Source organism: Macaca thibetana, chromosome 11 (genome assembly GCF_024542745.1).
Source record: "Macaca thibetana thibetana isolate TM-01 chromosome 11, ASM2454274v1, whole genome shotgun sequence".
Taxonomy (NCBI): Eukaryota; Metazoa; Chordata; class Mammalia; order Primates; family Cercopithecidae; genus Macaca; species Macaca thibetana.
Genome location: NC_065588.1, coordinates 67785741 through 67929919, shown reverse-complemented (window position 1 = coordinate 67929919; position 144179 = coordinate 67785741). Strand labels below are relative to the sequence as shown.

General features: G+C 38.0%; 3 protein-coding genes and 1 non-coding gene across 7 annotated transcripts; 1 reads left to right on the top strand and 3 right to left on the bottom strand.

Moving 5' to 3' along the window:
* Positions 1-47203: 47203 nt before the first annotated feature.
* On the bottom strand, positions 47204-65146 carry TMEM19 (transmembrane protein 19). Of its 4 annotated transcripts, none has more exons than XM_050750067.1 (7): positions 64907-65123; positions 64422-64460; positions 61459-61572; positions 54589-54726; positions 53656-53910; positions 52102-52311; positions 47204-50415 (listed from the first exon to the last, which is right to left on the bottom strand). In XM_050750067.1, the coding sequence occupies exons 2-7, from the start codon at positions 64447-64449 to the stop codon at positions 50252-50254; spliced, it is 909 nt and encodes a 302-aa protein (XP_050606024.1). In that variant the 5' UTR covers positions 64450-64460; positions 64907-65123; the 3' UTR covers positions 47204-50251. The 4 variants fall into 4 exon arrangements, with proteins under 4 accessions (XP_050606024.1, XP_050606023.1, XP_050606022.1 ...); XM_050750066.1 differs by having other exon boundaries at positions 64928-65123; XM_050750065.1 differs by lacking the exon at positions 64907-65123 and having other exon boundaries at positions 47204-50231; positions 50327-50415; positions 64422-64891.
* Positions 65147-70551: 5405 nt separating this feature from the next.
* On the bottom strand, positions 70552-86934 carry THAP2 (THAP domain containing 2). Its single transcript, XM_050750068.1, has 3 exons — positions 86666-86934; positions 76823-77018; positions 70552-74535 (listed from the first exon to the last, which is right to left on the bottom strand). Exons 1-3 carry the CDS (start codon positions 86734-86736, stop codon positions 74110-74112), a joined length of 693 nt encoding a protein of 230 aa, XP_050606025.1. The 5' UTR covers positions 86737-86934; the 3' UTR covers positions 70552-74109.
* A 658-nt stretch (positions 86935-87592) lies between these two features.
* Positions 87593-143205, top strand: ZFC3H1 (zinc finger C3H1-type containing). Its single transcript, XM_050750060.1, has 35 exons — positions 87593-88190; positions 93673-94089; positions 103484-103548; positions 106532-106730; positions 107287-107510; positions 109341-109464; positions 113282-113379; positions 114743-114952; positions 115462-115626; positions 116529-116666; positions 117287-117408; positions 117808-117957; positions 118691-118865; positions 119106-119237; positions 119609-120151; positions 120236-120345; positions 121168-121299; positions 121400-121521; positions 122408-122509; positions 123078-123197; positions 124163-124346; positions 125658-125844; positions 127827-128015; positions 128589-128826; positions 132192-132297; positions 132384-132582; positions 133111-133205; positions 137511-137621; positions 137887-137991; positions 138125-138290; positions 139374-139474; positions 141013-141114; positions 141796-141835; positions 142136-142198; positions 142328-143205. Exons 1-35 carry the CDS (start codon positions 87593-87595, stop codon positions 142463-142465), a joined length of 5970 nt encoding a protein of 1989 aa, XP_050606017.1. The 3' UTR covers positions 142466-143205.
* LOC126931907 (small nucleolar RNA SNORA17) lies at positions 112292-112415 on the bottom strand. Its single transcript, XR_007718015.1, has one exon. It is a non-coding gene; the product is annotated as a small nucleolar RNA SNORA17 (small nucleolar RNA).
* Positions 143206-144179: the final 974 nt, after the last annotated feature.

Genomic DNA, 144179 nt, shown 5'->3' with positions numbered 1-144179 from the left:
CTTTCACTTTGATGGCTGAGTTGTTGTAGAAAGCAGAATAATGCCCTCCCCCTACTCCGGCCACAAGATGTCTACATCCCAATTCCTGGAACCTGTGAATGTGTTAGGTTATGTGGCAAAGCGAGGAATTAAGGTTGCAGATAGAATTAAAGTTGCTCATCATCTGACCCTAAAATAGGGAGAGGATCTTGGATTACCCAGGTGTTTCCAGTAATTCCACGGTTCTTCAAAGCGGAAGCGAGAGTTAGAGATGTGATTACAAAAGCATGATCAGAGTGATGAGATCCACCATAGTGAGCTTTGAAGATGTAGGAAAAGAACTTATGAACTAAGCTATATGGGTGGCCTCTGGGAGCTGAAAAAGGCAAAGAAAATGACTCTCCCCTATATCCTCCAGACACGAATGCAGCCTTTCCTATACTTTAATTTAATTAAATTAAATTTATTTATTTTGATACAGTATCTCACTGTCACCCAGGCTGGAGTGCAGTGGCGCGATCTCGGCTCACTGCAATCTCCATCTCTGGGGTTCAAGCGATTCTCATGCCTCAGCTTCCCGAGCAACTGGGATCACAGGTGTGTGCCAACACGCCCCACGAATTTTTGTATTTTTAGTAGAGACAGGGTTTTTCCATGTTGGCCAAGCTGGTCTCAAACTCCTAATCTTAAGTGATTTGTGTGCCTCGGCCTCCCAAAGTGCCAGGATTACAGGGGTGAACCACCATGCCCAGCCCCTGTACCTTAATTTTAACCTAGTGAGACCCATGTTAGACTTCTTACCTACAGAACTGTAAGACAATAAATTTGTGGTTTTTAAACCACTCAAAGAATGATAATTCCATTACAGCAGCAATAGCAAGCTGATACAATGATGTTAAAATGTGTCATTTAATTTCCAAATATTTGGAGATTTGCCATAATATCTCTTTCTGTTATTGATTTATAATTTGATTGTTATGGCTTGGGAACATACTTCATATGATTTTTATTCTTTGACTTGCAGTCTGACCTCTGTATCCACTGGTTCCACATCTGAGGATTCAACCAACCACAGACAAAAAATATTTTAAGAAATAAAAATAGGTCAGGTATGGTAGCTCATGCCTGTTATCCCAAGACTTTAGCAGGCTAAGGCAGGGGGTTTACTTGAGTTCAGGAGTTCAAGCCCAGTCTGGTCAATGTAGTGAGACTTCATCTCTTAAAAACAACAACAACAACAACAACAACAACCAGAAAAACAACTAGTCAAGGATGATGGCATGCACCTGTAATCCCAGCTACTCAGGAGGCTGGGGTGGGAAGATTGCTTGAGCTTGGGAGGTTGAGGCTGCAATGAACCGAGATTGTGCCCCTGTACTCTAGCCTGGGCAACAGAGCAATACGTTGTCTCAAAAAAAGTAAAATTAAAAATTAAAAATTACAATACAACAATAAAAAGTAATACAAATAAAAACCAATATAGTACAACAACTATTTACATAGCATTCACATTGTAGTAGGTATTATGAACTCTCATTTAAAGTATATGGGAGGATGGGCATAGGTTAGACACAAACGCTACTCAGATTTCGGTTTCCTCTCAGGTTCCTGGAACCAATCTCCTTTGGATACTGACAGATGATTGTAGTTTAAATGTCTCATTGCCAAGATTTTGATCTATCTTCGCGAATGTTTTATGTGTATTTGAAAGGAATGTGCATTATGCTGTTGTTGAGTGAAGTTTTTTTATAAGTGTCAACTAGGTCAAGTTGATTGATAAAGTTATTCAGATCTTTTTTATTTTTATTGATTTTCTGTCTCCTCAAATCTCCAACTTCAACTGTGGATTTGTCTGTTTCTCCTTCCAGTTCTATTAGGTTTGTTTTTGTTTGTTTTGTTTGTTTGTTTGTTTGTTTGAAGACAGGATCTGGCTCTGTCACCCAGACTAGAGTGCAGTGGTAGGATCTCGGCTCACTGCAACAACCTCTGCCTCCCAGGCTCAAGCTATCCTCCCACCTCAGCCTCCCAAGTAGCTGGGACCATAGGTATGCACCACAAGGTCCAGCTAATTTTTGTATTTTTTATATAGATGGGGGTCTCACTTTGTTGCCCAAACTGGTCTTGAACTCCTGAGCTCAAGTGATCCGCCTGCCTTGGCTTCCCAAAGTGCTGGTGTTTCAGGTGTAAGCCACCACGCCTGGCCAACAGTTCTATTAGTTTTTGTTTCACGTATTTGAAACTCTATTTTTAGGTGCATCCACGTTTTGGATTTCTGTCTTCTTGGAAAATTAATCCCTCTATTATAATGTAATGTAACTATTTATTCTTGATAGTATTCCTTGCTTCAAAGTCAACTGTGTTTTATATTAATATAGATATTATAGCATTCTTTTCATTGTTGTTTGCAGGATTTTTTTTTCTATCCTTCTACTTTTTATTGTTGTTTGTTTGAGATGGAATCTCGCTCTGTCACTAGGCTGGAATCCAATTGCACGATCTTGGCTCACTACAACCTCCGCCTCCCGGGTTCAAGCGATTCTCCTGCCTCAGCCTCCCAAGTAGCTGGGACTACAGGCATGCGCCACCACACCCAGCTAATTTTTGTACTTTTAGTAGAGACAGGGTTTCACTATGTTGGCCAGGATGGTCTCGATCTCTTGACCTTGTGATCTGCCCGCCTCGGCCTCCCAAAGTGCTGGGATTACAGGCATGAGCCACTGCGCCTAGCTATCCTTCTACTTTTAATCTATGTCTATGGGTTTCTTATAGAAAGCATATAGTTGAGTCTCGCTTTTTAATCTGGTCAGACAATCTCTGTCTTTTAATTGGTATTCCCGGTCCAAATTAAGCCAATTAACAGGTACTGTCAGTGGATGACTTTACCTTCTTGATTACTAAAAACTAGATCAATAGATGTGTTCTCCCTCAACTTTCAATTATCCTATTTAATAATAATGGCAATGGTTGTAATTATTCAGAATTTTCTATGTACTAGACTTCTTTTTACATGTATTAACTAATTTAATCTTAATAACAATTTTATGAGCACTATTAGTATCATCCTACTTTACAGATTAAGAAAACAGAGTGACAGCCGGGTGCGGTGGCTCACACCTGTAATCCGAGCACTTTGGGAGGCAAAGGCAGGTGGATCATGAGGTCAAGAGATCAAGACATCCTGGCCAACATAGTGAAACCCCGTCTCTACTAAAAATATAAAAATTAGCTGGGTGTGGTGACATGCACCTGTAGTCCCAGTTACTCAGAGGGAGCCTGAGGCAGGAAAATCGCTTGAACCCGGGATGTGGAGGTTGCAGTGAGCCGAGATTGTGCCACTGCACTCCAGTCTGTCAACAGAGCGAGACGCCATCTAAAAAAAAAGAAAAGAAAACCAAGGGACAGAGAGGTTTAAGTAACTTGCTCAAGATCACAATAAGAAACATTAGAGCAGTTTCCAAATGCAAGCACTAGGGCTTCAGATATCAATCCTACACTATATTTCTTCACCACCTTTAACAGGGCTTCTTTTCCTTCTCCTTCTCCTTCTCCTTCTTCTACCTTTTTTTTTTTTTTGAGATGGAGTCTCACTCTGTCACCTAGGCTGGAGTGCAGTGCAGTGGCACAATCTCGGCTCACTGCAACCTCCACCTCCTGGGTTCAAGCGATTCTCCTGCCTCAGCCTCTGAGTAGCTGCGATTACAGGCATGCACCACCATGCCTGGCTAATTTTTATATTTTTAGTAGAGATGAGATTCACCATGTTGGCCAGGCTGGTCTCGAACTCCTGACCTCAAGTGATCCACCTGCCTCAGCCTCCCAAAGTGCTAGGATCACAGGCGTGAACCACTGCGCCTGGCCTCTTCTTCCCTTTCTAATCCACATTTCAAGAAGGATGTCTTCATGCATTATCTCTACTTTTTTCACTTCTTAACCATGCAATCTGCTCCCATAGTACTATTCTGATATAATTAACAATAATCTTCATATTGTCAAATCCAATACACATTTCTTAGTTATTCCTCTGGCCTTTTCTGCTATATTTGACTTTACAAATTTCTCTCCTCTAAACTGCATTAGATATTTCTTCTCTGTGTTCCCATAATACCCTATATACATTCTTATTTTTGCAGTTATATAATGTACCATAATGAAATATTCAGAAGTATTACGGTCTAAATGGGCCCCTTAAAATTCTTATGTTGAAACTTAATCACCAATGTGATACTAAAAGATGGAGTCCTGTAAGAGGTGGTTAAGTCATGAGGGCACAACCTAATGGATGGGTTAGGAACTTTAGAAGAAGGCTTGAGAAAACGGATTCACTCTCTTCACTTTTTCCACCATGTGAAAGGACATAGTATTCATCCCCCTTTTGCCCTTCCATCCCTTCTGACATGTGACAACACATAGATGGTGCCATCTATGAAGAACATGCCCTCACAAGACACAGAACCTTGATGTTGGACTTCCCAGCCTCCAGAACTGTGGGAAATAATTTCAGCTCTTTATAAATTACCCAGTCTATGTTATATTGTGATAGCAGCACAGGTGGACTAAGACAAGGAGTTGGACTGTTCACTGTGTCATAAGCTCCCTGACATCAAATGCTGTTTCTTATTTATATTTGTATGTCCAGTGCTACTATAGTGCCTGGCACATTGTAGGCATTAAAAAATAGTTTGTTAAATCAATAAATAGTCGAAAACCATTTATTAATAATGGGTATATTATTTGTTGTCACTTTTACAGCAGCAAACAAAAAAACCTCTCCAGGCATAGATTTTATGAACTGTATTATTATTATTATTTTTTGAGATGGAGTCTCGCTCTGTCGCCGAGGCTGGAGTGCAGTGGCATGATCTTGGCTCACTGCAACGTCCACCTCCTGGGTTCAAGCAATTCTCCTGCCTCAGTCTCTCAAGTAGCTGGGATTACAGGCCCCTGCCACCACACCTGGGTAATTTTTGTATTTTTAGTAGAGACAGGGTTTCACCATGTGGGCCAGGCTGGTCTCAAACGCCTGACCTCAAGTGATCCACCTGCTTCGGCCTCCCAAAGTGCTGGGATTATAGATGTGAGCCACCACACCCAGCCAGCTGTATTATTTTTTATGATTCAATAAGGAGATAAAGCTCGGCTGAAACGCAATGATTCTTCTCTTCCCCAATAGGACCCCTTATGATGCTCTGTGGAAAAAGGGAAATTAAATATGTTAATTTGTTAATTAACAAATAAATAAATAAATAAATTGATATTATGGCCTTATAATAATATCCCCTAGCATGATTTTCATTAGAAAAACCATTGCCATGAACTATGGGCTTGACAGCATTAATATAGCATCTTACTGCCTCCATCCTCATGAGCTTTCTTTCATGTTCAAAAGCAAAGGAACTTCCATCAACTATTTTCAATCACTGATTCTGTAAGTTTAAGAATTTCAGGGACTGCTACAAAGAATCAGTTTGATTATTAAGTCAAAGCCAGACTTTTGTTTTCATGCTTGAAGAAATAACTACTCTGGGACTCCCCTCCCTCCTACTGTAGACAACAAGAAACAGGGTGGAGAGGGTGGAATTAAACTAATGGACAACAGGCAGCACAGGACTGTGATCTTTGAGTGAAGGGAAATAATCTAGATGAGCATGATAACTACACTGGCTTTCTGTCTGGGGACAATTTCTAACCACAGTGTAGGAAGGTCTCATTAAGATGAGATGATAGTAATTGAAGTTCAGGGGTTCCGAAGCCGCTAAAATTTGTGGGAGAGTAAATAGGAGAGAAAGGAGCTAGAAAAGGAACTCCAGAAATTTGCATAGGGTTTCCTCCCTTGAGTCTTTGAGACTAAATTCAAATCGGTGTGCCTGAAGGGTGAAACTCTATGAGACTGGGCAAAGAACAAATGCTGCGGAATGAACATTTACAGAGGTGCTGTAAGGTAGACAATTTCTAGAACTCCCAAAAGCCTAGGAATCATTTTAGTGCCCATCAGAGAGAGTAGAGGGACCTCATTGAATAAATGGGCCATTGACTAGAGATCCCAGAGGGTTCCAGCTTAACAGTGGAGCTAAACTAGTTCTATAGTAAAGGCGACCTCTACTTACCTTAAAACACGTAAAATCAAACATTGAAAAGATGAAGTTGATCCAAAAGTCACTTAATTGCCTGCCAGAATAAAGTTCAATACTCCATAGGAATACTACAATAACTTTAAAGGAATATTACAAAAAACTCGTGAAGACAGAAATCACAGTTCAGGGAGATTAAGCTGCTAGAATTGTGAGACAGAACTAGAGAGTAGGGCACTGAGTAGAGAGAGACTTCTGGAGAACTGTAGAGGGGTTTCAAAAAATATTTGACTAAGTACTGATTTGCACATGACTGAAAGAAATTTTGGAAATAGACACTGGAAAGGAGTGAGCAAAATAATTACTGGCATTCATACAGAGAATAATATGTGTTCCCACCAGTTGGATTGGAGAGGCCTCATCATAGACAGGGCATTGGGTACAGCCCTCAGAAGAGTCAGGTCTTAGGAGTGTGGACAAACAGCCAAGTAAAGTATTCTCTGGACCCACCATAACAAACTTAATACAAAGCCTCAAATGGTTCAAACTGATCCTCAAGTGTATTAAGCTGAACATCAGAACAAAAATCAAAACTCTTTAAAAGGATACAAAAATTCAATACTTCACAATGTAAAGTTCACAGTGTCCAGCATCTAACAAAAAATGGCTTAACCTGCAAAGAAGCAGAAAATATGATCCATAACTAGGATAAAAATTAGTCAATAGAAATGGGACAAGAAATGACAGAAGTGATGGAATTGGCAAGCAAAAACATTAAAACAACTACTATAAATTTTAAAAATACACTAATGAATTAAAGGAAAATGTGAACATAAGGAGGAGAGAAATGGAAGACATAAAAATGTTAATAAAATTTTTAGAGATAAAATATAATTTATTAAATGAAAAATACACTGGATGGGATTAAGAGCCCATTAAACATTGCAGAGGAAACAATCAGTGAACTTGGGTAAGAACAATAGAAACTATACAAAATGAAGTATACAGAAAAAAGACCAAATATAAGTGAATTGAGCCAAGGGGCAATATCAAGTGGTCTAATGTATATGTAAATGAAATCCTAGCAAAAGACAGCTGAGCAAAAATATTTGAAAGTTGGTCAAGTACTTTCTAAATCTGATAAAAACTGTCATTCCAGAGATCCAAAAAAGTCAACAGACCCAAAATAGAAGCAGTATATAGAAAGCTCCATAAAAGGAAATCAGTTTCAAATTGTTGAAAACCAGTGCAAGAGAAAAGCAGCCAAAGGAACAAAGATTTTTAAAAAGTAATAATTTTCTCATGAGAAGTTATGCAGACCAGAAAACAATCAAATGGTATCTTTAAAGTGCCGAAAGAAAAAATATTCAACCAGTAATTATCTACCAGTGAAAATGTCTTTCAAAAATGAAGTCACATCCAATCCTGGAAGCTAAGCATGGTTCGGCCTAATTAGTACTTGGATGAGAGACTGTTGAGTGATGTAGGTTTATTAAAAAAAAAATTTAAAAATTTAAAAATGAAGTTAAAGTGACAACTTTTCAGATCAATGAAAGCTGATAGAATTCATTGCAAGTAAATCTGCACTGTAACAAAGTTCTCTAGGCAGAAGGAAAATTACGAAAATGTGGATCTGTGCAAAGGAATGAAGAGTACCTGGAATGAGAAATCTTTGAGAAAGAAACATTAAATTTCTTTCTCATATTTTAATCTCTTTAAAAGATAATTATTTGTAGCAAAACAGACAAGTAGAGAAAACTCACAATGCTAAAAGTTGCCTCTTTGAAAATATTAAAACAACTGATAAACCTGGCAAGAATAAGAAGAAAGAAAACTCTAATTATTAATATGAGAAATAAAAGAGGGAATATCATGACAGATCTTATGGATATAAAATCCATGAAAGAAAATCTTATGTGAATTAATGCCTACAATTTCATGTAGCTGGGACAAAATATAAGATTTTTAATGTTAAAAAATCAGTTGTAGGCCGAGCGCAGTGGCTCACGCCTGTAATCCTAACACTTTGGGGGGCCGAGGCCGGCGGATTACCTGAGCTCAGGAGTTTGAAACTAGCCTGGGCAACACGGTGAAACCCCAACTCTACTAAAAAAAAAAAAAAAAAAAAAAAAAAATTAGCCGGGCGTGGCAGCGTGCGCCTGTTGTCCCAGTTACTCGGGAGGCTGAGGCAGGAGATCGCTTGAACCTGGGAGGCAGAGGTTGCGGTGAGCCGAGATCGCGCCACTGCACTCCAGCCTGGGAGTCAGAGCGAGATTCCGTCTCCAAAAAACAAAACAAAACAAAACAAAAATCAGTTGTATTTCTTTATAATAGCAAAATTTGGAAATCAAAATTAGAAAACAGTCTCTTTCTCTCTCTTTTTTTTTTTTTTTTAAACATGGTCTTGCTCTGTCACCCAGGCTGGAGTGCAGTGACACCATCTCATCTCACTGTAATCTCTGCCTCCCAGGCTCAAGCGATCCTCCTGCCTCATCCCCCGAGTAGCTAGGACTACAGGTGCTGGCCACCATGCCAGACTAATTTTTGTATTTTTAGTAGAGACAGGGTTTCACCACGTTGTCCAGGCTGCTCTCGAACTCCTGGGCTCAAGTGATTCTCCCACTTCGGCCTTCCAAAGTGCTGAGATTACAGGCATGAACCACTGCAACCAGGCTCTTCTTTTTTTTTTCCTTTTCTTTCTTTTTCTTTTTCTTTTTTTTTCTTTTGAGATAGGATCTCACTATGTTGCCCAGGCTAGAGTGCAGTGGCACCATCATAGCTCACTACAGCCTCAACCTCCCAAACTCAAGTGACCCTCCCACCTCAGCCTCCTAAGCAGCTGATACCACAAGTGCATCCCACCATGACCGGCTAATTTATTTACATTTTTTGTAGCAATGGAGTTTCCCTACGTTGTCCAGGCCAGTCTATGTTGTCCTGGGCTCAACTGATTCTCCCACTTTGGCCTCCCAAAGTTCTGAAATTACAGGTGTGAGCTTGTAATTTGTGAGCACAGGCTTCTCTCTCTCTCTCCCTCTTTTTTTTTTTTTTTCTCCTGGAGAGATGGGGTCTGTCTTGTTGTCCAGGCTGATCGCAAATTCCTGGCCTGAAGCGATCCTCCTGCCTCATCCTCCCAAAGTGCTGGGATTACAGGTGTGAGCTAGTGTGTCTGTCCACAATCTCATTTATAATAGCATCCAAATATATATATATATATATATAAGACACAATTAACAAAATATGAGCAAGATCCTTGTGGAGGCCAAAGCAACTCCATCTTGGATGCTAATCTGCCATGTTGACTTCTGATTAACTCCTATTCTGGGAAGACCTCTACGATTTCCAGTTTATTGTTCCTTGTGTAACAGCATGTACTTACAGTAAATCTTGCCCTTGGGTCAAAACAACCTTGATGTTGAAACAGAAAGGATCCTTCGTCACCCTCACAGGGTGTACGATGGGTGTTTGGCTCGCTTCTTCAGTGCCCCCACTGCTGAGACCTCTAGGGGAGCATACAGACTGGCAGGCTATGGGGTTCCGATCCCACGGCAGTGTCTAGGGGTGAATGTTTACAGCCGAAGCCCCTGTGGGCGTGCTTTACAGGGTGCTCTTTTAGTTTGCCATCTATAGGCGGCTTGTGTTAACCAGCTCAATTACACCCTTTACCTTGTCATAAAGACAGAGGGCTCTCTGTATCCGGGGTTCTTGCCTTGGTGCAGTGGAATAATAGGATCACACGTGAGCTTGGAGAATGAGTGCAAAGTTTTTATTGAGTGGAAGTAGCTCTTCACTGATGGGGGAGCAAGAAGGGAGATGGTTTTCTCCTGGAGTTGGGCTGCTGATTGGTCTCGCTGTTTTCCGACTGCCTGGGCCAAACTCCACCTCCTCTCGTTGGTCGATGGCGGGTCGGCATGCCAGCCCTCATCCAGCCGCTTGTGTCTTCTTCCACAGATCTGCTCCTCTCCACGTCCAGCAGCTTGTGGGTGTGCCTGCTAGGGTCTTGGGTTTTTATAGGCACAGGACTGGGGGCATGGTGGGCCAAGATGGTCTTGGGAAATGCAACATTTGGGCTGCAAGGCAGGAATATCTGTCCTCAGCTAGGTCCATGGGGGTGGAGCCCTAGTCAGGGACTGTGCCCTACTCTACCCAGCACTTTTTTTTACCCTTCCCCGCTTCATCATTTAAAGGACCACACTCTTCCCTTCCCAGCACTTCAGTAACAATGTTATGGTACTTCAATTGTCCCACACATCCTTCTGAGTCACGCTTTTCCCACGGTATGTAAGTCCTGGGTCTTGGGAGTAATGGTGCGAGACACTATCTTGTCTCCCTACCGCTCAAGACATGAACATGGCTTCTGTTCATAAGTCTCTATTAAATGTTTCTTTCTGAGAAACTGTATCCATCAGCCTCTTTCTTTGGCCTCTTAGCTTCCTCTTGTTAGATATAAGTTCTAAATTTCTTTTCAAAGAATCAATATGTCAGTATGTTCGATTCTTTGCCTTCTACTTTTAAACTTAACTTCCTCATAAAGCAACCTTTTTCGATTACCTGCTCCACCCTGACTCATTCCGATTACCTGCTCCACCCTGGCTCATTCTGTCATAACCATTTTTCCCTCCAAACCACTCACCCCATCGCTCTCTTTAGCCAACTGGAATTAGTTTAGCCTGTGCGGTCTAACCCTAGGCAATAGGGGAACGACACAGCAGTAGGGGCCACTTGCTTCAGGGATAAGAACCCCTTCCTCTCCCTTGTCCAAGTGTGTGCTCACCACTCCTCCATCTGTAAGGGCGCACCCTTCTATAGAAGTACCTTGCCTTGCTGAGAATTAAAAAGAAAATTTTACATTCGAGTGCGATTTCTTCTGCAGCACTGAAAGTTTATTTATAACACTCTGGACTTTGGGGGTAAGTTTGCATAGACCTGTTCACCTTGGAACAAACTGTTCACTGAAAACTACTAGGTATTTCTGAGAGACAACAAAAACTTAAACAGTGAGACGTACAATGTTTATGGATTAAAAAGCTAAATAATGTTAAGATGTCAATTATTTGAAAATTGCTACATAGATAAACACAATCTCAGTCAAAATTCCAGTTGATTTTGCCAAATGTATGTAACATATTGTAGAAATTGACTGGCTGATTTGGAATTTTGACCATTAAGGGGATTTTTGTTTTTTATTTTTATTTTTGTTATCTATTGTCTATCTATTATCTATGTATGTATGTATGTATGTATGTATGTATCTATCTATCTATCTATCTATCTATCTATCTATCTATCTATCTACTGTATTTGAGACAGAGTGCCACTCTGTCATCCAGTCTGGAGTGCATTGATGTGATCGCAGCTCACCACAGTCTCGACCTCCTGAGCACAAGTAATCTTCCCGTGTCAGTCTCCCTAGTAGCTGGGACTAAAGGCTGCGCCAGCATGCCCAGTTAATTTCTTATATATTATTTTAGAGACAGGGTCTGTTGCCCAGGCTGGCCTCCCAAAGTGCTAGAATTACAGGTGTGAGCCACCACACCTGTCCTATTTTTGTTTTTTTAAATTCAAATATGTTTACCATTTCTTGTATGTTTTCAGAGCTTTCATTTGTAGTTAAGAAAGTCTCTCCCCTCCTAAATTGTAAATATGGTATTTTATTTTCTTGAAACATCTAGAAAAAAAGTTCAGTCATAGTCTATCTACAATTTATATTTGAATATGGTAAATAACTGGTTTAAATTTATTTTCTTCCAGATGGGCAATGAGTTGTGCTATGCCATTTAAAAAATAACCCATCCTCTCTCCAGTTAAACTATCATCTTTTTAAATGTGTGTGTATGTGTGTGTGTGTGTGTGTATATATATGTGTGTGTATATATATATATATATATATTTTTTTTTTTTTTGAGACGGAGTCTCGCTCTGTCACCCAGGCTGGAGTGCAATGGCGCAATCTCGGCTCACTGCAACCTCCGCCTTCCAAGTTCAAGCAATGTTTCTGCCTCAGCCTCCTGAGTAGTTGGGACAGGCACCTGCCACCACACCTGGCTAATTTTTTGTATTTTTAGTAGAGACGGGGTTTCACCGTGTTAGCCAGGATGGTGTCAGTCTCCTGACCTCGTGATCCGCCCGCCTCGGCCTCCCAAAGTGCTGGGATTACAGGCATGAGCCACTGTGCCCGGTCCTCACTATTCTTATTTCTCATATTTTTTTGGCTGTTCTGTAGCATTTAGCCTTTCATATAAATGTTACAGTTATTATTATCCTTTTCTAAAATAAACATAACTGGATGACAACTATTAACATATTACTTTTGAAAAGACTGCCATTTTTATTCTGTTACGTTTTCTCATCCAAACATATAATTTATCTTCCCATTTCTCAGGTCCAATGTTCTTAAATTGTGGCTGTCAATAAAATTTTCTTTTTCTTTTCATATTTTTACTTTCATTTTATTCCGAAGCACTTTATATAGTTTTTCCATTATTATGAATGGAATATTTTTTCTCACTTTTTATTTCTAGGTGCTTATTGCCAGAAAATTGAAAAACCTATTGAATTTAGTATATTGCTTTGATATATAGCTACCTTACCAATTTATCTTTTAACTCTACAAGTATTTTACTAGCTCTCTTAGGTTTTCTAGGTATATAATGTCATTGGCAGAAAGAGATCACTTAAACTGTTCTTTTAAAATTTTTATGCCAGTTCTTTCATTTTCTCATCTTATTGTATTCATGAAAACTTCTAAGACAGTGTTAAATAAATATGGTGCCAATATGATTCTATGCCTGGTTTCTGATTTGAATGTAAATTGTTTACCTGGCCTGCCATTTAAAAAACTATTTTCCACTGTATTTTGCTAAATGATCTTCATTATGTTTAGGTAGTTTCCTTCTATTTTTATTTACTTGGAATTTTTGTTAGAATGGTGATCTAGTTTGAATATATGTCCCCACCAAATCTCACATTGAATTATAATCCCCCATGTTGGAGGTGGGGCCTGGGGGGAAAATGTTTGGGTCATGGGGGCGGATCCCTTATGGCTTGGTGCTATCCTCGGGTATTGTGAGTTCTTGAGCGATCTGGTTGTTTGAGTGTGTGGCACCTCCCCGCCCACTCCGTCTCTTGCTCTTGTTTTCACCATGTGCCGTGCAAGCTTCTGCTTTGCCTTCTGCCATGAGTCAAAGCTTCCTGAAGACTCCCCAGAAGCAGATGCCTACACTATGTGTCCTGTACAGTCTGCAGAACTGTGAGCCAATTAAACCTGTTTTTTTTTTTAAATAAATTTCCCAGTCTCAGGTATTTCTTTATAGCAATGCAAGAATGGCTTAATACAGATGGCTAGTAATCTAGTCAAATAAATATTTTTGGCATTTGTTGATCTCACCATATACTTTTCTCTCTTTTAATTGTTATAGTAATTGATTATGTTGGTAGATTTCCTGATGTTCAAACATTATTGCATTCCTGAAACAAATCTTGCTTGAATTTTTTTTTTTTGAATACCAGACTTCACTTTTTACTTTTATTTAGAAAATGGATTTTCAATTTATTCTGACATCCTAAAATAAATTGGGAAGTGTTACAATCTGAGCAATACCTTAAAAAGAAAAAACAATTATCTGTTCTTTCAAAGTTGTCAAAGGCTCTGGTACCAGAGCCTTTTTCAAGCAGTAGATTTTTTCTTTTTTTATTGTCTTCACACTGGGCATGGTGGCTCATGCCTATAATCCCAGTACTTTGGGAGGTCAAAGTGGGAGGATTGCTTGAGCCCAGGAGTTCAAGACCATTATGTGCAATATGGGGAGAACAGGTCTCTACAAAAAAATTAAAAATTAGCTAGGGGTGGTGGTGTGCACCTGTAGTCCCAGCTACTCAGGAGGCTGAGGTGGGAGGATGGTTTGAGCCTGGGAGGTCAAGGCTGCAGTAAGCTATGACCACGTCACTGCACTACAGCCTGGGTGACAGTGAGACTCTGTCTCCAAAATAATAATTTAGCCAAGCATGGTGGCATGCACCTGGGAGGCTGAGGTGGCAGGATCACCTGAGCCCTGGCTTATAGATGGCCACCTTTTCACTGTGTCCTCACATAGTAGAGAGAGAGACAGCTCTGGTGTCTCTTCTTTTTATAAGTCCCCAGCCCTATTGGATTAGGTCTCTGCCCTTACTACCTCATTTTACCCTAATTACCTCCTTTTAGGCCTTGTCTCCAAATATAGTCATGTTAGGGGTTAGGGCTTCAACATATGGATTTTGGGGAGACAAATCAGCTCATAGCATTCCACCCATAATCCCCAACATTCATTCTCCTATTACATGCAGAATATGTTCAGTCCGTTCCGACAGCTGCAAAGGTCTTAACTCACTCCAGCATGATTTCTGAAGTCTAAAGTTCAGTCTCATCTAAACATCATCTAAATCAGATATAGGTGAGATTTGAGGTATGATTCATTCTGAGGCAAAATTCCTCTCCCACTGTCAACTTACAAAAGCAGACAAGTTTCCAAAACACAATGATATGCCAGGCATAGGATAGACATTCCCCTTCCAAAAGAGATAAATTGGAAAGTAAGAATCGTGGTAGGTCTCAAACAAGTCCAAAACCTAGCAAGGCAAATTCCATTAGACCTTAAGGCTAAATAATTATCCTCTAGGCCGGGCGCAGTGGCTCAAGCCTATAATCCCAGCACTTTGGGAGGCCAAGTCGGGTGGATCACGAGGTCAGGAGATCGAGACCATCCTGGCTAACATGGTGAAACCCCGTCTCTACTAAAAAAATACAAAAAACTAGCCGGGCGAGGTGGCGGGTGCCTGTAGTCCCAGCTACTCGGGAGGCTGAGGCAGGAGAATGGCATAAACACGGGAGGCAGAGCTTGCAGTGAGCTGAGATCTGGCCACTGCACTCCAGCCTGGGTGACAGAGTGAGACTCTGTCTCAAAAGAAAAAAAAAAAAAAAAAGAAATATCTTCTAAATAAAATGTGGTACATATACACCATGGAAAACTGTGGAACCATGCAAGCATAAGAAAGAATGAAATTATGTCCTTTGCAGCAACATGGATACAGCTGGAGGCCATTTTTCTGAGCTAATTAATGCAGAAACAGAAAAAAAAAGTGTTGCATGTTATCACTTATAAATGGAAACTAAATATTGAGTACTTATGGGCATAAAGATGGCAACAATACACATAAAGATGAAAACTACACAAAGGAGGGTAGGAGGGGACAAGGGTTGAAAAACAAACTATTGGTTACTATGCTTACTACCTCAGTGTTGGAATCAATCATATCCCAAAACTGAGCATCACACAATAAACCCATGTAACCGCACTTTACATCCCCTGAATCTAAAATACAAGTCGAAATGAAAAAAAGAATAATCCTCTTTTGATGCTCCATCTTCCAGATCCACTGAAGTGATGATCCCATCTTCTGGACCCATGTGGTGACAGCATCACCCCCATGGCTCTGTGGTGTGGTCATACCCCTTGGGCTCTCCCAGGTCCCTGCCCCTATGGCTTTCTGCCAGGGTCCCTTCCATGTGGCTCTCTGTAAGTACCCCACTTTCTGAAACATAATAGGAAACATCCTTCCCTCCTGGACCTGTGGTGGGAGTGGCAGCCCTGGTGATCACTGAAATCACCTTTGGGTTAATCTCCCCTTTTCTTGAAGAAGGGCAAGCATTTGCAGCCAAATAGCTCTATGATCTTGTGCTATAGAATTCCAAAAATTTGGCAGCCTTTATTTTATCCCATCTCCCTTCCCTTCAGTTCAAACTGGCAGTGTTTCTGCTAATAGAACCCCAAAAACTCTTTATCAAGTGATAATCCAGCCATATCTTTGATGTTCCCTTTAGAAAAAAGTTTGATTTGATTTTTTTTTTTTTTGCAATATGGATGGTTGAGAATTTTTCAAATCTTTAAGTTTTTGTTTCTTTTGTTTAAAAAATTCCCTTTTTAATTCACCTCTTTCCTTTTGCATTTTACTATAGTACTCAGGAGGAAACAAGCCACACCTTCAACACTTTACTTAGAAAGCTCCTCAGCTAAAGATTCCAGTTTCATTGCTGGCAAGTTTTTCTTCCACAAAACAGTAGAACAAAGTTTGGCCAACTTCTTTGCCACTTCATAACAAAAATCACCTTTCCCCAGTTTCCAATAACATGTTCCTGATTTTCATCTGAGATCTCACCAGAGTGGCCTTTAACACCATATTTCTGCCAATATTCTGCTCATGATTATTTATATATTATCTGAGAAGATGGAGGCCTTCTCTCCAGCTCTCTCTTTTCTTCTCTGGAAGAGAATCTCCTTTGATGTTCATATTTCTATTGTGAAGCAGGTTCACTAATAACCAATCCCAAAGGGGGACTCCCACTGCAGAAAGGACAACAAAGATCATCACTATGCCAGCCACTAAGAATAGGATTCTAAACACTTCCACCCACTGCATCCTGGGTTGCAGTGTTACCAATTGCCTGAGGCCAGTGAGACAGAGCACACTAACATGCAACAAGTTACATGAAGCAGATTTATTACTTACAGATATGCAGAGGAAGACAAAAGAAGCCTAGAATCCATTGTGTTAGGATTATCAGCATAGTTGATCACTGGCAGGACAAGGGAGTCACTCTGGTCAGTGACAGAGTAAGGTCCAGGATGGTAAATCCAACACTATGTCATAGTGTCCCCAGCTTGGGAAAACCTCACAAAGGTCCCATGCTTCCAGGCCTCTGCATCCATGATCCTATAGAAAGACCAAATTGACAGGTTAGTTCCCCTTTCTCCTTCCCTCAGCCTCAGATGTTCTCTGCCTATCAGACAGGGGTTGCTCTGAGTTGGTGTAATGACTTTGTCTGTCTGTCCCTGTCCCGAGCCCACTACCTCTGCAGGCATCCATTGATTGCCCTTGTTGTTTGACCCATTGTAAGTTGAAAAGATCGTAAGTTGAAAATGCATTTAACACACCCTGACATACGGAATATCATAGCTTAGCCTGACCTACCTTAAATGTGTTCAGAGCACTTACATTAGCCTGCAGTTGGCCAAAATTATCTAACATAAAGCTTATTTTATTTTATTTTACTTTTAATTTAACTTAATTTCTTTTTTTGAGATGGAGTCTTGCTCTGTTGCCCAGGTGACAGAGCCAGTCGATCTTTTGGCCTCAGCCATCTAGTCCGGGAAAGGAAGTCACATTCTGTATAAACTTGACATTCTGATGTCACCCACCCCTGTGGGATCCTATAGAAGGGAGGATCCCAGGGAAAGCATTACTTCCCGATAAGAGTTAGAAAACTCCGTCTGGAGCACTATTGTGTGAACCATAAACCACCCCCACGATTTGCACTTTAAAGGAAAAAAGGAAAATGAATGATCAGGAGCACTAAGATTGGAATTTCATAGGTGCAGCCTAATTGAACTGCTACCTGGTCCACCTCCACCCCAAACAAACTCAGTGTTTGCCAACGTATGCTGCATTGCTGTGTTTCTCTTGTGATGGAGTGCAGTGTCTAGTGTCCATACTGCCCTAGTCAAATGGAAGTACCAACCCACTACAAGAGCTCTTTAATGCTCTTTCTTCAGTTGCTTTGTGAGGCAGCTGTTTCATTGAATAGCTCCATTTATCTGCAGATGATGGTGTGCATGTGAAGTCCTTCATATCCCACTAAAGTGTATTCATTGTCATGTTGCTGGGGGGAGTGAAGGATGTTCTTTGACCAGAAAGAAGTCTCATAGGGTATCCAAAAACATGACATAGGTTCTTTTCAAGGGTAGCTATGGTAGTCCCAGTATCTACTCAAGTGACATACCAAACTAATGATGTTTTGAATTATGATTTTTCAACTTTACAATGGTGCAAAAGAATACATATTCAGTAGAAACTACACTTTAAGTACTCATATAACCATTTTGTTTTTCACTTTAAGTACAGTATTGAATAAATTTCACAAAATATTCAACATCTTATTGTAATATGGTGAAACCCCATCTCTACTAAAAATACAAAAAATTAGCTGGGTGTGGTGGCAGGTGTCTGTAATCCCAGCAACTCGGGAGTCTGAGGCAAGAGAATGGTGTGAATCTGGGAGGCAGAGCTTGCAGTGAGCCGAGATCACGCCACTGCACTGTAGCCTCAGCGACAGAGCGAGACTCCATCTCAAAAAAAGAAATTAAATTAAATTAAAAATAAAATAAAATAAAATAAGCTTTACGTTAGATGATTTTGGCCAACTGTAGGCTAATGTAAGTGCTCTGAGTACATTTAAGGTAGGCCAGGCTAAGCTATGATATTCCATATGTTAGGGTGTGTTAAATGCATTTTCAACTCATGATCCTTTCAACTTACAATGGGTTTATTAGGCCATAACCACATTGTAAGTGGAGGAGCATCTGTATATTTGTCCCTTCCAGGTAGAGGGCTGTTGCCATAGTTCTTGTCCCCCAACAGTGGGTTCTTTAATAGTCCAGTCATTTAATTGCCATTCTCGTGCCAGATGGCTAGGCTGTTAGCAACAGCCCATGAATCAGTGAAAATGTAACAGGATATGATTGTAGGGGTGGCTTGCATGGTCATCACCACTGCACCTAGTGCAGACCATTGGCAAAATGTTCACGTTTAGTCTCAGTCAAAAGATGGCCCTACATTGGCCAGATGGTAGCCCCAGCCCAGTGGACCCAATCTGCTTGTTGTTTTGCAGAGTCATCAGTAAACTGTGTCATACAGTCAGTAGGCACCCTCTGAGTCTTGGGCTTCAAGTGGCCACAGGAAGAGTCAAAACACACCTTAAACATTCCTTGGTCCCTTCTGGTAAGCTAGCCATTTGTTCATAGAGCCTGCTGGTCCCTTGGGGTTCCAGTTGGTTCCAATCTTGACTGTACCATTTCCATTTGATAATGGAGCTTTGTTGAGCTGATCCAATTTTATTTTGGGGGGTTGTGAGCACTCTAGTAAGAATGGGAAGTTCAGGTTGCATTGTTGCATGTGGCACCTCTGCCATAAGTTGCTTAGTCTCCACCGGTGTCCAATAACAAGCAAGACATTGCCTTTTAAAAGATGTATATCTGGTGACTGTCTCAGGTAACTTACATATTCAAAATCTCACAGGTTGATATACCTCAGTGGCAGTTTTCTGTTGCCACAGACTCTAATCAGCATGCATGGAGGTTGCAAACATTTGTAATTTCATCAGGTTAGCAGGCTCTAAAAGTTTTCAAGGTAGTGCCTGAGCCATGGCTTGTTAAATGACTTCCAAGGTCTTCTGCTGCAAAGGGCCCCATTCAAAGTTAAGTTTGCTAGTCACTTTGACTAAGGGAAACCAAAAAACATCCAAGTAGGGTACATGCTGTGTCTAGTGGTCAAAGTGGCCTACGAGCCATTGGGCCTCCTTTTTATGAGTGGGTACTGCCAAGGTTAAACATTTTTCCCTGACCATATCTGGGATACTCTTTTTTTTTGTCTTCCTATCCAAGTAGCCTTGACATTCAGCATATGATAGTCCATTGTTAATCTTCATACCTGGAAGGTGTTTTTGACCAGCCAAATTGGGCTGTTACATTGTAACAGGATGGGTTGTAACATTTTTGTCCATAGTAAATTTTGAATTAACTCAATAATATCCTGTTCTCTACTTAGTATGCAGCACTGCTTTTGTTGAATAACCCATTGGAGCTTAAGTCACTTGAGTGGCAGGCAGGAGTGGATATGCCCCACTGCTAAGGCTTGAATTCTTAGCTGTCAGGAGGCATAACCCGTTAGGTGGTGGTGATGCTGTGTGTCACAAGCAGCCAAAATGTCAATTCCTATAATGTACTCAGTGGTTGTAACCATGGTCACTAGCACTGGAAATGGCCCAAAGTGTCCCACCTATAAGGAGATAAACTCTACCAGCAGATAAGCACCACGGATTACCACATTATTCCAAAACTTCTTGATACAATGGGTTTATTTTTTCTCCTTTTATCTTGACAGAAGTATAGGGCCATTGCCTCCAATGGGAGCGTGGAGACCTGGTTCCCATCCCTACTTGTGCCATTTTTTTTCAGGAGAGCAAAATGTTCTGTTCTCCTTGAACAACTATCTAAGACAGCCAAGATAATATGTCCTTTGTTTTTCCCCATATCTGTCCCTTAGATCATAAGTTTCCCTTCCTGTGAAGGCACATGCCGCACTTGTTGGTTCCCTCTTAGATGCCTCAGAGACCATCTGAGGACTTCATTCTTGTTCCCTGTGTCTCAGAGTCCATCTGAGTACCCAATTCCTGAGCTCTCCAGCTCCAGGAATGAGTGATTACATAAATGCCCAACAGCCAGGGGACTGAGCACACACTTCCCTGTTTCCACATTTCTTCCTGTTGCTTCAGTCCATGCAACCAGCTCCCTCACATCTGTGAGGCAAGGGGCAGGGGTTATGTAACCTACATTCCACTTGTTATTCTTTCTTCCCTGTAAATTATCCAGTTGCATGTTTAGACCCTATTTCCCTAGGCTGACATCTCTATCCAGGGCTGAGTATTAAGGTATATAACTCCTCCTGTTTCTCCAATAAAGTCATGGTTCTGTCAGACTGGACCCTGCTCACTGCACCAATTTTGTCAAGCAGTCTTACTTAGTTCCTTTTTGTTTTTCTTATTTAATAATAAATTTATTTAATGGCAATAACCAATTTCAAGGGAGGACTCTGCTATGTGGAGGACAGCAAAGATCCTCCATTATACCAACCAACAGGAATAGGAATCTGAATACTTCCACCTACTGCATGCTGGACTGAGTCCATGAGACAAAACACACTAACATGCAACAGGTTATATGAAACAGATTTATTACTTACAGATAGGCAGCAAGGGGCAAAAGAAGCCTAGGATCCATCATGAGCTTTCCCCCAAGGCTTAAAAAAATCTGCCTGGGATGGATGGAGTCTCAACGACATGTGCCTCACTTGCACCACAAGTGAGGGACACAGAAAGGTGGCCAACACTGGGTCATATACTTTCAGAGAAAAAATGTGTCACTGGGAAAAGCTTTAAAGGACACCCTGATTCCAGAAGAGAAGGGAACAAAGCTCAGGCTGTCCTGGTCAGTCTCCCCCTAATTCAAGATGTTACATTTCCTAAGAGGGATAGAAACAAGGCCTGGGCTGTTTGGGGAAGGTCCTCCCTATCTCAGGATACCACATTCCCGTCACATTCTATCATTATTCTGAGAACTCCAGGTAAGAAGAAAAGAGGGGAGAAACTAGGTTGGCCATAGCTATCTAGGAATCATTGAGCATCTACCAACGTCTCTTCATGGCAATCCAGGCCTTTTCTATCATGCACCTCAAAGTTTCTCTAGCTTCTATCCATTACCCAGTTTCAAAGCCACTTCCACATTTTTAGATATTTGTACATCAGCACCCCACTTCTGCAACCAAATTCTGTCTTAGTCTGATTGGGCTATCATAACAAAATACTGCAGACTGGGTGACTTGAACAACGAAAATTTATTTCTCAGAGTTCTGGAGACTGGAAAGTCCTAGATCAAAGTGTCAGTTGATTCAATTCCTGGTGAGGACTCTCCTTGTAGATGACTGTCTTCTCATTGTGTCCTCACATGGCAGAAAGCAAGAGAGAGAGCTCTGGTGACTCTTCCTTTTCTTATTTTTTCTTTGTTTTTTGTTTTTTGTTTTTTTTTTGGTTTATTTGTTTTTGTTTTGTTTTGTTTTTTGAGACGGAGTCTCACTCTGTTGCCAGGCTGGAGTGCAGTGGTGCGATCTCAGCTCACTGCAACCTGTGCCTCCCAGGTTCAAGTGATTCTTCTGCCTCAGCCTTCCAAGTAGCTGGGATTACAGGGGTGCACCACCACGCCCAACTAATTTTTGTAGTTTTAGTAGAGATAGGGTTTCACCATATTAGGCAGGATGGTTTCGATCTCTTGACCTTGTGATCTGCCCACCTCGGCCTCCCAAAATGCTGGGATTACAGGCGTGAGCCACTGAGCCAAGCCCCCTTTTCTCATAAGGCATCAACCCTATCAGATTAGGGTCCCACTCTTAATTACCTCCTTATAGGCCCTATCTCCAAATATTGGGAGTTAGGGTTTCAATATATGAATATTTAGGGGACACAATTTAGTCCATAGCACTATTTCTTTTGTAAAGATTGCAATTTTATACAGAGTACCAATTTTTGGTAAAATATTTTACTAAAAAATTATTCATTTGCTTAAGGCTTTCAAATTTGTTGCTGTAAAATTGCTGGTAGTAAGACTTTAAAAGATTCATAAAAAATGTGTATTATGGCCGGGCGCGGTGGCTCAAGCCTGTAATCCCAGCACTTTGGGAGGCCAAGACGGGCGGATCATGGGGTCAGGAGATCGAGACCACCCTGCCTAACATGGTGAAACCCCGTCTCTACTAAAAAATACAGAAAAACTAGCCGGGCGAGGTGGGGGCACCTGTGGTCCCAGTTGCACAGGAGGCTGAGGCAGGAGAATGGTGTAAACCCGGGAGGTGGAGCTTGCGGTGAGCTGAGATCGTGCCACTGCAGTCCAGCCTGGGCGACAGAGCAAGACTCTGTCTCAAAAAAAAAAAAAAAAAAAAAAATGTGTATTACAAAAAAAAACCCTATACACAAATTCCAAAATTTGTTTGCACCAAAGCAAACTTGTACTAACTTGTTATAACATGTCTGAACAGGATCTAATTTGAGGTACTAAGAAAGATACAACATCAGGTTGAAAAAGCCCCAATCAAAGCAACTTAAATTCTGCTAAAATTGAAGCAAGAACAAACATCAAATTTATGGGGAAGCTTGATTGGAAGAAAGGTGAAATCACCAATGCTTTACAAAAGGTATATGAGGACAATGCCCCAATGAAATCAGCAGTGTACAAATGGGTAGCTTCTTTTAAGATGGGAAGAGATGATATTGAAGATGAAGTCTGCAGTGGAACATCATCCAATTTTTGAGGAAAACACTAATCATGTTTGTGCCCTAACTGAACAGGATTGATGAATAACAGCACAAACAATAGCCAATACCATAGACATCTCAACTGGTTCAGCTTACACAATTCTGACTGAAAAGTTGAGCAAACTTTACATTTCATGGGTTCCAAAACTGTTGCACCAGATCAGTTGTGAACAAGAGCAGAACTTTCAATGAAAATGTTAAACAAGAGGGGTCAAGATTCTGACGTCCTTCTTCAAGGAATTGTAACTAGAGATGAAACACGGCTCTACCAGTACACTCCTGAAGACAAAGCACAATCAAAGCAATGGCTACCAAGAGGTGGAAGTGGTCCAGTCAAAGCAAAAGTGGACTGGTCGAGAGCAGAGGTCATGGCATCAGTTTTTTGAAATACTCAAGGAATTTTTCTTGTTGGCTTTCTGGAGTGCCAAAGAACAATAACATCTGCTTATAATGATAGTGTTTTGAGAAAGTTAGCTAAAGTTTTGGCAGAAAAAATATCTAGAAAAGGTTTACCGAAGTCCTTCTCCACCACAATAATGCTCCTGCTCATTCCTTTTATCAATTAAGGGCAATTTTGTGAAAGTTTTGATGGGGAATCATTAGGCATCCACCTTACAGTCCTGATGTGGCTCCTTCTTACTTATTTTTGTATCCTTATCTTAAAAAGTCTGTAAAGGGCACCCATTTTCCTTAAGTAAATAATGTAAAAAAGTCTACATCAACATGGTTAAATTCCCAGGACCCTCAGTTCTTTAGGGATGGGCTAAATGGCTGGTATTATTGCTTACAAAACTGTCTTGGACTTGATGGAACTCATGCTGAGAAATAAAATTTGTAATTTTTATTTTTATCTTTTTTCTTTTTGTGGAGAAAAGGTTTCTCTTTGTTGCCCAAGCTGATCTCAAACTCCTGGCCTCAAGTGAGCCTCCTGTTTATTTTTATCTTTTAATCCATTTTTTTTCCACAAACTTTTTGAAGTCCCCTTGTAGTCTCATAATTATTTTCCGCTTTGCTGAATAGGTAGTATGTCTTCTTTTTCATGCCTAATTGTGTCTATTTTTGCTGTATCCATTTTACTTTATCAGACTCATGAGTTTATTTATTTTGTTTTCAAAGAACCAGCTTATGTAATTGTGCACACTTTCTATTCTTTTTGTTTGTTCTCTGTTTCATTGATTTTGGCTACTAGATTATTTTTTTAAATCCTCCTGTCTCAGTATACTTTGCTAATTTTTAATTTTTAAGATGAAAAAATTAGTTCCTTTTTGTTTTTCTTATTTAATAATAAATTTATTTAATGGCAAACATTTCATTTTGGATTCAGCTTTCAAATGTCCTATAAGTTTTGGTATGCAGTCTTCTTTTCACTGCTTCCAAAATAGTTTCTAACTTACCTTTGGTTTTCCCCTAATTTTTATTGTGTTATTATCTGAGAAGGTAGTCACTAGTATCTCTACTTTTAAAATTTTATTTTTTTAAAATATTCTTCATGAGAAAATACATGGTATATATAAATGTTCTAAGGACATACAAAAAAAAGAGAGAATATTGTCTGTTAGAGAAATACGAGATTCTAAATGTAGCCATTAAAGCAAGGTAATTTTGTGCTTTATTGTGCTGTTCCCCTAGAATTGATCAATTCTAAGAGAAATATACTTATGTCTGCCGCTAAATACTTATCTATATTATGCATTTCTAATGTTTTTGCTTTACATGATGTACCAGTATGATGTTTGGTGTATAGAATTTAAAAATTCTACCTTTTTCAGGCCAGGTGTGGTGGCTTATATCTGTAATGCCAACACTTCAGGAGGCCAAGGCAGGAGGATTGATTGAGGCCAGGAGTTCAAGACCAACCTGGTCAACATAGCAAGCTCCTGTCTCTACAAAAAAAAATAAAAATAAAATAAAATAAAATAAAGATTAGCTGGGCATGGTGTCACATGCCTGTAGTCTTAGCTACTTGGGAGGCTGGGGCAAGAAGATCACAAGTCTAAGAGTTCAAGGTGGCAATGAGCTATGATGATGCCAGTGCCTACCAGCATGGGTGACAGAGTGAGACCCAGTCTCTGAAAAAATAAATAAAATAAGTACAATAAAATTATACTTTTTGCATAAATTGTACTTTTTATTTTTTATTTTATTTTTTTTGAGACAGAGTTTCCCTCTGCCGCCCAGGCTGGAGTGCAGTGGTGCGATCTCGGCTCACTGTAACCTCTGTCTCCTGGGTTCAAGCAATTCTCCTGCCTCAGGATCCTGGGTAGCTAGGATTAAAAGCACGTGCCACATGCCTGGCTAATTTTTGGATTTTTAGTAGAGATGGGATTTCACCATGTTGGCCAGGCTGGTCTCAAACTCCCAACCTCAAGTGATCTGCCTGTGTTGGCCTCCCAAAGTGCTGGGATTACAGGCATGAGCCACCACGCCTGGCCAAATTGTGCCTTTTAAAAATTACATAATGTCGATCTTTACCCTGTTTAGTGTTTTTTATTTTAAATTCCACTTACTCTTATATTATTGGTGGCATTTCTGCTGTCTTGTTTGCATTTGCTTGAGGTATTTTGCCCACTATCTTGTTAACTTCATCATTTTAATCTTTTGAACAGCTTTTATATTTACATACTTTTTTTTTTAGACAGAATCTTGCCCTGTCACCCAGACCGGAGTGCAACAGCACCATCTCGGCTCACTGCAACCTCCACCTCCTGGGTTCAAGCGATTCTCCTGCCTCCCAAGTACTTGGGATTGTAGGTGTCTGTCACCATGCCTGGCTAATTTTTTAGTATTTTTTAGTAGAGACAGGGTTTCAGCATGTTGACCAGGCTGGTCTTGAACTCCTGACCTCAGGTGATCCGCCTGCCTTGGCCACCCAAAGTGCTGGGATTACAGGTGTGAACCACCATGTCCAGCCTCAGGTAGTTCTTTATAGCAGTGTGAGAATAATACACTCAGTATATTCTTATTCATTTACGTATAACTATGCATACACATGGCAGGGTGTATTTTTGCTCATTCTGTTTTTTCTCTCTTTGATTTTGAGGTGCTTGTACAGATTAATTGTTGTCTTTTCTTTAATATCTTTCTCAGACGAGTCATGTGAGTGACCCTCTGAATTACTGCACATTCTCAAAGACCTTTTTTTCCTTTGACAGATTAATTATATCTGTCAACCTAAAAACCATGAGATCTATAAATCTGGAAAGGAGAACTTTATTTCTTGAGTAGGGCTGCAACCTGTAGTCTGGGAAGCAGAGCCTCCAGCTAAGACCAAAAGCAGACAGTTTGAGGGAGGTAGGGTGGGACAGGAGTTTTATGCTAAATGGGTTGGCTAAACACATATTTAACAGGCTAAAGGAGAAACTATAAATATTCACGAAGGGGGGGGGTTGTGGTCATGCATGGTAAGCAAACATACATGTTACATACATTCACTTTGGGGTGGAGACTTAACGTTAAAATGCAGTAAAATTAGGCTCTATACATCAAAATGTGAAACTTAGGACACAGAGGTGCTGTGTGGGTAGCCTCTGTAAACCGGCCAGAAACATGGTCAGTGGTTATTTATCAGGAAGGAATACTTTGTGAAACTGGTAAGCTGCCATGTCTGTACTGCACAAGGGAGGGGAGTCTGGCCATAGTGTCAGGTGGTAGTTGAAGCTGAAGTTAGTGGAAGGGTTTTCCATTCTTTGTTTTCCAAGGCTGCTTTCTGTTTAACTCTTAAGAAAAGATCCAGGGCCGGGTGTGGTGGCTCACGCCTGTAATCCTAGCACTTTGGGAGGCCAAGAAGGGTGGATCATGAGGTCAAGAGATCGAGACCATCCTGGCCAACACGGTGAAACCCCGTCTTTACTAAAAATACCAATAATAATACCAATAATAATAATAATAATAATAATAATAATTAGCTGGGCATGGTGGCACATGCCTGTAGTCCTAGCTACTTGGGAGGGGAATCGCTTGAACTTGGGAGGGGGATGTTGCAGTGAGCTGAGATTGTGCCACTGCACTCCAGCCTGGTGAAAAAGCAAGACTCCATCTCAAAAAAAAAAAAAAAGAAGAAGAAGAAGAAAGAAAAGATCTGGTAACAGTTAATGAACAAAGGGGTATACTGAGGTGTGACTGTGACTGACTTCCTGTCTTGTCATGGCCTAGAAATTCAATTTTTAGTTTTTCTGGGTTCTCCTTGGCCAAGAGGGGTCCATTCAGCCAGTCAGGGGCTTAGGATATACTTCACATATCATGGCTAAGTAGAGAATCTTGCCTTTTCTCTAAAGATGACATTCTACTGCTTTCAAGTTTCCAACAAAGTACAATGCAAGTCTGATTCTTTTTCTTTTTTGACAACTTTTTCTTTTTAAATGATAGCAAATAATAATTTGCTCTTCAAAGTTCAGGAATTTTACCTGATTTTGTATATATCATTTTTCATCAATTTAGTCTACCTTGGATTTTCTGGGAGCTCTTTTAATTTATAAAATTAGGTCTTTAGCCCTCCTCCAATGTTTCTTTTATGTATCTAGAATGCCTGTAATTTTATATATTAGACCTCTTGACTTTTTCCTCCCGTTGCTTATTTTTTCTCTCCTAATTTCCGTATCACTTTTTTTTGCTGTATGCCTTGGGAGAGTTCTTCTACTTTACCTTCTAGGCCACTACAGTGACCTACTTCTTTTTCAATTTACTTACCAATATAATTAATTTTTTATATTTCTAGTAATTTTTCTTTATAACACTTGAATTTCATTTTGTGGTTTAAAAATATATAAATATAAAATTTCTTCCCTTTTGGTGGAGATTATTATTTTATGACTTTTTCCCATTGGGCTTGGGTCTGGTTTTTGGAGGACCTGAATTAAAAGAAGCAGTTCTCTTTCCTTGTGCTGGCAATGTAGAAAGCAGGCAGGTTGTCATCTTAATTTTGACTCCATAAATAGAGGTTTGGGAACAGTAGACGCAAAAGAGGACTTAGGAGCCATACTTCCTGAGTCCAAATGCCAGCTCTTCTGTTTATTAGTGATCAATCCTTGGGCAAATTATTCAAATTCTATATCTCAATTTCCTTATCTATCCAATGGGGGAAAATAAGATTTAAAAAATTTAATTGTATGTGAGAAAATTCTTGAGGGGTTGTCATGACCATTAAAAAAGCCTACCTTTTTGAAGCACTAAGTATAGTTCCTGGCAAACATATTGGCTATTTTTAAAACTTCTTTCTGAAAATGAATGCATACATGGTAGAATACAAATTATTAAATCTGTGAACATTCTAGCTTCCCTGCTAGTGGTTCTCAACCTTGGCTCCACATATGAATCACTGAGAAGCACTTAGAAATCCTCCTACCTTATCTCAGACAAGTTAGATCAAGTCTCTAAACTTGGGGTTTCAAGGAAGTAGGAATTTTCAAAACTCCCCAGGTGATTCCACTTTGACGCCAGTGTTGAGAACAACTGCTTTAATACCTGTGCCAAAAAAAAGAAATCAATGTTTGCCTGTTGATCTACTCTCATACTGGTCATTGCTGAATTTCCCCAGACAGATTTTTTGGCTTTGCAGAATGCAGATCTTAAAGAGAATGAGGACTTCAGAAAGTGGCTACATCTCAGATTCAAGGAGATTTGTAAAAGCTGTCAGTCATTTCCCATTGCCCTAAGATAGAGTCCTAAATTCTGTCAAGGCAAAGCTCATTGGTCTAGTCTCTTTGTGCCTGATGCTCCCACCTCCTGTCTCACTCCCACTATGGCTCACTAGGTTCTAGACAAAAGAGCCACTTTTCCCTTACTTTAACATGCCAAGCTCTTTCCTGCCTCAGGGCTTTTCTGCTGGTTGTGTCCTGTTCCACCTTTGACCTGGCCACTGCCCATTATTGCATAGACACAATCTACTAAAACTCACACAAAGAAAAAGAGATATACTGAACAGGGCTTTCTATTTTAAAAATTGAATCAATAATTAATAACTTTCCAAACAGAAATTACCAGGCCTAGATGTTTTCATTGGTGAAGTCTACCAAGGATTTAAGGAACAAAAGATACCAGTGCTTTACAAACTGTTACAGAAAACAGAAGGAGAGGGAACACTTTCTAACTCACTATTTATAAGGTCAGCAATTTTCCCTAATGCCAAATTACAAGAGAGAAAAACTGCAGACCCATATCTCCCATAAATATAGTTTCTGTAGGTCATGAATTCAGGAGCAGCTTTGTTGGGTGGTTCTGGCTTGAAGTCCCTCATGAGGTTGCAGTTAACATTTGGCCAGGCTGGAAGCTTGACAATGACTGGAGATCTATTTTACACAGTGCTGGTTGTTGGCAAGAGACCTCAGTTTCTCCCCATATGGGCCTCTCTGCTGATTGCTTTAGCGTCCTCATGACATGGTAACTGGCCTTCCCCAAAATGAGTGATCCCAGGGAAAGCAGGTTGAAGCAGCAATGTCTTTTATGGCCTAGCCTCAGAAGTCACACACTGTCATTTCATCTATGTCCTATGGGTAACACAGATCAATATTTAGTTCCCTATTCATTTTGGGAGGGGACTAAAAAGGTGCCATCCTGGAGATTGTTGATGACATCATACAATAGAATACGTTTCAGCAATGGGAAGCCATGAATTACTTATACATGCCACCATGCACAGAAAGCTCTGATATTATAGTGATAAAAGCCAGACACAACAGAGTACATCCTACATAATTCCATTTGTATGTTGTTCTAGAATAGGCAAAACTATGGTCTTGCCTCTGAAAAGAGGAGGGATTGACAGGAAATAACACAGGGGAATTTCTGGGATGATGGAAATGTTCTATATCTTGACAAGGGAGTGCTTCACATAGGCATATCATTTGTCAAAGTTGTACAGTTAAAAATATGTGTGTATTTCAATGTAGAAACATTCACCTCAAAAGAATAGGACCATAAAAAAAATCTAGCAGGGACTGGGAATGAGTGGTGGTCAAGATAAACAAGAATGGCAGCATGTCCATAAGGGTTGAAGTTAGGTCATGGAATTTATCAATGTATATTATATTAATCTGTATATGTTTAAATATTCCAAATGAAAAGTAATAAAACCCCAAAGCAAAACCCAAGCTGTTTTGTGTAATAAGCTTCTTATTCCTTTGTGTAAGAGTGTATCTTCCCTTTTGTTTTACCATGCTAATTAAAAGAGCATTTATATCTCATGGAGGCTGTATTATTAATTACACACCAACAGGGTCAAGTCACCTTAACAATCTTAATTATAATTGAGAAGCCAAAGGTGGCTTCTCAACCCACTTCTGATGGGTGGGTAGTGAAAAAACCCTCCAACAGCCCAACCCTCCAAAATGTCATATTACTTATGTAAAAACTGGTGAAATCCATCCAGTTCTTAGGGAAAATGGGACAGCAATCATGGCACAAAGATGGCTCAGAGACCACGTGTCCTCTCAAGTCAGTTGACTTTTCCCCCTTTCTACCAGAGGGAAGCTGAGCAGGCAACCCAGTGATCTAGACATCTAGAGAGGACCTCCTACTTTTTTTGTAATATCTCCTATTTCTTCCCTTAAGGGCTCCAGGAGCATTTGGAGGTCGGGGTGGAGGTGAAAATTAAATGAGAGGAAAGGAATTTGTAAATTGGCACACAGGTTAGTTTACCATTCCTGAATCACTCCAGGATCTAATTCTAAATGCAGAAATACATATACATTCTCACAGACGCCAGTGAACTTTCTGCCAGTACAGAACCAATAGCCCTCTAAAAGGAATGTGCAGAACAATGTGGTGATGTTAGAAAGCACAGAGTATATCCTGGAATCAGTAATAGTCCAGATGGCCTGAATACACGAGGCATTTTAGGAGAATAAATATTGAAAAGGCTAAAGAAGCATAGTGAGCCTTGTGCCTATTAGTATGCCTTATCTCATCAGGAGAAAAATGACCCCAAAAGTTTAAGAATGAGGTTTGGTTAATATAGCTTGGTGTAAAAAAATTATTTTTTGCAAAATGAATTACACAAACACTTTATGCATATCAGATTGGGACTCATCTTTTTTCACAGAATAGTAACACCAATAAATATAAAAGAAGAACCTTGCAGTTGTATGGCTCTTTAGTCATGTCGAATAGTATAGTAATGGTAAAACGTATTGGCTACTTAATGTCTACTAGAAACTGTACTAGGTACCTTAGGTGACTTAACTCCCTTGATCCTCCCAACTACGTCATGAGGTACTATTAATAACCCCAATTTATGGGCCGGACATGGTCTCACACCTGTAATCCCAGCACTTTGCGGGGCCGAGGTGGGTGGATCACCTGAGGTTAGGAGTTCGAGACCAGCCTGACGAACATGGTGGAACCCTGTCTCTGCTAAAAATAGAAAAATTAGCTGGGCATGGTGGCAGGCACCTATAATCCCAGCTACTCGGGAGGCTGAGGCAGGAGAATCGCTTGAACTGGGGAGGCAGAGGTTGCAGTGAGCCGAGATTGCACCATTGTACTCCAGCCTGGATGACAGAGTGAGACTCCGTCTCATAAAAACAACAGAAACAGGCCGAATGCGTTGGCTCATGCCTGTAATCCCAGCACTTTGGGAGGCCAAGGTGGGCAGATCACGAGGTCACGAGATCAAGAGCATCCTGGCCAACATGGTGAAACCCCATCTCTTCTAAAAATACAAAAATTAGTTGGGTGTGATGGCATGCACCTGTAATCCCCGCTACTCAGGAGGCTGAGGTAGTAGAATGACTTGAATCTGTGAGGCAGAGATTGCAGTGAGCCGAGATGGTGCCACTGCACTCCAGCCTGGCCACAGAGTGAGACTCCATCCCCAGCCCTCACCCCAGAAAACAATTTGTGGATGAGGAGCCTGAGACACAGGGAGGTTAAGTAAACAGGTTCACAAAGCTAGAGAGTGGCAGAGTTAGCATTTGAACCTAAGCAGTTGAGCTCCAGAGCCTGTGCTGCATTACCCTGTCACTCAAAGCTGACATGCTGTATTAGTTTTCTGTGGCTGCTGTAACAAATTATCACAAACTTAGTGGCTGAAAACAACACAAATTTATTATCTCACAGTGTTGTAGGTCAGAAGTCCTAAAATCAAGGTTTTAGCATCACTGTGATCCTTTCTGGAAGCTGTAAGGAAGAACACATTTCTTGGCCTTTTCCAGCTTCTAGAGCCCACCAATGTTCCCTGGTTCATAACCTCCTGCCTCCATCTTTAAAACCAGCATCTCTCTGACTCCTCTGTTGTTACATCACTTTCTTTGACCATAGTTAGGAAGAGTTCTCTTTTGCATTTACCTATGTTGTTTGAATTGTGGTAAAAAACATAAAATTTACAATCTGAACCATTTTTATTTGTACAGTTCAATAGTGTTAAGTATATTCACATTGCTGTGAAATGGATCTCTAGAACTTTTTCACCTCTGAAATCTGAAACTTTGTACCCATTAAACATCTGTTTTCCCTTTCCCCTTATCTCCTGGTAACCACCATTCTACTTTCTGTTTCTGTGAACTTTAGATACCTCATATAAGCAGAATCATATGGCATTTATCTTTTTGTGACTGGCTTATTTCATTAAGCATAAGGTCCTCAATCCAGTTTCATCCATGTTGTAGAATGTGACAGAATTTCTTTCCTTTTTAAGGCTGAATAATATTTCACTGTATGTATATAATACATTTTGTTTATTCATTCATCCATGGAGGGACATTTGGGTTGCTTCCATCTCTTGACTATAGTGAATAGCAATGCCATGAGCATGGGATTGAGACCCTGCTATCTCTTTGGGATCCTGCTTTCAATTCTTTTGGATATATATCCAGAATTGGAATTGCTAGATCATATGGTAGTTCTATTTTTAATTTTTTGAGGAACCTTTAAACTGTTTTCTATAGTGGTCACACTGTTTCACATCCCAACACGGTGCACAAGTTTCATTTCTCCACATAATTGTCCACACTTGTTATTTTCTGTTTTTTTGTTTTTGTTTTTGTTTTTTTGAGTTGTCATCCTAATGGCTATGGGTGATATCTTTTTGTGGTTTTGATTTGCATTTCTCTAATAATTAGTGATGTTGAGTGTCTTTTCATATGCTTATTTATTTGTATGTCATCTTTGGAGAAATGTCTATTCAAGTTCTGTGCCCATATTTTAATTGGATTTTTTGATTTTTCAGTTGTTGAGTTGTAGTTCTTTATATTCTAAATATTAGCTCCTTATCAGAGATATGATTTGCAATTATTTTCCCCAAAGAACACTCTGATTGTGTTCTTTGATGCACAAAATTTATAAATTTAATGTAGTGTCATTTGTCTATTTTTGCTTTTCTTGCCTGTGCTTTTGTTGTCATATCCAAAACATCATTGCAAAGTCAAATGCCATGAAGCTTGCTCCTGCATTTTCTTCTAGGAGTTTTAAAGTTTTAGATCTTATGTTAATGGGTTTGTTTTTTTTTTTTTCAGACAAGGTCTTGCTCTGTCGCCCAGGCTGGAGTGCAGCCAGTGGCACAATCTTGGCTCACTGCAACCTCTGCTCTTGGACTCAAGAGATCCTTCCATCTCAGTCTCCTGAGGAGCTGGGACCACAGGGGCACACCATCATGTCCAGCTAATTTTTTGTACTTTTTGTAGAGACAGGGTTTTGCAGTGTTTCCCAGGCTGGTCTCAAACTCCTGGACTCAAGCAATCCACCCTTCTTGGCCTCCCAAAGTGGTGGGATTACAGGAGTGAGCCACTGCACCCAGCCAAGATCTTATGTTAATGTCTTTAACTCACTTTGAGTTAACTTTTGTATATAGTGTAAGGTAAGGATCCAATTTCATTTTTTTACATGCAGATACCCAGTATTCCAATATCATTTGTTAAAGAAACTATCCTTTGGCATTGTCTATTATTGGTACCTTTGTCAAACATCATTTGCCCATATATAAGATAATTTATTTCTGGGCTCTCTATTTTATTCCATTGGTCTATCTGTCTGTCTTTATGACAGAACACATCAGTTTGATTACTGTCTCATTGTAATAATTTTTGAAATAAGAACATGTGAGTCGTTCAATTTTGTTACTGTTTTTCAAAATTGTTTTAGCCATTTAGGGTCGAGATTCCATATGAATTTTAGGATGAATTTTTCTATTTTATAACAAACGTCTTTAGAATTTTTTTTTTTTTTTTTTTTTTTTTTTTTTGAGACAGGGTCTCAATGTGTCACCCAGACTTGAGTGTAGTGGTGGAATCATGGCTCACTGCAGCCTCAACCTCCCAGGCTCAATAGATCCTCCCAGCTTAGTCTCCTGAGTAGCTGGGGCTATAAGAGCATGCCACGACATCTAGCTAATTTTTGTATTTTTATGTAGAATTGAGTTTCGCCATGTTGCCCATGTTGGTCTCAAACTCCTGGGCTCAAGTGATCCACCCACTTTGGCCAACCAAAGAGCTGGGATTACAGGCATGAGGCGCTGTGCCTGGCCCCCAATGGAATTCTGATAGGGATTGTATTGAATCTGCAGATTGCTTTGGGTAGTATGAACATCTTAACAATATTGTCTTCCAATCCGTGAACACAAGATGTCTTGTAACTTATTTGTGTCTTCTCTCATTTCTTTCAGCAATGTTTTATAATTTTCATCACACAAGTGTTTTACCTCCTTGGTTAGGTTTATTCCTATGTATTTTATTCTTTTTGATACTATTGTAAATGGAATTTTTCTTAATTTCTTTTTCAGATTGTTTATTGATAGTGTACAGAAATGCAACTAATTTTTGTGTTGTTTTTGTATCTTGCAACTTGGTGACTTCATTTATTAATTCTAATAGGTTTTTCGGTGAAATCTTTGTGGTTTTCTACATATAAGATCATGTTAATTGCCAGCAGAGGTAGTTTTACTTCTTTCTTTCCAATCTGGATACTTTTCTTTTTCTTGCTAATAGCTCTGGCTAGAAATTCTAAAACTATGTTGAATAGAAGTGACCAGCGTGGTTATCTTGGCCTTCTTCCTTATTTTAGAGGAAAAACTTTCAGTCTTTCACCATTGAGTATAATGTTAGCTGTAGGCTTTGTATAAATCGCCTTTAATATGTTGAAGTAGTTTTACTTCTATTCCTGGTTTGTTGAGTGTTTTGTTATAAAAGGATGTTGAATCTTGTCAAATGTGTTTTCTACATCCATTGAAATGATCCTGTGGCTTTTGCTCTTCATTTTGTAAATGTGGTGTATTACACTGACTGATTTTCATCAGCTGAACCATCCTTGCAGTCCAGGAATAAATTTTATTTGGTTGTGCTGTATAATCCTTTTCATGTGCTATTCTGTTTGCTAGTATTTTGTGGAAGATTTTTTGCATCACTATTCATCAGGGATATTGGTGTGTAGTTTTCTTTTCTTGTAGTGTCTTTCACTGTGGTATCAGGGTAATCATAGCCTCATAGATTAAGCTTAGAAGTGTGTCCTTCTCTTCAATTTTTTGAAAGAGTTTGAGGAAAATAAATGTTAATTAGTCTTTAAACGTTTGGCAGAATTCTCCAGTGAAGTCATCTGGTCCTGGACTTTTCTTTGTTGTGAGGTTTTTGATTATTGAATTGATTCAATCTTCTTATTTGTTATTGGTCTGCTCAGATTTTCTATTTCTTCATGATTCAGTTTTGGTGGGTCATATATTTCTAGGAATTCATCTATTCCTTCTAGATTATCCAATTTGTTGCTGTACAATTGTTCATAGTATTCACTTATACTATTCTTTTTTTTATCTCTTTGGCATTAATTGTACTGTCTTTTCTTTCATTTATGAATTTAGTTATTTCAGTCTTCTCTCTTTTTTTAAGTTAATCTAGCTAAGGGGTGTCAATTTTATTGATCCTTTCAAAAAGCTACTCTTAGTTTTGTTGATTTTTTTCTACTGTTTTTCTGTTCTCTATTTAGTTTCTCTCTGCTCTAATCTTTATTATTTCCTTCTGCTAGCTTTGGATTTAGTTTGTTCATCTCCTTCTAGTTTCTTAAGGTGTAAAGTTAAGTTGTTGGTTCGAGATCTTCTTTTTTAATGTACACATTTATAGCTATAAAATTCTCCTAGTACTGCTTTTGTTGCATCCCATAAGTTTTGAAATATTGTTTCCGTTCTAATTTGTCTCAAGTTATTTTCCAATTTTCTTTGTGACTTCTTCTTTGACCTATTGGTCAAGAGTAGTATGTTGTTTAATTTCTACACATTTTTAGATTTTTCAGTATTCTTTGTGCCATTGCTTTCCAGTTTAATCCATTGTGATGTCAATTTTCTTGAATTTGTTAAGACTTGTTTTGTGGTCTAACATGTGGTTTATCTGGAGAATGTTTTATGCACCCTAGAAAGAAATGTATACTCAACTGTGGGGTGTTTTGTATATATCTTTTAGATCCAATTGATCTGTTGTGTTGTTTAATTTCTTTATTTCCTTATTGATCTTCTGCCGGTTGTTCTCTCCATTTTTTTTTTTTTAAAGTGGGGTATTGAAGTCTCCTACTGTTATGTGGCTATGTAATTCTATCTCCAATTTTGTCAAAGTTTACTTCATATATTTAAGTGCTCTGAGGTTTGGTGTATAAATATTAATAATTGTTATATTTTCTTAAAACGTTGACTTTTCCATCACTATATAATGTCCTTCTTTTCTTATCCCTTTTGCTGGTACTCCCTTTTTGGTTTTTGTTTTCTTTTGAGATGGAGTCTCACTCTGTCACCCAGGCTGGGGTGCAGTGGTACAATCTTGGCTCACTGCAACCTCTGTCTCCCGAGTTCAAGCAATTCTTATGCCTCAGCCTCCCAAGTAGCTGGGACTGCAGGTGCCTGCCACCATGCCTGGCTAATTTTTTTGTATTTTTAGTAAAGACGGGGTTTTGCCATGTTGGTCAGGCTGGTCTCGAACTCCTGACTTCAGGTGATCTGCCCACCTTGTCCTCCCCACATGCTGGGGTTACAGGTGTGAGCCACTGCACCCAGCCCCCTTCTTAGTTTTATAATAACTTTGGTGCTGTAGCTTCTCAACTGACCTCTAGCATCCCCACAGAGGTATTCTGGTCAGTATAATGCTATTAATTTGGTGACTCTGTGGGAGGAGGAGGGCCTGTAGCTTCTTAGTCCACTATCTTGCTGACTGGTCCTCTGCTTTTATTAGGTTGGGTCCACTTGGATAATCCAGGTTAATCTCCCCATTTAAAAATTCTTAACCTTAACCATGTCTGCAAGTCTTCTTTGCCACAGAAGGCAAATATTTACCATTTTTGAGGATTGGAACATGGACATTTTGGGGGAACCCTTACTGTCTACTATACATGGTTTCTCCAAAGGATTTTCACATATATTAACTCATTTAATATCAACAATGCGGTGGAATAGAAATTACAGTACTTTTCCATACAGGAAGACTAATAGATTTGTTTTTTGCCCCAGGGTTATACTAGTATTAGGGCCTTTACAAATGGATCTCATCATACCTCTCTAGCTTCATTTCACACAACTCCCTCCACCTGATTTATAATCACAGTCACCCCTCACACATGTCATGCCCCTTCACAATTCAGTCACCAAGCAGTTAGGTAGAGAGGTCTCACCAAACTTTGTCATACCCTCTATTATCATACATATACACTAGTGTATAGTGTTTTGCTACACATTAGCCACACATATGTGTACGCTGCTAACAAATGGGGTTTTAGGATAGAATTGACTCTAATAGCCTAGTTTTGCTTGAGAAGTGGTATAATAGACAACAGGAAACTGAATTGAGGGTGAGACATACATCTCTCTATGTAGAACTTATAAAAAGAATGGTTTAGACACAAGTCTACAAGGTGTTGCAAAACTTGTAGACTCCTTAGCTGGGTAAGGGTCATAAAATGGGATCTGAGAGGAAAAAGCTTTTGTAAGAGTAGGGAAGAGTTTCTTTAGAGGGAGTAGTAGTCAGGCTGTAAATCTCCAACTTGGAGAGGAGTGGGAGATTGCCATCTTCCAACATCACGCCTAGTGAGGGGGCATTAAGTGTACCTTTGAGGAGTGTTTCCTTTAGTTGGAGAGAGAGATGACTGGTGCCTGACTCATGCCTGAGAAAATTAAATGGACTATTACTCTGGGGGCTGACTCATGGCCAGGGATTCCAGAAAACACAAAAATGCCTGCCTCTCTGATGGTGAACCAGAAAGGTGCTGCTACACTGAGATCGACTAGCACTGTCAAAATCCCGGCTGTCAAAGCAAGGGATTTTTCCCATGGAGCATGTGGATGACCTGGTGAAACCCTATCACGAAATTGTCTTAAGTCTTGGCCAAGATCACTGCCGGAGAGGGGAGACTGCCTAGCAGAAAGAGGGCAGATACCCAGGAGCTGAGAAAGCAACAACATGGTATAGTGTTAGAATAACAACCCCCAATGCATAATACCTCTCTGCCACCTTTCCCCTTGCATCTAACTTTGCTACTCCTTCCATCAAGAGGTGGAATATATTTCCTTATACCTTGAGTCTTACTGGCCTTGTGAGTTTTATAATCAATAACTGCAGCAAAAATGACATTGTGAAAACTGAGGAAGAGAACTGGTATGGGTATTTCTTTTGAGAATATGCCCTCGGCATGAGATCAATGGGTCAAAGTTCATGTGTTCAACTTTAGCAGATACTGCTAAACACTTTTACAAAGTGGTTGTACTAAACATATTCCCTGTAGCAGTACAAGAGTTCTAGTTGAACTGCATCTCCTTCAACAATTTAGTATTTTCTATTGTTTTTCGCTTTAGCTATTGTGGTAGGTGGGGTATCCAGTGTGGTTTTAATTTGCATTTCCCTGATGACTAAAGATGTTAAGCACCTTTTCAGATGCTTATTGGCCATTGGATATCCTCTTTTATGAAGTGACTGCTTTGCTCATTTTTCTATTGAGTTGATGGGACTTTTCTTATTAATTTGCAGGTGTCTGTTTTATAGTCTGCATATGAATCCTTTGTTGGACATACATGCTGCAGATATCTTCTACTACTCTGGAAGCAACTTTTTCACTCTTAATAGAGCCTTGCTGACCAGAAATGATTAATTTTAACATAGCCAAACTTATTTTCTTTCTGATTAGTACTTTCGTGTTCTATTTAATAAACTGGGGCTTGGCACAGTGGCTCACACCTATAATCCCAGCACTTTGGCAGTCTGAGGAGGGAGGGTCGCTTGAGGCTAGGAGTTCAAGACCAGTCTGGGCAACATAGTGAGATCCTGTTTCTTTCTTTTCCCTTTTTTTTTTTTTTTTTTTGAGATGGAGTCTCGCTCTGTCGCCCGGGCTGGAGTGCAGTGGTGCAATCTCCGCTCACTGCAAGCTCTGCCTCCTGGGTTCATGCCATTTTCCTGCCTCAGCCTCCTGAGTAGCTGGGACTACAGGTGCCCGCCACCACGCCTGGCTAATTTTTTGTATTTTTAGTAGAGACGGGGTTTCACCGTGTTAGCCAGGATGGTCTCGATCTCCTGACCTCGTGGTCTGTCCGCCTCGGCCTCCCAAAGTGCTGGGATTACAGGTGTGAGCCACTGCGCCCGGCCTGTGAGATCCTGTTTCTAAACAAAATAAAAATAAATGAGTTGGGTGTGGTGGTGCACATCTGTAGTTTCAGCTACTTGGGAGGCTGAAGCAGATCACTTGAACCCAGGAATTGAGAGCTGTGGTGAGTTAGGATCACATCATCACACTGCAGCCTGGGTGACAGGGAGACTTGTCTAAATAAATAAATAAATAAGAAATGTCCTCCCATTTCAAAGTCACAAAGTTGTTCTGTTTTTCCCAAAAACCTTTCACAAGGTTAAACAATATATTCTATAATCTATCTGAAATTGATTTTCTTTGTGGTACAAGAAAGGGGTCAAAATATTTACGTATTTTCTCACCCAGATATCAAATGACCCAGAACCACTTACTCAAAAAACCATCATGTCCCCTCTGCACTGTACTGTGATAATCAAGTGACCACTTCCTTTCTCCATCTCCCTTTTCATAAAAAATTACTGCATTAGGCCAGGTGCAGTGGCTCACACCTGTAATCCCAGCACTCCGGGAGGCTGAAGCGGGTGGATTGCTTGATGTTAGGAGTTTGAGACCAGCCTGGCCAACATGGTGAAACCCCATCTCTATGAAAATATCAAAAAAAAAAAAAAAAAAAAAAAAAAAAAAAAAAAGCCAGGCATGGTGGCGCACACCTGTAGTCTCAGCTACTCAGGAGGCTGAGGCATGGGAATCGCTTGAACCTGGGAGGCAAAGGTTGCAGTGAGCTGAGGTTGTGCCACTGTACTCCAGCCTGGATGACACAGTGAGACTCTATCTCCAAAAAAAAAAAAAAAAAAGAAAAGAAAACTACATAATTTAGTTACAAAAGCAAGAATATTCATTGTAGAAGATGCAAAAACATACAGTTAAAATAAAGAAAATGTTAAAGCCCCAACAATCCCACCTCCTGGGAGGTATATACACATCCTGACTTCTTTTCTGTGGCTATATATCTGTATGTGTGTGTGTGTGTGTGTGTATATTTTTTTTTCCTTAGGTGGAGTTTTGCTCTCATCATCCAGGCTGTAGTGCAATGGTGTGATCTTGGCTCACTGTAACCTCCAGCTCCTGGGTTCAAGCAATTCTCCTGCCTCAGCCTCCCAAGTAGCTGAGATTACAGATGTGCGCCAGGAAGGCTGCCTAATGTTTTTTTGTATTTTTAATAGAGATGGGGTTTCACCATATTGGTCAGACTAGTCTCGAACTCCTGACCTCAAGTGATCCAACTGCCTTGGCCTCCCAAAATGCTGGGATTACGGGCGTGAGCCACCGTGCCCAGCCTCTAGGAATATATTTTTTTAAACCAAATGGGACCATACCATCAATTCTGGTTTTTGAATTATTTTTTGCTTAATACATTATGAGTATCTCTCACGTCAACAACTATGTATGTTAAATATTTTTAACTAAATACTATTCCTTTTAACATTGTACTCACCCAAGATATAATTATTTTGACACTTACTGGTTTTCTTTTTTTTTTTCTTTCTTTTTTTTTTGCAGGGCAGGGGGCAGAGTTTCACTCCTGTTGCCCAAGCCGGAGTGCAATGGTATGATCTTGGCTCATTGCAACCTCTGCCTCCCGGGTTCAAGCAATTCTCCTGCCTCAGCCTCCTGAGTAGCTGGGATTACAGGCATGCGCCACCGCGCCTGGCTACTTTTTTGTATTTTAGTAGAAACGGAGTTTCACCAACATGGTGAAACTAGCCAGGTTGGTCTTGAACTCCTGACCTCAGATGATCTGCCCGCCTCAGCTTCCTAAAGTGCTGGGATTACAGGCGTGAGCCACTATGCCCGGCCCACTTACTGGTTTTCTTTTGGCCTTTGTCCTTAGAAGAAGTGTAATTAAATTCACTAACCATGAATGTGAAAGTTTTTAAACCTGCTGCCAATTGCTTTAGAGAAAATAAAAACTTCAGTCAGAGGGCAATTAGAGGGGCTGTTGAATGGCAATAGTTCAATTCTCTCAATTCTCCTGTCCCATTAGCACAATTATCTACTGGATTTTTTTTCTTCTTTTGGAAAATCTCAGTGCTGGTTGAACAAGCTATACCTTTGCTATTACAACACAAATAATAATTCCCTAACTGCTCAGTATTTCCTTCTATCATTAGTTAATCTGAGTGTCTATCACCCATGCTTTCTTACTTAACCTTTTTGAGCTCAGTTTTGTTATTGGCACAAAAATGAATAATGTACCTACCTCATATGGTTGTTGTGAGAATTAAGTAAGTTAATGTATGAAAGTGTTTAAAACAGTACCTAGCACAGAGTAAACTACTACTATTATTATTCCAAAATGCTTTTCCTTGGAAGACTACACAGACTGTGTAGTTTTCTATGCCCTCCTTCAAGATTCATTTCTTATAAATGAAAAACAGGACACCATTTTTAATCTAAATGGTAAAGATTAAGGAAGCAATAATATTCAGTGCTGCTGAAGCTGCAGTGAGACCAGTACACTCATACACTGAGTTATTAGAAACTGTTGAAATCTTCCCAAAGAGCAATTAAGTAATGCTTAACAATAGCCTTTGATGCAATAATTCCACAAGGTAGTCCAAGACTTTTCCATAAACCAGTCATCACTATGCTATTTAGTATAACACATATAGAATAAAAAACTAAATGCCCTCAAATAACAAATGAAAGTATGATGATCTCTAAGCTGGATTGCCCAGCCATTAGAAATATGTTCAAATAATTTTTAATGAAAAGAGAAAATTCTTACACTCTGAAAAAGCTTCTCAGAGGAAGTGTTATTGAGCTGGTTTTTGAAGGATCAATAAGGGAGTAGAAAAGAATTCTAGCCATAATGGATGCGTACATAAAGGAAAGGAAGTATTCAAGAGCTGGATAAGATTATACTCACTCATGTGAGATAGTATATGTATTTTTTAGCTTCAAGTCTGGGCAATGAGGTAAAAAGTTTCCTTAAGGTTCTTTATTCTAGAATTCTATGACAATGTGTTGAGAATTTTGTCATGCAATAAGGTGTCTGCCATGTATTATTCCAAATGTAAACTGCTAAGCAAGATCAGAAGAATTTGAAAAGTCTGCCAAAACTCCAGTCTCATACCAGATTCGCTACATGGGCAAGAAGACATGTGATACTTACATTAATTTCTACAAGAATCTGAAAGCGAAGGTGATACAAACAAGAAGCAGAGCAATACTAGGTAGAAAAGGGAGTGGTCCCTGGTGAGGGCTCCACCCTCAAGCCTGGACCTGCAGCCCTAAATGAGAACTTCACATCCCCGTTTTCCCACCCAAATGTTGCCTTTTCCAAAACCACCCTGGCCTGCCCCACTCCCACCCTGTACCCATAAAACCCACAAGCTCCACCGGCAAGAGAGCAGAGCGGAGCAGCACAAGGAGAGAAGAGAAGCAGCAGCTGGAGAAAAGCAGCTTGACTTCAGAGGGATGGCTTGATGGCGGGACTTCAGAGAAGAGTTTGGCCAGGAATGGCCAAACTCCAGGGGGAGATTATCTGCTCACTCCATCCCTCTCCAGCTCCCCTTCCCGCTGACAGCCACTTCCATCGCTCAGTAAAACAATCTGCATACACCACCCTTCAACTGGTTCGTATGACCTGATTCTTCCTGGATGCTGGACAAGAACTTGAGTACCAAGACGGAAGAGTATAAAAGTCTGTGACCCTCACCCTCCACTGAGGTGGTGAACACTTAGCCATCTGAGGACAGCAAACACTAAAAGAGCACTGATTGTAACACATGCCCTCTAGGGGTCTGGGGGTCACAGACACCCGCTCCTGGATGGCAGAGCTAAACATTGTAACACGCTTGGACGCTGCCATGGGGCCTGCTCAAAGCTTGATCCTACCAGAGAGGAGTAACCGGATGGTTCCAGCATTTGTTCGCCCCAGCAGCTACACTTGCTCACCTGTGTGCTCCCCCTTCTTGAGGGGTTCAGAGCTTCGGGCTGAGTAAACGAGCTACCCCTTCACAAGTCCTGTGAAGAGGTCAAGGGAAGTATCCCGTCTCAAAGGTATCAAAAAATTCCCTTGAGTATCCACTGTTACTTTTATTTATACTAAAATTCCATTTTACTCTTTCAGTTCATTGTTAATAAAGTCGTTTATTAAGAGAAGAAATACGATTTAAAATAATGATGAGGGGGTGGAGGGGAAAGAGGGGTAATTCCCAGAGATTATTTTGTTACTTTGAGCATGTTTTTGATTCATAGAGAAAACAAATTTGATTATAGACTTTATAAAAAAGTCCTTAAAATTATTTTGTATGTGTATTTTTAATAGCATTAAATACATCTGTAATTATCTCAGATAACAATAGTATTTTGGTGTACATCCTTCTAATCTTTCTTCCTAGATTTTTATTTTATTTTATTTCTGAGATGGAGTCTTACTCTGTTGCCCAGACTGGAGTACAGTGGTGCAATCTCTGGTGCAACGGAGTACAGTTCACTGCAACCTTTGCCTCCTGGGTTCAAGTGATTCTCGTGCCTCGGCCACCTGAGTAGCTGGGACTACAGGCATGTACCACTACACCTGGCTAATTTTTGTATTTTTTTAGTAGAGAAGGGGTTTCACCATGTTGGCCAGGCTGGTCTCGAACTCTTGACCTCAAGTGATCTGCCCGCCTCAGCCTTCCAAAGTGCTAGGATTACAGGCATGAGCCACTGCGCCTGGCCTTCTTCCCAGATTTTTCTAGAATATAAGCACCTGACTTGAAGCAGCAAAAAGACAATACTAATTATAACAATTTCATTGAGTTTAAAGTGTGTTAAAACACACTTAAACAAATTATGTACAAAATATTGCAAATTTATTTTTATTTTTTAAAGACAGGGTCTCACTCTGCCGCCCAGATTGGAGTACAGTGGTACAATCATAGCTCACTGCTGCCTTGAACCCCTGGGCCTAAGCGATCCTCTTGCCCTAGCCTCCTGGGTAGCTAGGACTACAGGCACACACCACTACACCTGGCTAATTTTTAAATTTTTTTTGTAGTGATGGGGGTCTCACTATGTTGACCAGGCTGGTCTCAAACTACTGACCTCATGCAATCCTCCTGCTTCAACCACCTAAAGTGCTGGGAATATAGGCATGAGCCACTGTGCCTGGCCCATATCCCAAATTTATGTCAATAATTAGCTTGGAGAAGATAGGAGGAGCTCAGTTGCTGAGGGGTTAGTCGGGGCAAAAGAACATTTAAGCTTTTTAGCCGGGCATGGTCGGGTGCACCTGTAGTCCTAGCTACTTGGGAGGCTGAGGCAGGGGAATCGCTTGAACCCAGGAGGCGGAGGTTGCAGTGAGCTGAAGTTGCACCACTGCCCTCCAGCCTGGCGACACAGCTAGACACCCTCTCAAAAAAAAAAAAAAAAAAAAAAAAAATTTACTTTATGTCTAATGTTGTAACTTTTATTTATTTTTTATTACTTTTTAAATTGAGACAGAGTTTCTGTCACCCAGGTTCGAGTGCAGTGGCACAATTACGACTCACTGTAGCCTCCAACTCTCATGCTCAAACAATCCTCCCACCTCAGCTTCCTGAGTGGCTGGGACTACAGGTGTACACCACATTTGGCTAATTTTTTATTTTTTGTAGAGACGGGGTCTTGCTATGTTGCCCAGGCTGGTCTCAAACTCCTGGCCTTAGGTGATTCTCCCACCTTGGCTTCCCAAAATGCTGGTATTATAAGCATGAGCTACCACATCTGGTCTAATGTTGTAATTTTTAAAAAGGAATAGAGTCAGTGTATTATTTAATATTAATAAAAATTTTAAAATCCAAATTTAAAAAAAGAGTTGTCATATTTATAAAATAAATTTGTGGCTGGGTATATGGCTTGCACCTGTAATCCCACACTTTGGGAGGCCAAGGTGAGAAGATCACTTGAGCCCAGGAGTTCAAACCCAGTATGGACAACATAGGACATAGTCTGGATTCATCTCTGCAAAAAATTAAAAAAAAAAAAATTTAGCCGGGCACGGTGGCTCAAGCCTGTAATCCCAGAACTTTGGGAGGCTGAGACGGGCGGATCACGAGGTCAGGAGATCGAGACCGTCCTGGCTAACCTGGTGAAACCCCGTCTCTACTAAAAAAATACAAAAAACTAGCCGGGTGAGGTGGCGGATGCCTGTAGTCCCAGCTACTCGGGAGGCTGAGGCAGGAGAATGGCATAAACCCGGGAGGCAGAGCTTGCAGTGAGCTGAGATCCAGCCACTGCACTCCAGCCTGGGCAACAGAGTGAGACTCTGTCTCAAAAAAAAAAAAAAAAAAAAAAAAGTAGCCGGGTATAGTGGTGCAAGTCTGTAGTACCAGCTACTCTGGAGCTGAGGCGGGAGGATGACTTGAGCTGGAGAAGTTGAAGCTGCAGTGAGCTATGATCATGCCACTGCAGTCCAGCCTGGGTGATAGGGTAAGACTCTTGTCTTAAAAAAAAAAAAAAAAAATCTTGTCTGGATTCACAATTAGATCTACAAAAACAAATTTTTTTGAAGAGGGTAGTTATGATAAATGGAGAGTTTAGTTTTGTCAGGGAAAATAATGTCAAGCCTTGCCCTGCCACTCCTTCACTTCTTCAATAATTCCTGACTCATTAGTTTCAAAACCATTAATACTGTTTGGCATGATTGAAAAATGCTGGAAACATTCCAGTTCTCAGAAGTTCAGGCAGCCAAACTGGTTTTTCATTTTTTATTTTCCTCCAGGAATATGGTGCTGATTATCACCTTCCAGTCACTCTTAAAAGAAACAATGAGTAGAGTCAAACAATTCAATGAATACATACTGAATGCTTAAGTATTTTAAAAATATCAAGAACCACTTGGAGTTATAAAAACAGATACTCCATAAGGAGATTAAATAATTAAGCCATATAATTGTGTTTTCATTTTTTTCTTTTCTTTTTTTTTTTTTCCGAGATGGAATCTCGCTCTGTCACCCAGGCTGGAGTACAATGGCACGATCTCGGCTCACTGCAACCTCTGCCTCCTGGGTTCAAGTGATTCTCATGCCTCAGCCTCCTGAGTAGCTGGGACTACAGGCATACACCTCCATGACCAGCTAATTTTTGTATTTTTAGTAGAGACAGGGTTTCACTACGTTGGCCAGGCTGGTCTTGAACTCCTGACCTCATGATCTGCCCGCCTCGGCCTCCCAAAGTGTTAGGATTACAGGCATGAGCCACCTCGCCTGGCTGTGTTTTCATTTTTAAAGCGCACCACAATTCACCTGAGATATGGTGGCTAGTACAGACCATTCTCATTGTGATAGCACTGGGAACATTAGATAAAACATCAGGACGGTCAGATGATTGGGCCCTAGTATACCCACTGTGCCTAATAGGCAGCAGCTGTTCATATCACAGGCATGCGGCAAAATTTAAAACATCATTTCACATGCTTTCTATACTAGTCCTTTATCTAATTGGGGTGGGGTTGGTATTTCTGCAGGCAGCATCCTACGTGTACAGCAACTAGAAACAGGAAAGATATATATGAGAAATAGATAACTCAAGTAATGAGAAAAGCTAATAATAGAATGTCCTGCTGAATCAATTCTTTGGTCTCCTGGTGGCTCCATTTAATGAGTTTTCAACACGCTACTCCTGGAATTCTTCAGGAGCTGTCCCAAGCCACATCTATCTGCTCTCTTCTATCATGGAACAGTATGAAAAGAAATAGTATGCTTTATATTGCTAGGTAGGTAGTTTTATTATACTGTTACATAGAGCTCTTTCCACGAAAAGTGTTTTTAACATGAACTGCCCATTCTGCAAAGAGGAAAAATAGGTTGAATTAGGTAAATACCCAATTCAAAAGATGTTACAGTAAAATACATATAAGACTTACAAAAAAAAAAAAAAAGGACAGAGACACAATTTCTTATCCTCAATTCTCATCTCCAAAAAGCTATGAAAACCAGTTTCTTTATAAAGTTTGGTGACAAAACCTGACCAAACTTGATCTGAGGCTTTTTATGATCTTTAGTTATACTTAGTGGGGATGTTCATAAATCACCACAAAAATAGGAGTATATTTGATAATGAGCTGCTATCCCAGACTTTTTTCAGTAGTTTTGAGTGAAATATTTTACACAGATCCTATTAGTTTTTGAATATCTCAAACATTTTGATTGCAAAACACAACTAGACCTAAATTTTCAAATACAGGATGACAAAGCAATATTTCCCCAAACTGTTAATGATACAGTGATTCTACTAAATCCAAAGATAGTTCCAATAAATATTTTTGTCCCCTCGTATGTCATGAGGATGAATCTCCGGGAAAAGAAAAAGGGCATGTGAGAACAATGTGCAGGCTGTGTGAAAAGTGACACATGATTTTATAAGTGATGTAGCTGTAAGACACTGTGCAATTACCAGAAGTTATTAACCCACAAAGATAACATATTGTGTTGTTGCTAATAGTTATCTCCCCAAAACTGAAAAGTCCCATTCTTTTCAAGTGCTTAGATACAGTGCTTTAGGACATTCTTATTCAGTAGTTCTAGTGCTTAAAAATATATATATATATATTTTTTTGAGATGGAGTCTCACTCTGTTGCCCAGGCTGGAGTACAGTGGTATAAACTTGGTTCACTGCAACCTCCACCTCCGGGTTCCAGCAATTCTCCCGCCTCAGCCTCCTGAGTAGCTGGGACTACAGGCACGCACCACCACACCTGACTAATTTTTTGTATTTTTAGTAGAGACGGTATTTCATCATGTTGGCCAGGCTGGTCTCGAACTCCTGACCTCAAGTGATCCACCCGCCTCGGCCTTCTAAAGTGCTGGGATTACAAGCAGGAGCCACTGTGCCCGGCCCAGGATATTCTTATTCAGTGCTTCTCAACTTGGTTAAGCATTAGAATCTCCCAGAGAGCTTTGTAAAAATACCCATGCATGGGCCTCATTGTCCAACATTCTGACTGACTTGGTCTAGAAAGGTCCCCTGGCAACAGTGTTTTAAAAACTCCTTACATGACGATTCAATGTACAGTCAGAGCTTTAAAACGTCTCAATATCCAGACTGTACCTTAGATCAGATAAATCAGAATTTTGCAGTATGAAACCCAGACATCAGTACTTTTTTAAAAACATGCCCTGGTGGCTGGGCACAGTGGCTCACATCTGTAATAGCTCTTTGGGAGGCTGAGGTGGGCAGATCACTTGAGGTCAGGAGTTCGAGACCAGCCTGGCCAACATGGTGTAACCCTGTCTCTACTAAAAATACAAAAATTAGCCTGGCATGATGGTGCACGTCTGTGATCCCAGCTACTTGGGTGGCTGAGGCATGAGAATCGTGTGAACCCGAGAGGCAGAGGCTACAGTAAGCCGAGATCATGCCACTGTGCTGGAGTTCAGCCTGGGCCACAGTGTGAGACTCTGTCTCAAAAAACAAACAAACGAAAAAAGCAAACATGCCCTGGTGCTTCCAATATATACCCGAAGTTCTAACCCAACTGTTGCAACCCCCTGATCTGACTGGCTTAAAGATTAAGGGTGTGATTGTTTTTTTTTTTTTCTGTACTGAAGTAAGTCAGTTCTAGATCATCACCACAGTAGGGCCACCAATAAAAAATTGTAAGCATTATCCACTCTGCTGGTGGTATATTCATAAATTCTTCCCCATTTTCTTTAAAAAAGCAAAAGGGGCAGGAGGAAGAAGGTACAGAAATCACATGAAAAACATTTAAAAATACTTTTAGTAAAATACTCTGTACCATGTCAAAACTCCTTTGGCACACAGTAAATCATAGTGAAGAACAAAATTGAAAAGCAGAATTTGCCTTAGTTGAGGCTACAGTGTAAGAGAGAATACAACTTAGACGGTAATAATAGAAAACCACAGCATTTTCCAGCAATTGATATGATAGTAAATTCATAAAGAAATACAATAATTTCCCAATGACTCTTAACTGTTCAGGATGCCAATGCTAAACCAGGCTGCCATATATAATTCAAAGAAAGCTAGAAAATATATTCCACATACTAAATTGAAGATAATTTCTGCTCAGAGAGCAACTGAAACATATAGTAAGGTATACATTTTTTAGATATAAGATAAAGTTCTTTTGCTTTTAGGTAAAATAACTTTTTTCATACATTCTAATGGTCATATGAAAAAGGTATTTACTTTTTTTCATCACTAACCCTGAGGAAGGAAGAACAAATGTGGAGTAGGCCACAAAACTCACTAGGAACCAATCTCCATACTTTTCCCAATTGTGAATAGCAATTAATGGGAGAAGTTCAGGATACTATACTTATTTAGGCTTCCATACACATCAGCTCGAACTATTTAAAATAGACATAACATTTGGGCAACTAGCACAGTGGCATTTCTCTGCTTCAACTGAGAACTATTTTAAATATCATCACTTTTATTTCCCACACTGGTTTAAACAAACAAAACAAAATAAGACAAAACTTGACACTGATTATGTAAGAACTTTCAGTTCAATATATAGCAGTATGTAGGGACAATATAGCTTCATTGCTCAAGACTTCCATTCAGCAGAAAAAAATATGCGTAAGTTCTTGGAATTCTTCTCTTTCACTAGAAAGATGCTAGCTGTTACAGGGGAGTTGATGAGAGCAAAATGTGAAATCCCATCACAATGGAATATAGGAGGAGCTGGCATTTCTGCTTTGCCATTACAATTATTCTTCTTAGGATAGAAGTTGGAATTGCAAATTTAGCTGGACTCATCAGTTTCAACCTGTGGAAATGAAATAAAGTTCATCCCCTGGGCCAAAAACCCCAAGCAGCAGTTGGAAGCAAGAGGGCAATAAGAACAGAAGAAAACAGATTCACCGCATTGTTATCAAGAATGGGTTTCCCTGCTATGTGCTTTGCCTCATTTGTTGGGCTGTTGACCACCATGCCAGTGCTTTCATCCAACCCTGGAATGGAAAAAGAAGCAAGTGAGGTAGAAAACCCAAACAACTTGATTTTGTTTTTTCTTTTCTTTTTTTAAAATTATACCTTAAGTTCTAGAGTACATGTACTTGATTTTTTAAAAAGAACAAAATAGGCTTTTTCCTCCAAAGGAGACAATCTTTGAAAGGTTCTAAGTGACTTGCTAAATGACTTTAATGGATCATTTATATGATGAGAGATATGGGACCCCTGATTATAAACGGCCACTTTGAATGCTCAGTAATTTTCTGTCAATATCTCTGGAATTGCTTCAGAAGTGGAAGAGAGAACATGAAAAGCAGAGAGGGCATGAAAATGGCAGGTTGGGCCTGCCTTCCCAGTGGTTCCCCTCCAAGACTGATCTATGAGGTCCCTGGGAGTAGGGATCATGTCTTTGGCCACAGTACTGTAAATGCATGGTTGAGCATGGGGCTGGCACAAAGGAGGCACACGAAGATTTACAAAATCTCCCCTACTGCACGCATTTCTTTTCAACCCACTCAATGCAATCAGAAACTTTCCCAGTTAGAACCTAATTTAGAATAAAATTCACACTCTTTAAAAAACATGTTTACTGTCTGTGTGTGCGTGTAGAGTTACTGACCCTTTAGTGAGAATTAAGATCAGATTGCTTCATCCTTAAAATCTAAATGAGACTAACAAAATGGAGAACAAATATTCTGACTGATGGGGAGAGGGGAGGAAGGGCACATAAATTTTCTGAGGCATGAAGAGCGCTAGGAGGACTGTACTGAGAGAACCCTTCTCTAGCCTTCCAACCTCTTCCTGATGTCAATCAAAGGAGAAACATGGTTGATGAGAGTGAGGAGCAAATACACACCTAACAGAATATGTGAGTACACTGATAGGATGGGAGAGCCTTAGAAACAAAGCACAGAAAATTTTGAGAAAAACATACTCTACCACTCTACCAGATATTTTTTTTTTTTTTTTTTTTTTTTTTTTTTTTGAGATGGAGTCTTGCTCTGTTGCCCAGGCTAGAGTGCAGTGGCATGATCTCGGCTCACTGCAAGTAGCTGGGATTACAGGCAGGCGCCCCCACGCCAGACAATTTTTTTATTTTTAGTAGAGATGGAGGTTCACCATGTTGGCCAGGCTAGTCTCGAACTCCTGACCTCAAGTGATCCAACCCACTTGGCCTCCCAAAGTGCTGGGATTTGGATGTGAGCCACTGCACCCAGCCACCTACCGTATATCTTGATTGAAGCAAAAAACTCAGGGGCAAGAATAGCAAGCATGATACCACAGTAAAAAAGTAGGTGGTATGTATAGTCAGACTAGTACAATTATCCCTCAAATGGAATAGGAAAATGAATGGAAGGAATTTTATTAAAATGATATGATCCAAAATGTCTTGCTTTTCTGGGATTAGGTAATGGCCCACACAAAAGCGTCTGTTCTCTGCACTACTGTATCTTCCCCACACAGCTGCTAATCATTGCTGTGCAGGACTAATTCGACTAATTCTCTTTCAATTAATTTAATACAAAAGAATAAGAAAACCAAAATTGTGAGAGACTTTGCCCTATCATTTCTAGTCCCTCAACACCCTGTGTCTTTGGATTTGTTTTCATTGTTGACATTTTTTCTTTCTTTTCCCTATTTCTTTAACACACCAATAAGTTGCAAGAATGAAGGAATGTTCTTACCAGTATACTGCATTATAGCCCCTAAGTATGAGTCCACAATTGATCCTAGTAATCCAGCTAAACCACCAAATGCAATAATTGGCCACTGGGGGGCAGAAATGTCTAAATCATTCACAAAAATCAGCTGTGTGAGGAAGTATGCAATGCCCACAAAGGTACCACCAAGGAGACTAGAGACAAGGCCCACCACTGTAACGCCTCCATTGGTACCTGAAGAAGAAGAAACATGTAGAAAATCATCTGGTTAATAATCAGCAAACACATAAAGGCAAGGACAGCAAGGTACCTATCTAATCAAGACTAATTTAAAGAAAGCATTCTCTTTAAAGCAATCTAAATACTGTAGCTATTTAGAAAATAGTATTTTCTCCTCAGTAACTCTCGACATTTTAAGTGATGAAGCAGAATGGTTCAACGAAGCCGGACTCCCTGGTTTCAATCTTGGTTCCGCTTCTCTCTCTCAATCTCTCTCTCTCTTTTCAGAGACAAGGTTTTGCTCTATCAACCAGGCTAGAGTACAATGGTGTGATCATAGCTTACTGCAGCCTCCAACTCCAGGCTCAAGTGATCCTCCCACCTCAGTCTCTCTATTAACTGGGATGACAGGTGTGAGCCACCTTGCCAGGCCCAATTCTGCTACTCTTAAGCCGTGTGACTGTAGTTAATTTATCTAACTTCTTTGTCTTTAGTTTCTTTATAAGACAGAAATAATAAAAGAACCAATTCATATGATTATTAGGAGTACTAAGTGGCAATCCATGTAGAACAGTTACAATAGTGCTCTGTAGTAGGTATCTAAAATGTGTTAGCTGTTATAATGATGATGAAGAAGAGAAGAAAAAGGAGGAGAAGGCGATGATGGGGGATAGGATGGGGTAGAAAGAAAAGAAGGGGACGAAGAGGAAGAGAAGCATCAGAAGACAAAAAGAAAAAGCAGTACAGGTTGAGTATTCTCTTTACCCGAATTGCTTCGGACTAGAAGTATTTTGGATTTCAAATTTTTTCAGAGTTTGGAATATTTGCGTTAATATAGACTTACCAGTTGAACACCCAAATCTGAAAATCGTAAATCTGAAATGTTCCAATGAACATTTCCTGTGAGCATCATGTCAGTGTTCAAAAAGTTTAAGATTTTGGAGCATTTTGGATTTTGGATTTTCAGATTTGTGATGTTCAACCTATGTAGTTGTTGATAATGTTGATAATGGAGAATTGAGATATATGTTAAAGCACTGATACCATAACAGGCCCTCAATAAATATTCCATTGTTCCCTTTCTTTTCCTTCCCTACTGATATGTTTGCAAATCAATCTCTAAGTTCCTGTATTGCTTATCTAGGTCTTGCTAACATTTCCTGCAAATACTATTTATTATTACCAATTTAATAGTCTATAGAAATTTTCCAATTATTAAAGAGACTAAATAAAGTTTTTAAAAGGCTCTAAAATAAGAAATACATTAAATCAAGAGGTTTTTTGGTTTTTTTAAAGAATCTCAAACCAAGACTCACCAACTGTGTCTACCAATGGGTCAAAAAGAAGAAAAGGACTCACCAACTGGAACTTTCTCCCAGGTTGTTATCAGTCTTGGAGGACTTTTACTCAGAACTGTGCCAACTTCTGAAGCCCATGTGTCTCCAGCAGAGCAGGCCAGTGCAGCCAAGAGAGACAAACACATCCAGGAAGCAGAGTACTGCTTGGAAAAATCGACTGGGATTTCCCCAGGGCCATTTTCTATCATGTACAGCAGGGCCAGTTCTGTGGGTACAGCTCCATTACAGAATACCTGAATCCAATTCCTTTGCCCACCTGGAAACAAACAGATGAAAAGGACAAACAAATGCTTTCTCCTTAGAAGAAAAACCATGCAGTTATAGGTATTTATGTTTTAAAGTTTAAGAAAAGAAAAACAATGAAAAAATATTTCAAAACAGTAAAAGTGTTATGGTACATTTGCCCAGATTCTATACTGTTATTAACAAATCTGGAAAAATTATGACAGACTCTAGTGCTTCTAAAATTCTGCTGTTATTTCCTATTGTGAAATAAATTATAAACTCAATTTGGCTACTAAAGGAATTCTCATATAAAAAGTGATGTGTTTTGACAGTCTAAACAACATTCTGATTGAAAGCTTATGTTGGCCAGGTGCAGTGGCTCACGCTTGTAATCCCAGCACTTTGGGAGGCCGAGGCAGGCGGATCACCAGGTCAGGAGATTGAGACCGTCCTGGCTAACACGGTGAAACCTCGTCTCTACTAAAAATACAAAAAATTAGCCAGGCATGGTTGCAGGTGCCTGTAGTCCCAGCTACTCGGGAGGCTGAGCCAGGAGAATGGCGTGAACCTGGGAGGCAGAGCTTGCAAGGAGCCAAGATTGTGCCACTGCACTCCAGCCTTGGTGACAGCGAGACTCCGTCTAAAAAAAAAGCTTATGTTACGATGAAATGAAGTTTACTATTTTGAATAATATCAAACATAATCTTACCTTCCTTATATTCTGAATCTAGACGCTTCTTCATTTCTCCTTTCCATTTAGTGAGTTTTGAAGAAGACAAGAAAAACATCAGCAAAGAGGTAAAAAAGCTGAAATTTGCAATGGTTAGGATAAATCCAACCACGAGCCCTGAAAGAAACATATATAAACACAGAATTATATTCAATTCATACATCAATGCTGTGAAAAAAGGATGGATTTTTTCCGTTTTTATGTTATAACCTGAAATGTACATTTCTAACAATTTGCATTTTGCCAATTAAGTTGTTACCAAGCAGTAAACTGAATGCGATTTTGAGTACACATTTTTTTTACCATATTTTAATCTCGTTTCAAGCAATGCCATATGAATGTAAGATATTATTTTAGATAATATTTTAAAAATACCTTTATTTTAAAAAGGTAGAAATAGAGATGGAGTCTCACTATATCGCCCAGGCTGATCTCAAACTCCTGGGCTCAAGCAATCTGCCCAGCAATGGCCTCCTAAAGTGCTGGGATTGCAGGAGTGAGCCACTGCACCTGGCCTTCTTTTTCTATAATAACCCTTTCCATTGCTTAGCTCAAAGTTCAGATATCATAACCAATGAGATAGTTATTCATCGACTCTTCCAGAGATGCTCAATTACTGGTATTTAACTTTGGTACCTTTTAATTGAGAGCACAAGAAATAGGGTAACTTGAAATAAAGTATTAACAATAACAAAGAGCTTCAGCTCTGGAGTTGAACAGTCTAGAGTTCAAACTTTGGCTCCTTCACTTACCTCTTCAAGATTAGGATAAGTTACCCAACCTCCTGAAGTCTCAATTTTGCACCGATGAAATGAGAATAATCAGAATTTACTTTGCCAGCTTGCTGTAAAAAGTCAGGGATAATCTTTGCAATATGCTTATTATATTATCCAGGATGTAAGAGGTCCTTAATAAGTGTTACCTAATGTCATGGATACTAATAACAGCAACAGTTCCAGTGGCAAAAGCTCAACAATAATCATGATAAATATTATAATACTGTTATCCAACCTTTAAGTTTTTTTAATTGATTTTTAAAACATTAGAAAAGTTGTACGCAACTACTGAAGGGGAAAGTCAAAACATATGGAGGTATACAAATTGAAAGTCAAAGTGTCTCCCCTCCTCCTCTTCATGAATATTCACTGTTAACAATTTGTTCCGCCGTCTCTAAACAAACCCAAAGTAGAAGAGCCCTAAACAACCTACACTGAGATGTTACAAATGGCATCTATATCCTTTTTACTTCAACCACCTTAAAATAGCACATGAGGTGATCAATGTTCATGTTGGTGACAGCTTCAGATTGAGGAAATGAACAAGACAAGTTTTGAGGGAAGGGTTTCTTTCACGTAGTCCTAAGAGAGCTTGGAACTTTTAGCAACTCCCACCTATGTCTACATTTTAGGTTAGTAACTGCTATCTCCTGTTCGTATCTTTTCCAACTCTCCATCCTGCAGATCTCTAAATATCATTGATAAAGGGTTCACAGATATGACAATAGGGTACTCCCAAATAATTTGAAGACTTGAGGACTATGGTTGCCTTCTGAGCCTTAAATAGGTAAATTCTGTACCTAACAGATAGCATCAGGGGAGTAAAATGACGCTGTCTACAAATTTCTGACAATGGGAGTACAGTTATACCCCAAATTCCAACCAGGGTGACCTGGATAATCTCTAGGAGGCGTAAAAGAGAAAGGCAGGACTGGAATTTCATAGCAATTTAATAAACTCAGGGCTAACCTATTGATTCATACATATTCTATGATAATTTAATTGGCTAGCCCAAAATGTAGAAAGTGAAGGCCAAAAAAACCAGAGGCTGGCAGACTTCTTGAACCACGTCCAAGGGAGGGGAACCTTTGATTTGTGGACTTGCATAACTGTTTCTCAGACTTTGTACTCACCAAAGCAGCCTTCTAATTATAATCCGACTTCTCAAGTGGCCTGACTACAAGAATAGGGCATGCCTGAACAGTGATGTTTGTGTTCTTCTGCCTGGTAGTTCTTCTATCTGACTAATAAAGTGGCATTCTGGCTCATATAGCAATCCTTTATGACAATGAGCAACATTCAACCAGTTTTCTAGGCTCTAATCAACTCTGGGTACATGACAGAGTGAGGTTTCTACTTCAGAAAGACTGAAACCAGACCCAACGTATAGTGACCAAAAAGAGGTCAGGCCACCCTTGTGAAACCACACAGAGCACCACCACTGGCCTCTCCTGACAACACCCCCTCTTGCTATGCTCTTCCACAAACACTTTACCACAAATCCCCCTCATGTGACCCTCTCCTTATTCTGGCAATGCTTGCTCTCTCTCCAAATGACCAGAGTCCTCCACTTCAGTGTGCAGCTTAGAGACGAAGTGTGACTGAACCCCTGCCCAATCCTCTCAATACTGAGGTATATGTTTCTGTCATGAATGGTTCTAAATACCCAGATCCTGAGGAAGTTCTGTAACTCTTACTTCTCAATCCTAGACACACTAAAGTCATGATGTAGCAAAGTAAAATTCCTTATAACTGCGTGTATTAGTCCGTTGTCATGCTGCTAATAAAGATAAACCTGAAACTGGGTAATTTATAAAGAGAAGAGGTTCAATTGACTCACAGTTCCACATGGCTGGGGAAGCCTCACAATCATGGCTGAAAGCAAATGAGGAGCAAAGTCACATCTTACCTAGTGGCAGGCAAGGGAGTTTATGTAGGGGAACTCCCCTTTACAAAACCATCAGCTCTCATGAGACTTACTCACTATCATGAGAACAGCACGGGAAGGACCTGCTCCCATGATTCAATTACCTCCCACCAGGTCCTTCCCTTGACATGTGGGAATTATGGGAGCTACAATTCAAGATGAGATTTGGGTGGGGACATGGTCAAACTTGTATCACTGTGGACAGCAGTAGTGGAAGGAAAACAGTAATAATAACTAACATCTATAAAATATTTGTATGCCAAGTACTGTGCTAAGCATTTTACATGGATAACACTTCAAGATAATTCATTGCCATAGATACCATTATTCCTTCACATTTTATAGACAGGACAAGTACAACACTGAGAGTTTAAGTGATTTGCAGTCATACTCTAGGATAGTATACCCAACTACTATGATATATTTTAAATCAGCATTAGATTTTTTTTTATCCTTAAGGAAACAAAAAGTTCCAAACAGTAAGAAAAGCTGGGTGTGGCGGCGTGTGCCTGTAGTCCCAACTACCCAGGAGGCTGAGGCAGGTGGACTGCTTGAGCCCAGGAATTCAAGGCTGCACTAAGCTATGGTTGCATCACTGCACTACAGCCTGGGTGACAGAGCAAGACCCTGCCTCTAAAAAAAGTTTTTTTGAGGACAGGGCCTCGCTCTGTCACTCAGGCTCGAGTGCAGCAGCATGATCTTGGCTCACTGCAGCCTCCGCCTTCTGGGTTCAAGCAATTCTCCTGCCTCAGCCTCCCAAGTAACTGGGATTACAGGCACCCGCCACTATGCCTGGCTAATTTTTGTATTTTTAGTAGAGCAAGGTTTCACCATGTTGCCCAGGTTGGTCTCAAACTCCTGGATTCAAGCGATCTGCCTACCTTGGCCTCCCTAAGTGCTGAGATTACAGGTGTGAGCCACCATACCAGGCCATAACTTCTTTTTTCACAAAAAGGTAGAAAAAAAAAAAGATAAACGTTTCACAGAATGAAATAATTAGGAAAAAAGTAAAGGTTTTTAAAAATCAGACTACATCTCTTCCTAATCATCTATTATGTATCTAGCACTATTCAAAGAAACATGGGACACAGAAGCATAAGATACTCTTTGTCCTCAAGGAGTTTACAATCTAGTAGATTTTCTTTATGCTCAAACAGATCAAGTGGCATGTTATACCACCATGATAATTTTTAGAAACATGCATATTATATTTTTGCTACCTGACTTTAGAACTATCAGTTACTACTGAAAGTAAGTTAATGACATGCTTCCATCTACTACTACATCTGATCATTTCCATCTCTAAGGGCTGGCAGCAAATAAATGACTTTATTAGATTTGAATCCTATTCAGTAAGAATACTTCATTAAGCACTAAGAAGCCTAGAACCAGAAACTTTCTTAGTGGGAATACTTCATTTAATTTTACTCTGCAAGCATTAGTTTCAATTTTCTGCAGTTCTCATTGTTTTCTGCCCAGAACTGTCTCTTCATCTTTGAAATCTCTCTATATACTTCTCTATTAATGCAGATGATAATAATAATCAGCATATATAATGAGGTAGGAGAGAGGTCAGAGGGGGAGGAGTAATGTGAGCAGAGGTATGGAGAAAGAAAGAAAGGTTTGTGGCAATGCCAATTTAATAGTCATTCGCGTATAAAAATATGGTTGAAAGTACATAATCACTAACAATGAACATTTTTGCACCATTTACAAAGATGTGTTGCCTCACATAATATCTTGTTTGAGCTTCACCAATAAGCCCATGAGGTATTACTATTGGAGGTATTTTAGAAGAGAGAAGAAAGTGAGGCTCCTAGGAGTTATGTAGCTTTCCCAAGTTTGCCCTGATAATAGGTGGCAGTGTTAGGTTTCAAATACATATCTTTTAATTCTAATCAACATAGGACAGGAGTAGATGCCCAAGGGCTAGAAGGCAGCCCTTCCAGCAGCAGGAAAGAAACAACAGGAGAGATCATAAATGCCAGAGAAGCAGGACAATATACAGCACAGAAGCCCAAGGAAGACAGAATTTCAAGAAGGACTTGACCTTTCTTTCTATAAGAATAATAAATTCCAAGGTGAGGATATCTGAGAGCTTTTTTTTTTTTTTTGGACACAGGGTCTCACTCTGTTGCCTAAGCTGAGTGCAGTGGCACGATCAGCCTCCTGTGTAGTTGGGACTACAGGTGTGCACCACCATGCCTGGTTTAATATTTTGATTTTTTGTTTTTTTTTGTAGAGGTGAAGTCTCATCATATTGTCCAGGCTGGTTTCAAACTCCTGGACTCATGTTATCCTTCCGCCTTGGCTTCCCAAAGTGCTGGGATGACAGGTGTGAGCCACCGCAACCAGCCCAGAAAGAACTTTTTTTAGCAAAGCATAACTCCATGTTATTATATTTAAGCAGAGATTGTTCAAGTTATGTTATAAATGAGTTAATACTACCAAAGTGCTAACAGCAGTGCCTGGTACATAGAAAGTGTGATACAAACATTTGTTAAATAGATAAAATATAACCATTCCTAATACTTATTGATTACATGGTAAAATAAAATTCATACAAAAATATCAGTATGTCTAGTTAACTTTAATTCTCAACTACCCCACAAAAGGAAAAGAAATCTCACAATATAACTTAAAAAATATTTCTTAATTATGAAGAGAATTGGCATGATTTTGAAGAACTCTGCCTAATAATAATAGTTACAAGCACTGAATAAATGTTGGCTATGTGTTCAGGCAATGAGGTAAGGACTTTAAATTATCTCATTTAATTCTCTCTATGCCCTAAAAATGAAATAAGGGGGAGATCGAGGCTTTGTGGAGCCCGAAGCTTATATAATTTGGGGTTCCCTCTTTAAGAAAAAAAGTACAAAAGTTTTGACCTTTGCAAAATTGACAAAACCATAGGACCATGAGAGCACACTGCTAGTTTATTTATTCAGTTTTATCTCTCACTTCTTTTCCTATTGTTACTATTTTCTAGTCAAATGAGCCTTATTATTCTTACTCTCAAATAAGCCTCTAAAATATCTGGACTTTTGCACTTGTTATTCTGTCGGCCTGGAACATAATTCTGTCAGCTCTCATTGCTAGCTTCTTTGGATGCCAGCGCAAAATGACCTCCTTACAGAAAAGCACCTGACACCATTTACAGAAGAATGCACCACGTCTTCCAACATATGCACTTAACACTTAATTATCTTTTCATTTTTCTCATAAACGTCATCATTACCTGAACAGTTTTATATATTATCTACCTGCCCTAAAGAATATAAGTTTCATGAGAACTGACACCATGTTCTTTTTGTTTACAGATATATCCCAAGTTTTTAGAACAGTGGTACATACTAGTAAGTGTTCAATAAAAATTTGCTAAAAGATGGGTCAGGCATGGTGGCTTACACCTGTAATCCCAGCACTTTGGGAGGCCCAGGCAGGTGATCAACTTGAGGCCAGGAGTTCGAGACCAGCCTGGTCAACATGGTGAAACCCTATCTCTAATAAAAATACCAGAAAAAATTAGCTGGGCATGGTGGCACAGGCCTGTAATCTCAACTACTCGGAGGCTGAGGCATGAGAATCGCTTGAATCCAGGAGGAGAAGGAGGTTGCAGTGAGCCGATCGTGCCACTGCACTCCAGCCTGGGCAACAGAGCAAGACTGTCTCAAAAAAAAAAAAAAAAAAAAAAATTGCTAAAAGAATGAATACATGGCCTGTTCTCAACTCAGTTTTGGAAAATTAATCCAGAATGCTAAGTTTGGACTACTCTGTTTGAGATTACTAACAGCAACTTCCAAGAGTTTATTCTCTCCAAATGCTCTATTTTACATCTAGGAGGAGTGCTCCAGTGTTTCTGCTGGTAGAAGACTAAAGGAGCAGAAAAGTCAAGGTTCATCTATCCTATTAATTTACTTTGTATCAATCACAAAATTTAATTTGTATGTTACACTAAAAGTGTATGTTAGTTTCTGAAATTTTGACAATAGGAATGCTGAGCAAGATGTAACTTTATCATTGTCTAAAATATATAACACTATGATTTGTAGTCAGTCTCATATATTCAGAATTTAGAAAACATAAATTTAAATTATATAAGCAAGCACTTAGTAGTTACTGTAAACATTCAAAATAAAAACATACCTCCTAGAGCCCCACTGTGATCTAGACTTTTCTTTTTAAGTCCATTAGAGACGATCAGAACAGGAACAACAACAGAAAACAGCCAACGCCATGGAGAAATAGGTCGTAAGTTACCTGAAACATTATAAAGGTGGAGCACAAATTGTGTGAAGTCTGCACAGGTTAGTTTTGGCAGTAAACTTCCATTACTGCTTTTGGACTAAAATACTGTCATAAGTACAAACACCAAGATGAAGTCACCAGAGAAAAATATAGTCATGCATCACTTAAGATAGGGATATGTTCTGAGAAATGCATCCTTAGGTGATTTCATGGTTATGCAAACATCAGACTGTACTTACACACACCTGGATGGTAGAACCTACTATACACTTAAGCGATATGCTATAGCCTATTGGTCCTAGGCTACAAACCTGTATAGCATATTACTGCACTGAATACTGTAGGCAATTATAACAGAATGTATTTGTGTATCTAAACATAGAAAAAGTAGAGTAAAAATATGGTATTATAATCTTATGGGAACATGTTATATGTGTGGTCCGTCATTGACCGAAACATCGCTAGGCAGAGCACGACTGTATTTATGTTGAGACATGCATGCATATTTTCAGAGAAGCAGTCTTACTGGAGAATGGCCAAATAGGTTATGTTCAAGTTTTGAAAACCTTTCACTGCTATTTATGATAATAATGGATATCTAGATATTTAAAATGAATCTCCGGTTCATTTTTTTTCAAGGGGGCATATATTAAATTTCAAGCACTACCTAGAATGAACTCTTTCTGTAACAGGGTCTTACTCCTCTCTGCCTTTTAGAGGACACCTGATTAAATGGTTAGAAATTGATTATTCCAGAGGCTGCATCCAGCTCACAGACATTTGGCTAGCAGAGTGTTTTCAAATAATTTGAGTCAATATTTAAAGATGAGAAGATATCATATAAAAATCCAGATTCTTGGCTTCTGTTTTAAAATTGGGAAGTTCTGGCCAACACGGTAGAATTGACTGAAGGTAAAGAGAGGTCCCCTCCTTTAAACAGGCCATGGCTTTCCCATTTAAACTGCCCACCACTCCTGAAGGCTCCTAAACGCCAAGGCTAAGTGATTTCCTTATGGTAAAGAAAACCGTGAACCACTGCTTGTATCCATGTTTCTAACAAAAATGAGAAAATGGGCCAGGCGCAGTGGCTCACACCTGTAATCCCAGCACTTTGGGAGGCCGAGGCAGGAGGATCCCGAGGTCAGGAGTTCAAGACCAGTCTGGCCAACATAGTGAAACCCTGTCTCTACTACAAATACATAGCCAGGCATGGTGGCAGGCACCTGTAATCCCAGCTACTTAGGAGGCTGAGGCAGAATTGTTTGAAACCAGAAGGCAGAGGTAGCAGTGAATTGAGATCGTGCCACTGCACTCCAGCCTGGGCAAAAAGAGCGAAACTCCATCTCAGAAAAAAAAACGCGGGGGGGGGATGAAAGACAAAGAGGGCCCAAGCATTCAACAAAAGATGAGAAATATCCTATTTCTGGAAGTGAAAACTATTACCACACGTCTAACACACAAAAACTTGCACAGTTTCATTCATTTGCATTAGGTGACTGGTCCGAGGGATATTTCAGTTTACAAATCCTGATTTATTCTATTTAGTTCAAGTCATAGCAAATACTATGACTGCATGACAACCATTCACTAACAAGAATCTTCTCTTATACCCCTCCCCTAAAACTCTGATGTCCCACTGTGAATCATTATGAATGAACAGCCCTGAGAGCTTCTGTATCCCGGAGAACCCTTTCCAATTATTCACGTGTTCTCTTTGCAAAAAGCCTACAGTCTGAAATGGCAATCCCTTACGATATAACCATTTAAGAGAGTTCACTTTCTCATTCTCCTTTTCATTTTTTCCCTTGTTGTAAACTGACCAGTATTTTGTTTTCATAGGAGAAGGAAGTTTGTGTAAATGGAGACTTACGCTCTAAAGCACCTTCAAAACCTTAAAGATCTGAGTCCAGAGTACCTTATATTTAAGCAATGTAGCTTTACGCTTTAAAAGGAGTCTATTCTTTTGAAGCAGCCAAATGGCAGATAAGTCCTTCAGCTCTCCAAATGTAAATATTATACCGTCTTTAATTCTTATTATATTTACAGAACATGTGAAACTGATAAACTACATTACTAATTTCTTTTTTTCTTTTTTTTGAGACGTATTCTCGCTCTGTCGCCCAGGCTGGAGTGCAGTGGCTCGATCTCAGTTCACTGCAACCTCCGCCTTCAAGGTTCAAGTGATTCTCCTGCCTCAGCCTCCCGAGTAGCTGGGATTACAGGCGCGTGCCACAACGCCTGGGCCATTTTTCTAGTTTTAGTAGAGCTGGGGTTTCACCATGTTGGCCAGGCTGGTTTGAACTCCTGACCTCAGTTGATCCTCCTGCCTTGGCCTCCCAAAGTGCTGGGATAACAGGCGTGAGCCACCGCTCCTGGTCCATTACTAATATTCTTATTCAAAATTAAAAGCATGACTGTAATTGCTTTACAAAGCTATGTTCACCTCACTTATCTTTCACCAAGACAGATGGAATAGTTACTTAACATATAAAGACATTTTGAAACAGGTATAACTAGGCCAGAAGTGGTGGCCTGTATTCCCAGTACTTTGGGAGACCCAGGTGGGAGGGTCACTTGAGCCTAGGGGTTTCAGACCAGACTAGCAACACAGAGGGACTCCCATCTTATAAAAAATAAAAATTAAAAAAAAGAAATAGGTATAACTCGAATTATCACAACAAGCGTTTATTAAAGGCACTGTTTATATTATCTTGTTACTAAGTTAAATCAGGCTATGGAAGTTAAGTAAACACAACCATTCCTAACCATTCAGAGGATACGAGTTTTGGATTTCACAATGGTATGGTTTTAAATTTCACTGACTAGATTACAGAGAAACAACTTAGAACATTCATACTTACCATAATAGGTGCTTGCAGTCATTGACATAATCCAGAAAGCTAAGGAAATGCAAATGATCAGGCTCAATATAACTATATTAGTTATCATCTTTATATATCTTTTGCATATATTGTCGTTAAGATCTGTCATGGAAAATAAGGATGTGAGCTCCTGCGGGGCAGAATATTTAGCGTTTCGGAGAGAAAGTCATTTACGATGTGAGCAAGACACTTGTTCAGAGGCAAACATAAATCCCAACATATTCCACCGACCAAACAAGCAAAAAAAGTCACAAAAATTCAAACTCCTTCCGGAAATTCCTGCTGGACGGAGAGCTCCAATGCGTACGGGCGAGGCCAACGCCTCACCGCAAAAGCAAAGCGCCACCCGGTCGACGGTGAGGGCCGGCTCCCGGCTGCTCAGCGCCTCACACCGGAGCTCCAGGGGGAAAAGAGAAAGCCGAGGCAGCCAATCCGCGGTCCCGGCGCTGGCGAGCTCCACCCACCTCCCGTCGCAACCTTCTCACCCGCAGGCGGCGTAGGTCCGCGGCTGCAAAGGGGCAGTTAGGGCACCCTAACTTGGGCAAGTCTGGGAAGCAAGCCCGACGCGGCTGAACGCAGTCACGTCCAGACAGCTGCGCAAGGCGCCCTAGGGTCCAGGTCCAACTGGCCAAGGCCGAGACCCCAGGAGCAAAGCCCGCGCCTCCGCGCGCCCCCGCCTTTAGCGCCTCCCCCGCTGTGGGCATGCGCCGCAGCTGCTTAGGGGGACGTCACCTCGCTGAAGTGGGCGGGCACTGCTGGCATCCTGGCCGGCTGCGTTTGCACTGCTTCTCCGAAACCACTTTATAGGTACTAAACAGCATTGTTTACTACCTATAATGTGCTAGACTCCTGGCTGCTAGCGAGGTAAAGTTAAACATAGATTCTGTTACTGAGCTCTCGTCATTATTGTCATAACACCACTTAAATTGTGGAAATACCTGTCCTCACACCCCTTATATTTCAAGTGTGTTCATTTAGAAAGCAAAACGTCTTGTTAGCATAAAAATTCTGAATCGTGGCTGATTTCATCATTATTATTATTATTATTATTATTATTATTTTTGAGACAGCGTCTCTCTCTGTTGCCCAGGCCGGAGTGCAGTGGCACACCTCTGCTCACTGCAACCACCGCCTCCCAGGTTCTAAGCGATTCCCCTGCTCCAGCTTCCGGAGTAGCTAGGATTAAAGGCGCCACCACCACCCCCGGCTAATTTTTGTATTTTTGGTAGAGACGGGGTTTCGCCATGTTGGCCAGGCTGGTCTCGAACTCCTGACCTCAGGGGATCCACCTACCTCGGCCTCCCAAAGTGCTGGGATTACGGGTTTGAACTACCGCGCCCGGCTTGATTTCATGTTTTATGTGAAATTAACTTGTTTGCCTGGGTTAACAGTAACTAACTGATAATTACATATTATTTATCAATTTTTTCAGTTAATTGCTGACAGTGTAAGAAGAGGAGCCAAATTCATTTCAGACACAGTATGCAATTGTGTTTTAACCCCCCAGAGTAGTTACTTAAAAAAAAGCTCACATTATTTTAAATTTCAAAATACATGCCAAGACTGCTTGTCATTTTCTTTGGTAAGGCATCTGATTAAGTAGTTAACTAAGAACCAAATCTGTGAAGTAGGACTAAATAGTAGTGGGCTTCTTGTACTAGATAATATACATATGGTCTTTATGCTGAAATTTATTATGTGCCTACTTTCTTTTTGTCTTAGTCTGTTCTGCATAGGTAAATGTTTGGATTATCTTACCAAGCTGGCCAATATCAATGCTACCAGACTATTGGGTAAAATTAATAATAATCAAAGCTAACGTTTTGTGGTTTGCACAGTGGCATTGTTTTTGTCTCTGCTTAGACAAAATTATGAACTGATCTGTTTTTTTGTTTTGTTTTGTTTTTGTTTTTGGCCTTGCTTCACCATAGTCACAGAGTGACCCTTTCTGATTAGTTGGTGTTCTATAGGAAAATCATAGCCTAGCTGTGAATGTCAAGCTATCTCCCAACACTGGGGTGTAGCTGTGTCAGGTCAGTCCCTGGATGTCAGGGATGATTTTCTCATGACTGGTAGATCTGGCTAAAAATGCATATTAAATAGTAGTGTCAGTGAACTGACCCTTCAAATGAGTATTTTCCCTTGTATTTTTTTTTTCAGTGACCTATTATTGATTTTTTCTCCATAAAAGTTATTCTAGCTTAAGACCAAAATAATTTAGAGGAGTTAATATAATTAAAATACGGTAATTCTTCCTCACATGCAATAGGCAGTTTCAGTTACCAAGGGTTAAACATGATCTTGAGGCAGGAGAATAGGGTCTGGAGGCAGGGAACCTAAGGCGGATTCATGCTGACTTCCTAGAGCTAAATCAAAAGGAAAACCCCAACTTTCCACACCTAAGTAACAAAAGCACCCGAAGCTACTCCCTTTGCAACCACCCTTCCTTTTTTTTCTGCGTGGCAGATAGAAAATTGAAAGTATCCCTGCTTGGTCGCTTTCTGCAACCAATCAGACGTTTGGGTAGGAGTGTAACTTTGTAACTTCACTTCAGCCTCTAATTGGTTGTTTTTCACAACCAATCAGACTGATTGCGGGCTAGTACTTCATTTACATAGAGTGTACACCAAGTAACCAATGGGAAACCTCTAGAGGGTATTTAAACCCTAGAAAATTCTGTAAGGAGGATTTTGAACCCCTATGCTCAGGTGGTTCCCACCCTGTGGAGTGTACTTTGTTTTCAGTAAATCTCTGGTTTTGTTGCTTCAATATTTCCTTGCTTTGTTTGTGTGTTTTGTCCAATTCTTTGTTCAAAACACCAAGAACCTGGACACCTTCCACTAGTAGCAATCTGAAAATATTAAAAAGAAAATTCCGGAAATATTCATAAGTTTTAAATTGCGTGCCAGTCAAAGTAGCATGATGAAATCTCATGCCATCCAGCTCCATCCCACTTGGGACGTGAATCCTCTGTTTATCTAGCATATCCATGCAATAAACATTACTCTCTCGTTAGTCACTTAGGAGCTGTCTCAGTTATGAGATGGACTGTTGCAGTATCACAGTGCCCTTATTTTAGTTTTATTACAATATATTTTTATAATTGTTCTATTTTATTATTAGGTGTTCCTCCTAATCTCTTACTGTGCCTAATTTATAAGTTAAACTTTATCATAGGTATATAGAAATCGGAAAAAACATAGTATATATAGAGTTTGATATTATCCAGGGTTTCAAGCATCCACTGAGGATGTTGGAATGTATCTCCAAGGATAAGGGGAGAGGGGCTATTGTATACTTTTAAAAGAATCTATTGTTATAAATTTTATAGACTATCAATCTTAAAAATTTCAACAAAGTCTTCGTTTTTCTATTTACTTTAGAAGCCATTTTCTGGCAATGGAAAATTTCTGGTTAGGCATTTCCTAAACTGTATTCTTTAACTTAATAGTAGTTGTTCTTTATTAGTAGGCATCCCTACCACCCAAAGATACCTATGATCAAATTTGAGAAAGATTGTCTCTACGTGGGATAGTTAGAGTGTATTATTAATGACTCTAAGAAGTTAAGAAACAAACACATTTGTTTAAATGGTTCCAACAGTTAATTGTCTTCCCCAGATTTCTTTCCTGTAGAAAACATGCAGTTTGAGACTTACTATAGCAATCGTAGAATAAACTGAAAGTTCATTGTTGTGCTGCTCTTTAAATTTCACAATGTAAATACCCATTTATGGTTTAGTGCTCTTTGATATAAAGTTTGGATTTTTCTGTGATAGACATTTATATTCAATACCAATCACAAAAATTATCCTAATGGCAAAAAGCACTTACTGTGTGAAACTATCAGATTTTATTTACAATCCCTTTGAATCTAATCCAAAGGGATTGGTTTCAATTTTCTGAAATGTGCAAATATTTGAGTGATTTGAGTGCCAACATACATATACCACAGTCTCTGCCTTGAAGGAACATAGCAGATGAAAATGGACAGGTAGACCATTACATTATAATAAGATGATGATTTTATCCAAGTCATATATAAACAGGATTCAAGGAGAAAAGCACTTATGTCCCTTTGGTATGTTTAGGGATGGTGTCACACAAGAGAGGGGAGCATCCAAGGTAAGAATTGAAAGATGACAAAGAGTTTGCTCAGTGACTAAGCTAAAGGAAGGGCAATTTGTAAAGGTTTGTTTGGTGGTTAAGAAGAACATGAAAATAGGAAGTTCAAGAGAATGGAGAAGAGTTAGAAATAACACATTTTGGAGTGTTTGCTAAATAATTTATTAAACCAAAAATTCATCTGAGAAACAGACACCTCTTTAAAAAATTTTTTAATATAAAAATAGAGGTGAGGTCTCACTGTGTTGTCCAGGCTGGTCCCAAACTCCTGGCTATAAGTGATCCTCCTGCCTTGGCCTCCCAAAGTGTTGGGATTACAGGTGTGAGCCACTGCATCCAACCAATATGTGCCTTCTTGACATTAAACCCAAATATTTTGTTTTTTAAATGTTTGTAGTATAGATTTTAAAAGACTAGGGAGCAATTTGAAGATGGATTTGTTGTATTAGATCGAGCTCATTCTAACAGGGCCTTAGGGAGAGGGTGGGGAGCAATGAAGGCAGGAATAAATAAATGGAATACTGTTTACCAGCAACCTTGAGGACAGACACTATGTCTGTCTGGCACATCCTAGTTTGATCAGTGTCTCTTATGAGTGTTAAGATAGTATTTTTGGGCCAGGTACAGTGGCTCACACCTGTAATCCCAGTGATTTGGGAGGCCAAGGTGGGCGGATCACCTGAGGTTGGGAGTTCCAGACCAGCCTGACCAACATGGGGAAACCATGTCTCTACTAAAAATACAAAATTAGCTGGGCATGGTGGTGCGTGCCTGTGATCCCAGCTACTCAGGAGGCTGAGGCAGGAGAATCACTTGAACTCGGGAGGTGGTGGTTCTGGTGAGCTGAGATTGTGCCATTGCACTCCAGCCTGAGCAACCAGAGCGAAAATCTATCTCAAAAAACAAACAAACAAACAAACAAACAAAAAACATAGCATTTTTTGAATTACAGTATTCGAAACAATTTTGTTTTTTTTAAGACAGTCTCACACTATTGCCGGAGCTGGAGTGTAATGGCACAATCTCGGCTCATTGCAACCTCTGCCTCCTAGGTTCAAGCGATTCTCCTGCCTCAGCCTCCTGAGTAGCTGGGATTACAGGCACCCGCCACCACGCCTGGCTTATTTTTTGTATTTTTTAGCAGAGACGGAGTTTCACTATGTTGGCCAGGCTGGTCTGGAACTCCTGACCTTGTGATCCGCCTACCTCGGCCTCCCAAAGTGCTGGGATTACAGGTGTGAGCCACTGCGCCTGGCCCGAAATAATGTTTTAATCAGAAAAAAATTAATAAAATATCACAATCTTCTTTCCCTTTTGTTAGTAAAATTGTGCTTTGATAATGTCTTTTTTTTTTTTTTTTTTTTTTTTAAGAGACAGGGTTGTACTCTGTTGCCCAGGCTGAAGTGCAGTGGTGCAATCATAGTTCACTGCAGCTTTGAACTCCTGGGCTCAAGCAGTCCTCCTGCCTCAGCCTCCTGAGTAGCTAGGGGACTACGTCACATGCCTCCATGCCTGGCTAATTTTTATTTCATTATTTTTGTAGAGACGGGTGTCTCGCTAAGTTGCCCAGGCTGATCTTAAACTCCTGGCCTTAAGTGATCCACCCATCTTAGCCCCACAACATGCTGGGATTACAAGCACGAACCCCTGTACTTAGCCTGCAAATAAATTTTTGTGTGAGCCTCAAATTATGGTCAGGATAGAGATAGACTCTTACCATTTTTATAGCCCTTCATATATCTCGTCTAGATTGCCTAACCAGATCTAAAACAGTGCAAATAAACTATAATGTACATTTAGATATAACTTGAGCAACAAAAATGAAAATAACTTCTCTTCAAGGCTTTACATTATCTTTATTTGTTTTACCATTTGCTTCAGTTTAGGGAGAAGGACTTCACAGAAGTCTTTTAGGGGGTCAGTGTAAAAGAACTTTCACAGAAATATTTAGGTACATTTTTTAGAAATAACAGGCATGACAGTAATTTCCTTGGGGAAAAATGTTTAATATCACCATACTCAGAATACATTTTTGTGAATATGCAATTATTTAGTATACATTACAAAATCCTCAATTTTAGAAAGTTTCCAACTGTCTAAATATCAGAAGAATCCAATATTTTGGTACAAAGATGAAACATTTCCTATATTATAGCAAAATTAAAATCTACCCGTATTCTAACATTGAGAAATGAGATAAAACACAGTATTATAAAGTCTACTTTATAGGAAAGATCAAGTGACCTCAAAGACTTTACTATTTTCATATTTTAAGACACATGATTTGTCCTATTTTAGTAACCTGGTTCATATGTTAAACAAAGTGTAATGTGAACAGCAGAGAGGATTTGTTGGCAGAAGATCTATGTTCAATCTAGAACTATCTAGATCACAGACATTTCTATTCCTTGTGCAGGTTGGCACATAGTAAATGCCCAAATGAATAAAGAAATCGAATTAACAAAGATGTCTTCATGTGTAAATCAGAGGTAATACCACCTACCACACAGAATGTAAGGAAAAAGAGCACAAATAAATACCAAAGTGCTTTATAAAATTCTGAGTTATTTTAAAAATCTGTGTTCATAGGTTTGTTATTTTACACAAAATACCAAATTTCAAATGAACTCCAGTACTAGATTTTGATGTACTATTTTATTTATAGCTATGTTTTCCTTTTAACAAAGATACCATTAACACCACATTTGTTTGGTGTTCATTTTAAAGGGTAAAAATGTTGTCTTATAGCTCCTTCAATAAAACACCATAATTCAGGTCAAATGCCAATGTCCTGTACCTCCTTTGCTAAGTCAATATAAGGAGGAATCTGTTTTGTTTCAAAACAAAAGCATTTGATTATAAAAAGGTCTACAGTTTATAGTTCTTACTGAATTCCAATTCAACAGCATTTACCAAAGGGACTTTATAGCTATTTCTTTTGTAGCATTTATCATATTGTGTTATAAATATTACTTCTCTCAAGAGATAGAGCAACTTGAGGGCAGAAAATAATGTCATATTCCTTTGTATATCAAGTACCTAGCCTTTGGCTGGTTCTTTGTAGAGGTTGGTACCCAATAGACAGAGGACAAATAAACAGAAGATCTGTGTTGTGACCAGCAGAGGAAAAAAAGCTATTATAATTTCAGTTAGTTTTATGGTCAGGGTGATTAAAAAAAAACCTATTGAACTGAAAGCAGGATTTTAATAGACTCCTTTTAGGTTTTTCTCTGTGAATAAAGCTAGTTCAAAGGTAGACAAATGTATACTAATAAAACAATTCGATGCAAACAGTTTGGAGCATGTTGTCAGGACAGTAAAACGAAAATGACAGAGAAAACACAGAAAAGTTTACTCTAAAATTATTGAGTAGTAGTTTATTTAATACTGTCAAGTAACAATGAATGAAGATGAAGTAACCTTGTCAAAAAGTTGTTGTATTTTGCAATATTTTATTTTTATGATTTTTAAAATTTATTAAGATTTCAAGGTATTATTGTAGATGGGAACTGGGCTACGTAGTGTTTTGTATCTGGGGTGAAGGGTGAACTACATGAGAGTGGTTATACTTGGAAAAAATAGCTTTTATTCAAATGATTATTTGTCCAACTTATTTTGAGTTATAAGGTAGATGTGGTCAGTAAATGTTTGATGATGATTATATGCTGGTGAAAAGTTATTTGAAACCATACTAGAAAAAAATAAATATGTAATGACAATTCCAAGGAACTACATCTAATACTTAAGATAAAGATAAAATAACTAGCAAGATTTATAACATCCACAAAAAGATTTTCATAAATATCTGTTTTAAATACCTCATGGGCATTCTAAGAGACTTTTCCTACCTTTGCATTTCCTTGGGAGGCATTCCTTAGTAAAGAGAGTGCTAAAACTGTAAAAGAATTCTTACTAGGATCCAAGCAAATGCAATCCTAAACAGTTGGCAAAAAGAGGGATTTTTTTTTAAAATCATAAATTAGCTATTACTTTACAGAAAAGTTTTACAGCAATTTATGACTTAGGTTTATGCTACCTTCATATGTTAGTATCACCAGTTTGAATTAAATAAGTTGAGTTAAATAACTTGATTATATATTAACACATTTTTACATGATTTCAACAAAGGTGTTTGAAGCAAAGGGTTCCTATTAAACATTAGTGAAATAAAGCAAACCCTTTAATTGTTCAAGTGCCAATGATAAGAATAGTTCTGATACTTTTATTTTGTAAAATAATTAGCATTTGTATACCACTATCACAGACATACACATATTTCTATAGGGAACATTTAATTTCCCTTATGCACTATGGTTGCTTTATTTGTTTTTGCTGTTGTTGTTGTTGTTGTTTTAGAGACAGGGGTCTCACTCCATCGCCCAGGCTGGAGTGCAGTGGTGCAATCACAGCTCACCACAGCCTCAACCTCCTAGGTTCAAGTGATCTTCCCACCTTACCCTCCCAGGTAGCTGGGAACACAGGCATGCTGGTTGCTCTATTTCACTCACTAAAAAAGGAGATAAAAAGCAAGCTGATGTCTAAGATAAACTGATGCCATTTTAAGTTATTAATACAAATTGTGAAGATATAAGTAGTTTCCTGTGATTAAATTTTACTGTGGGTTTATGAAGAGGAAAAAAAAAATCCCACTATATTGATATACTATTTCTGAGGTACAGCATGCATTTAGAAAGTAGTTAAAAAGAAAACAAAAAACCTTAGGAGTTCTGGTTATCAATCAATACGTAAGCACCAATTTTGAAGTTGGAAATGTAAGGTTTTTATTATGAGAAAAAGAGGAGTATACATTTACTTAGCTAGGTCCTGAACTCTGAATTATTTTACAACGTTTTCTTAGGTGAATATTATCAGCTACTAGATTTTACTAGTTTAAAGTACTTGAGGCCTTACCTAGTTTAGATGACTCAATGGTACTTCACATTCAAATATTTTCAAAATATTTTACAACCTATTTTAAAATCTAATATTCTTACGAGAGAGGCCATGACAAGCTCACTTTTACTGGTAAAACAAAATATAGAACATTTTAATTTAAAAACTTGCCCTGTACCTTTTTTTTCTATAAATTTTTCAAATCACAGTGCCAATTATAATTTAATACAAAACCCAGCAGTTTTAAGGTCATGTAAATGTTGGTTAACTGTTATTTAGCATTTATTTAGAATGCAATATGCCAACTTTGGTACAGGAAAAAATTCTTTTCTAATGTAAGTTAAACATATTACTTATCATAAGCGGTTCTTTTAATAGTAGTTTAAAAAGACAGAAACAAAAAACACCTTTCAAACATACAATTTATTGGCAAAAATTTTAAGTCCGTAATTCTAATGTAAGGCACTTCCATTCATTTTCAAATAAAAATTTCATACAAATTTTTTTATTCTTTTGTAATCAAGTCTTCACAAATTATACAGTAATGTTACTTCAAGTAAAACTTTATTAAATAATGCATTTTGGCGTAAGTGCCATAATTATCTTTACTTCTGAAAAGAATGAAGGATAGGCATCAAGCTCTGTGCAAGCTAAACTGAAATGAAGGTACTCTTGGTCTGTTTTAGATTTAGACTCGGCAGTGTTTTATCTTGTTGATCTTGTTCAAGGATCTTAAAATCTTCCAAAGGAAGAGTGCTTAAGGCAGTTGGTAAAATGTGTTCTGATGTACCTTTAGGTAATACACTATTCGCTTCTAAATTCTTTACCAAACAAGTGGCTTTGATCCATCTTCGAGTTGCTCTGCGTTCCTTTTGTAGGCAAGTTTTCATTTTTCTTCTTAAGCTTGCTATTTCTTTTTCCAGTTTAATGATTCTCTTTTTTGCCTCCATAGGATTCCTAAAGGCATAGCTGTGTTCAAGTAGTACTTGCTGACTACTCATGTTTGATTTTAAATTAGATGGTCCAGCTGGGGAACAACTGTTGTTTTTCTTCAGAAGATTCCTTGACTTGAGTTTCTGAGCCGAATAAAATTAGAAGGTTGAACATAAATTATGAAATATCACAAATAAGCAAATAGTGTCCAGTTTTGGATAACAGAGTATTTAAACTGTTCTTTTAAAAGTCAATATCAAAACCTTAATAGGAAACAGCAGCAGCCATCTCATGTAATCCAAGATTAAGTTTTTTAACTGGCTGAATAAACTCTAGTCACCTACTTCTTTTTGTCCCATATCCAGAGAGATTCAAACATTGATTTGGAAATAGACAATGGACGTCCAAGGTTTTTTCCAAATTATTGACTGTGATTCTATAGAGACTTTAAAGATCCTTTGCAATTTACTAAGGTCAATTTAGAATATATGTAGATATTATTTATGATATTAATTTGATCCCCTTTTAATTAAATACCATTTTCTCAATCTGATGAATATTTTAGAACCAGGGTCCTACTTAATGAAAACTGAAGGATCTGGAGAAATATATTCTTAAGTACCAAGTTTCTAAATATATTTACCTATTCATTTTTGATAGTTACATATGTCTTCAAGGATTTAAAATCTGGCTAGGAACATTTGCCAAAATCAGGAGATTTGTTTTGCTTTTATCTTTCATTCAAATGGTCATCAAGTCCTGTTAATTCTACCCACTAAATATTCCCACTATGAATCCTCTCCTCTCCGTCATTCTTTTTTTTCCTTTCTCTGTTCCACAGTAAGGCTGAACACTGTCATTCTCGATGTCACTACTTACACTGGGCCTCTATCATATCTGTTCTGACTGTATTATTCTTTATTGATCTCTGCACTTCATTTTGATCCTCATTAATCCACATTCTGCCATGAGAATAATTTTTCTAGAATAGTTGACATTTCTATTCTGGCCAAATTATTCTTTGCCTACCTATTATCTCAAGGGAAAAAAAATCTTTACATGGCATACTACACAATTTAGGATCTCACCCCATTCTGCAGTTTACCATCTTGATTTATACTCCAGCAATACTAAGCCACTGAGAGTTTCCAGATTATATCATATCCTCATAAGTCTGTGTCTTTTATTCATAAACATTTATTGAAACACATACTATGAATTCCTGGGGACACAACACTGAACAAATAAGACAATATGGTTCCTATCCTCATGAAACCTCAGTTAGTCCCTCTGCCTAGGGAATTGACAGGGACTCTTTTTTGATCTTTGTATCTCTAGCACTGAGCTTAGATTCTGGCATAATGGAAAGTTTCCTTGTATTTATTAAATAAATAATCAAAATGTCAAAAATAAGGTACATTTCAAATTCAGTATTTGAGTATATACTATGTCCCAGACACTGTTTGAGGTGCTGAGGATTCACACACGAAAAAGACTAAGTTCTTGCCCTCCTGGAGCTTTTCTAACATCAGTGGTAATTAGCTTACCACAATCTGGTCTCCCATTCAGATTATAACTCATATACATTTAAAAGTTTAACTGTTACAAACAAGAGAAACAGTAGTTTTCCTCTCTCAGAGGAAAACATGTTTGTCCTGCCTTTCAAAGCTAAACTATTTGTGTTCGTTTTACCCTTTCTTACCCTTGGTGACCCTGTCTTTCCCAGCTAGGTTTTCCTCTCTGGTCAGATCTTCCCTAACTAGATAAAACATTGTTTTAATTCATTCGTCTTATATCTTAATTCTTTCATTTTTTAATTTTACTTTTTTTGCTTCATTTTTTCTTCATTCTTTCCTTTTAAATATCAGTTGCTAACATTTCCTACTCACCCCTTAGCCCACTGGTTTTTGATCTCATCATGCAACTGTAATTATTCTGTGCAAAGCCAAGATCCCTTTCCTCTGTTTTAAACTCCCAAGGCTTTAAAGCCCGCTCTAAATGCCCAAGCTCTCTGAAGATTTCTGTTATGTCTGCCTCCCTCTGAACTTACATTCTTTGGTGTAACTCTGGCTGTGCTGCTCTTAAAGTACTTTACACATGTTATTTGTATGTCATTTTAAAATCAGAACACAGTGATGCTGGAAGTTTCATTACTTATATGATTTTTCAGTTTTACCAATGGTACAATTATTAATAATAATTGGTAATAATGTAAAATTCCAATATAGTAAAACAATTTGGATTGGGGAAAGAATATTGGAGTCAGGAGACCCAAACTCTGATTCTAGCCTGTACCTTTACTGTACAAAAGGAAGGTCTGCAACTTTTTTGAGGCATATCACTATAAATGAATCTCAGTTAATAACTGCATAAACAAAAAGGAATGGGTTCTAAAAATGGTTTTAAAAACAGGAGAGTAACATTACCTACCATAGACTTTATATGGGTACAAAAATCAAAAATGGTTGGAACAGCATCCATTTTAAGTCTTCGAGTTTGTCCTGTTAGGTCAAAACAGGAGGCTTCAAAGTGCTTTGAACAAAGAAATGTGTGTTTTCCTGGCACAAAATTTTTGCGCCTAACCAGGCGAACCCATTCTTTTCTTCTTTTAGGATCCAAAGGAAACCTTAAACAAAAAAAAAATGCAACTCAAGTTCCAACTATCATAATTCTGGTTGCACCTAAATGATTAAAAGAAATTTCGAAGATGATTAAAAGTGTGTCCCATTTACATAGAAAATGTTAAACTCACAATATCCAGACACTGAAACAGAAACCAATTCATGGTAATGTTTTATAAGTTTGAAAAACTTAGTCAGAAACTGACTTGAGTCGTTGTATATTTCAGGGCTTTTAAAAAGAGACACTTCTTCCCAATTAGCCCTTAATCTGGGCAGTAAAATAAAACATGACTAAACTGATTTAGATCAAGTTTAAGTAGAACCATTATAAGCAGGAATAATTTCACCATGCTTTAATCTGCTGCTGATATATGTAGTCAAGAAAAATCAGGTATCTAAAGATTAAATTTTGTCAAGGAAAGCCTAGGCAGATGCCAGTACTCCTTCCTCTATGTCCCATCATTATGACACTTACCACATTATTTTGTAATTTTTCCATTTTAATTTCCAATGACATAAAGATTATAAATTTCTTGAGGACAGGGATCATTATATCTTGGCATGTATTTATCTTTGACACTTAGCACAATGCTTTGCAAACAGCAGGGATTCAACAAAATTTGCTAAATTAATACAAATACAGAATAATAATATTCTGTATGTAAACAACAAATATTTTTAAAAAGTCAACTCTTTAATTATGTAGTGCAGCAGAAAGCAAACTTACAAAAACGTAAAATGCTTTGTAGCAATGTTTTTCCTTTCATATTTCAAGTATAAAATACAGTTGACGCTTTAACAACATGGGTTTGAACTACACAGGTCCAATTATATGTGCATTTTTTTCAATAAATATATTGGAATTTGAAACAATTGGAAAAAACTTGCAGACAAACCATGTAGCCTGGAAACATTGAAAAAATTAAGAAAAAGGTATGTCATTAATATATAAAATATATGTAGATGCCAGTCTATTTTATCATTTACTACCATAAAATGTACACATACTAGTCTATTTTGTCATTTACTACCGTGAAATACATAGATTTTAAAAAGTTAAAATTATCAAATTTTGCAGACTGTACATGGCATCATTCAGTCCAGAAGAATGTAAACAAATGCAAAGATGCAGTATAATGATAACTGCATAAAACCAACTGTAGTACATACTGTACTACTGTAATAATTTCATAGCCATCTTCTATTGTGGTGAGCTCAATAAGTGCTGTTGAGTACCCACTTAAAGTGCCATGTAATGCTAATTATCTCTGTCTGAGCAATTTGTCTCTCCAGTAAGTTGTGTATCATGGCAGAAAGTGATTTCTCGCAGTTCTTGCATATTTTTCATTGTATTTAGTGCAATATCATAAACCTTAAATAATACCATGATACCCATATGAAGTGCCATTAGTGATGATGGATGTGCTCTAAGAAGCAGAGTCATGACAATACAAGAAAAATTTGAATTGCTTGAGGGATATATATATCCCCCATAGATTTAGGTGTGCAGCTGTGGTTGCCTGCCATTTCAAAATAAATAAATCCAGGACCATTGTTAAAAAAAAAAAATTGTCAAGCTGTTGCTACAGCTATGCCAGCAGGTACAAAGATCTTGTACTTTTTGTGAAATATCTTTCTATTCTGTATTGGAAATGCAGCTTTTATATGAGTGCACAATTGCTCTAAGAAAGTCATACCTATATTCCAGGACTACAGGTAGTTTTTTTTTAGAAAGAAAATTTTTTAGAAAAATCATATTAGAGTTTATATAGAACTCTGGAGAAAAAGTGAGGTTGTCATATGATAAAACAAAAGGAAGGTGAATGATCTGAAGCTGCAATTTAATGCCATCAGAGGATGTTTGATAATTTTAGAAAGAGGTTTGGCTTAAAAAATGTCAAGATAAGAGAGAAACAGCTTCTGCTGACCAAGAGGCTGCAGATGTTCCCGATGCCATTAAGACCATTCAAGAGAAAGGCTATCTGTCTAAACAGGTTTTTGATGCAGACAAAAATGCCCTTTCTTGAAAAAAAATGCCACAAAGGATATTTATTAGTAAGGAAGAGACGCAAACATCAGGACTTAAGGCAAGAAGGCATAGGCTAACACTGTTTTGTACAAATGCAGTTGGGTTTATATCAATTCTGCCCTTATCTACAAACCTGCTAAACCCTGAGCCTTGAAAAAGAAAGATAAACACCAGCTGCCAGTCTTTTTGTTGTAAAATGAGAGGCCTGGACACCGAGAACCCTTTTTCTGGATTGGTTCCATTAAATTTAGGAAGCACGTTGCCAGTAATGTACTGCCTTTTAAAGTTCTTTCCATTTTGGACAATGCCCCTGGCCACCAAGATCCGTGAGTCCAACACAGAAGGTGTCAAAGTGGTCTATTTGCCCTCAAATTCAATGTCTTTAATTCAACTTCTAGATCAGAGGGTCACAAGTTTTAAGGATCATTACACATGGTACTCTATGGAAAGGATTGCCAACGTGATGGAAAAAAACCCCAACAAAGATAGAAAACATTATGAAAGTATACAAGGACTGCACCATTGAAAATTATTACAGAAAAAGTGGTAAAAGACACCAAGCCCAAAACAATAAATTCCTGTTAAAGAAAACTGTGTATTTGTGTGTGACCTCACAGTCTTTATGACAGAGCTGATAAGGGAAATCATGAAAGAGATTGTTGATATGGCAAAAAAGGTGGACAATGACAGGTTTCAAGATATAGATCTTAAAGAAATTCAAGAACTGATTGAAGACACCACACCAGAGGAATTAACAGAAGACTGCTTGATGGAGCTGAGTGCTTCTGAACCACTGCCAGATGATGAGGAAGAAGTTGTAGAAGAAGCAATGCCAGAAAAATTGACATTAGAAAATCTGGCAGAAGGGTTCTGATTATTTAAGACTGCTTTTGACTTCTTTTATGACATGGACCCTTCTATAACAGGGTCACTGAAACTAAAGCAAACAGGGAAGAAGGATCGGTACGATATAGAACCATTTTTAGAGAAATGAAAAAGAGTAAGACAGAAATTATGATATATTTCCATAAAGTTAGACCGAGTGTGCCTGCCTTTCCTGCCTCCCCTTCCACCTCTTTCACCTTTGCCATGCCTGAGGCAGCAAAACCAACCCCCCTCTTCCTCCTCCTCCTCAGCCTACTCAATGTGAAAACAACAAGGATGAATACCTTTATAGTGATCCACTTCCACGTAATCAATAGTAAATATATTTTCTCTTAAGTTTTTTTTTTCTTTTTTTGAGACAGAGTTTTGCTCTCGTTGCCCAGGCTGGAGTGCAATGGCGCCATCTCGGCTCACTGCAACCTCCACCTCCCAGGTTCAAGTGATTCTCCTGCCTCAGCCTTCTGAGTAGCTGAGATTACAGGCACCTGCCACCATGCCCGCCTAATTTTTGTATTTTTAATAGAGACGGGGTTTCACCATGTTGGCCAGGCTGGTCTCGAACTCCTGACCTCAGGTGACCCACCTGCCTCGGGCTCCCAAAGTGTTGGGATTACAGGGGTGAGTCACCATGCCTGGCAGGATTTTCTTAATAACATTTTCTTTTCTCTGGCTTACTTTATTGTAAGAATACTGTATAGAACACATGTAACATAAAAAATGTGTTGATTGTTTGTGTTATTGTTTAAGGCTATTAGTTCAATTTGGGGGGAATCAAAAGTCATACTCTGATTTTCGACTCTGTGGTGAGGGAGCTTCTGCACCCCTAAACCCTGTATTGTTCAAGGGTCAACTATATACTGATATGCATCCAGTGTGTACCTGTTAAGGAAGAGACAAATATAAGGGGCTCTCTCTAAAAATTATACCGGTAACTTGGAAATATAAGAATCAACAGTCGCACGTAGTCAGCTTGTGTAAAACTCTTTGGTTTGACTACATTATCCTTTAGATATTAATTATGAAATCACTGGTGCTTAAAAAGAACCACAAAATCCAAGTTAGAAGATCATGTGGTTCAGAAGCCCCCAAATGCAGCCTCATTAGGTAACAGCTTTGGGTATATCGCATATACTAGGTTTGCTAACATTACCAGCAATGAGGGGCACAAAGAAATGAATGTCTGGATTTACAGTCAACACTCTCCCATCTTCTGTCTCCATCCCCCTCAACCCTATAGGCACCCTGATCTGAAGATACTAACATCTGTGTATCACTCCACAATTCACATATGCATTTTTTTTCTATTTTACAAGAAAATAGAGTTTTTTTTGTTTGTTTGTTTGTTTGTTTTTTTGAGACGGAGTTTCACTCTTGTTGCCGAGGCTGGAGGGCAGTGGCAGGATCTCAGCTCACTGCAACCTCTGCGTCCCGGGTTCAAGCGATTCTCCTGCCTCAGCCTCCTGAGTAGTTAGGATCACAGGTGCCCGCCACACCTGGCTAATTTTTTTTTTTTTTTTTGTATTTTTAGTAGAGACGGTGTTTCCCATGTTGGCTAGGCTGGTCTCGAACTCTTGACCTCAGGTGATCCACCTGCCTTGGCCTCCCAAAGTGCTAGGATTACAGGTGTGAGCCACCGCGCCTGGCTGAATAATTTTCTGATAACTTATTTACTCTGCCTAGCCTCACCTCTTAACAACAATCTAGTCTCATTTCAAAGATCTCTGTCCCAGTATTTGACAGTTTGGAAATATTTCCTAAAGACTAAGCAAAAAATAAGGCTTTAAACATATTTCTTCTTGTCAGGGCCTCGATAAAGACTCAATAAATAAGTACTATCATTGTATTATTATTTGTGTAAGACTCTTCCACTCTAAGACTGCCTTTCAGATATTATTCAGGTCCTTAATTCTCTTTCTTTTAAAGCTCTTTTTAAAACTAGCTCCTTAATTAGGAAATCAATGCCTTGAATCAAACCTTAACTTGACCAGATTCTACTTAAGACTGTTAAGGAATCCTATCTTATTAAGGAAGTTTTCCATGATCAGAAGACTGGGTTAGATGTTGCTATAGCACTGATATCACAGTTTTTTGGTTACTTTTCTATCTTTCCCACTGGACTGTAAGTTTCTCTAGGGTAGGAGCTATGTTTTTCACTGCTTTGTCCCTTAGTTTAGCATAGTATCTAGCATAGTACCTGTTACGCACTCAATGAACTTTTCTGAATCAATGAATCAATGAACTAATGAGGTTAATTTGGCACTACTAGTCTTTAGATTTTTAGATTCATAACAGGATGTGAATAATCAATGATTTTATATTTAATTTTGGTGTAATGTTTTTGTACAGCACTAACCTTGACCATGTTTTGGATGTGTTGTTTGGACTTTTCTCAGCACATTCAAAGAGTGGGAGATATAGCCATAAGCTAAATTTAGGTTCACCTTAATTTAATAATAAATCATCACATAAATATGATGAAATTAATATTATGGTAAGAGAAGGATATATTCTTATCTATACAGTAACAGAACCAGGCTCTTACAAATATTTGATGTTTTGAAAAGTCACTCACTAGTTTAAACAGTGCTATTTTGTGTGCATCTTCAATAATCAGTTGAATGCCTCATACATTCCAAGCACTGTCCTAGGCACTGAAGACACAGTAGTAAACAAAATAGACATAGTACTTCTCTTCCATGAGTGTATACTGTAATGGGGAAGGTAGGGAATCAACTAGCTGGATGCAATGGAACAGTGGCCACTGTCTCTGGACTCAAACCAGGGCACCAATCCTTGCTCCTCTGCATAATATCTGGGTGACTTTAGGCAAGTTAACCTTTTTGGGTCTCCTTTTTATCATATATAAAGTGGTGATAAGAATGGCGCCTAGTGTGGTCATAAGGATTAAATGAAAAAATGTCAGTAAATGCTTAGCCCAGTGCACAGTACCTGCTAAATACTAAATAAATGCTATTTATTATTATAATAAAAGTAACTACAAGTGTCCATGAGTCTTATAAAAGGGTAAGTACAAGATTGTATGGAATCATAAAACAGGAAGAGCTAGTCTAGTCAGGAGGCCCTAAAAATTATAGGAATCAGGTAGGAAAGTTAGGGTGGGTCAGTAGAGTGTTAAGAATATCTTGGGGACAGAGAATAGTGTTATGAAACAACGCTGGAGGACCTTCTAAGTCAAAGAGTAATTTTGAACCTTGTCCACCTTATGCAAAATGGCAATTGTAAGCCATTAAAAGGCTGAATTGTGAGAGCTGATTGTTAACAGAAAATCTGTGAGCCAGTTGTTAAACACAGCCATTATTAAAATTAAATTAATATAAAGTTGCAATTAAATAAATTAAAATGAAAAGGTAATGAATACCAAAATCCCCAAATTTCCTAGTGATTTTACTGTTACCTTTACTCTTAAGGTTGTCTGTTTTATCTGTATGGTGGAAGTACTACAGAATAGTGTGAGACTGCACATCTCTTCCCAACTCCATAATCAGTGATGTTATATTGATAGCTTGAAACTAGACTTGGTAGTAGTATTTACATCATAGAAGGTGGGGAAACACTACAAATCAGGGCTTTTTCCCCTCCCTAGAGAACCATTTATTAAATATTTAGCAACATACTATTGATTATAGAAGAGTGGCTAGGAGTGCATGGATGGAAACAGTGAGCCAGTTAAAAGCCTACTGTAATAATCTAATCAAGGGGTAATGGTGAGAAGTCAAGGGAGGAAGACTTCCAAGTTTCCAGATGGGTAGTGTCTTCATTTACTGAGAAACAGAGTACAGGAAGTGGGGGTATGTTTGGGGAAGGGCAGTTTGTCAATATAGATAACAAATCTGGGTAACTAAAAGACCAGAGAAATACTGAGTAGACACTTGCCTATAGGTCTAGAACTCATTAGACAGAGATGGACTGGAGATACTGATTTGGGAGGCATCAACAAGTAGATGCTGAGACAACAGAACAGCTGAAATTATTTTGATATGAGTGTGAAGACCTGGGTTAAGGAGTAGAGAGAAGAGTAGCAAAGGAGATTGAAGACAGGCCAAAAAAGTAAGAAGATAATCATAAAATTAGTGTCAATTAATTTAAAAGTAGAGAGTATTTCAAAGAGGAAATGATCACACACCATGAAAAATGAATGTAGAGAGACATAAAGGTCATGTTAGCAAGAGCAATTTCAGATTACTGGGGAGACTTAAGACTAGAGTTGGCTAAGAGGTAAAAAAGATAGAGACAGTAAGTTTAGGCAAAATAACTTGCACATGGAGATACAGAAGTCTACTAATGGCCAGGCGCAGTGGCTTATGCCTGTAATCCCAGCACTTTGGGAGGCCGAGGCAGGTGGATCACGAGGTCAGGAGTTCAAGACCAGCCTGGCCAATATGGTGAAACCCAGTCTCTTCTAAAAAAATATAAAAATTAGCCAGGCATGTGGGCATGCACCTGTAGTCCCAGTGATTTGGGAGGCTGAGGCAGGAGAATCGCTGGAACCCAGAAGGTGGAGGTTGCAGTGAGCCGAGATCGCACCACTGTACTCCAGCCTGGGTGACAGAATGAGACTCTATCTCAAAAAAAAAAAAAAAAAGTCTACTCATGTCCCAGTAGTAAAGGAGTGAATCAATTGAACCTGGTTTGTATTTATGAAATAGGAATGTATTTTTATTATAATGAATACTATTTTAAGACCTAAATTTCTGAGGTTACACATGAAAATATTCAATTCATAGGTAAGTTTTATGCATGTTATTGTACCACCATCCATCTTTTTTTTGTTTTTCTTGACCCTGGCAATACAGGGTCTCACTGTATTGCCCAGGCTGGAGTACAGTGGCACAATCACAGCTCAGTGCAGCCTAAACTTCCCCAGTTCAGGCAGTCCTCCCACCTCAGCCTCCCAAGTAGCTGGGACTACAGGCATGCGTCACCACGGCCAGCTAATTTTTTGTATTTTTTTGTAAAGACGAAGTTTCACCATGTTTTCTAGGCTGGTCTCAAACTCCTGGGCTCAAGTGATCAGCCCACCCTGGCCTCCCGAAGTGCTGGGATTACAGGTGTGAGCCAACACACTGGGTTAAACATTGTTATTGGTGTCTGGACTACCCTCTCTCATCTATCCAAATTACTAAATTCAGTAGTTTCTCCTAGAACATTTCTCAAATCTGTCCCCTCCTCTCCAATTCTACTCTAATATCACCCTAGTCTAGAAAATTGGGTGGACTTTCCTTGTTTTATTTACTACAGCTTCCTAACTAGTTTTTCTCTGTCAGCTCACACCTTCTCTAATCCAATGCTGATTGTGCCAGCAACTGAGTACAGGGTTTAGTTTAGTTGACGTTGTAACAAGATTTCCCTGTGAAGGAAAAAATAGGTACATTAATATTCTGTAATAAGTTCCTTTCTCATCAAGTTCATTCCCGATGATGCTTGACCAGCACTTTCAGTAACACTACGATTCTCTACACTGCAACCAGAGGACTTTTTAATATGCAAATCTAATCGTGCCATTCTTTTTTTAAACCCTCCATGGCTTCTTAAGTACTCTTAGGATAAAACAGAAAATACTTAAGTAGCATACAGGACCAAATCTGTCATCCTTTGGTCTCATTTGAAATATCACATCCTTTGAGAAGTGTTCTTTGACTTTCCAAGACTAAGTCAGGTTTCTTCTGTGGCACTTAATTATAATGATTTATGTCTTTCTCCACCACTAAATTCTAAACTCCAGGAGGATTAGAACTTTCTGGATCCTTAGCACAATGTCAGGTAATTAGGAACTCCGTACATACTTGATGGATGAATGAACAAAGCACTACATATGCATGAACTAGTTTAAAAACAGAAACATCACAAGATTTTTTTTAAGTGGCAGCTTTTAATAAAAGTACAGTTCGTAATAGTGAGGTAGGGAAAAAGGTCAAGGATATAATTTCTACATACTAACATCACATACGTTGTTAGGTATATAAAATATATAAAATCAGGACCGGTGTCACTTAACTTTTTAATGTGTCTTTTCTTGAGGCACGTGGCAGGCACTTGCAGAGAAGGTAAACATTTACAGAGTACCTGTTATTTTCCAAGCATTGTTCAAAGTGCTTTCAAGAGTTCTGGTTTGACAGAACTAAAGAATTTTGATTTTTCTTCCAGCAAACAAAAGAAAACCTAGGTTCTTTTTATTACTCTGTTCTAGTAAGAACAGAAAGGTTATCTTTTGCACTTTAATTAACATCGCTTAATTCCATGGCTATCAAAGATGACTCAATTCCTCCGCAGAATTACTATGTGACTATTAGAAATCTAAATGCCTCCCAAGTCAATTCATCTAGTGAGAATTTCCTAATTTTAACGGGAACACAGCAGGCTTTTACGGTGATTGCTGATTGAATGGGAAGATCTCTTTCTCCCTTACGGCGTCATTCATGTCAAGACCCGGTCTAACAGAGGAATAAAAGAGTAGAAAATTACGATATCCTCCTGTTACTTTTTTACTAAGGGGTAATCACCAAACAGTACTTGGATTTCTTTTAGAAAATGAGTAAAGCTTCCCCGAAAGCAGGGAAAAATTGGGCAGATTTGAGAAAAACAAAGGACGTATGATGCTTCCCTGCTACCAGCTGGGAAAGTTATTAGAATTAGGAGAATCCTCCTGTTCCTTCCACACAAGCGATAGCCAGAATAGGAACTCCAGTTTCCGTCACCCCCACTCCCTGCCCAGGTTACCTGTGGAAGCTGATGTTAATGTGCTTGTTGTAGGTAGTGGCACAGCCCGCCGCGGCGCAATTGGTCGGCATTTCCCTTTCCCACTCATTCAGCGCCCTTAAGTCTCTACTGAGGCGCTGGCTGCTAAGCTTCCTTCGGGCAGAGGCTGGACAATCGAGGCAGGCGTGCCTTAATCGTGAGAGCTTAGTCGTGAGAGCGGAGTGGGAAGAAGGGGTGTGTATATGGGGGCGGAGGCGAGGGAGGGTCAGCCTTCCCTTTCTCTTTATTAATATGGCGGACTAGAGCCCACAGAACTGGCCCTCCTGGAGCTCTAGTCGCCTTCGCTTGACTTCACCAACATGGCGGACACAACCCGTTCTTTCTCCCCGCCCCCAAAAGGGAGCGGATCTACTGCGTTTCTTCGGCAGCGGTCCTCACAGCAATTAAAAGGAAGTGTTTTCCCCTCCGTTTTACAATAAAACTCTCTCAAGGATGCAACTAAGAGCAGCTCCACCTACTTCTGCATGCACCCAGCTGTACCAGGCCAGGTCCTGCAGTGGGTGTGACCCGTAGACCGGAAGAGTGAACCCGAAAAAAGAAGAAAGACTACAAATCCTAGTGAGTATCGAGTGGTGTTATTATCGCGTGAACTGTGAGCCTTTGTTTCCTGCGTGTCGCAGGAAGTGACGTTTCGGGTACAGCCGCTACCAGAGTCCCTTTCTCGCGAGGCGGAAGAACCCCGATCGCTGAGGAGCAAGGGGGCGCTAGGAAAAGGAACTGGGTTGCGACGGTCCGGCGAGAGAGAGCTGGGGTGCGGGGAAGTTGGGGAACAGAGGCCGCTAGGTGTCCGAGTAGGGTAAGACCGCACCGACCCGGCGGAAACGAGGCAATTGTCGGGCGGATCCCCGGACGGAGAGCTAAGGTTGTGTGGAAGGCGCTGCTCCCCGGATGGCGACCGCAGATACTCCGGCCCCGGCCTCCAGTGGCCTCTCGCCGAAGGAAGAAGGGGAGCTGGAAGATGGGGAGATCAGTGACGACGATAACAACAGCCAGATACGGAGCCGGAGCAGCAGCAGCAGCAGTGGCGGCGGGCTGTTACCCTATCCGCGGCGAAGGCCTCCTCACTCGGCCCGGGGCGGTGGATCCGGCGGAGGCGGTGGCTCTTCCTCGTCATCGTCCTCTTCTCAGCAGCAGCTGAGGAATTTCTCACGCTCGCGGCACGCGTCTGAGCGGGGCCACCTCAGGGGACCCAGCAGCTACCGACCCAAAGAACCATTCCGGTCTCATCCGCCCTCTGTACGGATGCCTTCGAGTTCACTGTCCGAAAGCAGTCCCCGGCCGTCTTTCTGGGAGCGGAGCCACCTCGCCTTGGACCGTTTCCGCTTTCGAGGCAGGCCTTACCGGGGTGGGAGTCGCTGGAGTCGGGGGCGAGGAGTGGGTGAGCGAGGAGGCAAGCCGGGGTGCAGACCCCCTCTGGGAGGAGGAGCAGGATCCGGGTTCAGCAGCAGTCAGAGCTGGCGAGAGCCCTCTCCACCTCGGAAGAGCTGTATCCTTAACGTGGCGGTCGGCGCTGGGTGTGTCACTTACCAAAGTTCCCTTTAGCGTCATTACTAGGTCTGTGAGACGAGTGTAACTTTGAATCATCAGAACCGCTGATTTCTCCCTGTGTCAGTATACTTAAAGTAAGTTGTTCTTTGGTAATTCCCCGTGTGTCACACTATAGCGTTATTGTTAAGACTGCTTCATTGGATATATTAACGTGCTATGGACTGGGTTAAGCTAATGAAATCCAAGACAGTTAAGTCTGATTTGTAATAATACTTTAGAAGCCCGACTTTCATTAGCATTTGTATTTTTGCTGGGACAGAAACTTTGTATTTTATGTGAAGTTGACATATTGTTAGAGAAAAAAATATTCATAACCAGTTTGGGGAATACTGTTGCTTTATCATATTGCGGTTTGACATTGAAAATTGTAAAAGTTTCAGTCTGCGCAGTCCTGCACTATTTTTGTGATGCTGTTTTTATCTTGATTTATTCCGGTTGCTGCCTTTTAAATTGCGGGGGGAGGGGAGGTTTAAAAAAAACACTCTGGTGTCTTTAACAGGTCTGTTTCAGAGCTTTTTGATTCATTTGATCTTTTTGGAACGCTTTACCTCCTTTACGTTTGTATCTGTGTTCACTTTTGCGCATTGTGTAACTCTTCGTGCTGACTAAATGAGGGCCAGAAAGAGAAAGATAAACTTATCAGCATTTTTATTTTAATACGTTAGAGTGGAGGAATGTGTATGCGAGGGTGGAGATTACGGATACTTTGAGAAAGGAAATAGTAACATACCAGATTTTTGCTACTTCTAACCTTATTCTCAGTTTTAAACATTACTGAGTTTACTCAGGATTTATACAGAGGAATCAGTCATCCGAAGGTTTCCTGTTTTATAATGGGTTTGTAAAACACTATCTTGACTTACACTGTGACCATTGCAGAAGTTTAAAGACTTTCATTACTGGTTGTAATTCCCACAGTGTGATTTTTAATTTCGTCATTATATATGAAACTTAAAAGTAATGACAGTTATTTGGAAGACAATCAGAATTACTTTTATAGAACACTTAGGTCCAGAATAGGTCTTTCTCAAATGTCATGATGTAAAAGGGGCAAGGAATGTACATTTAGGTAAGAAACAGCAGCTTCTGATGCTAGTCCCCTGAAAAACCTTACTTCTGCAACGAAAAGTTGGGTTAGGAACATTTTAGGATTGTTTCAGAGAAAATCATGTAGGCGCTGGGCGTGGTGGCTCACGCCTGTAATCCCAACATTTTGGGAGACCAAGGCGGCGGATCACTTGAGATCAGGAATTCGAGACCAGCCTGGCCAACATGGTGAAACCTTGTCTCTACTAAAAATAAAAAAGTTAGCCAGCGTGGCATTGGGCGCCTGTATTTCCAGCTACCCGGGAGGCTGAGGCAGGAGAATCGCTTGAGCTCGGGAGGCGGAGTTTTAGTGAGCAGAGATTGCACCTCTGCACTCCATCCTGCGCGGTAAAGCGAGACTCCGTTTCAAAAAAAGAAAAGAAAAGAAAATTATATAGATATTTAACTTTTTAAAAGCCAGCACATGGTTCTTCCAAGAAGGTTAGAAAACCTCTGTCCACGGTGTTTCTTAATCCATGGATTTGTAGTCTATTTTCAATCCAAACACCAGAAAGGCTATTTGAGCATATGTGTGTGTATGATTTTAAAATTTTTTCAATTAAAAAAATTTTTATTAAATTTATTTTAAAAAATTTGGAGAGACGAGGTCTTGCTATGTTGCCCAGGCTGATCTTGAACTTGTAGCTTCAAGAGATCCTCCTTCCTCGGACTCCCAAAGTGCTGGGATTTATAGGCGAGAGCCACCAGTCTATATGTGTTTTGTAAAGGTACAAAGATGAAAACTGTAGTTTGTATTAGGGAAACAAATGAAAATAAGTAGTTGTAGTTTAGTATAAAAAGTTGAAACTGAGGTATGTGTATAAAAAGTACTATGGGAGCTCAAAAGTTTTTCTTAAAAGTTTTATTCTGTGTTAGAAAAGGGGGAGGTGAGTGGGCTTTCTGCTTTTGTCCTCTTTCTGCGTGTTTATTCAATACTATTTTGGGCCTCTACCATAGACCTTTATTAATTGGTAAGCTTGTATGTTTTTATTAGTAAACTGACATATGATGTTGCAAAAAAAAAAAAAAAAAAGTACCGGAAAATATCCAGTCTGTGTGACTTTGATTTCTGTAGTAACTTGTCATAAATAAGATATCTTACTGTTTTTCTTTTGACAGATGCCGCACTTAAAAGGATGCTTGTTTTGATCCTCTGCTCATTGTTTTCCTCATGAAGTATCACTGATTCATCCTAGAGATGGTGTTCTTTTTAAGAATTTGAGAAGGAAAACGTAGTTTCCAGCTACTTTTGTATAATGTGAGCAAACAAAATATTTGTTACAACACTTTATTCAAATTTATTTAATATCAAGATTGTACTCAGTTTAATTCATATTTCCATTGTGTGATTATAATAATACCTTTTTTTATTTTGCAAATACTGTATAAAGAAATAATGCAGGTTATTCTGTGGCATATTTTTATAATTTAGAAGTAAAGTAGCCTGAGTATAGGGTTTTTTTATTTCTGTTTTTGTCATAACTCCTTTCACTGTAATAACTAAGATATGCTAGTTGCAACTTTGAAGAAATAGAATAAACTAAATTCAATTGCAGTTCTTATTTTCATCCTTAATTTTTCTTAATGATAGACACTTTGTCAGTACATCTTAGCCTGTCTCCCTTGAATGACTGCTCTTTTAAACTTTCAAATCTGATGAGAGCTAACATAATTAGGCCAGTGTCTCTCATCAGTAAGAAGTCATTCCATTTTCAGCTGCAGCTGAAAAGGTTGAATAGCACTTCTTTTTGTTTAAACCAAGGTTCAGTTAGAAATTGTATCTTGACAAGCGTAAAATTAAATCTGGTAAGTGTTGGTTTGATCTTAGCTGTTCTGTGTAGATAGGGGTAGATTTTCTTTAGCCTTAAAGGAGATTAGTCAGTTATAGTTGTAACTCAATTGCTTTTCCTTATTTTTCTATTTAGCATTTTTGTTATATTTAGCATATTTAATCATTAGCAAATATGCTAAATATATTTAGCATATTTAATCATTTCCCTTTGCAGATATTTCCAAGGTCTTCAGTCTTTTTTTTTTTTTTAACTGCAGTTGTGCCTTTAAATGACTCCAGTGAAAAGTAAGATATAAATGCAGATAATTACAGAACTTACATACAAAGAGTGCATAAGAGGGGAAAGGGGAGTGAGAAACTCCGCCTTCATAGAGGTGACGCTCGAATTGGGGTTAAGTTGAAGAACAGACAAACTTAGACACAAAGCTATGCAAAAATTGTGATGAAAGGGGAAAAAGTAAGTTTGGAAAGGAAAGCACAGGTCAGATTATATTTATTCTCAGGATTTTGGACTTTTTTATTAGTGAAATTTAAACAAGGGGAGTAATCTTATATTTTTATTCTAGAAAGATTACTCTGGCAGCAGCAGTATGAAGGATGGCTTGTAGGAGATAAGAGAAATATCTTTTCACCAGGGTAAACTCTCCTGTGGTAGGTAGAACGGTGGAGGTGCTGCATTAGAATGCTCAAAATAAGAAGAGAAAGAGGCTAAGTAGTGCTCCCTGAAGAGCACCATTATTTCACAAGTTAGAAAGGACTCAATGGAGACTTAAAAGACAAAAAACAAATACGGAAACAAAGGGAAACGGGGAGTTATGGAAGCCAAGAGAGAAGTGGTTTATGGTGTCAGATTCTCATAGGGGTCAGGTAAAAAAAAAAATAAGTTTGAAAACATTGATAAGGAAACTTAGCCACAGCAGTCTCTCTAGATTAATGGGACAGAAACCAGATTCCATTTGGTAAGAAGGGTACAGAGAAACTAGTTTTCTTCTAAGAAACTTGACTTTGAAGAGATCAGAAAACCAGAGATTTACTAGAACAGTTTTGCTGTAGAACTGTTAAGATTTTCAGATGTACTTACTGCTTATTTTTGTTTCTCAAATGATGGTAATTCTCATTTTTTGAACTGATCATCAGGAGAGTTTAAAAACCTTTTCTGCTGCTTGTCCTGTGAGGAGTTTAAACAGAAGAACCATATTTGGGGTACTGAATTGTTACATCCTAGCCAACTGAAAATGATCTATAGGCTGGGTGTGGTGGCTTATGCCTGTAATCCCGGCACTTTGGGAGGCTAAGGCAGGCGGATCACCTGAGGTCAGGAGTTCAAGACCAACCTGGTCAACATGGTGAAACTCCATCTCTACTAAAAATACAAAAATTAGCCGGGCATGGTGGCACGCACCTGTAATCCAAGCTACTTGGGAGGCTGAGGCAGGAGAATTACTTGAGCCCACGAGACGGAAGTTGCAGTGACCAGGATCGCGCCACTGCACTCCAGCCTGGCTGACAGAGCAAGACTGTCTCAAAAAAAAAAAAAAATCTATAAATGGTATATTAAAACCCTAGGAGGTGCTGTCTTTTCTCTTGCTAATATCTGGTCTGGAAAAATGAGGTATAACAATTCTCATGTATGAATTGTTTAGAATAAAAATTGTTGTTTGAAATTGTGTAGCTGTTTCTAAGGAAGAAGTTACTTTTCGTGTATCACTGTGTTAGAGAAGAAAATAAGAACAGTTGCTTCAGATTATTTTCATTACATTGTGCCTTCTCTGTAGGGGAAAAATAGGAGATATATTTTGAGTACTATTTTAAAGTGGTTTTTTTTTTTTTTTTTTTTTTTTTTTAAGATGGAGTCTCCCTCTGTTGCCCAGGCTGGAGTGCAGCCGTGGGATCTTGGCTCAGTGCAGCCTCCGCCTCCTGGGTTCAAGCAATTCTCTTGCCTCAACTTCTCAAGTAGCTGGGACTACAGGCCTGCACCACCATGCCTGGCTAATTTTTATATTTTTAGTAGAGATGGGGTTTCACCGTTTTGGCCAGGCTGGTCTTGAACTCCTGACCTCAAGTGATCCTCCTGCCTCGGCCTCCCAAAGTGCTGGGATTACAGGCGTGAGCCACCGCGCCCGGCTCCCTGAAGTGTAAATTATCCACATCTGTGACAAACCATTCAGTTTCTCACTTCTTCATTCAGAAAATAATCTTTAACATACAGCTAATTATGACTTTCCTGGCACTTACAGAAGGAAGGATGCTATAACCTAACTAGGTGGACTATCTGTGGATACTACTGGTAATTATGACACTAGTGATTTTGTAAGTGGACTATTTATATGGTACTTATTAAATTCAAATATGGGCACCTAATGAAAGTGGGTATTAGCTGCACATACATTAAATGGAATTTAGTAATTTAAAAATATCGATTCGTTTTTCTTGAAAAATTAAAAAGGGAGAAAATTCATCCATAATCTATGTTTTTTTTTTTTTTTGTTAAATTTAACTGTGGAAAATTTTTGGAAACTGGTTTCCTTAATATGCTGCTCAGCCAAAAGTTTTGGAAGGTCTCCATCAAGAAAACAAAATTATTCATCAAAAAGTGAAAACTGTGTGGAAGAAACTTTTGAAGATTTGCTTTTAAAGTATAAGCAAATACAATTGGAACTAGAATGCATCAATAAGGATGAAAAACTAGCATTGAGTAGCAAAGAAGAGAATGTGCAGGAAGATCCTAAAACATTGAACTTTGAGGACCAAACTAGCACTGATAATGTCAGTATTACAAAGGATTCAAGTAAAGAAATAGCTCCTGAGGAGAAAACACAAGTCAAAACTTTTCAGGCATTTGAATTAAAACCACTCAGGCAAAAATTGACTTTACCAGGAGATAAGAACCGTTTGAAAAAAGTTAAAGATGGAGCAAAACCGCTTTCCCTGAAATCCGACACTACTGATTCTAGTCAAGGTAATGGAATTAAATATTTTAGTTAGTAATGACTGTTCTTTCTCTAAAAGAGTAACTACTTGTTTTGGTAGTGTACTTCATTTAAATGATTGTACGCTCATTTAAATGATTGTAATTATCTGTAAATTTTGTACTTTCTGTGTAGACATATTATTGAATAATTACTAATTTTGTTTACTTTTAGTCTTTATTTCTTTATTTTTTTTTGCCTGACATGCTGGCCTCTATAATAGAATGTTACACATAAGTGATAATAGTGGACACCTTTGTTTCCTAACCAAAGAAAATGGTTTTGACATTTGTCATTAAATATGATGTTAATTTTTTTGTAGGTATCCCTTATGGGGTAAAGGAGGGTTTTACTCCTATTCCTAGTTTGAAATTTTCAGTGTGAATGGATGTTGAAGTTTACAAAATCTTTTTTCTTCATTATTGGGATGAGCATCTAATTTATCCTAATTTGTTAGTGTAATGAATTATATAATTTATTTCTAGTATTAAACCACCCTTGTATGCTTGCGTTTAATACAGTTTATGATATACCATTTTTAAATCATGGATTTGGCTTTTTTCTTTTCCTCTTTATTTTTAAGATATAATTTATATACAGTAAAATTTACCTTTTAACATTATAAATGTGTGTGTAGTTCTTCAGGTTTTGACAAATGCAGACAGTGCGTAACCATCACCAGCCACCATTAATATACAGAATTCTTTCATCAACCTCAAACAGTTTCTCCAAGTGTCTTTGTAGTTATCCCCTCCCTCAGCCCTTAGTTCACCTGGTAACCACTGATTTGTCCCTATAGTTTTGCCTTTTCCAGAATGTCACATTAATGGAATCATACAGTATATTGCCTTTGATTATAACTTCTGTCATTGAACATAATGTGTTTGAAATTCATTCATGTACTTGTATATGTCAGTAGTTCTTTTTTGTTGAGTATCCCATCATACTATAGTTTATCCATTTCCCAATTATGTTTGGGTTTTTCCAACTGTCCGCAATTACAAATGAAGGTTTGCTAGTGTTTTGTTTAGAATTTTACAGGCTATGTTCATAGCCTGTAATTTTTTCCCCCCTCTTTTTCCTTGCCAGTTTTTAGTGTAAGGTTGTGATACTCAAATCGGTTGGGGCTGGTTTCATCTTTATTCTCTGCAATAGTTTAAGATTGGAAACATTCTGAGATACTTGGTAGGTCTTGCTGCTAAGTGTCTGAGCCTGGGTGGAGTTTTTTTCCGAGAAGGTTTTAATCTGACTTTTCGTGTTTTCTATTTCTGTTAAGGCAGTTTATGTAAACTATATATTTTTTGTAATGTGTCTTTCCTATCAGTTATAGAAGTTATAAAAATTATTCTTAAGAATCTTTACTTTTTTATCTATAGTATTTATAAGTTGTATCTTTTTTTCCCTGCTCTCTTATTTAATTTCCCCTGAAATAAGTACATAGGTTCTTAAACTTTAATTTCCCCTGAAATAAGTATATAGATTTTTTCTCTGCTCTCTTCTTTAATTTCCCCTGAAATAAGTACAGAGGTTTTTCAGCCTCTCTCCTATTAAGATCATTTTAGGCCATCAAATTTGACTTTAGTTCTGTCTCAATCAAGTTGGGATGTTTAACTTTTTTCATTCGTTCTAAATATTTTCTAATTTTTATTTTTCATTGACTTGTAGGCTACTTGAAAGTGTTTCTTCAAAACATGTAGGTTGTCTAGCAGTGTTTTTTATTGATATCTAAGTCGATCATACTGTCAGAAAATAAGATTGCTATGATAACCAATCTTTTGAAATACTTAAAGACTTCCTTTATTGTCTAGTATGTAATCAGCTCTTGTAAGAGTTCTGTGTATGTTTGAAAGAAATTTATAGATTACTTGAGCTTTTTGTGTTGTTCACTTTTTTATTTTTTGATATGCTTGATCAGCTACTAAGAAAAGTTTGTTAAAATTTGCCAGTATGATGATGGATTTGTGATTTTTACTTTTTGCTTTAAATACTTTGAAGCTGGGTAATTAAGTCATTATGTGGTGACTTTATCTCTGATGTTTTTGCCTAAAAGACTATTTTGTCTTATATATTAATAGCCACATCATCTTTCTCTTTATATAATTTCCCACCCTTTCAGTCTTTCTATATCCTCATGTCTCAGATATTACTTGTACATAGTATAGAGCTGGTTTTAATTTATAATTCAGTATGACAATCTTTGTCCTTTAGCTTAAACATAGTCTACTCACATTTTTTATGATTATTGACATTTGGTTTTATTTCTTCTTTTTTTTTTTTCTCTTTTTAGTCTCTTATTTTTCTTCACACAATTTTTTTTTTTCATTTGCTAGTTTGGAAGTTAAATACTAAATTTCTGGTCTTATATTCCTGCCAGTGTTTAAAGTTAATCAAGAACCTTACCCTTTCCCCAAAATACAAAGAATGATGTTTGCTTAGTTTTGCCTATATTTTTAGCACTTTCTTGGCTGTTTGTATTATGTCTGGAATTATATATGTATAAATACATTCTCTTTGTGTGTGTGTGTGTGTGTGTGTGTGTGTGTGTGTGTGTGTGTGTGTTTTAGATAAGGTCTCACTGTGTTGCCCAGGCTGGAGTGCAGGGGTGTGATCATGACTCAGTGCAGCCTTGACCTCCTGGGCTCGGGTGATCCTCCCACCTCAGCCTCCTGAGTTGCTGGGACCACAGGCATGTACTACCATGCCCGGCTATGTTTTAAAAATTTCTGTAGAGACGGGGTCTCAGTATGTTGTCTAGGCTGGTCTCAAACTCTGGGCGCAAGTGATCCTCCTGCCTTGGCCTCCTGAAATGCTGGGATTACAGGTGTGAGCCACCATGCTCAGTGCTTAAATACATCCTTTAGACATTTTTGCTTTTAATGTGTTTTTGCTGGGTGGAAAACGATTTCTGTTTACTCTTTTTAAAAGATATTTTCCCTGGGTTTAGAATTCTAGGTTGTTTAATTATATGCTTTTTGTTTGTTGGTTGGTTTGTTTTTGAGACAAAGTCTTGCCCTATCATCCAGGCTGGAGTGCAGTGGTACTATCTTGGCTCACTGCAACCTCCGCCTCCTGGGTTCTAGTGATTCTTATGCCTCATTTACCTGAGTAGCTGGGACTATGGCACATGCCATTGCACCTGGCTAATTTTTGTATTTAGTGGAGATGGGATTTTGCCATGTTGGTCAGTCTGGTCTCAAACTCCTGGCCTGAAGTGATCCACCTGCCTTGGCCTCCCAAAGTGCTGGGATTACAGGCATGAGCCACCACACCCAGCCCCTAATTATGTTCTTACTAACAATATTTTCTGATTTCCATTGTTAAAAGTTATCAGTCTTAATGGTTTCCAATTTGAAGATAATCTTTTTTCTTTGATTGTTTTAAATATCCTTTTTGTCTTTGATATTCTGTAGTTGAACTGTGATGTGCTGATTGTAGATTTCTTTTTTTGTATCCAGCTTGGAATTTGTTGTTTCTTGAATCTGGATTGGATCTTGGCATTGGTTCTGAAAAAATGATCATTATCTCTTAGAATATTATCACATTCTCTCTCTTTTTTGGAACTCTGTATAGATGTATGTTATGTTAAGTCATCGTACTTTATTGTTCATGTCTCCTAATTTCTCTAAGTTTCTGTCACTTTGTAATTGACAAATTCTGGAAAATTTTCTCTGATACATCTTTCATTTTACTGATTCTCTCTTCAGCTGTATCTGATTTGCCTTAAGCCCACTTATTGAGTTTTAAATTTCAATTACAGTTTTTATTTTTATTTCATTTTTGTTTGTTTTCAAATCACTTTGATCATTCTTTGCACTTTTCTTCTCCCTGCTTATAATTTCAGCTTTATCTTTGTTTCTTTAAACAAATTAACTATAGGTCTGTTTTGTTTTATCTCCTATCCCTGCTAATTTTCAATATGTCAGGTCTTTGGGGGTTTGATTTCTGATGTTTGTTTTTGTTATTACTCATTTTTGGTACTTTCTTTCTTGAACAGTTAGTGGTTTTGTTTTGTTTTGTTTTAATGTGAGATGATCATTTTCTTTTGAATTTTAGTGGTGGGAAGTTTTTGAGACCTGGGACAAAGATGCATTCCCCAGAGAGAATTTGCTAAAGACTTTAGCCTTGAAATCATTTCAACCCTCACTGGCTGCCCATATAGTGTGAATTTGGTTGTAAACCTAAGTGATGATTATTTTGGGTTGCACATTCTCAGGGAGATGCCTTTCTTTCCCCTCTTCAATTTAGTACTATGATTCTATACAAGTAGTTTTGAAAAGTATAACACAGAGGGATAGAAAAGACACACAAATAACTGTCATGGAGTATAATACGAGTTATGTGTGAAAGCCTAGAGTAACACAGGAAGGATTAAATATCCTCACCTGGATTTAGAAAGGTTTCATAGAGATGTAAATGTTTGATATACTTCTGGAAAAATGAATCTTTTCCACTGGGGAAGTCAGAAGGAACCAAATGAGCAGATAGGCACAGAGGGCTTTTTAAGGGCAGTGAGATTCATCAAATATGTATGCAGTATGAGAGATAATGGTGTTTTTTTGGTGAGTGGTTGGACATAAAATTATAAAAGGACAGGTTAATGTTGGATTGGGAGGGGCGTTTAATATTTTGCTAAAGAATTTGAATTTTGTTCTTTAAACATTGGGTGGGCTGTTAAATGTTTTTAAGCAAGAAGATGATTGATCAAATGTGTGTTTTAGAAAAATAACTGGCATCAGTATGGAAGAGTGATTGGAGGAAAATCAAAGAAGCTAAAATGTCATCTGAATCAGTAAATTATATAATTGTTTCTACATGTATATTTCCCCACCAATCCTCACCAAGACTCTACTGTCAAACTTATGTTATTGGTGAGCCTTTTTTCCATATCTCTTGACAACTCTTCTATACCTTCATAATTTTTTCAGGCCTTTTACTCAAGCTTTATTATTGTCAATATATAAGCTTGCCTCTTATTTGAGGTAATCACACTCAATTCCAGCTTTTCACTTCCTGACCATAAACTTGTTTGTAATCCGTATCAATTTTCACTTCAGTTCTTTCATCCTGAGGGTAATGATTCTCTTGTTCATGGCCATTTTTTTTTTAACTTGTTCCCCTGGCTCTAACTTCTTCTGCCTTCTCTGGGACCTTGCTTTATTTATTCTGCTTTATCTTGAACCATTGTCTCCTTAGGGTGTTCTTAATATATTTGACTTTTCCATCCAAAAATGGAAATCCTCTTCCACCTTATCCTACATTCTGTCTTAAATTATGTCAAGTATTCTTCCTCTTTTCAATAAGACTTCTGAGACGTCTAGTCTATACCAGCTTTTCGCTTTACCTCTCATTTCCTTATTAGCCCAGTACAGTTTGCTTTTCTACCCCCATCACAATACTGAAACTACTCATGGTAGTTTTCTGTGACCTAATTGCAAATTTTAGTGGGTGTTTTTTATTTCATTCTTCCATTCATTGAAAAATTAGTTGAGTACTTTATTCCACGCTCTTGGAAATAAATTGGTGAGCAAAATAGTCACTTATGTTTTCATGGGCTTGCATTTTAGAAGGTAAAACAGTAAACATGATGAGTAAATTAACTGTTATGAAAGAGAAAAAGTATAGCAGGGTAAGTCGGAAAGGGATATTGAGGATACAGGTTGCAGCACTAATAGGGTGGTCAGCATAGGTATCTATTTGAAGGTGAGATTTAAAAAAAGACTGAAGACAGTAAAGGAATAGCCAAATGGATATCTGGTGGAAGAGGCTTCTACACAAAAGGAATAACTAGAGCAGTGATTTTCAAAGTGTGGTTTCTGGGGACTGCATTATCTGGGAACTTGATAGAACAGAAATTCTCAGTTTCTACCTTAGATCTGTTGAACTGGGAGCTCTGGAAATGGGGCCTAGCAATCTGTATTTAACCAGCCCTTCTGTTGATTCTGCTACATGCTGAAGTTTGGTTATTGCTGAACTAGAGAAATGACCATAATACAGAAGGATGCCTGACATGTTTGGGGAAGAACCAGGAGTCCTGTGCTAATACAGAAGAGAGAGTGAGGGGAATGAATAATGGGAGAGAAGCTGTTGGAGATGGCAGGAGGGCGCAGATCTTATAGACAGAGCCTTGTAAGAACTTTGTTTTTTTATTCCTAGTGAAATGGTGACCTCTTACAGGGTTTTGAGCAAAGGACTGACATAATCTGTTTTATATATTTTTTTTCTTTTTTTGAGACGGAGTCTCCCTCTATCGCCCAGGCTGGAGTGCTGTGGCCGGATCTCAGCTCACTGCAAGCTCCGCCTCCCGGGTTTACGCCATTCTCCTGCCTCAGCCTCCAAGTAGCTGGGTTTACAGGCGCCCGCCACCTCGCCTGGCTAGATTTTTGTATTTTTTAGTAGAGACGGGGTTTCACCGGGTTAGCCAGGATGGTCTCGATCTCCTGACCTTGTGATCCACCCGTCTCGGCCTCCCAAAGTGCTGGGATTACAGGCTTGAGCCACCGCGCCCGGCCTGTTTTATATTTTTAAGGCATCACTCTGGCTGCATTGTTGAGAATATTCTGTTGGGGGTAGATATCTCAGCTATATTCAGTGATGTTTTTCTTCCTTTGAAATTTTGGAATTTCTGTAATGCATTTTAAAAATAACTTTCTGATTTTCCTTTTCTGTCTTTTGTTTGTTTTAAATAATTACTTTTCCTATGTAATTTCTTAATTTGTCATGTCCTCAGTGTCCCATTTTCTAGGGGTGTTCTCGTTGTGATTTTAACTACTACCTATGTGCTGGTGACTTTAGCTCACATTAGACTTTTAGTGGGTAATATTTTAAATTCTGTGTGACAAGAACAGTGTTCATTTTGGAGGTTTTGAGTAAAACTTGAGATAATTTTATTGTACAGACCTATGACAGTGGTAGAACAATGTCTAGCTACCCATTTGATCAGTTTAAACCTGCATTTATAATCTTTGTATAACGTTATATTTATTGTCTGGAATTTGTATTTATTGAATTTATTGTATTTATTATTTTGTTTTTGTTTTTGTTTTGTTTTTGAGACGGACTCGCTCTGTTGCCCAGGCTGGAGTGCAGTGGCGCGATCTCGGCTCACGGCAGGCTCCATCTCCGGGATGGACACCAGTCTCCTGCCTTGGCCTCCTGAGTAGCTGGGACTACAGGTGCCCGCCACCATGCCTGGCTAAGTTTTTTGTATTTTTAGTAGAGACAGGGTTTCACCGTGTTAGCCAGGATGGTCTCCATCTCCTGACCTCGTGATCCACCTGCCTTTGGCCTCCCAAAGTGCTGGGATTACAGGCGTGAGCCACTGTGCCCGGCGTATTGTGTTTATTTTTAAGGTAGCAATGTAGTCGTAAGGTACCTGTTATGTTAATAGATGTTTGCCTCTATGCTACATTAAAGGGAGGTGCTGCCATTTTGTATAGACAAGTGAGATCCTAATCGACCAGTAGATTTCTCGTGACCTAATGAAACTCATGTAGGAGAATAATTTAGTGTTTAATGTTTACCTGTTTATTTTTGTCTGATAGTTATTACTATTCTGTTGTTTTTAAAAGCTTGATCATTTTTCCTACAATGAGGCATACGCATTCCCCAAAATTACCACACTGCAAAATTGTGCCATAAAAACAATAGGGTGTGTGGAGAAAATGGGGTTAGAGGAACAACACTCAAAAACTTTATCCGTGGCACATAAAAGATAGGAATAAATGAAAAATGATAGCACAGCTTTGCATGTGAAATGGGGGAAAAAAGTGTGAAATATTAAAGTAAACATGTCAGCATTCCATAAAATAGACCTGAAGTATACCTGTGGAAGTGGAATGTTTGCTACTTATAAGTTATTATGAAGTAAAACAAGGAGTGTTACCTGAAATCAGACAGTAAATTGTAGTACCAGATGTGGATGGATGTGACTTATAGCACACACAATGAACTTGGGTATTTGATAGATGTTTGAAGTGTATGTTTGTGTATTCCTACATGGCTCAGATCACTTGGATGCAGTTTTCTGCAATCTTAGTGTTTCTCTGAGACAAATCACACATACAAATTTGTGTTATGCTCAAATTCTTTTCTTTTCTTTTTTCTTTTTTTTTTTGAGACAGAGTCTTACTCTGTTGCCCAGGATGGAGTGCAGTGGTACAATCTCAGGTCACTGCAACCTCCACCTCTCAGCTCCAAGCGATTCTCCTCTCTCAGCCTCCCAGGTAGCTGGAACTACAGGCACGCACCACCATGCCTGGCTAATTTTTTGTATTTTCAGCAGAGACAGAGTTTTGCCATGTTGTCCGGGCTGGTCTCGAAATCCTGACCTCATGTGATCCACCTGCCTCGGCCACCCAAAGCACTGGGATTACAGGCATAAGCCACTGCACCTGGTTGCTCAAATTATTTTCTACTGTATCAATCATGTTGCAACAAGTTCACATTTATAGACTAAGCCTTTCAACAGAACTCATTTGTCTTGAAATTTGGTCATTGCCTTCTATTTACATTGATTGAGGTGCTTGATTAGTTATTTCTCTATTTATTGAATAAGTTGCATATTCTTTGGTTCACTTGAGCAGTCAAATTAGGATGTTTGGAACATTGACAGGTGTGGTGTTGTGGTAAAAACACTAGGCTTGAAGTTAAGATCTAATTTAATCCTAGCTTTGCAACTTCAGTTTTGTCATCTTAAGGAAAGATTTCTGAATTTTTAACATAATCTGTTTTAGCTACAAAAGTATCTCAACAGGATTGTAGATATTCTGTAACTTTATTATGTGATGTTTAAAGCTGTTGTAGATTACATAATATATAAATAAGGTTTCGTACATTGTTTCATCAGTCATCTGGGCCCAAGGCTAGATGTTTAGAAAAAAATGTATGGATGGACTTAATTTTATTGATACTTAAGCTGCCTCTACCGATGCTTTTCTAGGTAAATAAAAGACCAATTCTCTAATGCACAAATGTAGACATTGAATTTATTTCAGTTTAGAGGACTGGATTAATTTAGTCATCATTATATTCTATCAGTGTGGATAATCCAGTTGGTAATTAAGTGTTGCTGCTTGTTTCTATGCTTTATAAATTCTGTTCTTATTTGAAATGACTGTTTGTAGTTCAGAAGTCATTTTATTGAAAGTGTGGTTTTATTTTAATATTTTGAATCATTTTGCCTTATAACTTTCAGGAATGAGGCTGATAAGAAGTTTGTTCAGATTTTCGTTCTCTTTAATGGTGTTTTCCTTTGGTTGAGAGATTGAGAAAATGAGACCCTTTAATGATATCTTTAAAATAATTACCAGATATTATATAGTATTATTTTATTTTAGATTGTGGCTATCTTTTGGAGTATTCAAAAAATATTATTTTATTTTAAAGGATTACAAGATAAAGAACAAAATTTAACAAGAAGAATTAGTACCTCAGATATTCTGTCTGAAAAGGTAAGATGCTGCTTTGTAAGACTGTATCATCTCTGTATGACCCATTTTCACATTGCTTTATTTTGTTCTTTTGTAAGGGAAATTGTCTTACTTTCACTCATTTTCTTTCATCATTCCTATAACTCCATTTGGACATAAGCCTTAAAGATAAGAAATTCTGTTGTGACATCTTGGAATCTCTTTTCCCTGGGTTCTGCAAATTATGTTTAATTAAATGTTATATATATTCATACAGGATCTTTTTTTATCATTTGTTTTTTTGAAACCTGTAATTTTGATCCAGATATTTTCTCCATTTTTTGTGGATTATCCTGTGTGGGTAAGCTTTTGGAGTTAGGTAGACCTTCACCTGGTATCAAATTCTATTTCCACTTCTTGTTAGCTGAGTGACCTTGTATAAACTATTTAGCCTTTGCTTGCTTCTATATTCTTTTCTACAAAATGAACTTAATGTCTTCTGTTATCTGGGTTGTTGTGAGGCTTCAGTATAATGAAATACAGAAGCATCAAGCACTGTGTTTGACATGTAACAGGCACTCAATAACCCAAGCCTTTTCAGTTTGTTGAATTAGAGATCTGAAATATCTGTAGTTTTTTTCTTTTGAGATTTCAGTTTGTTTTTCTGTATAAATTGAAATGATTTAAATGGTCTAGGAGCTTTAGGAAAAAGATGGCCCTGAATTTAGAAATCATACTATAACGTACACATACACATTTTTAAGACCCTCACAATAACCCTGTGAATCAAGTTGACATTATGTACATTCATAGATGAAGTAAGAGTCCTGTGAGTAGATTAAGTGACTTGCCTAAAGTTATATAGGAATTAAGTGTCAGAGCAAGTAATTTAATGAGCTTGTCTGACTAATGGGAACTAACGAGCTTAGCTCTGTGCTCTTGCTGTTCAAGTAGCTACCTCACGTATCGTATAGATGGGGGACAGAATCAGTGGTTTCTTTCATGCCAAAGGGAGTAGTTGCAAAAAATAATCAAAAGCCTCACTGGGCATGGTGGCTTATGCCTGTAATCCCAGCACTCTGGAAGGCTGAGGTGGATTGATCACTTTAGCTCAGAAGTTTGAGACCAGCCTGGGCAACATAGTGAGATCCCAACTTGAAAAATTAAATAATTTAAAACAAAAGAAAACAAAAAGACTTTGTCTCAGTGGAACAGTGAGGATAGCTTTATTTTCGTTAAACTCTCTACATGAGTACTGTTTAATAGAATTTTCTACAATAATGGAAATGTTTTATAGCTGTATTCTCCAATATGGTAGCTGTTAGGTACACATGGCTATGAAGAACTTGAAAAGTGATTAGTGTGGCTTAGGTCCAAATTTTTAAATTCAGTTTTGGTAATTTAAATTCAAATAGCCACATGTGACTCATTGCTGCCATATTGAACAGCACAGCTCTAGAATTTCAGTACTAGGCAATAGAATTTGATACAGTTAAGTGACTGAGAACTTAAAAAAGGAATCATGATAATTTTAAAATTATTGCTTACATGTAGTTATCAACAGTGGAAAGGGTAACTGTATTCTGGTTTGGTTAAATTGAAGTACTGAAGTGTATGACAGTAGTTTAGGGCTATAGTAGTTCATATTCAGGTGAAATCATTAGTTAGTATCCACTGTTTTCTTTATGTTTTTTTTTTTTTTTTTTTTCTTTTTTTTTTTTTTTTTTTGAGACGGAGTCTCGCTCTGTCGCCCGGGCTGGAGTGCAGTGGCCGGATCTCAGCTCACTGCAAGCTCCGCCTCCCGGGTTTACGCCATTCTCCTGCCTCAGCCTCCCGAATAGCTGGGACTACAGGCGCCCGCCACCTCGCCCGGCTAGTTTTTTTGTATTTTTTTTTTTTAGTAGAGACGGGGTTTCACGGTGTTAGCCAGGATGGTCTCGATCTCCTGACCTCGTGATCCGCCCGCCTCGGCCTCCCAGAGTGCTGGGATTACAGGCCGCGGTGGCGCCCGGCCTTCTTTATGTTTAACAATAGAAATAATTTAATTGGATTTTAGGAGAAAATATAATTACGATTTACCTATAAGAAAAAGTTACTAGATAAGTAGGCCTTCATCTTTTGGAATCTTTTTTGACTCTTCCTTTCCCTTCTATGCACATACATAAAGAAAAAACAGAGTTTGTGTTTAACTTCAAGGGTGAGGAAGACAAAGCTATCTTCCCACCCCTTATTAAAATCAATGGACTCTAATTATGAGCCTCTTCGGAGCCTCCCATTTTTCAGTTCTATTTTTGCTATCATGTGGAGAATATTTCAAAAGTGAAATGCAAAAGTTATTTCAATTTGAAAAAAGTCTCAGACATCTGCTTTTAACATTATTGTCCTGTTTTAGCTTTCCTGAAGAAAAGTCTTATGTTTTCAAAACATATAAAATATTCATATAAATATCTGTAGCCTTAGAACACATGTCAGATGTAAGCAAATCTCTGTAGATTTTTCCCTTCACTAGTAATTTAAAGAATTAAAAAATATACACATAAAAGAAAATTTGTACGTTTGAATCTTGAGTATGTCTGTTGTTCTCTATTACTGGTGAGGCCAGCAAATCACGTGATCAGGGAACCACTTCCTCCTTCTTTTCTTACCTCTCCTGGGTCTTATTTCTTCATTGCATTTGCTGCCATCAGACTTTTACTCTTTCAGGTTTGGGAAGCCCTCTTAAATGTTAGCTACTAACTCTTTTATTTTTTGCATTATCCTGTTCTATCAGTTGTACCGCCTCACCAACCCTACGTTACATATATACACATACCTTCTGCAGACTGATCTTCTATTCGTATTTTAGGAATTACATTAGAGTCTTAGGCTATGGGAAATAAATTAGTTTACTTATTTTATCTGTATTTGCCTTGTCATATTTGTCTTCAAACTTTAAATTTTTATCTTATAAAGGATTTGACTTGATAAAATGTATAAGCTAAATAATAGAATTAAAAAATTTTAGCTCTTTCTTTTTGCTTTAAAGAAACTTGGTGAAGATGAAGAGGAACTATCTGAATTACAGCTTCGCCTTTTGGCCCTTCAGTCAGCCAGTAAAAAATGGCAACAAAAAGAACAGCAGGTGATGAAAGAAAGCAAAGAAAAGTTGACTAAGACGAAAACTATACAGCAAAAAGTTAAAACAAGTACAAAAACACATTCGGCCAAAAAAGTTAGCACTACAGGTGATCATTTTTATTAAATTCTTGTGTTTTTGTTTTGTTTTGTTTTGTTTTTTAAGACAGAGTTTTGCTCTTGTCACCCAGGCTGGAGTGCAGTGGTGTGATCTCTGCTCACCTCCACCTCCACCTCCCGGGTTCAGGCGATTCTCCTGCCTCAGTCTCCCAAGTAGCTGGGATTACAGGCGCCCACCACCACGCCCAGCTAATCTTTTGTAGTTTTGATAGAGACGGGGTTTCGCCATGTTGGGTAGGCTGGTCTCAAACTCCTGACCTCAGGTGATCCGCTCGCCTTGGCCTCCCAGAGTGCTGGGGTTATAGGTGTGAGCCACTGCTTGTTAAATTCTTCTAGCTGAATTCATGTATCAGTATAGTTTTGGGATTTTAATTCAGAGTTTTGAGTTTGGGGAATTATAGGGCCCTAAAATGAAAGACAGTCTTATATAAACAACTTAAGAGGAGCATCATCATTGATGAATCGATAATGAAAATATTTTTTAAGACTCTTATTTTTCTTTTATCTCCTAACAGATACTAATGTTTATGTATTTTTTATTTAAAGCTAAACAAGCATTGAGGAAGCAGCAAACGAAGGCATGGAAGAAGCTACAACAACAAAAAGAACAGGAAAGACAGAAAGAAGAGGATCAGCGGAAACAAGCTGAAGAAGAAGAGAGAAGGAAAAGAGAGGAAGAAATCAGAAAAATTCGAGATCTCTCAAATCAGGAAGAACAGTACAATCGATTCATGAAATTGGTTGGTGGCAAGAGGAGATCAAGAAGTAAAGTAAGAAATGCAAAAATATAAAATCAAAATGTTACTCTAAGTTTCCTTAAAGTCTTATTTCATAGATTCTGTCAAATAAGAAAGCTTCTTTTATAAATAACTCTTGGAAGAAAGGAAGGTAGATTATAATTGGGAAAGCATCTTTTGTAATCGTAGGTATTAGAGGACAAAATGAAGGCTAAACTTATGATTAGCAGAGACTACTTTTAGCTTTTTTACCATTTTCTATTTAGGTGAAAGTAGGATTACTAAATTGTGAAAACAAAACGGCTGTTTCTTAAGTACAGGGGTAGAATTTCATTAGTTTTTCATTGTTTAGTAATGTAGATTGACAAGTGTGTCATGACTAGTATGGACTATTTTAATGTTAAATCATCATATAGTAATAACCTTAGTGCATGTGGCTATTTTGTGTTTAGTGGTCAAGCATTTGTTGAACATTTACTATGTATATGAATATACTTGTTGTCTTCTCTTTTTCTTACTCCCTCCCTTCTTTTACCCTCTGCACCCAAAAAGAAGAAAAAAAGCCCAAAAAGAGTACACTTGAGAATGTATTAATGAAGAATAGAGGGATATTAAAGAGTAAATTCATTAATTGGAGTTAGATTTGCTTAATCAAGGAATATTGTAAATATTTATACTTTGAACTTTTTTTTTTTTTTTTGAGAGGGAGTCTTACTCTTGTCGCCTAGGCTGGAGTGCAGTGGCATGATCTCGGCTCACTGCAACCTCCGCCTCCCAGGTTCAAGCGATTCTTCTGCCTCAACCTCCCGAGTAGCTGGGATTACAGGTGCCCGCCACCACGCCTGGCTAATTTTTTTGTATTTTAAAAGTAGAGACGGGTTTCGCCATGTTGGCCAGGCTGGTCTCGAACTCCTGACCACATGAGCCACTGCACCGGGCCAATAGAATCTTTTTCTAGGTATAAATATGGTATTATTTGCACATTATTCTTCACCTCCTCCTCGAGAGGTTTTGCGAGTTTTTAGTTTATTATAAACTGTCTCTGAGTGAAACATAGTAAGAAGTAGATAAGAAAACAGCATACAATAGGTAAACACATTTACCCAGAATTTGTAGTTTTCAGGTATCATTAATTTATTCATAATTAAAATGTTTTTGAATTTTTAGAGAAATGTTCTCTATGTAGTCATGATGACGTAAAACTTGCTTGTATTCCTCTAGTTTCTTTTTTTTTTTTTTTTTTTTTTTTTTTTTTTGAGACGGAGTCTCACGCTGTTGCCCAGGCTGGAGTGCAGTGGCGCGATCTCGGCTCACTGCAAGCTCCGCCTCCCGGGTTCCCGCCATTCTCCTGCCTCAGCCTCCTGAGTAGCTGGGACTACAGGCGCCCGCCACCGCGCCCGGCTAATTTTTTGTATTTTTAGTAGAGACGGGGTTTCACTGTGGTCTCGATCTCCTGACCTTGTGATCCGCCCGCCTCGGCCTCCCAAAGTGCTGGGATTACAGGCTTGAGCCACCGCGCCCGGCCTCCTCTAGTTTCTTAATCATACAGAAGTCATAAGTGTACAAGAGTTTGATGTCATTTTTACAAGAAGAGCTAATTATTTAGTGGCTTAGCTAACAGTGGGGGATTTCATCTGTATAGCTAGTATTTTGGAAATTCCATTATCTATCTCATACAGTTATGAAACGTCAGCTAGTGTAGCTGTCATTTAAATTGAATCTCCCAAAGATGTGATAGGCACATCTAACTGAATCACCATGATTTTTTATCCTCTTCCCTAGAAGATAACTATCAGTTCTTTTGTGATTTGTAACCCAAGACAGAAAATGCTTTGAAACTAAAAAAAAGTGTTGTATACTTAGTCTTCAGATCCTGACCTGAGGCGATCCTTAGATAAGCAACCTACTGATAGTGGAGGAGGCATTTATCAGTATGATAACTATGAAGAAGTTGCTATGGATACAGATAGTGAAACCAGTTCTCCAGGTATGAGCCAAAACTTGAAACCTTTGTGTATTTACATGTATTAAATAGAGAATAGTCATTATGGTACTCAAAACCTTGAAAGAAATGTGTCATGCAAGTGAGATTTGCTGATGAACTGTATGATGATAGACATTATTTGTTGTTATAAATACTTAGCAAACCTCAAATAAGTAATATTAACCTTTATTTCCGAGTGTTTCTAGATAGCCTTTAAATTAAAAAATAAATAAATAAGGCATTGTTTAAACTCTTAACTATTGCTCCAGAAAGTGAAGATTGGGCCGGATGCAGTGGCTCACGCCTGTAATCCCAATACTTTGGGATGCTGAGGTGGGCAGATTGCTTGAGGCCAGGAGTTGGAGACCAGCCTGGCTGACGTGACAAAACCCCGTCTCTGCGAAAAATACAAAAATTCGCTGGGTGTGGTGGCATGTGCCTGTAATCTCAGCTTCTTGGGAGGCTAAGGCATGAGAATTGCTTGAACCTGGAAGGTGGAGTTTTCGGTGAGCTGACATCGCACCACTGCACTCCCACCTGAGTAACAGAAGATTCTGTCTCAAAAAATAAAATGAAAAGTGGAGAATGGAAAAGATGAGAACACTACTCTTTAGAAAAACAAACTCTTGATGTTTATATCCAAGATTCTTTCTGCTTTAGTCAAAGAACAAAAGACCTTTTTTGCTATTTGGCTTCCTGTCTCTTTCTAGTATGATAATTTGTAGAAATTTTGAGACAGAAAATTATACTAGTGGCATCTCAGGAAAGACTAGTTAGAACTGGTCAGGGCTATAACTCTCCTTTAGGTTGCATTGTCTAGAATCTGACTTATCTTTGAGGGCCAGAGACTTGATTTTGTTGATGTTCAGGGGTGATTGGCTGTGAGAGACCTATTCCTTCACAAATAATTTAAAACACGTAAGACTGAGGCAGATAACAGAATGCAGTTGGCATTCCAGGAACTGGAGAATTTGGAAGAACACATAATCAGTGTAGTCACATGGTGAGACCAAACCAAAACTAGAATCCTACTTTGGTGTATCTAGACTAGAGACAAAACAAAATATGTATTTGGCTAGTGTTTACCAAAATGCTTATTTTTCAGGTTGTTATTGTAAGCTGGTATATGATGGTCTTACATTATATTATGTTTTGATAACGTAATTTAACTTGCTTTGGTCAATCTTTAATTTTCTTATTTTCAGATTCTTGGAGATGATTCTTTGTAATTCCCAAGTATTGACAATATTATTAATACTTTATTTCTATAAAATAACTTTATGATCTATGCTTTTTAATGATTTTGTGAAACATGTAGAGAACATACTCTCTATGCAGCTTTGTCTAATTTTTTTGCCACATTAACTGCAGATATTTATATATATATATTTTTCCATTCAAGATCAATTTTTTTCTCAAATTTTGCGAACACAAACATACTATATTTGAGGAAATGTGCATTAAAAATATCTTTTAATTCACTTTATCTTGTATTTAAAAAAATGTTTTCCATATAGAGTTTTTCCCTTGAGGGGGAAAAAACAAGATAATTCAAATACAGTAAAAAACTAGTTTAGGATCTGAGGCTCCAGGCAGTTGAAAAATTGCTGGAAGGTTATTTTTTTTTTCACCAGGATACCACAATGGCAGAACAACTTAAAAATCAGAATACTAAAATGGTGGGGTGGTCCCGGCAGCTTCCCCATCCAGCTGGAGCACACAGTGCCACCAAGGTAGAGAGGCCAGGGTCAGAGGCAGTGGGCCTCCCAATGCCAGCCTGCCCATCCATGTAATGAAAGCAGAGCAGGAACTGCAGCTGCATGGCCTTGGGAGCAGGTAGACTTGTGGAAAGCCACGCTTTGAGGCTGCAAATACTTTGAGTACCACTGGTGGTCCCAGAGCAGGTAGAGCCTGTATCTGCACCTGTGTTCCAACCAGCCTCCTGGCATAGGGCTAGGCCCACGTCCTGGCCTCTGCATCTTGATCTGGGCTGGGGCCGGTCCACCTCGTATTTCTGGCCAGTGCTCATACTGTAAGCCAATCACAAGTTATGTCAACTTCTTTCCTGTGTTGAAAAACAAGAATGACTGGGCACGGTGGCTCACACCTGTAATCCCAGAACTTTGGGAGGCCGAGGTGGGAGGATCACCTGAGGTCAACAGTTCGAAACCAGCCTGATCAACATGGTGAAACCTCGCCTCTACTAAAAATACAAAAATTAGAGCCAGTAGTGGTGGCTTGCCCCTAGAGTCCCAGCTACTCAGGAGCCTGAGGCAGGAGAATCACTTGAACCTGGGAGGTGGAGGTTGTAGTGAGCTGAGATCGCGCAACTGTACTCTAGTCTGGGCACTGAGCGAGACTGTGTCTCAAAAATAAATAACAAGAAAGCTTGACACAGAATCAAGAGCACAGTAGAAGTGCCTACTGTTAATACTATTAACTGAATCAAACACCAGCAAACACTTTCCCTGTTCTTTGTCCTCCTGGATGATCCTGACATGGTGGGTAGCATGAACCAGCACATAATGGACTTCATCTTTTCTGCCAGTAGTATCTAACATTCATGAATGAAGGCTCCTCTTGCTGAGGGCACCCTCTACCTTCCCACTGTCCTTTCAGACCCCCTAGTGGCGGGCCCAACACACAGGTTAGAAAGTCCTCAGAAGCCTCTCCTGGCACCTGGCAGTGAGTCAGGGCTGGTTAAATCTGGATGAGGACAGTGCAAGCTGGAGGGCTTTCCTTGGAGATCAGTGCACTCACTAGGTCCACCCTCTCTCCCAGATACTAGGAAGGGAAAACATGCCAAGTCCGTAAAACGAGAGCACCATCAAATGTCAGACTATTAAACATTCAGATGTTCATGGGGCAGAACACTGAGCATAGACATAGCCTCTCTCTGCCACCTAATAACACAAATGTGACACAGCAGCCACATCTGCAGCGCTATGTAAAATGTTCCAAAGATTAGTGTAGATTCAGATGATCTCATTTGGGACTCAAGTCAACCCCATATAAGGCATGTGGATAATAATGTATTGACTTGTGAGACAACTGGGATAAAGAAGAAATGTTAGATTTTCTCTAAGATTATATAGTTAGTGGGTAGGGTAGTAAGAGTAGTCTTTGAAACTGCTATATTTCAGTGAGCCTAACAAGTCATTGAAGATAAAATACACAATTATTTTTATCTGCTACCAAGGAAGAAAAATGCTGAGATGCATCAACTGTAATTATTTCAAAATTAAAATGTGAAAAAATGTGCACCTTATTGACTAAATACACTAAGTCATTCTTCTCATTCCTGGTTTTATTTTCTTTCAACACAGCTTATATAGTCTGTATCCTCAACTTTCTTTTGCTCCACAAGAAGGGAATAATGAAGTCACCACATCATTGTTTTCCTTTGGCTAGGGCACTTTGGCAGGATTCAAGGGAATTTTTTGTTTCATTATTTCTTAAAAAGTATGCTTGTGGTTTTGCTGTTTGTGTGTGTGTGTGTGTGTGTGTGTGTGTGTGTGTTTTAAGTGTGCTTCTAGCCTTTCCTGCTCTATTCCCTGCTCTCATCATTAGGTTAAAAGTGGAACAAAGTGAGAGTTTTGAGGGACTAATCGTTAGTTTGAAGTGAATGACTGACTTTATGATGATATGACAATTTTAAATGGCTAGAGATGGACTTACGAGCATTAAAGATTTTATCAGAGGTTGATAAAATATAATTTGCACTCCACCTAGATGTATTTCTTCAAACATAACATAAACCTAATGTATTCCTGGTGAAATATTTCTGTTACTAAACTCTTAACAAAAAATTTGTTTACAGCTCCTTCACCAGTGCAACCGCCATTTTTCTCTGAATGTTCATTGGGGTATTTTTCTCCAGCACCATCTCTTTCTTTGCCTCCACCACCTCAGGTTTCTGTAAGTCAAAATTGATTTCTAAGAAAATTATTTTATCTTGTCTTTTCTAATTTGTTTTTAAAAACAAATGAATGGTTAGGTTTAAAGACGGCTTAAAAAATCAGAATTGCTTACGAGAATTAATAGCAATGAAATATGTAGAATAAACAGTTGATTAAAGCAGCAAGCTATCCATTTGGTAGATTTTTTTCATAGCTAATTTTTAATTTCATGTTGACTTTTAGGTACCTATCATGTTTCCTTCTTCTCTTTACTGTTATCTAGTAGCTACTCAGAAAATTTATTCAAAAACAGAAGTTATCTACTGTTTTGGACTGTCTCTTTTTTAGGGAATTGGAATTTACGTGCATTAGGATGCTTCTAAAAATTGATATTCTCTCCTTTCTCCTCTTTTCATAAAGATGGTTATTTTTAACTTGAAAATCCAGCAAAAGAAAAGCATTTTCTATGAAGTTAATTTCTTTCTCCCTGTCTCCAGTCCTCCCACTAAAAACAAAACAAAACCAAAAAACAAAAACAATAAAAGGAAAAGGAAAAAAAGGAAGTAGTGGAATCAGACATTAAAAGTTTTGACATTATTTTTAGATTGTGAGAGCCTAGAGATCAAATTGAGTATCTCTCAGTAGGTGTAAGAGGGAACCTTTCCGTTTCAGGAAAGATGCCTAGTGTGTTTCTAGAACATATATGGTGAGGGGAATATTAGAGCCAATAGTGAAAGAGAAAACAGCACTTTCTTCGTTGTAATGTTTTCTTTTGGGAAATAAATAAATGAACTAAATGCCGAGAGAAATACTGGAAGATCTTTGATGCAAATACATACCCAAATTCAGGGATTTGTGTAAAATTAGTTTCCTTTATAGATATTCTATAAGAAGCCATTTTAAGAGAGTAGTGGTGATTCTTCTTGATACTTAATTAATGATTAAGGTACTCTGGACTGTTATTCACAGAATCCCTTGGTTTCTAATTTTTATTTTTTACTGAAATATGTCTTGGGTTTCAGTATCTCTTCTTGCTTTCAGGTAGTCATCTAGAAGGAAGGACCCTGTAGAGTTTGATATCTGTATTTTCTAGAATGCTAAATGTATATAAGAATGAGAACAGAGAGGTTTCTATAATTTTCCTTGAAGTTAATAAATGTTTCAAATATATATATATTTTTTTTAATTGTAAAAATAACACTTTTTCGTGGTTGGCTATTGATTTCTGGGTTTGTTTTGAGGTTAACATATACTTAGCTTACTATACTTACAGCTAAAATAATAATATAAAGTTTATTTTTTTCTAGTTTAATATTGCTGCAGAGATAAGCATTTGAGTTGATAAAATTTGCATTGTAATTATTTCTTTTTTAAAAAAATAGTCTCTGCCACCTTTGAGCCAGCCTTATGTGGAAGGCTTGTGTGTTTCTCTTGAACCTCTACCTCCTCTACCACCATTACCACCTCTCCCACCTGAAGATCCAGAACAGCCTCCAAAACCACCTTTTGCAGATGAGGAAGAGGAGGAAGAAATGCTGCTTCGAGAAGAACTACTTAAATCTCTAGCAAATAAAAGAGCTTTTAAGCCAGAGGTAATTTAGGTACCTGAACCTCTAGGTGGTGCTCTTGAGCTTAGCTTTACGGTAGTCCTACTTTTTTCTGATTACTTGGGATTCATTGGACTTTTCTGCCAAGTGGGGATAATTCTAACATGCTCCAGATTTTTTTTTTTTTTTTTTTTTTTTGAGATGGAGTCTCGCTCTGTAGCTCAGGCTGGAGTGCAGTGGCCGGATCTCAGCTCACTGCAAGCTCCGCCTCCCGGGTTCACGCCATTCTCCGGCCTCAGCCTCCCGAGTAGCTGGGACTACAGGCGCTGCCACCTCGCCCGGCTATTTTTTGTATTTCTTAGTAGAGATGGGGTTTCACCGTGTTAGCCAGGATGGTCTCGATCTCCTGACCTCGTGATCCGCCCATCTCGGCCTCCCAAAGTGCTGGGATTACAGGCTTGAGCCACCGCGCCCGGCCCATGCTCCAGATTTTTAAAGGTGGCAGAAATTTATTTTTATTTGGAATGTTTCATATCTTTCTCTTCCTTATATAGGAAACATCCAGTAATAGTGACCCACCTTCACCTCCAGTTCTGAACAATTCACATACTGTGCCAAGAAGCAATCTATCAATAGTCAGTATTAACACAGTGTCTCAGCCTAGGATACAGAATCCAAAGTTTCACAGAGGACCTCGTCTTCCACGAACTGTGATCTCGGTAAAAACAAAAATTTAATGTTACTTTTATTCAAACAGTTGTGAGAAATTTCTATGAAGTTTAGCTGTCCTGTTTTCTACCCCTTAGTTTATTTATATATACACATATATTCACATATAAATACAAATTTTTAAAATTTATTTTTAATTTATTGATAAAATGAGAGCAACACCTTCACTTGAAAACTGGTAGAGTTTGGTGATAGTGTGTTGGGGGAGTTATTGTTTTCATCAGAGTGGTATACTTTCCTCTGTCGTTTCTTCAGCTTTTTTTCTATAGAAATTGGCTTTTTCAGATTTTCTGTCTTTTTGGAGTCAAAATTTTAATAAATTGCATGTTTTTTATTTCTCCCATCTCTTTGTATACTTTGTGTATGTTTTCCAACCAATGACTATACTATTATGGAAGAAATTATTAGTGATGTTTATTAAGGAAGTTGAAATGATAGTTTGTTTCTATCTTGTTTTCTAATGGCTTCAAAGTAAAATAAATAGAACAAAGACAAGTTGAAATCTTGCCTCTGTTAGGTAAGCCAGTTTTGGCAATTTGCCCTCTATATGTAACCACAAAGTATAGAATTTTGATAATTATGTAAAATTAACAAAATAATTTTTCTTTGGTTTTAAAAGAGTTAATTTAAATTGCATTGTGGTTCTTTATATAGAAAACGAAAATAAAATTTTAATGAGAGTAATTATAGTATAGAAAGACTTAAAGAGTATACAACATTTTATGTCTTGGGCATGTAACCAGTATTGGTTGACACAGTGGATTATGTAATACAACCCTAGAAGGAGACATAAACTGTCTACTTGGAGCCCATTATTTTTGTGGATTGAAATTCAGAGAGGTTAAATGACGTCCTTTTGTTATCACGAGTAATAAATATATTGTCTTTGCAGCTTCCAAAGCATAAATCAGTGGTTGTAACACTAAATGATTCAGATGATAGTGAATCTGATGGAGAGGCTTCCAAGTCAACAAATAGTGTTTTTGGTGGATTAGAGTCCATGATTAAAGAAGCAAGACGAACTGCTGAGGTAAGTGCAATAATTAAAGGTGGAAAGAAAGATAACCTTTTGACAATCAGTAAAGTTTATTTTTTCCTGAAAATTAAACCATAAAGTTACAAATTTTTAATAACATTGATTTGTGAACATATTTTAAGTATTTGTGCTATGAGGACTTTATATAATGAAGCATGTATCAATGTAGATTGATTTTACTATTAAAAGTTTCCATTATTTGTGTTTCCTATTAAGTGTTTCCTTTTTCAAAATAGTAAAATTGGTTGGATAATTGTTGTTTGTAGTAAGGAGACTATTGTTTTAGAGTTGTGTTGTGTTACCAGAAAACAGTTTTTATTAAAATTTATTATCTAAGTACAACTTCTATCCTTTTTTCCCTATTTCAATTGTTGTTTAGCTATTAAATAATACAATGATTTTCAGACTGTAGATCTTGACTACTTGGTGGCATATATAATTTAGTAGTTATCAATGAACATTGTTTTAGAAAAAAGAATAGAAAATGATGAAGACATTCAGGTATTTCTAAATAAATTCAGTATACGCTGGGTTGCAATGTAAAATATAAATCTTAGTATGGAATTTTGGAAAGCTGATGATCTAGTTGACTTCAAATTTTTTTTTTTTTTTAGCAAGCTTCAAAACCGAAAGTACCTCCAAAATCTGAAAAAGAAAATGATCCTTTGCGAACACCGGAGGCTTTGCCTGAAGAAAAGAAGATTGAATATAGATTGTTAAAGGAAGAGATTGCCAAGTAAGTGTAATTTTATGTAATTTACATTAAAAGTATGTGATGTTTTCAAAACTTCTCTTACAGAGTTCATTGGCACTGGGAAATGACTGATGATAGTTTTATCCAAGATACAGAGTTAATGTTTTATAACTCACACAGAAGAGGGAGCTGGATGATCATACATAGACTTGAATAGAGTGATGTGCTGAGACATAACCAGCTTAGAAAAAAGATGAAAACTCTCAACGAGAAGGACTCCACTATCAACTTTGAATGTTAACTTGGGTCATGCATATTGGTCATCATCTTTATTATTAGTCGGTGTGATTAATATTGTTACCGCATGAAGTAGAATACGTTTTAAAATTAGTTTAAGTTTATTCTTGGGTATAATGCATATATCCTTTTTGATAATTTTAGCCGTGAGAAACAGCGTTTGATTAAATCAGATCAGCTGAAGACAAGTTCATCATCTCCAGCAAACTCTGATGTGGAAATTGATGGTATTGGCAGGATAGCAATGGTTACTAAGCAGGTTACAGATGCAGAATCCAAACTGAAAAAACATAGGTGAGCCTTGTTATCTTCACATATCTAATTGTTCCTGTAGTAGAGAAATATATTTTTGTGGTATATGTTATTAATAAGCATACTGTAGAATTATACATTTTCTCACTTAAACTTTGTAGAATGTAGAAGTCTGTCATTTTGTTGAATGATACTACATTTACATAAAGTAATGAAATTAATGTTTAAGTAAAAATACCAGCCAGGTACGGTGGCTCATGCCTATAATCATAGCACTTTGGTAGGCCGAGGCGGGTAGATCACTTGAGGTCAGGAGTTTGAGACCAGCCTGGCCAACATGGTGAAACCCTGTCTCTACTAAAAATACAAAAAAAATTAGCCGGACATGGTGGTGCATGCCTGTAATCTCAGCTACTTGGGAGGCTGAGGTGGGAGAATCGCTTGAACCAGGGAAAAGTGTGCCCACCGCACCTGGCCCAACACTGAGTATTTACTATAAGTTTTCAACAGTAATTGACATTACCTCAAGCCTAAATGGTGTTTTTGTTTTTTTTAAAGAGATCAGCCTCATAGTTACTATTATCAGTGTAGCAGTGTTACTTTAAATACCTGTGTGATGAATATAAAAATATTCATCCCTTTAAATTTTTATCTGTGTCCCACTGTAGATGCATTTTTAAAAATTGTGTTACTACTTTGAAAATTTTTTATTCTGACAGTATTAGTCTGCTCTTGTAGGGAAACATTAACAAGAATTTTGTTATTTCTCATTTAGGATTCTCTTGATGAAAGATGAATCTGTTTTAAAGAATCTTGTGCAGCAAGAAGCCAAGAAGAAAGAATCTGTTAGAAATGCTGAAGCAAAGATTACAAAACTTACAGAACAGCTTCAAGCCACTGAAAAAATTCTTAATGTTAACAGAATGTTTTTGAAGAAGCTTCAGGAACAAGTAATTATTTTAAAATACTGTAGTCTCCCATTTACTACACATTTTTATAGGCCAAATTTTCTGTAAGACAAACCACCATATACTAAAGCCAGCAAAATATGTGTAACCTATAGTTTCTCATTGATAAATAATATTGGAATATTTTTATTTTCAGTTGAATAAAGCTGCGGTGTTTGAGAAGAAGAATTTTCCTGTTTTAAGGTTTTCATTTACATTTTGAGGATTATTCTATATTTTCAGATTCACAGAGTTCAACAGCGTGTTACGATTAAGAAAGCTTTGACTCTAAAATATGGAGAAGAGCTTGCTCGGGCAAAGGCAGTGGCTAGTAAAGAAATAGGAAAACGTAAACTGGAACAAGATCGCTTTGGGGTGAGTTTTTAATAGAAATATTTTACTTTTAGAAAGCAGAAAGTTTTTATGATAGTTTTAAGGGTAAGATGTATATATAAAGTAACTCTTTGCTATAAATTCCAAGAGATTAAGATTAAAGCTTTGTTTTTAAATGACATCCACATTTTTGGATGCCTACTTTATTATTTTGTCTTGACTTTGTTTTTTTCATAAGTCATAGATTAACTAGCAAAACTTTTGGCTACTTACGTTAAACTCTGTTTTATTCTCCATATTGATTTAGTTTTGGAATGTTAGCATTGTATGGTGGGGATAGCACAATTATCTTACCAGAAGTTGTTTATAAAATCACAGTGATGTAAAGTATTTATATCATTTTTCTCCCTTAGCCAAACAAAATGATGAGACTGGACGGTTCTCCAGTATCAAGTCCAAGAAAGCATTCAGCAGAACTAATTGCTATGGAGAAAAGACGGTTACAAAAGCTGGAATATGAATATGCCCTGAAAATTCAAAAATTAAAAGAAGCCCGGGCCCTTAAAGCAAAGGAACAACAAAATATCTCTCCAGTTGTGGAAGAGGAACCCGAATTTTCTTTACCTCAACCCTCACTTCATGATCTGACACAAGATAAATTAACCCTGGACACTGAAGAAAATGATGTTGATGATGAAATTTTGTCTGGTTCAAGCAGAGAGCGAAGAAGATCCTTTTTAGAATCCAATTATTTTACTAAACCTAACCTTAAGCACACTGATACCGCTAACAAAGAATGCATAAACAAACTTAATAAAAATACGGTGGAAAAACCAGAACTTTTTCTAGGGTTAAAAATTGGTGAATTGCAAAAATTATATTCAAAAGCTGACAGCCTAAAACAGCTGATTTTAAAAACCACCACAGGCATTACAGAGAAGGTTTTGCATGGTCAGGTAATTGAACATTTCATATTTTCTCTAAAATCTGGAATTCACCCCAGCCTTACTTGCCTTACAGAATTTTATTTTCTTTTGCAGGAGATTTCTGTAGATGTGGATTTTGTCACAGCACAAAGTAAAACAATGGAAGTGAAGCCATGTCCTTTTAGACCCTACCATAGTCCTCTTCTAGTTTTTAAGTCCTACAGGTATAAAAGAAAGATTCAATAAGCTTGAATTTTGGGATTTCTCTTTGGTTTTTAATATTTTACCTTGAAAATTTGATGATAATGAAAAAGCAGTTGAATCATTGCTCTCGATAACCAGACTTAACCCTTTTAAGGAACATAAAAATTAAGTGTCCTGCTGTTGGGCTCAAACCACACTCTTGGATTTATCAATTCGTATCAAATTCCAGTTTCTGGCTATTGGTAGAAATGTGGAGAATTTTGGATTTCTGTTTGTTAGGGATTTTAGGAAAAATAATTGGAGTCTTAGAGGTTTTTTTAATTTTTGATTTTTAATTTTACTGTTATTCAGTGTAAGAAGTGCATTGGCCAGCCTTTAGAGTATTTATTTAGATGTTTTCAAATGATTAACTTTGTGGGTCCCCCAAAGTTTTTAGACTTTTAAAAGTTGTGAGAATGTTAAAGGGTTGCATGTTTTTATCTGAAAATTGTAAGGCACCTTCTAGGTAGTATAGACTTTTTCCAGATTTTCTTGTCTTAGCTGGTGATGTGTGTAAGAAATACCAGTATTATATAGTATTTTATCATGTGGTGAGAAACTACTTTTAGAATACAAGGTTTTTTCTATTTCAACTGTTTTATGTTCTTGGTAAGCGGCTTGTTTCTATCACTTGATATTCTGGGTGTTTTCTCGAATTAATTTTGGCATTAATTTAATTTGATAAAAACCTTATAAATAGTAAGTATGGAAATTTTAACTTGAAAAAGAAAAACTAAAGTTTTCTTAGTTTTCTGAGGAATATTTATTGGGCATAATATACCTGTTCACTCTTTTCACCTTAGATTTAGTCCATACTATCGAACCAAGGAAAAACTTCCTCTGAGCTCAGTGTCATACAGTAATATGATTAAACCGGATCAGTGTTTCTGCCGTTTTGATTTAACAGGAACATGTAATGATGATGATTGTCAATGGTGAGTAGTTTTTGTGAACCTTCTGTAATTTGAAAAACGGTCTTATTTGCTTAACTTTGATATGTACATGATTATCTTTTCTGTGTTTTTTTAATCTTAGGCAGCATATACAAGACTATACGCTTAGCCGAAAACAATTATTCCAGGACATTCTGTCATATAATCTGTCTTTGATTGGTTGTGCAGAGACAAGTACTAATGAAGAAATTACTGCTGCAGCAGGTTTCTAAAGATTTCTTATTCTCTCTCAAATGAAAATTGAATTTAAGCAACTTAAAAATTATATGTTTAGTTGTTGACATTGTAAAATACTTACTATAATTCAGTGTGTTTACCCATAATGCTTTATCTAGATTTGCTGTATCCAGTATAATTAAGGTAAAAATTTACTTCCTCTGTTATACTAGCCACATTTCAAGTACCCAGTGGCCACATGTGGCAAGTGCATGCCAGCACAGATTTAAGACATTTCCAACATTGCAGAAAGTTCTTTGGACAGAGGTCATTTAAATATTTAGTTCCATTTATTTAAAAGAAAATATTAAGCTATTTGTATAGAAACTTTCCTGTTGATTTTACTTACTGTTTTCAAAAATAGAGGAAGGCTGGAAATTACGATGGCTGTTGTTTCCAATTCTATAATGAAATAAGACTTCATACACTTTGTGTAGAAAGCAGAGATTACTGTCACACATTGTGAGCAAATATTATTAAGCTTTTTCTCAAATTTGGTGCCAAGTAATAAACCTTAAGCTACAAATCTTTTGAAAGTAAAGGAAATAATAATTACTAAATTTGGTGTTATCACAGCCCGGAGTGATTGTAACGTCACTGAATCTATTTTATTGCTCCCAAATTGGGACTTTAAGTTAATTATTTAGTTCATTTCAGGAACTATTTTTTTTTTAGCCTAAATTGGGTATATGATGTGGTAGGATTTGCTATAGTAGTTAAGATAGTACAGGCTTTGCCCTTTCAAATGCCATAGGTGTAATTGACTAGTACCATATATCACCTTTAATTCTTAAACTAGTTCACATCTTACATTTTAATTATCCTAGTCTCTTAATTGATATTTGTCATGAAGATTGCATTGCATGTATTTCAGAAAAATACATTGAGAAACTTTTTGGAGTAAACAAAGATCGAATGTCAATGGACCAGATGGCTGTTCTCCTTGTTAGCAATATCAATGAAAGTAAAGGACATAGTAAGTACATATATAAGAGAGAGAGAGAGAGAGAGTGTGTGTGTGTGTGTACTGCATCTCTTTCTGAAAAGGACTTTTTAGTTTCTGTATGACAGATTTTGTTGGTATTATGTTCTTAATACAAAATACATATCATTTCAGGCTGGGTGCGGTGGCCCACGCCTGTAATCCCAGCACTTTGGGAGGCCTAGGCGGGCTGATCACTTGAGGTTAGGAGTTTGAGACCAGCCTGGCCATCATGGCGAAACCCCGTCTCTACTAAAAATATAAGAAGTAACCGGGTGGTGGTAGCGTGTGCCTGCAGCCTCAACTACTTGGGAGGCTGAGGCACTAGAATCACTTGAACCCAAGAGGCGGAGGTTGCAGTGAGCAGAGATTGCGCCACTGCACTCCAGCCTGGGTGACAGAGCGAGACTTCTGTGTCAAAAACAAAAAAAAACAAAAAAAACACATATCATTTTTAAGATGGAGTAAATGTAGTTCTTTTCAAATATTGAATATCCTTCAAAATGTTAAAAAAAAAAAAAACTAGTTATATCAATTAACAATCTTCTCCTATCTACTTTAGCTCCTCCATTTACAACCTACAAAGATAAAAGAAAGTGGAAGCCAAAGTTTTGGAGAAAACCTATTTCAGATAATAGCTTCAGTAGTGATGAGGAACAGTCTACAGGACCAATTAAGTATGGTAAGAAGTTATGTAATTTAAGATCCAGAATTATTAAATTGTGGTGTTCCATCTTTATTTAACACTTTGCTACTCCTTTGGTGTATCAGCCTGCCTAGTTAAAAAAATGTTTTTTGGAAAAACGATGCCATTGGGTTTTTAGGCAATACAGTTAATACACTGTGCAGGATTGCCTCTGAAATTGTAGGATATTTGTGTTCATGGCTTCTCTCCAGTAAATGCAAGCAGTACTGCTTAGTAAATAATTGTGACTGCTTCAGATATTTCGAAACATACATTAGTTGTCTGGGAAGGTAGCTTCCATTTGAGAACCACTGCCCAGCCTGTGTCCTCCTTAAGGGCAGGTGTTCTATTTTACTTCATCTTTGAATATGTTTTCTGACATGCAGAAGGCTCAAAAAATGAGAATGAACAAATGATAGATGAACTAATGAACAGAATAATGTATGAATGAGTACCTGTATGTTTGGCACATTTTACTTTCTAATTTCAAGTTTGCATTATTTGTGAATTAGCATGTATCCAAGAGATGAATACTATTATAAACACTTTTTTTCTAGTTTAGATATAGTAAAGTAATCTTTATAAAGTATGACTTTTAATTACTTAATTATAATTTGCAATTTAACAAATGTGAATTCATTTGATGATAATGAAAAAGCAGTTGAATCATGGTTACTGATAAGTCGACTGAAAAGGTAATGTCACTTAGCCTTAAAGTAGTAGAGTCCTAATTACTCCTTTTGTTCTGGTGTAATTTTTAATAGCTCCTCTTTCCACTCAGAAGGGTCCTGGTTTGGGCAATAAATAATGTCATAGCTCTACCTTAAAGCTATGAGCTAGTACATATCATTAGAATCTTTAGGTTTTTAAGTTATTTTAAAGATGAGAACAATTGTTTTCTTTTTCTTGCATCTGTGGACTAAAGAAAATATGAAGCTAATAATACTTTTTTTTTTAAATAGCTTTCCAGCCAGAGAACCAAATAAATGTTCCAGCTCTGGATACAGTTGTCACTCCAGATGATGTCAGATACTTTACAAATGAGACTGATGACATTGCTAATTTAGAAGCAAGTGTGCTTGAAAATCCTTCTCATGTACAACTTTGGCTCAAGCTTGCGTACAAGTACTTGAATCAAAATGAGGGGTAGGTCAGCTTCAAATCTTTGTGTAAACAGTTGCACATTTATATTTTTATGTTTGAGGTTTTTTTTACCTATGGTAATCAGTCAGGTTTCTTTCCTAGTATCAATGGAGTCTTTGTTTTTTGACAAAGCCAAAAGCATTTTATTGTTTAAAAGCTATTAGACAAGTTTAAGATTAGATCTTGAGTTTGTGTGCATGGCTCAGTGTATGGGTAATAAATTATACTAAAGTTTTTTACTCCAGTAGGCTCTTATTTCAAAGTAGGATTAGTTAAAACAGTAAATTCTGATTGGTGGAATGATTGATTATTGTTTTTTTAAAAAATCATAGTAGTCATAGTTTTTTAATAAAATTATGATAAAATAATGGTGGAACGAGTTAAATTTTGTTAATTTGTAATGGATATTTAAAGCTTATCTGAGAACCTCCAAATTATGGTGAATTTTCTTTTTGTCTCTGTGTCATATTAAATTATATGTATTTAAATAAGGTAAATAGTAATAACTTATACAACCAATAGTTTGTATTGCAAATGGCATCTTCTAACTTCTTGGTAGTATAAATAAGCCAAGAATAGTCTTTTCATAATTATAACTTTATAGTTACAATAATTCAAGGGTTTTTGTTTTTTTTTTTTACACATTTCTTTGAAATATTTGACTATCTTAAAAGCTTTTAAATAAGGCAGTGCTGCAGAGTGCTAATAAACCCACACATGCCTGGATGTGTTACTTATTTAACTTTCCTGTGTGTCATTTCCATGTTAATGGGATAAATGCAGTGTTTTCTTTTCTGACTCATTTACTGAGTGAAGGCCAAAAGAACTGTACATTATTTTATGAATAGGATCATGAGAAAGAATTATCTTCTCCAAGAGATAGCAAGCCCTTGACCGTTGAAAAGAACTATTATACTGAAAGCTTTGATATTTTGTACTTGCAGTAGCTGGCCTTGAGAGAGAGTCGTTTAACTTTTCCCATTCTTGAACAGTGTAAATCATAAAAGGTGTTGCTGAATATAGACATAAAGCACATTTGAAGTTGATAATCTTAGTGGTTTTATAACACTGTGCTTTTGTCTGTGGTAAATGCTTACTGAACGTTCACTTAAAACATTGTTGAGTCTGGAAAATCAGAAACTTTCAGGCGCGTGATTTAAAATCTTAATCTAGTACCCCTTTTCATAAGTGATCCTGGCTTCTTGGTAAATTCTAATAAAAATGGAATTTTAAAATTGATTCATTGTATTAGCCCTGTTTAAATTTTCAAGCAGGTTCTAAAAAGCACTCCTGCCTTTTCTTTTATATATACAGGGAGTGCTCAGAATCCTTGGATTCTGCTTTAAACGTTCTGGCGCGAGCATTGGAAAATAACAAAGACAATCCAGAAATTTGGTGCCATTACCTCAGATTGTTCTCAAAAAGAGGAACCAAGGACGAGGTGCAGGAAATGTGTGAAACAGCTGTTGAATATGCTCCAGATTATCAGAGCTTTTGGACTGTGAGTAGAAAAGATAACGTACATGTGCGTATGTGTGTGTGCGCGCGCGTTGTGTGTAATCCTTTGGATCATCTTAAATATTGATATGTAGCTTAATAGAGCATATGCCTTATCTGAATATGGATATAATAACCTTACTTTCAGTTTCTAGTAACCACAAAGCCACTTCTGGATCAGAATTTAGACTAAGCAGAAGAAAATATTTAGTGAAGCAGTGATTTTTTGTTGTTGTTAACTTTATTAGTAAAGAAAAAATGTAAAATTATTAAAAATTTCACACTTGCCTATATTTACACAGTTTTAGTTTGGGCAAAGTTAAGTGTAGCTTTTGCAAAACACCTGAAAAAATTGTTTCTTTTAAATTTATCTTAAATTGCCTCTATAAAATTATAATGACTGTCAGGAAACATTTTTGTCTTTTTATTATTTGTTTCCATGCTTATAGAAATAATCCCAATCTGTAATTCACACTAATATCTAAAGTTGCCAAGCTAAAAACATTTGATTGAGAAAAAGTGGCCTCCTCTTCTTTCTCCAAGAGAATGAGATGGTTTTTTTGGCTGTCAATTTTTGAGACAGGGTCTTACTATGTCACCCAGGCTGAGTGCAGTAGTATAGTCATGACTTACTGCAGCCTCTACCTTCTGGACCCAAGCGATTCTCCTACCTCAGCCTCCTGAGTAGCTGGGGCCACACATGCGTGCTACCATGCCTGGATAGTTTTTAGATTTTTTTGTAGAGATGGGTTCTTGCTCTGTTGCCCGGACTGGTCTTGAACTCTTGGGCTCATGCAATCCTCCTGCCTGGGCCTCCCGAAGTGCTGGGACTAAAGATGTGAGCCACCATGCCCAGCCAAAATGGGATGTTTTTTACCCAGACTTAAAATTATAATTGATCCACTTGAGAAATAAAATAAATATTCACCTGAACTTTTATCACCTGAACTTGGGAGCCATTAGTTTCAGATAAATTTTTAAATAAATCTGTTGCTGTCAGATCTGTCATTTACTTACCAACTGAAGTTGTGAACCTGATAGATTTAGATAACATGATACTCCTTAATAAACTTCCTACTCTATTTCTTACTCTTTGAACGTAGGTACTGAACAGATTTGGATAGTAAAGGATGCTTGATTTTATTTTTTTTCTTTTTTGAAACCTAGAGCATTGTACCAAAGTGAATGTTGTTGATCACTACAAGATTTTATAAGGTGTGGAATATTCAAAAGTTGTAATATTTTTCTTTGAAGTTGTTTGGTCTTTAATGTGTTTTGTCATGCATTTCCTTTCTTTTTTAAAAAATCTTTTTTGAAACGGAGTCTCACTGTGCCACCCAGGCTGGAGTGCAAGGGTGCGATGTTGGCTCACTGCAACCTCCGCCTCCCAGGTTGAAGTGGTCCTCCTGCCTCAGCCTCCAAAGTAACTGGGACTACAGGCATGCACCACCGAGCCTGGCTAAGTTTTGTATTTTTAGTACAGGTGGGGTTTCACCATATTGGCCAGGCTGGTCTCAAACTCATGTGATCCACCCACCTTGGCCGCCCTAAGCGCTGGGATTATAGGTGTGAGCCACTGTGCCCAGCACATTTCTAATATAAGTCTATTCTCAAAACTTTTATATAGTCACACACCTAAGCAACACAAATTGTATGTGATAATAAATGTGAACTTTGGATATTCATCCTGATCTTGCTGCGATTTACCTTTTAAATCAGGGAAAAGAGAAATGAAATTGCTTCAGTGATGACTATAAGAGTATATCTGTATTGTTTTAGTTTTCATATGATTCCACTTTTCGATATGTGATAGAAGAGGAGTCTAGGTTGTAGTACTAGAAGATGGATTTATACATTTTTACAATTATCCTTTTTGCAGAAGTTGAAGATTTACTATGAGATGGTTTTTTAATGAAATGTGAAAAGTCTGTAGTTTTGGTTTATTCTCGTAAGGCAAGATTAATAATATAAAGGCCCTTTGGGCAGTTTTTACACCTAGAAAGCACCTTTGAAGAGAAGGATTATGTATGTGAGAGAATGTTGGAGTTTCTGATGGGAGCAGCCAAGCGGGAAACATCCAGTATTTTGTCCTTTCAGCTTTTGGAGGCTCTTTTGTTTAGAGTTCAACTGCACATATTTACTGGAAGATGCCAAAGTGCACTGGCAATTTTACAGGTAAGCACTTGTTACAGGATTTAATTGCATTTTGTAGAAAAAGTTTAAAAGGTCTACACTGTTATCCATAGCATTATTTAATGGTTGAAAGCACAAGATTTGGATTTGAATCCTTGTTCTTCCACTTACTGCTAAGTCCTGTGACATTGGGTAAGTCTGTGACTTTATTTCCTCATTTGCCTGATGGGTGTAGTATCTTTTTTTATAAGATACTAATAAGTCGAGTTTTTGTAAGATACTAATAAGTAGAGTTTTATAATAAGTAGAGTTTTTATAAGGTTTCAATGAAAGTATTTTATGTTAAGTATCCACAGATAAACTTCAAGATTCAAGCCATAAGGGAAAAAATCAGTCTGATGAAAATAATCTATATGAGTGTGGTTTAAAAAATTTTTTTTCTTTTTACTGTTTTGTCTTTGTCTTACTAGATTTTAAGTATCAGGACACTTAAGATGTACCAACAAATGTGACCTTTTTATTATTTCATAAACTTTAGCATGGTAAAAATTATGTTTATCTGGTATTGACATCTCTAAATAATTTTTTAATCAAAAAATTTAAAATTTTTCCTAGAATGCATTGAAATCTGCTAATGATGGAATAGTTGCTGAATACCTTAAAACAAATGATCGATGTTTGGCATGGTTGGCCTACATACATCTTATTGAATTCAACATTCTCCCTTCAAAATTTTATGATCCATCTAATGATAATCCTTCAAGAATTGTTAACACAGAATCATTTGTAATGCCATGGCAAGCAGTTCAAGATGTAAAGACTAATCCTGACATGTTGTTAGCAGTTTTTGAAGGTAAGTATAAAGTTTATAAATTGTAATATCAACTGTTATGTTATAACATCAGTGTTTAGAACATTAACTACCCATTATTGTGATTCTCCATAATTAAGTGGAACAAATTTATATCTCTATATTGCAAGTTTTAGTTTCACAATTTATAAGGCAAATTAAGTATTGAATCAGAGAAGATGGTCACTGGCATCTTTGAAAACCAGTAACTGCATGATATTACATTATCTTTCTGATTGTGGCAAAGGGTATCTGTTAAATGTGTAGAGAAAATAAATTATGTAAGTTTGATGAATTGATTAAATCAGAGAACTAGGTACCTTTTTTTTTTTTTTAGCAGTCCATTAAGGTGGAAGTTTAAAGATTTGTATCTTGTCAGCCAATTAATATTTTCTCCATCAGTCAGTGAGGTTGGTTGCTTCTCTATATTAAATGATAGGCCTGTTGTGGAACACATTACAAGATGTAAAGCCTGTTCCTAAAAGAAGTATATAGCCTAGTCAGAAGATAAAATCTATACATTTGTCATAATTATTAAACATATAAGGCCATATAACTGTGTGTTTAGTACATAGTCTAAACTGTATGCTACATAAAAGAGACTAGGGCCGGGCACAGTGGCTCATGCCTGTAATCCCAGCCAAGGAGGCATGGGCAGATCACCTGAGGTTAGGAGTTCGAGACCAGCCTGGCCAACATGGTGAATCCCCATCTCTACTAAAAATACAAAATTTAGCCAGGCGTGGTGATGCACGCCTGTATTCCCAGCTACTCAGGAGGCTGAAGCACAAGAATTGTTTGAACCAGGAGGCGAAGGTTGCAGTGAGCTGAGATCACGCCATTGTACTCCATCCTGGACAACAGAGTGAGACTCAGTCTCAAAAAAAACAAGAGACTAGGATCTGTGATTTATAGAATTATTTGATACTGGCCATGAACCCAAAGGGAAGAGATTATTATAGATTGGCATGATAAAGGAAGTCTTCATAGAAGAATGGGGACCTGGAGCTAGATGTTGAAGCATGGCTATCAATATGACGAAGTGGGTCTCCTCAGAGATGGGGGTGGACCCTTGTCTTATTTATCGTTTTACTCCTAAGGTCCTGTAAGGATGTGTGGCAAAATATTAAGTGCTTATTAAATGCTTGTTAAATACCCAGTGAAGGAAGGAAAGTAAAGAAAGGACATTACTGTTAGGGGAGTTAAACAAAAAGCAACAGGTAGATGGAAATTTATGCAATGGATTTGAAGTGTGATTGGGAAAAGGGATAGGTCTTACCAAACTGAGAATTCTGTGCTGGACAATCGTAGTGATTAAGCCTGATAAGTAGAATGATACTTGATTTTCAAGAACCTTGAAAATGTGGTAGACTTGATGGCAGTAGAGGTTCTTTAAGAAAGAGAATGTGCGGCCGGGCGCGGTGGCTCAAGCCTGTAATCCCAGCACTTTGGGAGGCCGAGACGGGCGGATCACGAGGTCAGGAGATCGAGACCATCCTGGCGAACACGGTGAAACCCTGTCTCTACTAAAAAAATACAAAAAACTAGCCAGGTGAGGTGGCGGGCGCCTGTAGTCCCAGCTACACAGGAGGCTGAGGCAGGAGAATGGCGTAAACCCGGGAGGCGGAGCTTGCAGTGAGCTGAGATCCGGCCACTGCGGTCCAGCCCCGGCGAGACTCCGTCTCAAAAAAAAAAAAAAAAAAAAAAAAAAAAAAAAAAAAAAAAAAGAGAATGTGCTTAAAGAGAAATTACACCAATGGTAGGAAAACCAACCAGAAGCTGATGGCAGTAACTGAAGTACAAGAAAAGTATCCTGGGAAGGAGGGTATTAGAGACGTTTTAAGTTATCACATAGAAATACGTGGCGGGGGGAGGCAGGGGCGGGTTGCAGATTAAATGTCGGGAAAGAGGAGAAGGAGTAATCAAAGATTTCAGAGTTTTGAGACTGGGAAAAGGAAAGTATCATTAATAGAAAACTGGTAAGTTGGGAAGACTGATTTTGATGGTAGGAGTAGTATTTGTGATTGTAATTGGTCATTCAAGTGGAAATGATTGTTGGCGGTAGGAAATAAGGAAGTGGACCTTGGCCATGCGTGGTGCCTCACATCTGTAATCCCAGCACTTGATAATCTGCTGACGCAGGTGGATCACCTGAGGTCAGGAGTTTGAGACCAGCCTGGCCAACATGGTGAAACCCCATCTCTACTAAAAATACAAAAATTAGTGGGGCATGGTGGTGTGTGTGCCTGTAATCCCAACTACTTGGGAGGCTGAGGCAGGATAATTGCCTGAACCCAGGAGGCAGAGGTTGCAGTGAGCTGAGATCGTGCCACTGCACTCCAGCCTGGGCAACAGAGCAAGACTCCGTTTCAAAAAAAAAGGAAGTGGACCTTACTTGGACAATTATCAATACATAAGTGGATTTGAGTGTTATTCACATAGAAGTTACTGTGTTATAGAATGCTTTACAGTTTTTATAATGTGCTTTTGAAGTAAATTTTGCAGTAGTTGAGGCTATGGGATATTTTCTCTGAGGAAATGAGATTTAAGAGCATAACAGTAAGGAGTAAAAGGGACAGTGGAGTCATTAAAATGGGAATAAGAGGAAATGTAAACAATCTCTTGGAAGCAGAGGCAAGAAGAAATTAAGAAGAAGAGGAAGAACACTGTCAAATGTTAAATAAAATGAAGGTAGAGGTGAGCTTTTATGTTTGGTTAGATATGAGTCCTTATAAGTGAACTTCAAGAGTGTAGTTTCAAAGTGATTGCATTCACTTTTAAACTCCACGGATCTGGGAAGTTGTGGTACCATTGGGTAAGGAGGAAATGGTCACAGCTGTGCAAAGTAAAACATTGTACCATTTAGTAAGTAGCAACAAGATCAAGAAAGAACTCTTTACAAGGGGAAAAGTGTGTTTTGATGGAGTAAGGAAAGGATCTAGTTTGGAGAGACATTCAAATGGCTGTGGGGCAGCAGGGCAAGACTTCCTTTGCAGTTGTCAGGGAAAGATGAAAAGATAATTTATTCTATAATTTTTTTTTTGAGATGGGTTTTAAAGAATTTAGGATAACAGAGATACTTGTTTAAATGAAAACACTGATAGATGCAAAAGCTCATATGGGATGACTTTATTCTTACCAGGAAAGTTGAGGAAAAGTTGAAGGAATTGAATTTTAGGATTTTGGAGATTGCTTGAATAACTTCCTTTGAGTAAAAGCCAGAAGCTCAGTAAAGGTGAATAAGATGATGGATGGGTAATCAAAGGGAGGGGTCATCTTTTCCCATTGGTCTCTAGGAGTTGAAGTAACACAGTCAAATATTTCATTTTTATGATTGACATGATTCATGTTGTGATGTTTTTGGGTAGATGCGGTGAAAGCTTGCACAGATGAGAGCCTTACTGTTGAGGAAAGAATAGAGGCCTGCCTTCCACTTTACACAAACATGATTGCTCTGCACCAACTCCTGGAGAGGTACAACTTAATTGCCAAGCAGCTCACCTTGTATTAAAAAGTGATCTTTTCATGTCTTTAACCGTTTTGTTTTTGTTTTTGTTAAGGTATGAGGCTGCAATGGAGCTTTGTAAATCTTTACTGGAATCATGTCCCATTAACTGCCAGTTGCTGGAAGCCCTCGTTGCATTATATTTGAAAACAAATCAGCACGACAAAGCCAGAGCATTGTGGCTTACTGCATTTGAAAAAAATCCTCAGAATGCAGAGGTTTTTTATCATATGTGCAAATTCTTCATCTTACAGGTAAAAAATAATGTATAATTCTTAAATATGATGCTTTTATATTTCAAATTTCCCTGTCAGCACCAGGAAGTGTTTCCTGGTCCTTTTACCCTTTGCAAGCTGTGTTAGGTGTTCCTTCTCTCTCTGCCATAGTTCTACCTTAACACTTACTACAGTGCTTTGTAATTTTATTCCTAGCTACTTTAATATATGCTATACTAAACTTCTTGAAGGCAAGGAACATGTTTACTCATATTTGCAGCCCAACGCCTACCACAGTGCTAGATGGCTAGTACGTAATTGATGGATGAAATGTGAGCCTATGGTAGTGTTAGAGGTTAAGCTGTTTAATCGTTAGTGGAACTTAATTCAGAGAGTAAAATATAATAACAGTTTTCTGAGTATGTCTCAAACTCATCCCCTCCACCCCTTACCCACCCAAGAAACTTAATCTAATGAGTACTTTTTTAAGGCTTTTTTTCTCCCTTGTGACATTTTAATTAAACATTGTAAGCCTGATATATATCCCCCTCCCTCTTTTTAAAATAGAATCGAGGCGATAATCTTCTTCCATTTTTGCGGAAATTTATTGCATCCTTCTTTAAACCGGGGTTTGAGAAGTATAATAACTTGGATCTGTTTCGGTAAGTTGTAGAATTCTTAGTTTGTAGAGGAATGAGAGATAGCACAGTTCAGTAGAAAGATTACAGTTTTTTTCTTATATGATTACATTTTAGACTGACTTTTTAGTACTTGAATACCCACTTAACAGAATACTCGAAACAGAATAAATATAACAATAAAAATGGAGGCAAGATGGAAAATTCTTTAACATTCTTTGGATTAAACACACTATACAAAGTAAGGCATATATTATAACCATAGTAACTCATTCTTTTACTTTATTGTTATTGTTGTTAATTTTAGTACTGAATATTATAGCACTTAGTTATCCCAAGGCAATCTCAGTGATTTTTTACAAAATATATTTTCATTTATTTGATTGGTTATCAAAGTGAATATAAATAATATGCCTTTTTCTTTTTTTAATTCTGAAGAGAACTACTTTAGCCCTTGATATGTCATGGAGTAAGAAGTTTCAGAGGATCCTTTTCTCAACCATTAATTTCTTAATAGCTCATATAGAGCTGTACTTACTGTCTTTCCTGAGAGTTCCTATTCCAACAATAAGAGGTCGTGGCAGGTTTTGAATAATGATTTTTTAGGGGGGAGCCTCTTAAAATTATCTTTCCTTTGTCCTCCTCATCTCTTTATGGGGTTAGCAAACTTTTTTCTTTTTTTTTTTTTTTTTTTTTTTTTTTTTTTTTTTTTTTGAGACGGAGTCTCGCTCTGTCGCCCAGCCCAGGCTGGAGTGCAGTGGCGCGATCTCGGCTCACTGCAAGCTCCGCCTCCCGGGTTCACGCCATTCTCCTGCCTCAGCCTCCCGAGTAGCTGGGACTACAGGCGCCCGCCACCTCGCCCGGCTAATTTTTTGTATTTTTAGTAGAGACGGGGTTTCACCGTGGTCTCCTGACCTTGTGATCCGCCCGCCTCGGCCTCCCAAAGTGCTGGGATTACAGGCGTGAGCCACCGCGCCCGGCCTCAAACTTTTTTCTTAAGAGCCAGAAAGTAAATATTTTAGGTTAGCAGGCCATGTAGCCATGAAGTCTGTTACCACTACTCTACTATATTGCTTTATTGAGAAACCAGCCACAGATGAAATGTAAATGAATGGTTATGACTGTGTTCCAGTACAGCTGTTTACAAAAATAGGCATGGTTTGCTGATCCTAAGTTAAAGCAGCATCAAAAGGAAAATACTTTATCACGACATACTCTATTTTGTATTAGGAAGAACTGAGAGAAGAAAGCTGAATATCTCTCAAAAAAATTTATTGTAGAAAATACAGATGAGTGAAAATAGAATCTTAAAGCCCAAATTTTTTTAAGTAAGTGATCTATCCAACCTAGACCTTGTTTTTTTTTGTTGTTGTTGTTGTTGTTTTTAAATTTTACTTTAAGAAATGGAATCTCGCTCTGTCTCCCAGGCTGGAGTCCTGTGGTGCAATCTCACCTCATTGCAACCCTCCGTCTCCCAGGTTCAAGCAATTCTCCTGTCTCAGCCTCCAGAGTAGCTGGGATTACAGGCACACACCCCCCACACCTGACTAATTTTTTGTATTTTAGTAGAGACAGGTTTCACTGTGTTACCCAGGATGGTCTCGAACTCCTGAGCTCAGGCAATCCGCCTGCCTTAGCCTCCCAAAGTGCTAGAATTACAGCTGTGACCCACTGTGCCCGGCCCACCCTAGAACTTTTTGTGAACATGGCAGTTTTATTTGAGATTTGGGAACACTATTCCCTTCCAGACTTGAGTCTTTATATATGTCCTCTTATGGTAGCAATTTATTGCCATAGCAATTTTAGTGCCCTTCCCAAAGGACCCTTCTTTCTGCTCTGTTACATCTATATTAATATTTACAAATAATTACAAATGAAATAATTCTAAATGCAAATTAATAGAAAATAATTAAACTTCTATAAGGAGTTTAGAGATTTTTCAGCTTCTCCATACTCAATTTCTTCCTCGTTTAAATTAGTTTGCTTTAACATCTCAAGCTCAGGCAAAGGACTAATTCAAGGCTGAACCAAGCTCTTTAGAGATTGCTGGTTCTGGTCTTCCCTTGGGCACGGAGATAATTGGTTTAGTTTAAAAGAAAATGCTACCAATTTCTGCCTTGGTAACTAATCAAAGATTTTCAGATCTTCTTGATGCCAGCTTAATAAGGCAGAATAAATAAGCATCAATAAAAATTTGAAAATGAGTTGTCTCCAAATATATTCTCATTACTAAGTCATCTTTATTATTTTGTGGAAATAGTCATAATTCACTGAGAATTAAGAGAAAAAGGTATTCTGTTTATAGCTTATTTAGACAATAATGAAACCCTTGTTTACACAAAGATTGTGCATTTCTGTTAATTTAGAAAGTCTTTTTCATCAGCTATTAGGAGAATGATGATAAATGAGATAATTTTTGGCCTTGCCATACTTACTGTATATTGATACAAGTTTTTAAAATTTATAAATTGTCAATGTTTATTAATAGGAGAAATCTGCTCTTAATTGGTTCAAAACACTTTTAAAATTTCATGAGTAGAAATTGTTAAGCAAAATACTTAGCATTGTAATTTTTACCTGGAGTTGAATCAACTCTCTATGTGACATTTAGTATAAAGATGGCAGGCAGAAGGAACTAGATAGGTAATTTTCATGTGTTTCAAGTCAATTTGAAGATTAAGTAGATAGCTAGAAAAATTAATTTGGGGATATCATTTACTTTACTAAAGTTAAACTAGGGATTATAGTCTTAAGTAGATTAGATTTGAAGTTATCTCTTCTGACCATCTCAGTTTTCAGTGAGGATGTTAAGGGATTAACTCATGGTAATGTAGCTTGTCTTGGCAAAGTCAGGATGATAACCTGACTTCTAGATGTTCTATTTCTTCTCTTTCTTATGTTTGCCCCTGATGCAGCCTGTCTAATTGATTAAGACTTGTCCCCTTGCAATTATTTAAAAATTTAAGACAAATAGTTATACCAGATTGTCATTTTTGTGATCAATGTATTTCCTTTAAAAACGTTGTTCTTAAGGATGGTGGTATCTTACACACAGATTAAAATACATTGGAGGGAAAGTGGACTTAGTCCAGTAGAATTCTTTACTGATTGACTTTTTAGAGTTACTGGGATCGACTTACAATCCTAGTAAGTATTGTGGTTTTTCAAGAAGGGGCTATAATTTGTAATATTTCCCAAATTTATTTGATCATAGATCTCTTTTGACAGGTACCTTATGGGCTAATGTGTTATAGAATACACTTTGATATCATGTCTAAAATTAAACTTAAATGGGTTGTATGTGTGTATGGCTGTATGTGAGAGAGATTACTTTCAGACATAAGGTTTAGTAAATCCTTTTTTTTCTTTTTTAAGAAAGGGTCTCACTCTTTAACATGGGCTGGAGCACAGTGTTGTGATCTCAGCTCACTGCAATCTCTGCCTCCTGAGTTCAAGCTATTCTCCCACCTCAGCCCGGGAGTAGCTGGGACTACAGGCATGCACCACCATGCCTGGCTAATTTTTGTATTTTTTGTAGAGATCTTGGGGTTTCACCCAAGTTGTTAGCCAGGCTGATCTTGAACTCCTGACCTTAAGTGATCCACCTACCTCGGCCTCCCTAAGTGCTGGGATTACGGGTGTGAGCCACAGCCCCAGGCCTTGTAAATCTTTTTTTAACAAGAAAGTACAGATTTCATTGGAAAATTTCAGATACTTGGTAGACTCATTTGTTCTTTTTAAACTAGGTTTAATTAGAGGATTATGGGGTTTCGTTTAATCTTGGGGATAGAATAAAAAATTCATTTTAGGAGGAGAGTTTTTCATATAGGTATAAAATAATAAAATTGTGGGCCAGGCACAGCGGCTCATGCCTATAATCCCAGCACTTTGGGAGGTTGAGGCATGTGAATTACTTGAAGCCTGGAGTTCAAGACCAGCCTGGCCAACATGGCGAAACACTGTCTCTATTACAAATACAAAAATTAGCTGGGCGTGGTGCTGCATGCCTGTAGTCCCAGCTACTCAGGAAGCTAAGACATGAGAATCACCTGAACCTGGGAAGTGGAGGCTGCAATGTGCCACTGCACTCCAGCCTGGGCGACAGAGCGAGACCCGTCTCAAAAACAAACAAACACAAAAAACATTGTGAGTAACGTGTAATCCTAGAGATGTGACCAAAGACGTATGGTATGCATATGAAAAGAAAGTCTCGTTGCTTTCTAAAAAATATTTAAATGAAATTTAAGTGAAACTAACGATTTTAAAAAATATGTGTGTAATTCATGTGTGTATAGGTGTAATTTAAAACAATACTTGGTTTTTTTTCAGGTATCTTTTAAATATTCCAGGACCAATTGACATTCCATCTCGTTTATGTAAAGGGAATTTTGAGGATGATATGTTTAACCACCAAGTTCCTTATTTGTGGCTGATTTACTGGTGAGACATCCACTGTGGAGAGATATTGCATACTAGGCCTGCATTTGCTGTTTATTATTGAATTACACTGTGTTTGTTATAATTAACTTGATGTTAAAGTCATTGAAGCACAATTGAAGAGATGCTAAGGTTTACTATATACTAGAGAAGAAAGGTCAAAAGAAGGATTCTATTGTAATAACATCTGTAATGTTTAAAATCCTTTGTCATTCCTTCACCTGATAGAATTGAATGATAGACATGTTTTCCTTCATTTTTTAAACAGCCTTTGTCATCCTCTTCAATCAAGTATTAAAGAGACAGTGGAGGCATATGAGGCAGCATTAGGGGTGGCCATGAGGTGTGATATAGTACAGAAGATATGGATGGAGTAAGTTTAATTTTTCTTGATAAGAATGGGATTTGGGAATAAAGGGGTATGGTTGGGAAAGGGGTGACCAGCTTTCTTGGTGAGAGAACTGCTGGCTTAGTTATTCTAAATTACAATATTTTTTTTTTGGCAGTTATCTTGTCTTTGCGAATAATAGAGCTGCTGGATCCAGAAACAAAGTTCAAGAATTCAAATTTTTTACTGATTTAGTGAATAGATGTTTGGTTACAGTCCCTGCCCGATACCCCATTCCTTTTAGCAGTGCTGATTACTGGTCCAACTATGAATTTCATAATAGGGTAAGAACTCAAAACTTTTTTCTTTAGATGTTTGTATAAAACAAAGACTTTAAAAATGATAGCAAAACTCCTGTTTTATATCAAGAGAGCTTTTTCTAGGACTACTTTCTTAACATTCACTATTATTCTTGACCATGTTTCTTATCTATTTAGAGTCTAGCAATAGAACCCTTTGAGGCTCAATTAAAATGTGCATTAATTATTATGTTATAGTTATGAAAATTTAACATTGGAAGCAAAATAGGGATATTAAGGTGTAATACATATTAATGAAAAAACACATCAAATCAAAGATTCTATTGTAATACCTGTAATGTTTTGCTTGAGTAGTTGAAAATTCTACTGAATGAAAAATTTAGTAACTTCAAAATAAGTATGGGCTTATACGTTGTAGCTGCTCTTTTTGTAAATATTTTTGTCAAGCAAATATAGCTATACATAAGGCATAAGAAAGTTTAAGATTAGGTGCAGCTTATAATTCTAACAGTAGAATCTAAAGATACAGTTTTGTGATTACCTTTTTAAAAAATTTTTTTTCAGGCACTACTTTTATTCAGCGCATTATAGGCTAAAAAGCTCCTTGCTAAAGCTTATTGTAGACTAAAACATATATATGTTTTATTTATTTATTTTTGGTGGGGTGGTTTTGTTGCTAATCAGGATAACCAATTATTATGCTTGTACTTCTATGCCATTCTTTATCCCAGGATCTCAAACCACTTTATGGACATTAAGTCATTTACACACGGGCATTCCATGAGCAAGATGTGGCAGGTATTATTAGCCCTATGACTTGCCGAGCTATACAGCAAGTAAAGGTAGACTCAGGAATGAAAACCCGGACTCCTGGCTTCTTGTCAGTGTTCTGCCCATGGTTCTCATCACTAGACCATATTTCCTAATTCGTATTTGGAAAGTCACTAATAAAATTAATGGTAGGAACTGTAACTCACAACATCATACATTACTATAATTTATACATTCATATCTTAAAGACCATTTTGGTTTTCGTGTTAAAACACATAGGTAATTGGATTTCACATTTTGGTTGCATTCATTTTTCGCCCCCCTCAACCTTTACAGGTTATTTTCTTTTATTTGAGCTGTGTTCCAAAGACCCAGCATTCCAAAACCTTGGAACGGTTTTGTTCAATTATGCCAGCTAATTCTGGACTTGCATTGAGGTAAGAAAAAGTAACATTCTTTTGGTTCTCTGCCTAATGGAATAGGCTCTTCATATAAAATTATTCTTGAAAACTTGATAAAAATAGTCTGTTGTTCCATTATGTCCTCATGAATATATACTACTTAATTTCAGAGTTGTTAAGCCAATGTTTAGCTATTCGTTCAAAAGTCAATGTAAAAATTCTGGTCGCTTCAGAAAACTTTAAGTTACAAGGGGGCAAATAATTCCATTCAGGTAAAGTTCATCTGTGTTCCCTAAACACACACCATCTGTCCTTAGCATGTGCATTATAAGCAGTAAGCTTGTTTTCCATGGCAAGGAAATATTATTTAAGAGGCTTTCATATTTTCACCTAGGTCAGTTGCTCTCAAATATTGGCAAACATTAGAATCTCCTGGGATGCTCATTTAAAATGTAGATTCCTGACCTTGAGCCCTCACACCACATTTTTGAAGCACTGATTAGGGATTTCATATATTCAATCAGAACGAGATTTCTCAGCCTTTCTTTATACTTTCTCTGCTCTGATACAGCAAACCCACTTTCATCCACAAGAATTACGCTTTTTAATTCAAAAAGGTACCCTGCACGCTAATGCATTGGCCTCCACTTGTACAGTCATTCCCACTGCATCAGTTGTATCTTATCGTTTTATGGATCATAAGATGCCTAAAATATTTATAAAATGTTCCCTTATGTTTTAAAGGATTTACATTTCATTTAGCATGTATGTGGGGAAAATCATATAAAAGTTTATAAACTACAGTTGAGACAAACATAATGGTAGTATTTTACAATTTTCTTAGCAAGCCTGCCAATCTATAGAAGCTCATTACAGAAATGTTAATTATGAAACACCTTTGATAAAATGTGAAATAGAAAATGTGGTCATATTTTGACATAATTTTCTATTGTGATAGGCATTTTAGAATGTAGGTAGTTTACTTGTTTATTTTGTTGGTAAATCCCTACCTCTGTGTTTTGACACTTATTTCCTCTGGTCGTCCCTGTTCTTTTTTTCCAGGAGAATAGAGAACTTTAATGGTTACTATACATGCATTTTAGTTCAAGAAATATTCAAGATTGATCATACTCTAAGAAAGAAAAATACCAGGAAATTGCATTAGTTTATGGTTACTATACATGCATTTTAGTTCAAGAAATATTCAAGATTGATCATACTCTAAGAAAGAAAAATACCAGGAAATTGCATTAGTATCAAGCCATTAGTTTAAAAAAAAAAATGGGATGGGAAATAGGGACTCTTATTTGGAGGGAATGCTTTTATGTCCTATAGAAATACATGCACCTTAGTGTAGTTTGGTAAGATGAGCATAGATCTTGACTTGACCTCTTCATAGTTTGCACATTCCTGTCCCAGGGTAATTTTTGTAAGAGACATTCTGAAATATTTGCTGGGTAGCCTTTATGGAATTTAACTAATCAAGATTTATACTTAATCATTGTGCTCATAGAGCACATTTGGGGTTCCCTACACTGCAATGCTTTGTTCATTTTCCTGAATATACTTTACAGGTTACTTCAGCATGAATGGGAAGAAAGCAATGTTCAGATTCTGAAACTTCAAGCCAAGATGTTTACATATAATATCCCAACATGCCTGGCCACCTGGAAAATGTAATGCAACAATCATGTACATGTTTTTATAGCTATTGCTTTTATTTATAAGGTTTGCTCCAGACAGGTAAAATCTGAAATGACATCTATATATATATGTATTTTTTTTTCTTTTTTTCATGGACAGATTGCTATTCTTAATTTAGATTTGTTTTTAGCATTTACTGAGGTTTAATGAGAGTGAGTACTCATTAAGAATTGCCTCTAAAAGCAAAAAGCGTAGACTTTTAATTTTCTTTGAAGGAGAACATTTAAGTAACAGTACTGTTATCAAACAAATCTGCTACAGTCATTTTAAGACCGCCTCTTTTGAAATGGGGTGTGTCTACCCTGTTATAGTCTGATTTCTTCTTTCTTTTAAAGGTGTTAGTGCTAGGTATTTTTGACTAGTAATTATGAGGTGTTTTGTTTTTGTTTTTGTTTTTTTTTCCTCCCGTGAACGTTATTTATGTTCAAAACACTGGTCTGCTTTTTTCTTGTAAAGTTGATAAAAATTGTTGAATTTTTCTTTTCACTATAGGTTTTCCTCCTTGGAAGTTTAGCCTGTTAACTTTCAGGAAGTTTTGTACTCAGATTCCCACAGTCAGTATTCTGCCAGTGGTGGTGTTTCATTTTGTTCAAAGATATATAAATTTTTCTTTTCCTTTTTCTGTATTCCTTTTTTTTTTTTTTTTTCCTTAGAGCCATTGCTGCTGAGATTGTTCTAAAGGGACAAAGAGAGGTAAGCCATGGTTGAATATCAGATGGGTCACTTTTAAAAAGTTTTTCTGTCCCTTTTGTTGACTTCTCAATTTAAAAGAATTAAAGCACAGAAGTTAACATTTCATGCACACTAGGAACCAGGTGGGGAAACAAAAGTAGTTAACATTTTAAGAGCACCAAATATTTGGAAACTCCAAAACTCAGCATAACCATTTTGTCTCAGATGTTACTGTGAATTACCATTCTTTAAACAGATAGAATTATGAAGGTGTTTTTCATTATGTTTTCTGATGGAATTGTGTGTATATCTATCTTACAGGTCCACCGTTTATATCAGAGAGCCTTACAGAAGTTACCTCTTTGTGCATCACTGTGGAAAGATGTAATGCTTTTTATCTTTTATTTTATCTTGATGTTTTCCTGTAAATTTTCTGCATGTGCCATATCCATTGATGTGGTAATGCTCAAACTCTAGCTAAGTCTTACTTCTATGCTTCCCTGTCTTTTACAGCAACTCTTGTTTGAAGCATCAGAAGGAGGTAAAACTGATAACCTGAGAAAACTAGTTTCCAAGTGCCAAGAGATTGGAGTCAGCCTAAATGAGCTCTTAAATTTAAACAGTAACAAAACAGAAAGCAAGAATCACTGAACACTGGGTGCAGTCAGTTCTAAGTCCTTATAATAATTGCCAAAATTATTTGAATGATTCTTCAAGATTAGGCTGATCCCTGGCTAAGGTCTATGTAAGGCAGACAAGCATTATTGATCATATCAAGTTCCCTACAATATCCTGTCCTCAAAACCGGAAGCAATGAACATGATCCTCTTCGGTTGGATAAATGAACTTCCTGTTTGGCCTGCTTCTAGGCCCTGCCAGATTCTCATAACATCATATACGTAAGTATAGTTCCTCAAAGTGACTGACATTTATTTTAATTTTGCCTTGTTTTTGTTTTTTATTTTCTCCCCCATTCCTTTATTTTGTGTTATTCCTGATTCACTTGACACTCTCTGATGCCTGAGAGATTCCTGTTTGGGATTTAATATCCAGGGCTGTGTTTACAGTAAAAAAGCAGGCAGTCCCTTTTAGTTTTTCCTTTTTAAATTTTTTTGAGATTCTTCATTTCAGGATTTAAAACTATAGCAGTCCATCTTAAGGAAAGTGTAACTGCCATGGCCACAAGTCTGCTAGTTGCACTTGAATGCTCTATCAGGGTTGTTTATTGCCCTTTCTACGTTCTGGACTCCTTGCCGAGACTGTTTAACTTGAAGATTAAAGAAACTATTGCAAATGCCAGTGCATCAGAACCTAAGAGTGGTCAAATATTATGTGCAATTTTTTTGTAAAGAAATTTTAATTTATAATAAAGTTTAACAGTTTAAAGAACAGTTAATATTTGAACTGCTTTGTATTGAAATACTACTTTGTAGTATTAAAATTGTTTATATACTTTTTTAATATAAGTTAACTTTCTAAAAACTCTTGCTGTCTTTATTCACTTTTCACACTGGTGGGAAAGGGTCGAAGTCGGAGATAAAGATATTTACCATAACTTACACTTTTTTATCTTGAAACTGCTTTCTCATTAAAAAAAAAATTTAATGATTTCTTCATTCATGAGAAGATGGATACTGTTGTGAGGACAGTGAACAGAGAGGTTTGCACTACCATTAAATTCCTTGTTCTCAAATTCACAGTGTTTAGAAGGTGCCTCCCAACTGTAGTTTGAATGATTTGCCTAGTGACATGCCATCTTCTGTTGAATATCAGTGTGATTGAATGCAAAGGAGACCTTGCTTTTTATTTTGTTTTCAGTTTATATTTGGTTGTTTTAACCTTGGCAAGAAAAATGTTAATGACACACACACACCACCACAAGTCTGGTCTTAACAACTTGCACTTGAACTGTTAGAGGCAGAGCAGCAACCCCATGAAATACCAGGCAAACTTGTACATGTTTACATTTGTATAATGCTCACTAAAAATAGAACCATATTTTACCAGACAGGGCGATTTGGCTAGTAAGTGCTGTTAGATGGGGTCAAGAATGGAATCCATTTGTCTAGTGTCTTTCATTTAATCAAAAAGCTGGAGGCTTACTGGTTTTTCCCTAAAACCAAAAAAATGTGGGTGGAAGATAGTAATCCTGGAGGAATAGATATCTATCTACTCACTGTATGCATTTAACTTTATACAACTTTGAAAGCTTTTCGTGCTCTGATTTTTTGAAAACAGTTGTTAGGTGCTTAGTAGTAAAATATTTCCAGTGTGTGCCTCCATAGTGTAACAGTTTTTAATGTTAACTGAAATGTCTCAGTAGTTTTTAGGAGACAGTCCTAAGCTTGAACTTTTGTTGCATTAA

Excerpts from the sequence above, each read along its gene's own strand:
- TMEM19 (XM_050750064.1), bottom strand. The coding sequence starts at position 64,551 with ATGACAGATCTTAACGACAATATATGCAAAAGATATATAAAGATGATA. Across the intron at positions 54,727-61,458 it reads TCACAGTGGGGCTCTAGGAG|GGCTCGTGGTTGGATTTATC; the intron begins GTATGTTTTTAT and ends TGTTTCTTTCAG. Across the intron at positions 53,911-54,588 it reads AGATTCAGAATATAAGGAAG|GTGGGCAAAGGAATTGGATT; the intron begins GTAAGATTATGT and ends GTTTGTTTCCAG.
- THAP2 (XM_050750068.1), bottom strand. The coding sequence starts at position 86,736 with ATGCCGACCAATTGCGCCGCGGCGGGCTGTGCCACTACCTACAACAAG. Across the intron at positions 77,019-86,665 it reads ATTAACATCAGCTTCCACAG|GTTTCCTTTGGATCCTAAAA; the intron begins GTAACCTGGGCA and ends TTTTTGTTTAAG. Across the intron at positions 74,536-76,822 it reads GTACCCATATAAAGTCTATG|AAACTCAAGTCAAGGAATCT; the intron begins GTAGGTAATGTT and ends TATTCGGCTCAG.
- ZFC3H1 (XM_050750060.1), top strand. The coding sequence starts at position 87,593 with ATGGCGACCGCAGATACTCCGGCCCCGGCCTCCAGTGGCCTCTCGCCG. Across the intron at positions 122,510-123,077 it reads CAATGAAAGTAAAGGACATA|CTCCTCCATTTACAACCTAC; the intron begins GTAAGTACATAT and ends TATCTACTTTAG. Across the intron at positions 123,198-124,162 it reads TACAGGACCAATTAAGTATG|CTTTCCAGCCAGAGAACCAA; the intron begins GTAAGAAGTTAT and ends TTTTTTAAATAG.